Source organism: Dipodomys merriami, unplaced genomic scaffold (genome assembly GCF_024711535.1).
Source record: "Dipodomys merriami isolate MVZ:Mamm:240054 unplaced genomic scaffold, mDipMer1.0.p SCAF_26, whole genome shotgun sequence".
In the NCBI taxonomy this organism is placed as follows: Eukaryota; Metazoa; Chordata; class Mammalia; order Rodentia; family Heteromyidae; genus Dipodomys; species Dipodomys merriami.
In genome coordinates, this window is record NW_027204048.1 from 7031712 (window position 1) to 7162500 (window position 130789).

Consider the following 130789-nt stretch of genomic DNA (forward strand, 5'->3'; position numbering starts at 1 on the left):
ATTTGTTGATTTGATTCTGATTATGAAATAATGCATGCTCTTATAATTTGGGAACTCAGAGAAGTATGATGAACAGAAAGGAAATCTACATTACCAAAGCCTACTTACTACAGATCCACTTGTGTGCATAATTTAGTATGGGGTCTTGCTTTGTACACTTTGGCATTCGTGTATTCTCTCTCTGTTGGTCATGGATGGGGCTTGACCTCTGGGCCTGGGCACTGTCCCTCAGCTCTTCAGCTCAAGGCTAGTGCTCTACCAGTTGAACCACGGCGCCACTTCTGGTTTTCTGAGTGGTTTATTGGTGATGAGTCTCAGGGACTTTACTACCCTGGCTGGATTTGAACTGCAATCCTCGTATCTCAGCCTCCTGAGTAGCCAGTATTACAGGCATGAGCCACCAGAGCCCGGTTTTTTCTTTTTCCTCAAGGCAGCACTCTACCACTTGAGCCATAGTGCCACTTCCAGCTTTTTCTGTTTATGTGGTACTGAGGAATTAAACCCAGGGCTTCATGCATGCTAGGCAAGCACTCTACCACTAAGCCACATTCCCTGCCCTCTTGCATTCTCTTACTTTTATATAGAGAAGAGGAAAATGTGCTTTCTCAGTCCCTCTATCCCTTCCATCCTTGGGAACCTCATGTCCAGTACCCAGTCCATTATCAAAGGGATGCTTTGGTGAACATCAAACCTGCACAAGACAAAACATATGAAACCCTGCCAACGGTTGTGGCAGGCCAGGTTATTCCTACCCTGGGCGTCCTCTTCTCGCTTGGGCGCTGCACCACCTGAGCCATGCCACTCAGACCCTTGCGTTTGGCTTCGCTGTGGAGCCCGGGTCTTGCGCAGAGCGCAGGCTGGCTCTGCATCTCCACCGCTGCCATAGCTTCCCAGAGCAGCCACCACAGGCCGGGAAGCCGCGGTTGGCTTCCCGAGGCATCTTTAGGGAGCATGCAATGCCGAGGGCGTGGAGTGGGGGCTCCGCCCGGCCGGTAGCCCCGGCGGTTCCGGGGTGCAGAGGACCGGGCTTAACTCGGCCCAGCGACCTCCTCCTCAGGACTCAGCGGCCGAGGCGAGGACACGCACTCCCCAACGACCAGGCCTCCGGCCGGGACGGTCCTGCACGGCCCATCCCCGCCCTCAACAAAAATGGCGCGAGCGGACTCCAGGGGGTCAGCAGACACAGGCAGGCCCCGCCCCTCTCCTTGGGTAGCTGAGAGGCCGCAGGTCGGGGGTGGGCTCGAGCGGGAGCAGCGGCCACGGGGTCACGTGACGAGAACAGCTGGCGTGCGCGCGCTCTCTCCCCCCACCGGTGGGCGGAGGCGACGAGGTCACGTGACACAGACAGGCCGCGCCCCTCCCGCGGGCAGCTGAAAGGCGGCGGCGGCCCGGAGCGGCGGGAGCGCGGGAACATGCGGCTGGCGTCTCTCGAGCTCTGGGCCGCGCTGGCGCCGCTGCTGTGTGGCTGCGCGCTGGCGCTGCCCGGGGGCCTGCTGTACCCCCGGGAGAGCCCCTCTCGGGAGCGCAAGGACCTCGGTGGCCTCTGGAGCTTCCGCGCCGACCTCTCCGACGGCCGGCGCCGGGGCTTCGAGGAGCAGTGGTACCGGCGGCCGCTGCGGGAGGTGCGGGGTCCGCGGGGAGGGCGAAGGCCGGCTGTGCGGGGAAGCCACTCGGCCACGGGCCCGGAGCCCGCTGCTCCCCCGGAATGGAGCCGGGGAAGGGCTCCGGAGCCGCGCGCACCCGAGGGGCCCGGGGTCCCCACATGCGGGAGGACGGGGCTGGGCACCCAGGCGCGGACCCATTCCAAGCGTCCCCTCCTGGGAAAGGCTGGCCCTGGGCTGGGACGTGAGCATGGTGGACACGCGAGCCTGCCCACCCCGGGTCCTGGTGCGTGTGGGGAGTTTACTTAACTACCCAGCATTCAGCAGAAGAGGAAGTGAGTGATCCGGTTTCACCAGAGGAACCTGTCCCTTTGGCCTTCCTCGTGGGGGCACTTGGGTCATCTGCCTCTTAGTCAGCGCCTAAGGCCTCTGGCTGCGAGGCCTTCCTGTGTGCATCCCTCTGCATGGAGGTCTTGTCCCCTGCTGGTTTGCTGCCCTCAGCAAGCTCTCCATTCACATGTGCCAAAGCCTCGGCTGGGCACTAGATGTAGCTTGAAGGACAGTGGCCCTGGATTCCTAGGACGTCTGGCTCTGACCTGGCTGTTCCCTCTGCAGTCAGGCCCCACCTTGGACATGCCAGTCCCCTCCAGCTTCAATGATGTGGGCCAGGATGGGCAGCTGCGCCACTTCATCGGCTGGGTATGGTACGAACGGGAGGTGACCCTACCCCAGCGGTGGACCCAAGATCCAAGCACAAGAGTGGTGCTGAGGATTGGCAGCGCTCACTACTATGCCATCGTGGTCAGTATGGGAGCTGCAGCCCGCGGGGTGGGCAAGCTTGGCTGTCCTTCATGCCCAGGCCGGCCTGGCAGTGTGGACCCTCAGGCACTGTCCCGGGCTCCGTGCTCTGTGTGTTGTGAAGTGTTGTCTAGTTTGCTCCATTGGAGGTGCATCTTCCCCTGTGCTAGTGAGGCGGGTGGAAGCCAGAAGGGCCCCCTCTTATTGCCCTGTCCTGTTGCCTTCTCCCCACATCTCCATGTGTCTGCAGTGGGTGAATGGGGTCCACGTGGCAGAGCATGAAGGAGGCCACCTCCCCTTCGAGGCTGACATCAGCAAGCTGGTCCAGAGTGGGCCCCTGGACTCCTGTCGAATTACTATCGCCATCAACAACACACTCACCCCCCACACCCTGCCACCAGGGACCATCCGCTACCAGAACGATGCCTCCAAGTGAGCAGCCAGCCCAGGGACAGTGTGCCTTCTAGGGACATGGTGGCTTTAGTCTAGGCCCTGGACTGGGACTGCTCACCCTTGTCCTCCCCCCCAGGTATCCCAAGGGTTACTTTGTCCAGGACATAAACTTCGATTTCTTCAACTATGCGGGGCTGCACCGGCCAGTGCTCCTTTATACCACGCCCACCGCCTACATCGATGACATCACTGTCAACACTGATGTGGACCGGGATACTGGTGAGGGCTCTTGTTAGGGTCTGCGTTTGGCTGAGCCCCACTGAGTTCCCTGCTTGGAAAGAACCCTCTGGAAGAATGCCCTGCATCTCTCAGCCCACACAGCCCCCTGGAAGCTCAACTCCAGACCATCTGAGCTGGTAGTGGTTTTGGGGATCACTAGTGAAGAAATGAGGCCTAGAGAGTAACAGCCTTCTTCCCTGGTGACACAGCCCAAGGGGAGAGTCCAGTTTTCCCAGTGGCTTCTCCTTCTTTGCTGGGTCTCATGGGGCTCTGGGAGCAGTGACCGCAGCTGGTGGCTATCCACATGACAGTCCACTTCCCTTCCTCAGTGCTGGTCCCCACCTTTCCCATAGGGCTGGTGAGTTACCAGATTTCTGTCCAGGGAAGCGAACACTTTGAGTTGGAAGTACGACTTATGGATGAAGACGGCAAAGTTGTGGTCCAGGGGTCAGGGGCCCAGGGCCTGCTGCTGGTGCCTGCTGCCCACCTCTGGTGGCCATACCTGATGCATGAGCACCCTGCCTACCTCTACTCACTAGAGGTAATGGTGGTTTGGAACTGGAGTTAAGGAGATCTTTGTATGCATGTGTGCCAGTCCTGGGGTTTGAACTCAGAGCCTGGTCACTACCCCTTGATCCACAGCTCCACTTCCAGCATTTTGGTGATTAATTGGACATAAGAATCACACAGTGTTTACTGTCTGGGCTGGCTTTGAACTTGAGTCCTAGATCTCAGCTTCTTGAATAGCTAGGATTGCAGGTGTGAGCTACCAGTGCCTGCCAAGTTGGTATATGTAGGGCATTGGCTTTTGGCAGGAGCTTAGGATGGGGTAGGCATAGTTTTCTGAGCTTTGTGACTTTTTTCCACCCCTGGGAGGTCTAGCTTTGAAGAGCAGGCCCCAGGGGAGGGCTGGGCGTGTTTTTCCTGGTTCAAGGCAGATCTTCTAATTTCTGCACCTCTGTAGGCACACAGTGTACTCTTGTAGATACACATGGCACACTCTGCTTGTAGGCACACAGCATACTCTGCTTTTCATACGGCACACTCTGCTGGGAGGCAAGCAGGTGGGTTGTGTGATACACAACCCTTTCCTAGCTGGGCAGGGGAGACTGGGGTCAGGAACACAAGGCCAGCCAAGCTAGCACATCAAGATCCTGCTTTGGTGGGTTCTGCTGAAGGGTGGCATGGGGGTGGCTCGGCTCAGGTCTGCGGCACTGGCTCTCTGGCCCTGGCAGGTGAGGATGACCACTCAGGCTGCAGGCAGGCCCGTGTCTGACTTCTACGTGCTCCCCGTGGGCATCCGCACCGTCCGAGTCACGCACAACCAGTTCCTTATCAACGAGCAGCCTTTCTACTTCCACGGGGTCAACAAACACGAGGATTCAGATGTGAGTGGTGGTTCCATGCCTATTTGTTGCTGTTTCTGGTCACTGGCCTCTGTCCTTCCTGGTGTCCCGTGGCCCCGAGGGTGGCACATTTAAGCAAGCTGCTCAGCAGTGGTAGGACTGCATTGACGGGACTTGGCAGGGCCCCGGGCTGGAGGCAGCAAGGGGAGCAGGCTTACTCTGCTGCTGTCCGTAGATCCGAGGGAAGGGCTTTGATTGGCCGCTGCTGGTGAAAGACTTCAACCTGCTCCGCTGGCTGGGGGCCAACTCGTTCCGAACCAGCCACTACCCGTATGCAGAGGAGGTGATGCAGCTGTGTGACCGCTACGGGATCGTGGTCATCGATGAGTGCCCTGGCGTGGGCATTGTGCTGTCGTAAGTGCCCACTTCCATGCCTACCTTGCTGCCAGTGTTCCTGCCCGGCTGGCAGGCAGTGACAGCATCTTCCCTCCCGGCTGCAGCCAGAGCTTAGGGAATGAGTCCCTGCAGCACCACCTGGAGGTGATGGAGGAGCTGGTGCGCCGTGACAAGAACCACCCGGCTGTGGTGATGTGGTCTGTGGCCAACGAGCCCGCTTCCAACCTGGAGCCCGCTGGCTACTACTTCAAGTGAGTTCCCTGCCCTACTGGCTCCCCGAATTTCCCCCAAGAGCCAGACTTGCCCTGAACACACAGCCCCAGAAGCAGACAGGCTGGGCACAAGTGCTGTTTCCTCAGCTGCTATCCAGTGTAGTGTGGTCATTGTCCCCAGGACTTGGCATGCCTTCTGGGCTCTTCCTACCACCTGCCATTTTGCTCTCTGCCGCTACTACTCTATGCAGCAGTAACTTAGCTTTGAGCATCCAGCACCCCTACCACATGTTGCTAATTACTCATTAGATTAACATCATCCCACCATGGCCCCAAATACTCCAAGTCCTGTATTCAAGAGCTTTGTCAGAGGTTCAGAACAGGCTCTGGGCAGTGTTTAGCTGAGGACCTCAGCATCTTTCAGCCCCCCAGTGAGGGAGGCCTTGCTCCTGGAGGGGTGGCAGTGGGGGTGCTAGGGAATACAGCTCAGACTGGAAGGACACCTTAGCTTCCTGAGCACACCTGATGGCTTCCTGTGTAATCCCAGCTATTTGAGAGGCAGAGGTCAGAAGGATTGCTATTTGAGAACAGACTGGGCAAAAAAGCGAATTAAACGCATTCAGTCAACAAGCCAGGCATGGTGGCATATGCCTGTCATCCCAGCTACAAAGGACTCAAATAATATTGCAGTCTAGGCTGGCCTGGGAAAAATCTCTAGACTGTATCTCTAACATAACTAAAGTGGAAAAGGGCTGGGAGCATGGTGCAAGTGTTAGAAATGTAAGTACAGGCTCTTGAGTTCAAACTCCAATGTTACCAATAAAACAACAACAAAAAAGCCACTGGGAGGGCAGTGACCTGTTCCTTGTTGAGGGAAAGGAAGACAGATGTCAAGAGCACTTTCCAGACCGACGGCCATGTCTTCTGCCTTCTATGGACAGGACACTGATCACGCACACCAAAGCCTTGGATCCCTCTCGGCCAGTGACCTTCGTGACCAACTCCAACTATGCAACAGATCGTGGGGTGAGTCGGGTCTCCACACCACCTCTCCTCTCCCACGTTGTCCTTCAGTGTTGTCCTGGTACTTGTTGCTTACCTAAATCCAAGGAATCTAGGCAGAGGAAGGAGGCAGAGGGAGGTGTACTTTCTGTGTTGTACATTTCTAGTTTTTATCAATTTGATAAGCTCATAAAATATGAAAGGTTGAAGAGAGCTGGGGTTTCTGACAGTATTACTGAGGATGTGTTTGAAAGCCCAGGTCTCTTGGTTCTGATGTCCTAAGTCTAGGGCTGGAACCTGATGGGACTCTTAGTACCCATTGCCCGTGCATGCAGTCTATGGGGTGGGAGTAAAGGGAGGGCAGCCGCAGCCCACCTTCTTCTGAAGACCATGGACCACCCCTGGCTGGCCCAGAGCCTCCTGGGGACTGCAGTGGGCCTCACTGGCCGGACCTATAAACACAGGAGGAAGAGTACTCTCAGCCCTGGAGAATGAGAAAAGAGAAATCTCAAGCAAACAGTGGAACAGCCATCAGTTAAGGAGCCATAGTTTTAGCATGGGTGGAGAAGTCTGGCCTCTGCTTAGTCTTTTCATGTCTATAGACCACTCCCCCTCCTAAGAAGCACAGGCTGTGCGAGGGCTGGGACCTACTCAGTGTCCAGTGGCAACATGTCTCATTCTGGGCTCCTATGTGGCCTGGGACTCCACTGGGCACCCAGGATGGGTCTCAGCATTGCACAACTAACCTGGTTAGGTTGGCCATCTGCAGTATGTCTGCCTGAGCCTCCTGCCAAAAAGAGGCTGGGATCAGCTGGAGAAGGCCAGTGCTGGGGCAGCTCTGGGACGAGTACTTTTACCAGAATAAGGTGCATCCACAGGATAGGTAGACTAGGTAGTTGGACACAAGTCCTTGCCATCTAGTCCTGACAGCTTTGCTGGGGCTTGAGATGTCTGCCCTGCCTCACCCCTCCTGCTGTCTCCTGGGAGAATCTTCAGCTGGTCTGTGCCCCCAGCACTGCTTCGTGTGCCATGGTCAATCAAGATTCCTCGTGAGTGGTAGAGGTGTGCTTATGGGCTGGGAATGTGGCTTAGTGGTAGAGTGCTTGCCTGGCCTGCATGAAGCTCTGGGTTCGATTCCTCAGTAGACAAACAGAAAAGGCCAGAAGTGGCGCTGTGGCCCAAGTGGTAGAGTGCTAGCCTTGAGCACAGAGAGGTTCAGGGACAGTGTCCAGGCCCTGAGTTCAAGCCCGAGGACTGGCAAAAATAAATAAATATAGGTGTGCTTAAACTTGCAAATCCTAGTTCTACCCCAGTAGAAAGAAGACAGAAAAGGAAGACAGAAAACATTGTGAGGAGAGCTGCAGACATCCTTCTGGTGCCAGGAGACCAGAGACCAGGAGCTCCTGTTAGAGAGGAGCAGGCTGCAGTTGCACTGGGGGCACGAGGTCCCACGTGCCTGCAGCCAGGGCCCTCCTGGCTCTGGGAGCGCCACCCGTTCCCTCTGGGGGACTGATGGTTCTTCCTGAGAGCCTGGGCTGTGTGCCGTCCAGGTTCCGTACGTGGATGTGATCTGTGTGAACAGCTACTTCTCGTGGTATCATGACTTTGGGCACCTGGAGGTCATCCAGCCACAGCTGCAGACCCAGTTTGAGAGCTGGTACAAGACCTACCAGAAGCCGATCATCCAGAGCGAGTATGGAGCGGAAACCATCCCAGGCTTCCACGAGGTACACGCATGGCCTTCACTGTCGGGACAATGAGGGACAGTGACAGTCACCTCTTCAGCCCCTCTGTACTCACTGCCGCCCGGGGTACAGGCCTTCCCCTTGTCTGCTTGGCCCTCTGGGGCCCTGCCTTAAATGCAGTTTTAGAACTAGAAGACAAGACCTGATTGTACAATTCTATCATTGTCATGCACTTCATCTACTGTTTAGACTTCCTCATGGGAGGTGGGGGTCAAAACTGGTAAGTTTTGTTGTCTCCTGATTGAAACACTAAGACCTGAGCTTCCAGAAAGTTCTCAGGTGGAAACTCAGACTGTGTCCCGCGAACACCTTTTCCACCACCAGTCACATAGGTCCCCAGATATGGCCTCTGGCTGTCACCTGTCACTTGGGTGCCTGTGGCCCTGTCCCAGACCCCTGCCGACCCTGGGCTCCTCCTCAAGCTCCTCCCTCATCTCACTTGTAGCTTGTACCGTAGGTGTAAGTCTTTGAGCCAGTGACGCCTTGCTTCCTTGTAACTTCATTGCCAGTGCTGCCACAAGCAGGTATGAGATTAGTTAGTTGGGGAGCAGCTAAGTAGCAGCTCCAGACCCACATTGGCTGCAGGCTACGTAGCTAGATGCACTAGCAGGTGAGTTAAGTCTGAGTCACTCTAGCTCTCAAGTTATGCCCCAGCAGCTGCCTAAAACTTGAAGCCCAGTGTAGTTCAATGTAGAGCCCTGCCTCAAATGCCTGGGGTGCTGGGTTCAATCCTCTCCCCATGAAATAAGAAGGCAAGCTGGCACAGTAGCACATGCTTGTAATTAGGAGGTGGGACCAGGACTGAGCAGTTGAGCTGGGGGAAAAGGTTCATGAGGCCTCTGACAAACAGTGACGGTGGTGCATGGCATACACCTGTTGTTTCGGCCGTGCTGGAGGTGTAAATGCCAGGATTGTGATCCAGCTGGTGTAGGCATAAATGCAAGACATACCTGGAAAGAAACCAGGAAGGGTTAGGGGTTTAGCTCAAGTGCTAGAATGCTTGCCTATCACGTAAAGAAAGGACCAAGTTCAAATCCCAGTACTGCTCCCCAAAGCAAAACCTTAAGGTAAAGCCTGGCATCGTGGCTCATGCTTATAATCCCAGCTAAGACAGGAGTTTGAAATCACTCTGGGGTGATACACAGCTACATTCTCACTGGAAACAACCTGGGTGCTGGTGGCTCCTACCTGTCACAGCTGATCAGGAAGCCAGGATCTGAGGATCACCGTTTGAAGCCAGCTTGGACAAGAAAGTGTGAGACTCAGCCACCAAAAAGCTGGAAATAGAGCTGTGGCTTAAGTGGTAGGGCACTAGCCTTGATTGAAAAAGTTCAGTGACAGTGCCAAGTCCAGAATTCAAGCTCTATTTGTGCTGACAAATAGAAAAAAAAAATCCAAAAACAAAAAAAGTGTAATTTAAGACTAGCTAGGATTAGGAAAGATAAATACCAAGTTATAGTAAAAAATAAAGCAGGGCTGGGAAGGTGGCTCAGTGGCAGAGTACTTGCCTTGCATGCATGAGACCCTGGGTTTGATTCCTCAGTACCACATAAGCAGAAAAAGCCGGAAGTGGTGCTGTGGCTCACGTGGTAGAGTACTAGCCTTGAACTGAAGAGCTGAGGAACAGCACCCAGGCCCAGAGTTGAAGCCCTATGACTAACAACAACAACAAAAAGCAGTTACTGGGTTGGGAAGGTGGCTTAGTGGTAGAGCGCTTGCCTTGCATGCCTGAGGCCCTGGGTTCGATTCCTGAGCACCACATAAGCAAAAAAGAAAAAAGCCGTGGCTCAAGTGGTAGAGCGCTTGCCTTGAGCTGAAGAGCTGAGGGACAGCACCCAGGCCCAGAGTTCAGGCCCCACGACCAGACACCCCCCAAAAAACAAACAAACAATTACTAATTAAGGATTTTTTTACAAATCTCTTTTTTGTGCTTTGGGCTACATGGGATCTGGCCGTGAGTATAACAGCATGAACAAGCCCTGCAGCCCATGGGGAGGATGGATCTTTATTTTTATCTAATGTTTACCATGATCCTCTCTGCCTTGGACCCCAGGACCCCCCTCTGATGTTCAGTGAGGAGTACCAGAAGGGCCTGCTGCAGCAGTATCATTTGGTTCTGGACCAGAAACGCAAAGAGTACGTGGTTGGAGAGCTCATCTGGAATTTCGCTGATTTCATGACTAACCAGTGTAAGTGGCTGTTTGGCTCAGGAATAAACTATTTCTGAGTTTTTTCAGTTCTGGGCACTTGGAGTACTGGAAACAAAAAGAGCACTGGGTTAATCATTGTAGGCTATAGAGTATTTCCTGAGAAAAGTAAATTGTTTTTAGCAACAGGAAAGCCCTTTTGTGCTAGATATTTTTTGGTTAAGAAACAATTGGAGGGCTGGGAATGTGGCTTAGTGGTAGAGTGCTTGCCTAGCATGCATGAAGCCCTGGGTTCAATTCCTCAATACCACATAAGCAGAAAATGTCAGAAGTAGTGCTGCAGCTCAAGTGGTAGAGTCTTAGTCTTGAGCAAAAGGAGCTCAAGAATAGTGCCCAGGCCCTGAGTTCAAGCCCCAGAACTGGCAAAAAAAAAAGAAAAAGAAAAAGAAAAAAGCAATTGGAACTTGGTGCTGGTACCTCATGCCTGTAAACCTAGCTACTCAAGAGGCTGAGATTTTAGGTTTGTGGTTCAAAGCCAGCCAGTGCAGGAAAGTCCATGAGACTTTTGTTGTTGAGTATTGAACTCTGGGCCTGAGTGCTGTCTCTGACCTCTTTAGTTCAAGGTGAACACTCTACCATTTGAGCCACAGTGTCACTTCTGGTTTTCTGGTGGTTAATTGGAGAGAAGAATCTCATAGACTTTCCTGCCCAGGCTGGCTTTGAACTGTGATCCTCAGATCTCAGCCTCCTCAGTAGCTAGGAGTATAGGTGTGAGCCACTGGTACCTGGCTCCATGAGACTCTTATCTCCAATAATTACCTAAAAGTCAGAAGTGGAGCTGTGGTTCAAGTGGTATAGCATTGAGCAAAAAACTCAGGGACTGCACCAAAGCCATCCCAGGCAGAAAATCTTATCTCTGGTTAAACAGCAAAAAGCTGGAAGTAGAGATGTGGCCCAAGTGGTAGAGCACCAGTTTCCAAGGAAAAAGCCAAATGACAGTGTGAGACCCTGAGTTCAAGCCCCAGTACCAGCACAGACAAAAAAAGGCAGTTGGAGCTGGGTATTGTTGGGCATGCCTGTAATCCCAGTTATTCAGGAGGTAGAGGTAGAAGATCACAAATTCAAAATTAACCTAGGCAAAACCAAAACTTGGGATGTATAGTTCAAGAGGTAGAGCACTTGCCCAATAAAGCCCCTATTTAACCAAAGAACCAAACAAATCCAGAAAATCTTTTTGGTCTTTGAGGCAGGGTCTTGGTATGCAGCCTAGGCTAATCTAGAACTCCTCATGTATCTCAGCATGGGATATCCCAGCATGGGATACATGACTCTCAATGCTGCTTCTGCTTTCTGAGCGTCCAGCCTTCCATGCAAGAGAAGCGGTGAGCTGGCTTTGATGTTGCACAACAGCCAGGGAAACCTGGTTTTGTCACACAGCCATTATCTCAGAGAAGGGCCCTGGGCTTGGGAAGAGGGAGGCAATTACTGACTTTTAAGCAGCAGGTAAGTTTTGAAGCCCTCTGGGGGTGAGAGTGTTGAAAAGGCTTCTGAGGACACAGAAGTGGTGAAGCTGGGCCACCTCATCCATGCGCCCATGTGTTTCCCGCTCTTTGCAGCTCTAGACAGCCTGGGGAAAGGACTTGGGAGCGGTGGAGATGGTGCTGCCTTGTTTGGGGACAGACGCTAACTACAGAATAGAAAGGAGGGAGATAAATGAGCAGACAAGGGCTGAGAAGAGCTGGGGAGTGGGCAGGGACACTGTGCTGTTCATGGCGGCTGTGACCTTGGCTTTTCACCTCTCCACTCTAAGGCTTGGCTTTCATTTCTGTTTGGTGAATACCTGGCAGTGTTAGGTATTCACTTGCTGTTTTTATTTGGGAGGGGGGGTGTAGCCCTGTTTTCTTTGTTTTTTTGTCGGTTGTGGGGCCTGAACTCTGGGCTTGGGCGCTGTCCCTCAGCTCTTCAGCCCAAGGCTAGTGCTCTACCATTTGAGCCACAGTGCCCACTTCTGGCTTTTTCTGCTTATGTGGTGCAGAGGAATTGAACCCAGGGCCTCACGCATGCAAGACAAGCGCTCTACCACTGAGCCACCTTCCCAGCCCCAGTCCTGGAGTTTGAACTTTGGGCCAGATGCTGTCACTGAGCTCCTTTTGTTCAAGACTAGTACTCTACCACTTGAGCCACAGTGCCGCTTCCAGTTTTTCCTGAGTAGTGTACTGGAGATAAAAATCTCAGACTGGGGCTGGGAAGGTGGCTCAGTGGTAGAGCGCTTGCCTTGCATGCAAGAGGCCCTGGGTTCAATTCCTCAGCACCACATAAGCAAAAAGAAAAAAGCCAGAAGTGGCGCTGTGGCTCAAGTGGTAGAGCACTAGCCTTGAGCTGAAGAGCTGAGGGACAGCGCCCAGGCCCAGAGTTCAGGCCCCACAACCAGACCCCCAAAAAAAAACAACTCACAGACTTCCCTGCCTGGGATGGCTCTGAACCGTGATCCTCAGATCTCAGCCTCCTGAGTGGCTAGGATTATTAGGTGTGAGCCACCAGTGCCCAGCTTTTTGTTTTTTGAAGTGGGGTCTTGCTATATTGCCAGACCAGCTCAAACTCGGGTTCAAACAATTCTGCCTCTTTCTCCCAAGAAGCTGGGTCTACAGGCATGCACCACCATAGCTGCCCAAATATTGAAGCTTGGTGTCAGTGAATCATACATGTAATCCTAGCTGAACTCAGGAGGTTGAGATTTGATGGTCGCGGTCCAAAGCCAGCTTGGACAAAAAAGTCTGTGAGACTTATCTCCAGTTAACCACCAGGTTAATTGGTGTGGTTCAAAGTGGTAGAGCACCAGCCTTGAGCAGAAAAAGCTCAAGGACAGTGATTAGGCCCTGAGTTCAAGCTCCATGACTGAAAAAATAAAAATAAAAATTATTGTTGAACCTTCTGGTAAGAAAGTCTTCTTGCCCTCTGGGCTGTGGCTTCTCATCAGAGGGCAGAGAGAAATTCTGTCAAGAGTGCAGCTCTGATAGGCTGTTTGCCAGGCCTGCTGGCTTCCCAGCACTGGCTGGGCACACTGGGGAACTGCAGAGGGAGCCAAGTGGGAGGTCAGGTCTGAAGGGCATGAAGTCCTCCAGAGCCCACTCGGACACCTCTGACTGGCCGCATGCATGCGCTCACAGGAGCTCACAGCAGCTCCTGAGCCAATGGGAGATAATGCTGTGTTGTTACAGTATGAATTGTGCTTATTATATTATAAATCTTTAAAGGAAAAAAAAAAAGAAACTATTTTGAATCCTTTTTGCTCCTAGGAGACTAGGAATGAGTACTCTGACTGGGAGGTTTCTCTGTACACACCTTAAATCCTGAAAGAGCCCTAGTAGCTCCATTGTGCTTCCAGGCTTGCCCATATAAGCCATCTAAAATGCTTTTGTCCTGTTTTTCAGCACCCACAAGAGCAATAGGAAACAGAAAGGGGATCTTCACTCGCCAGAGGCAGCCCAAAAGCGCAGCCTTCCTTTTGCGAGACAGATACTGGAAACTCGCCAATGAAACTGGGTCCCACCACTCAGTGCCGGAGTTACAGTCTTTTGGAACCAGACCGTTTACTTTTTAAAGCCAGAACTGCCTCTCTGCTGAGGACACCGCCCCCCCGCCCCCCACCCCTGAAGGGGAGGGGCGGCGTCCACGCCAAACCCAGCACTGCCTCTGAGACTGTTCTGGGATGTAGATCTGGACTTGTGATACTAGAGGGACACAAGGCTTTTCTAGTATGGCAATAAAGAGTTCGTATGCCCTCAGCGGAGTGCCTTGCCCTGCTGAAAAGCTCATGAAATCCTTTTTTGCATGTCAGCTTCTTTTCAGGGCCTTGAGAAGCTGCTGCTCCCCGCCTACCCCCAGCCTAGAGCTGCCCAAGTGTCTTTAAACTGGGCCAGCCCCCACCCAGTGAGAAGACTCATAGCCTCTAAGTGCCATAGAGCCAACGTTCCATATGCACGGAGAACTCTATAGAAACACTACTGCGATGCAAGGGTGGACACTAAAAAAGGTTTAGGCATGGATGAGTGTCTGAACTGGGAGCTCAGGCCTCGGGTTGTCCTGAGGGGTCGTCCTGAGATGGCAGTTGTAAGTAGTCCTAGCAGATGGATGAGGTGAGTGTAAATCTCTTTTGCTGTGTCACAGCTGATGTCACCAGCTGAAATGCACCCCTGTACCAGTGTCTCTGTCCTGTCTTCCACAAGCTTCACTCAGGCAAGCACAGCATCTTTACAATTTGAGTGTTCACCAGGCTGTGTGTAAAGCAACATGCTATGAATAAACATTTTTTTGGTAGCTAACTACATGGAAGACATGGGCCGACTTATGGACACAGAACTTGATTCATTTCTCTTGTCGTTTATTCCTATGTCTCAACACATGTCCCTTTCAGGGCCTTGTACTCTCACTCAGCTTAAAGATCTCACAGCTCTACTACTTGAGCCATGCATGCTGGTGTTTTGCTGAATAGTTGAACATGGGAGTTTTTAGGACTTTTCTCCCTGGGCTGGCTTCAGATTTTTTTTTTTGTCAGTTGTTGGGCTTGAACTCTGGGCTTGGGCACTGTCCCTCAGCTCTTCAGCTCAAGGTGAGCACTCTACCACTTGAGCCACAGTACCACTTCCAGTTTTCTAGTGGTTTATTGGAGATAAGAGTTTCAGGGACCTTCCTGCCTGGGCTGGCTTTGAACCACGATCCTCAGATCTCAGCCTCCTGAGTAGCTAGGATTACAGGATTACAGGTGTGAGCCACCAGCACCCAGCTTTTTTAAAAATAATTTTTAAAATTGAGATTAAGTGATTTTAAGTGATTACATAAATTTCACAGTATTGTGAGATAGTGATACTTAAAGTCACAAACACATTTTAACCATGAGGCAAATTGTCATTATCATAGTCTATAAAGTTTGTGAATTCTATGAGCTTTGACAATTATTTCTTCCACATCGGGTGATATGTACCTTTCTTTCTTTTTGCTTAGTGTAAGCTGTTTTCTCTTTCCCTCTCATTCCCTTAGCTTCAAATCTTGATCTTCTAGATTTCATGCTCCTGAGTAGCTAGAATTACAGACATGAGCTACAGGTACATTATTTCTTCAAACCATTTTTTATTATTTATTGGTTGTGGGGCCTGAACTCTAGGACTGGGCGCTGTCCCTCATCTCTTCAGCTCAAGGCTAGCACTCTAGTGTTCAAGCCCCACAACCAACAACAACAAAAAAAAACAACGTAGTCAGCAAATAGAACTTCCAGTGTTTTTGGGGTTTTTTTGGGTCCAGTCGTGAGGCCTGAACTCTGGGCCTGGGCACTGTCACTCAGCTCTTCAGCTCAAGGCTACTGCTTTACCACTTGCGCCACAGCGCTACTTCAGGCTTTTTATTTTTTGCTTATGTGGTGCTCAGGAATCAAACTCAGGACCTCATGCATGCAAGGCAAGTGCTCTACCACTGAGCCGCCTTACCAGCCGTCTTTTTTTTTTTTTTTTTTTTAAGCAAGCTTTCTGTTTCAGTTTAATGTCAAAAACTGCATAATGCTCTTGAGCAACGAAAACAAAATGAAATGTAGCAGACATTTGTAAGTTGGCTGCATCCTGGAAGTTCTGAAGTTCTTATGGGACACCATTGTTCTGTCCAGCGAGGCATGGCAAAGCTATTTCAAATGGCTTTGTCATCTGTGTTGCTGTTCCCTTTTGGAAGACCCTAGGAATGGAGCATGGCTGTGGAAAAACACCTACTGTTCTTTCTTTTGCCAGTGCTGGGCCTTGAACTCAGGGCCTGGGCACTGTCCCTGAGCTGCTTTTTGCTCAAGGCTAGCGTTTACCCCTTGAGCCTCAGTGCCACTTCTGGCTTTTTGTGTCTGTGATACTGAGCAATTGAACCCAGGGCTTCACGCATGCTAGGCAAGCACTCTACCACTGAGCCACAATCCCAGCCATGTCCTTAATTTTTTTTTTGGTTGGTCATGGGGCTTGAACTTTGGGCTTGAGTGCTGTCCCTGCGCTCTTCAGCTCAAGGTGTCCTTAATTCTTGATACTCTTATCTGCCACAAACCAACAGGGAGTCTAGGAACCAGAACCCTTAAAACAACAACAAAAAAAAACCCTATGCCAGGTGCCAGTAGCTCATGCCTGTAATCCTAGTTACTCAGGAGGATGAGATCTGAGTATGGTGGTTTGAAGCCAGTCAAGCAGGAGAGTGAGACTTCAATCGACTATCAAGTCCAGGGATGGAGCTGTGGCTAAGGTGGCAGAACATTATCAGCCTTGAGAAAAAGAAGCCCCAGGACCAGCATACATACAAACTTCTCTGAAAGGCACATGATTTGTAAGAAAGGACAACTCAGAGAAGAAGTTACAGCATTGACTCCATCTCCTGAAGCTTCCTATGAGAGCTTCTTTCTTAACTTTAACCCTTAGTGTAAGAAGGACAGCAGCAGACTTCCACAGGAAACGTCTACGTTTATTTTATAGCAAAAAAGTTATGTGCAACAAATAAACATTCTTACATATTTACAATGGTTTTTATTTACCAGTTAGCAAAATGGTATTCTAAATCTCTGATAAAGAAACTTTCTATCTCTATTAAAGAGGAAATCTTCCCAGTGAACTGGATTTTAAATGAATGTTTACTCAGGAGCTTAAATGCACTAGTAATAAATACTTTTGATGGAACATACTCTACAGATTGTACACCTAATATTTAGGCCATGCTCAATAGTGTTTTGTGTGTGTGGGTGTTTTGTTTTTTAAAAGAGCATTTCAAGTTTTCTGGGCTAATTTGTTGAAAAAAGTGTAGCCAAGTAGCTTGGACTCCCACCCTGCTGCCCCTTTTGTTTCATCGAAGGGGGGTTCTCACAAGCTAGGGCTCCTCGGTGCGCCTGAAGCGTGGATGTGGAAATGCTTTGTGGATGCTGTGTGCTGGAGGGAAACACAGAGGATGGAGTGGAGGACTCCGTGTGCCCTCACAGGTCACCGAAACGGCGTAGTGGGACTTTGTTGGCATTTGTCTCACCTGATTTTTAAGATGAGATCGCCTGTCAGTATTCACTGGCATCTTAAAGTGGTGCCAATCTAACTTAGAAAGTAATTCCTGGAGATTTCTTTGTACTTTTGTAAAAGATAAGATTTTGAAAAACAAATGAGAAGCAAACAAAAGCCAACAAATAGTTTTTAATTTTATTGTAGTCTTGGTCCTATATCTTATCCAGTAAATCCAAAGATCCTTTGTACCAAATGAAAAATCTTCATCTCTTTGTATGAAAATAGTCAATGCTTTTTAACATTCTTTAAAAATAATGAATTTAGGAGAATCTATATATATATGTATATATATATATATATCAAGTAAAAGTAATTCCTGGCACACAGCTAATTAAACCTGAGTTATTCCAGAAGTTTACTCCCACTGACAGCAACTAGCTGCAAAAGACCTTATGGAACCCTCCAGACCACTGGACCCCCCGGTCACAGCTTCTCCTGTTCTTCCAATATTTATGACTTAAAAAAAAGGAGGCTTTGTTATAGACCACTTGAAAGCCACAAAGCATAGTTACTGTAGAAACCAACCACTTGTTTTCTAATCTGTCCTTGACCATGGGTGGCTAGTAATGCCTCAGTATTTTAAGTATCCAGTTTAAAAGTCCTAACAGCCTTCAGATTTTACACGGGGAGTTCCCTGTCTCCTGGGTGGACAGAAGGTACAGAATGGAGCCTAAATTCTCCCAGGGCAGAAAGTACCAAATAACGTGCAACAGGGTTTTCTGTTGTTCATTGAGAAATGAGCTTTTCAGCAAATCACCTGCTCACCTCTCAGTAAGAAAAGGGATCAAAGGAATGTGGCAAAAACTTTATACACAACCCAAAACGCTGGCTTCTCCAAGGCTAAGGAAAGCAAAGGAAAAACTTGAAGAGACAGTCTGGTGCAACACTTTCACAGTTTCCAAGGGTTGAAGACATTTATGAGAATACAACATCATGACAAGCTTTAACAATCCCCTGCTGATCCATACAAAATGTGGTGGAAAGGGTCTGAATTCGGAACACAGAACCTGATCAGCACAACTGCCATGCATACCACACAAGCCTTTTGCTATAGAGCCATTTCCACATGAGCTTACGAAGAACCAGCCACCAACGTGGTGGACCTGGGCCCACTGCTCAAACCCTCAAACACAGGCACTTGTTCCTCTGTCATCACCAGTCATTCAACCAATGCTTTCTATGGTTCTTTGACTATTTCAGAATACAGGAACCACACATAAAAAAGACAGGACAGGCACTGGAATATTCACATTCATGGGGACAAGCCTTGAAGAAATCTGAATTAAGCTATCCTTTCTTTAAGCAACTGGTTAAAACCCACTAAAAGTTTATTATGATTCAGACTTTATATCTGCCTTCAGCCAGAAGACCTACGTTGCCACTATGACCAGTGTTAACTGCTGAACCATTGTGGACTCCACATTTCAGCTTATGCTGCAAAGCCTGCCTGCCCTTTCCTTCAGAAGAAAGCAATAAAGCTCTTAAAAGTTACCAATCTAATGGACTGTTTTTGTTGTTTTTAACATAATGATCTATCGAATTGAAAGCAAAACCATTGCCACCACTTCTCAGTCTAAGGAATGAACGGCCATACAGAACCTTTCTGCAAAATGCAAAGTTTCTACTTCATGGCAAGAAAGAAAAGACTTCTGCCCAAGTTCAATGCACAAAATATTTGGTTTGAGGTTTAAGACAGAAGGCACTTTTAACATTGAGATGCTAACTGTGGAAGCGTACAGCCACAATTTCATGTTTGTTCAAATCACCTCCAAATGTCTTCTTACTATATTTATGTAGTTATTAGAAACTTATTACTGTATTTCACCTCCAGATACATCTACCTATAGTACCTTCACGGATATGCAAACGGAGTGCTCAAGTCTATAGGTCCAGTATCTGATTGTGAAAGTTACCAGCAATCCTTAAGTGCAAAACGAAATAGGGAAAACACTATAGAAAGAGCAAGTCCACTCGGGTGAGTGGGCCCACCCTTGTCATCTCACAGTCAGAACACTGTTTGGTTGACTGGCACCAATATTAAGGAAAAATATCTGAACTGAAAACTCAGCTATTATAAGAGGCTTTATATAAAAATGTCATATTGGTATTTCCAGTTTTTTGCCAAAGAAAGTCCCATTTTCTCACCACGAGTGTCTGGAAGGCCTTGGACTGACGATCTGATCACATCTTGTGAGGTTATAATCGATCCAGTTCTATGACTACACAAACGTTGTCTGAACCTTCAAATTTAGTTTCTTCCTTTCTGAGCAGGGATATGAGAAAGGGACCAACCACGCTACCATTTCTGCAGTCAGAGCTGCACCCATGCTGTCAGGACTCGTCACAGATGCTTTGCAGGGCCTATAGCTTCCCCTGTGTCGTCCGTCAATGCTGGGCTGCTACACTTTAACTGAACTGTACAGTGAGTTCTGCAGGGATGGATCCAATATTTCTACCTTTATTTACAAATATCACATGAATGGACTCTAGTTCAATCTACATGTTTAAATCCATCGGCTAAAAACATAGTACATATTGTAAACATAGCAATATTTAATACAGTATCTATTCTAAAATATTTTCATGTCATGATCACATTTGTTATACCTGAAATAGAATTTATACACATTAAAGAATTACTAGCAATGGTTGCTCACCTTACAATTGAGGAAAGGGGTATAGGGCTACATTTTATTATCTCAGAAACATCTTCAAAGTAAAGTTAAAGCTTGTCTTTGATTGGCTCGGTGTATCCTTTTTTGTATCCATATTTAAAATGAAGATTGACACAGAAAATAGCTAGGGCCCCTTCTAATTTACAGTATTTTAAAAAATCAGTTTAAGATTCTTAGGGAAAGTGTCTGTTGTGAATAATAATAATTAAAAAAAAAAACGGCTGTAAAATAAACTTAATGGAAAGGGACTTCAGACTGTCAGTCGGTGAGAGTTCTCAGGCCGTCAGTCCTGCTTGGGCTGCAGCTGCCGTTTCCAGGCCTCATTCAAGTAAACTAGTCGTTTGTAGTTGATGATAAGAAGGATGAAGTTCAGCACATATGTGGTGACGCAGATGATGCAAAACTCCTTCAGCACAAAGTACAGAATGTAGGCCAGGTACAAAGAACCCACGACAGACACAATGGAGGATGTCATGAGGATCAGAGCTGCAACGGCGCTGGCTGTCATTCCTGGGGGAAGAGAGACATGGCTTGTCAGGCTCTGCTCCGCAGGAAGCATCGGTTCGAAGGGGCAGTGGAGGAATACTAATCTCACTGCAAACTGACATTTGAGAACAAAACTACCTATTTTGTTATTATTAATCAGGCTCACTTTGTAGACAGAATGCCCATTTCACAGCGGTTTTTGATTTATCAGTATTTCCACAGAAAATATTGATTATTTCAGAAACTTAGCTAAATATATGCACACACAAAGAAACTATGTAATCTCACAGTCATATGAAGCAATGAAGCTGATCTGTAAAGTCAGGATTCATACACTGCTGGTGAGCGAGGTAACATGAGGACTGCACCCTTTCCTTCCAAAGGGTACATACACCCTGGCTTTTCACCAGGGGCTTCCCGGCTGAGGAAGGGACAATTTGGTTTTCATCTTTACATCAAACTGATAAAACAAAAAGCATACTGGGATGTGACTACAACTACACATTGCCAAAAAAAGGAAGGAAAAAAACAAATTTAGAAGCATTTCAAAGTGGTTGACTCGGTGAATATGGGAAACCACACCGGTCCAGTTGTCCACATTTGGGTTAAACTTAATCAAGAAAAAAGGCAATTAGGGTTCTCAAGAGAAAAAACATCCCTGAATTCTTGACTCAGCTTCACAAGTAGTTATTTGTTACTTTCTATAGACAACAATATATAAAGAATATATGCACTAATTGTCAAGGACGGAGAAGGGAGAATGCTCAATGGCTAGTGAAGAACAGTAAGAGGAAAAATAATAGGTGATGGCAGGCTTAAAGGCATCAACTAAGGAGTATCTTGATGCTTCCTGGCAAAAAAAGCACAGAGAAGTACTGGGAAAGAGATGGTGTTTTGGCTTGCCTGAGATTCTAGTCAGCTATGCTCAGCAAGACTGAGGTGTACCAGACAATAGCAAATCTGCTTGTCAGTAAAGTTTTATTGAAACTCAGTCATTCTCACCTACTTACAACTCTGTGGCTATTTTCATACTACAAAAGCAGAGTTGAGCTGGTGTGGTGAGGTCCATAAAGCCGGAACTATTCTATTTTTGTGTGGGTTGTGTACGTTTGTGAGTGTCCACAGGTGCACATGTGTGCATGCCAGTACTAGGGCTTGAACTTAGCTTTTCCATTCAAGACTGGTGCTCTGCTACTTAAGCCACAGCTCTACTGCTGGATTTTTGTTGGCTAATTCGGAGATAAAAATCTCATAGACTTTCCTGCCAGAGCTGGCTTTGAACTGTGATCCTCAGATCTCAGCCTCCTGAGTAGCTAGGATTACAGGCGTGAGCCTCCAGTGCCTAGCACTATTTTCTTGTTGGTCTTTTATTGAAAACACTTTTAGACTTCAGCTATGCTAAATATCTAAAACTTCATAAAATTAATATTGCCATCTTTAGCCAAGACACGGTTGTTTTGGAAGTGGTGGAGATTGAACTCAGGGCCCTACCACCTCAACCAACAGCAATGAGAACTGGTGTGTCCCTGTTATCTGGCTCTGTCAGGAAACATAAAAGAACAGTCCAGGATGGCCTGGGCATTAGGGGGGGCTTTGCGGAGGAAAAAAGGAGACTCTCAAAAATAATCAGAGCAGGCTGGGTGCCGGTGGCTCACGCCTGTAATCCTAGCTACTCAGGAGGCTGAGATCTGAGGATCGCGGTTCAAAGCCAGCCCGGGCAGGAAAGTCCGTGAAACTCTTATCTCCAATAAACCACCAGAAAACCGGAAGTGGCGCTGTAGGTCAAGTGGTAGAGTGCTAGGCTTGAGCTGAAGAGCTGAGGGACAGCGCCCAGGCCCAGAGTTCAAGCCCCACGACTGACAAAAAAAAAAGCAAAAAAAAAAAGCAGAAATGTAGGGACAAAGGGTGAACAAATGCAGCAGTGGTACTCAGTACACATGATGTAGAAAATGTGGGGATGGGAGGGAAAAACTGGGAGAGGGTGAGGGAAGGGGTTTCATTGTCCAAAAAGAAATATACTCCTTAACTAATTAACTGTAACCCCCTCTGTATATTGCCTTTAGAAGAACAATAAATTTAAAAAAATCAATCAGAGCAAAGAAGCTAGAGGCATGGCTCCAGCTGTAGAGTCACTGCCTAGCAAGACAAAGCCCTTGAATCTTGATACCTCCAGAGGGGTTAGGGGGAAGTAATATGCTGATATAAAAAGAAAATCAAGATAGGATAAACAAAAAAAGGGGGAAAAAAACCTGGCAAGCTGTAGAACAGTGTGAACAACACCTGCCTTTCATATTGAGAGGAAGAAATCAAGATAACTTATTGGAATTTCCTTTTATATTCATAAAATGTCCCAGGAAGCATGAAAGGAAGGAATAGTATAACAAGTTAATCTTATTAAGAAAAATCGGACTGTTTCTATCTGCTAAATTAATCATCAGATTTTCCTTAGGCTCTTTCCTATTAAAAGAAAATACTTTTAATGCATTTTTACTTTATGTTCATAATTTTATGTGGTTGTTTAGAATTCCAAGAGAACAAATGTACATAAATGAGAAGTGAATTTCTCCTCCCCACTAACCACCGGCTCCTGCTCTACAGTTACATGCATGCATGCAAGCATACATGTGCCTTATGCCTACTGAACTATCATTTGCTTTTCACTCAGTGCTGTTTCAATCCTCTGTTTTCACTCAATACCTAAGTAGTCCTTTCTAATATGGATGTGCCCCAATTCATTCAGTCATTACCAAATATGGACTACTTCTAATTTTTTGCTATTTTACATGCCACTGCTATGAGTACCCTTACATACACATCTTTATATCTGCGAGCAATAAACATATGCAGAACTGGGCAGACTTGATAGGATTATTCAGAAAAATCTGCACAATTTGCCTCATGACAAACCAACTTCAGACAGAAGAGTTAAATGTATTATTATTATTATTTTATTTTATTTGTCAATTGTAAGTCTTGAACTCTGGGCCTGGGCATGACCCTGAGCTCTTCGGCTCAAGACTAGAGCTCTGCCACTTGAGCCACAGCACCATTTCCAGTTTTCTGGTGGTTAATTGGAGGTAAGAGTCTCAGGGAGGGCTGGGAAGGTGGCTCAGTGGTAGAGCACTTGCCTTGCATGCATGAGGCCCTGGGTTTGATTCCTCAGCACCACATAAGCAAAAAGAAAAAAGCCGGAAGTGGCACTGTGGCTCAAGTGATAGAGCACTAGCCTTGAGCTGAAGAGCTGAGGGATAGCGCCCAGGCCCAGAGTTCAGGCCCCACGACCGGACCCCCCACAAAAAAAAAAAGAGTCTCAGGGACTTTCCTTGCCCGGGCTGGCTCTGAATTGTGATCCTCAGATCTTAGCCTCCTGAATAGCTAGGATTACAGGCATGAGCCACCAGCGCCCGGCGATAAATGTATTATTTTTAATGAATCGAATCACAGAAACACTTGTAAACCATGGGATAAAATATTAACAGGTGCAATGCAAAGGGCAGAAGTGAAGGTTTTTAAATATAAAATACAAAAAATTCACAAAACAAAAGGATAAAGAATGGGTTAAAGTGTTTGTAAAAATATGAAAAATAAACGATCTCAATAATCCGGCAAAAAAGGGAAATTAAAATATGGTAAAGTTAAAAAAAACAGCTACTAATATCTTAGAAATCGGACAGACACTTGTAAAATATGAAGCCTGGACGAAGACAGACAACTGTTAGAATCCACTAAAATTCCTATATGTTCTGATTCATTAATTCTACACCTAGAAATGAGTTTTGTGGGGATAGTTCAGAGGGTTGGGGAAGAGGGAACTTTAAACAAAGTTGATTACTGTAGCATTATTAAGAACAAAGAAAATGTGAAACTTGGAGGTCAACAAAAACAAAACAGAAAATAGGCAGCACTACATTGAAGGTAAGCAATCCCACAAAACCATTTTGAAGGTTTTGAAATGCAGAAGACAGAGCTGAGGATGTAGCTCAGTTGTAGAGTACTTTCCTAGCATATGGGAGGCCTGGGTTTGATCCCTATTACTGCAAAAGAAAAGAAAAACAAAACAAAAAACACCAGCAGGCAGGGAAGCAGTAGGCATTTAAAGTGGTGGATTAAGGAACATCATCTTCAGTGAATGTTTTCTCAGTACATAATACTCTTAAATGGCTACACAGCCTGCAAGACAGTAGAAGCCAAGTGTACAGTGAAGACCGGAGCACAATCTCCACAATAGAACTGCAATGAAATGCTGCTGTTCATGATTTAACACCAACTGATACCAAGTTCAATGTTGACATCATTAAAGCAAACAAACTAAAACACCTTACTTGAACCATGTTTTCATAACACAGAAATAGGCTACAATCTTAGTGCTTCTATCATTGACATATGCTTTTATTTAATATAAAGACACTTCAGAGCAAAGACACAAAACACTAAATGGAATATAACAAATTCATTTTTGTAATGCTGTATAGATACTTACCAAGTAATAACTGCAGTATATAAAATATAAGTCCAAAGACACTGTTTGGCTGGTTTAATACACCATCTTTTCCAAAAATGGAACCCAAAAGACCAAATCCTCGACCCCATCTGTAAAATAAGGAAAACCAGTAACCCTATATTTGACATTCCCTATGTTTAAAATGTAAAATTAGTTGAGAATGCTATCCAGTTCTAAAATAAGCTAAGTTGCCAAACTTCTTAAGTATCTTTTGTTCAGTGTGATTACCCACACAGGGCTGTCAGTCACTGTATTTCTGTATTTCTAATACAACATACCTAAACATGTCAATGTGCCCATCAGAATCTCTAAGCAGCCTGATTCTCTATCTTCTCTTTTCCAAAAAGTAACACTATCGGTGTTGGCTGATGAGCCATTCTGAATTGAAGCCGGGGGTCTCTTAGTAGTGCACACTGGCCTTTTGGACTATATTATTCTTTTGTGGTGGGGTGGCTCTGTATGTTGCCAAGTGTTTAGCACTATCCCTGGCCTCCACCTACTAGGTCCTTGCACTATTTCCCATCTCCAGCTATGACTACCAGAATGTCTTCAGTCTTTGCCAAATATCCCTTGAGGTCAGTTGAAAGCTACATCAGTAGTTGATCCATTCCTTCATTCCAAGTACATAAACTGAAACCTTTCACTAAGCTATGTGTGAGAACACATGTCCTACATATGTCCTGGTAACATAGGTTAAGACTTCCCCAGAACCTATCTCTAAAGAAAAAAATTGACACACTGGGTGCCGGTAGCTCACGCCTATATTCCTAGCTACTCAGGAAGCTTGGACCTGAGGATCATGGTTCAAAGCCAGCCCAGGCAAGGAAGTCCGTGAGACTCTTATCTCCAATAAACTACCAGAAAACTGGAAGTAGCACTGTGGATTAAGCAGTAGAACACTCTCTAAGAGCTGAGGGACTGTGCCCAGGCCGAGTTCAAGCCCCACAACCTACCAAACAACAACAACAACAATAACAACAACCACCACACAACCCCCCCCAAAAAAAATTGACACTTTATATGACCCCAATAGTATTGAAAGTTGGCCTTCTAATTTTGGATTTAATTTAAGGTTTTTAGAATCTTATTTTGTTACTCTTAAGAAGAGATTATCGGGCTGGGAATGTGGCTTAGTGGTAGAATGCTTGCCCAGCATGCATGAAGCCCTGGGTTTGATTCCTTAGCGCCACATAAACACAAAAAGCCAGAAGGGGCATTGAGGCTCAAGTGGTAGAGTGCTAGCCTTGAGCAAAAGAGCTCAGGGACAGCGCCCAGGCCCTGAGATCAAGCCCCAGGACTGGCAAAAAGAAAAAAAAAAAAAAAGAAGATTATTAAATTTGATACAAATATCAAAACAACATTTCCTTTGGATAAAAACTATTAAGAGTTTAACTCTGAATTAGAGTGCTTTTTAAATAACAAAAACCAGAAGAAATGCACTCTAGAAAAATCTAGACTTTGGTTCTGAAGATAAATTGCCTAAATACAAGGAAAATAAATTATTTTTATTAGTTACACTGGTTTAATAATTCTCAGGTTCAGAGCTGGGAATGTGGCTCAGGGGTAGAGTGCTTGCCTTGCATGCATGAGGCCCTGAGTTCGATTCCTCAGCACCATATAAGCAGAAAAGGCAGGAAGTGGCACTGTGTCTCAAGTGGTAGAGTGCTATCCTTGAGCTGAAGAGCTGAGGGACAGCGCCCAGGCCCAGAGTTCAGGCCCCATGACTGACAGGGGAAAAAAAAAAAAGAAAAAGAAAAAGAGAAATAATAATTCTTAAGCTCATGAGAGAATGAAAGACTTTCTTGAGCCAGGTGCTAGTGGCGCCACATACACCTGCAATCCCAGCTACTCAGGAGGCTGAAATCTGAGGATTACAGTTGGAAACTAACCCAGACAGGAAAGAAAGCCAGTGAGACTCTTATCTGCAATTAACCATCAAAAGCCTATGAAGGTGTGGTTCAAGTGGTAGAGCACCAGTCTTGCGTGAAAAAGCTAAGGACAGCACCTAAGCCATGAATTCAAGCCCTAGTACCAGCATACATACAAAAAGAAACCCCCTCATGATGATGATGTTGGAGTAAGAATAGCATGTTACAACTAAGAAGAGGTATGAAGGTTTCCAGCTACATTTCGAAGTATGCAGATACTAAGTAGTGCAGACACCTGAGGTCTGCTATGGAGCAAAACAGAGGAGGCACTCCCTGCCTCGTGGAGCTCATGAGTCTAGTTAGGGAAGCAGGAAGCAGGCAACTTTAGAGATGAAGGAGCCTCATGGATACACAGGAAAAATGGGGTTCTGAAACCTTTAGTCTGCATTCCTCTACCAGCCCTTGCCCACAAAATCCTGGTGACACTAGTACTTGTGGTCTGAAGACCTCACCATGAGGCCTGCTGACCCATGTAGAGCAGAGATGGGCAGAGCTCCTGTAACCAGGTGGCCAGAGAAGGACTTTCTCAGGAATTAAACTATAAAACCAATATTGAATGGTGAAGTGAAGTTGATCTCATGAGAAATGGCAAATACAAAGATCTTCAGTAGGAATGAGGCACAGTGTACATGGGCTGACACACCATGATCAGAATGACGGAAGAGGCACATGTCCAATCATCTAAACCACCTAGGGCCTGCTTGAATTTTAATTGAATAGCAATGAGTGATATTTAGGAGTGAGCTTATTTATGTCACCCTGGGTGCTGGTTTAAAGACAACCTACAGCAGAGCAAAGTGAAGAAGGGAGAGGCTACAGGCAATCAAACTTCCTGACTTACTCAAATTTAGTCACTGCCTTTGCAATGGAAATAATTGGACATATTGCCAAAATTATCCTGGGTAAACAGCCTAGTTCATTCACATGGATATTTTCCTTAAAAACAATGTGATAATTCCCAAAATGAAGAATTATTTTATCAAGTACACATTTGCTTGGGCTGATGGCTCATGCTTGAAATCCTTGCTACATAGGAGACAGAGATTTGAGGATTCAGGTTCAAAGCCAGCCTAGGCAGCAAAGTCCACTCTTCTCTCCAATTAACCATCAAAAAGCCAGAAGTGGAAGTGGAGCTGTGGCTCAAGTGGCAGAGCACTAGCCTTAAGCAAAAGCTCAGTGACAGACCCCGAGTTCAAGCACCACACCAGGTGTGTGTATGGTCACACACAAGTGTGCATGGACACACACACATACCCTCCCCACCCATACTCATTAAGTTTTTAAAATAACACCAAAGTCTTTTGGAGCCAACCAGACTTCCCTATTCAGCCTTCCCTGTGATTGACTCTGACCCCTGGAGACCATCACTTTGCTATTTTCTCACAATGTTTCACTCCATTTACCTCTACGTTCCTAAGTAGTATGTTCCCATTGTCTACTTTTTGGATCAAAATATTATATTCTGAATTTTTAATATGGTAGGCCAGTGCTACTTTAAAAAATTCCAGAAAGCCTCCCATGCCTATGAACAGACCTCTGTAACAAATCTCCTATGCCATGGTCACCCAGTCCAGTAACCATGCTTGTCTGTTTCACTCACCATTACTTGTATGCCACTCAATGGTGACTTTTAGTTCCTTTTTTGCGGGGGAAGAAGATAGAGACAGTGCCATGAAGTACCCCAAGCTGGAACACACAATCTTCCTGCCTTGTCTCACAAGGAAACAACAGATACCTGTTTTTATGTTTGTTTGTTTTTGCGGTATCAGGGTTTATTATTTTTTAGGTTTTAGTTTTTTTCTCAGTCGTGGGGCTTGAACTCTGGGCTTGGGCGCTGTTCCTGAGCTCTTCAGCTCAAGGTGAGTGCTCTACTAGTTGAGCCACAGCGCCACTTCTGGTTTTCTAGTGGTTTATTGGAGATAAGAGTCTCATGGACTACCCTGCCCCAGCTGGCTTTTGAACTGTGATCCTTAGATCTCAGCCTCCTGAGTAGCTAGGATTACAGGCGTGAGCCGCCAGTGCCTGGCAGTATCAGAGTTTAAACTCTTGGTTTTGCACTTACTAGACAAGCTCTCTATTTCAATCTCTCTTTTTGCTGTTGTTGTTGCTTTTAAGTGAAATTTACATACATTCAACACACAAATCTTTTTTTTTGCCAATCCTGGGGCTTGAACTCAAGGCCTAGGCACTGTCCCCGAGCTTCTTTTGCTCAAGGCTAGCACTCTACCACTTGAGCCACAGCATCACTTCTGGCTTTTTTTGTTTATGCGATACTAAGGAATCAAACTCAGGCCTTCATTCATGCTAGGCATGCACTCCACCACTAAGCCACGTATTTTTTTTTTTCAATTTATGTCAATAACTCACAAGCATCACAACAAACAAAAGGAAAGAAGAACTCCTGGATGTGAAAAAAAGGTGCAGTAATCAAATACATTATCGTCTGGGTACTGGTGGCTCACTATAATTCTAATTAGGAGACTGAGATCTTGAGGATCACAGTTCAAAGCCAGCCCAAGCAGAAAAGTCTATGAGGCTCTTATCACCAATAAGCTAAAGGCTGGGAAGGTGGCTCAGTGGTAGAGTCCTTGCCTTCATGTAAGCATGAAGCCCTGGGTTCAATTCCTCAGCACCACATAAACGGTAAAAGCCAGAAGTGGCACTGTGGCTCAAGTGGTAGAGCGCTAGCCTTGATCTAAAGAGGTGAGGGACAGCGCAGCGCCTAGGCCCAGAGTTCAGGCCTGATGACTGACCAAAAAAAAAAAAAAAAAGGGATAGTAATAAGCTAGCAAAAAGCCAGAACCTGAGGTGTGGCTCAAGTGGCAGGATTTCTTGAACCCAAGAGTTTAAGTCCAGCCTGGGCAACACAGTGAGACCTTTTTGCTTTTGTTAGTGTTTTCTTTTAAAAAGGAAGATGGGAAAGGTAAAAACAAAAAGCCCATAATTCAATGATATACATATACCAATCAGAAGACAAAACATGAGCTAGAGGGGAGGCTAGGTAGTGGAACACTAGCAAGTGCAAGACCCTGACTTTCATTCCTAGAACCACCAAGAAAAAGATTACTGTACCGTACACTGTTAGGTATGATAATGGTTCTTTTTTAAAAAATAAGTCCCAGCCAGGCGCCGGTGGCTCACACCTGTAATCCTAGCTACCCAGGAAGCTGAGATCTGAGGATCACAGTTCAAAGCCAGCCCAGGCATGGAAAGTTCCTGAGACTCTTATCTTCAATAAGCCACTCAGAAAACTGGAAATGGCACTGTGGCTCAAGTGGTAGAGCGCTAGCTTTGAGCTGAAGAGCTGAGGGACAGCGCCCAGGCCCAGAGTTCAAGCCCCATGACCGACAAAAAACAAAACAAAACAAAACAAAAAGTTCCTGGTTCATCCTAGCAGGTACTGGTAAACTACTCCCCGTGGTCAAAGTTAACCCACTGCCTCTTTTTTTACGTAAAGTTTCATCAGAACGCAGCCACTCTCATTTATTTACTTAGTGGCTGCTTTTGCACTAACAGAATGACAAGTAGTGGGGACACATATCATATGGTTCACAAAGTCTATCATATTTCCTATCTAGTCCTTTATTAAAAACCTGCCAATGTCTTTTATTTGAGCAGTATGATGCCACTACTGATGCAAAGTTAGTGCCCAAATTAACAGAAAGCAGACGAATTGGCTACCAAGCGCCACTTTGCCACCAGAGGCTTCACAATGGAATTAAACTTGGTGTATTCATCCTGATTATGTTCTGGGTTCTAGTTCTGGGTTCTAAAATCTCAAAACCCAGAAAAACTTTGAGCAATTGCTTATCTAGCCTTGGTGAGGCATGGATTAAGATGTTAGGTCAGACTGAACCCCCCTGGCCAGGCGACCCTGCAGGGCACAAGAACCAAACACTACCCACTCTTGTACCGAAATGGAAGTCCCAGCAATTGGAAGAGAATCTGATTGCCCATCTTTACTACAGATAAAATCAGCACCAACCTGCCATCCATCATCTTGTAACTATCACACTGCCATATAGCACCCCAATCCTTCCCTTCCCAAAACTCTTAGCAATGTCTTCTGAAATTTAGTCACCTCTCAACTTAGAAAAAAGAAAGAAAAAATTTTCTGTCTGCTATAGGTAGACTCCAACAGGAGTCCTATCAGATTATTCTCCCTCCTTTTTATTTTTGCTATAATAACTTTGCTTCTTTTGACGTCTTGTGAATCTCCTGCTTCTTGGAGTTGTGCTTCAGGGTCACGAGGCATGCCCTGGCAGGACTCTCATTATTGCTGCCTTCCAACTTATCATCACCTTTAAGTCCCACCCTCTCATCCAACTTCAGTCTTTCCTCTCCAAGTCCTGTCATCTTTTTGAGACCTTAACATTACAGAGATTAACAGCCACATGAAAAGCCTCACTAATAACAGCCCTCATGAGTAAATGTTCTAGTTGTTCAATTGAATGACGGTTAATATTTTCCAAAATTCAAGACACCAAGTCACTGACTAAGAAGGGTTGAACCCCAAACAGCGCCAGAATAAAGAAAACAGCAAGACAACAAACAGCCAGCCAACAACACTAGCAAGTCTACATGTTATGCCACGTTTTCTTTTCCAGATGAATAAAAGCTGAATAGATCCACTAGCAGAGCCAAGCTAGAAGATGTTCTCCAGGCAAAAGGGAAGACTAGATAGACAACAGAACCACCAAGACAGAGGGAATGAAGAAAGCAGGCAGAGGCATGAAGGCTAGATGAATGTTAACTAGGTTAAGACAGTATCATGTCTTGTGAGATAACAAGTATGTCATTAAAAATCAAAACAGGTGCTGGGAGCTGGTGGCTTATGCCTGTAATCCTATCTACTGGGGAGACAGATCTGAGGACCACAGTTCAAAGCCAAGTGGTAAAGCAGTCCACCATCAACAGAAATGCTTAACAAATGACCCGAACTCAATCCTTTATAGCAGTATACACAGACCCACAAAAAAAAAATCAAAACAGAGTTGTAGGATATAGTTCTGTGGTAGAATGCGTGCTTGGTTCTTGCAAGATACACAGCTACCTATCTCCTAACACTTAAAAGAAAAAAAAAAGTGACAGGGCAGGGAAGGTGGCTCAGTGGTGGATTGCTTACCTTGCATGCATGAGGCCCTGGGTTCAAGTCCTCAGCACCACATAAACTGAAAAAGCCGGAAGTGGAGCTGTGGCTCAAGTGGTAGAGCGCTAGTCTTTAGCTGAAGAACTGAGGGACAGCACCCAGGCCCAGAGTTCAGAGCCCACGACCTCCCCGCCCCCACCCCCAAAAGAAGTGACAATAACAACCTCAAAGGTATGAGAATAATAAGTAACACATAGATATTCCAGGGTCCATGTACTGGTGGAAAAGTAGTATTTATTAATATCAGACTTCAATAAGCCAAGGATGCACAGTTTAAGCTATAAAATGAATAAAAGAAAAGTAAATGTAAGTCTATACTTAAATAAATGGATATAGTAAATAGTGTGAGGAAAATAAGTAAAAGATGTTGAGTAATCCAAGAGAAGGTAAGGAGAGGAAAACAACATAGAGACATGTGGAGGAGTAATGGAAGGGATGTACGAATGAACAAGGGCACAGGAACAAATGCTGCTGGAACACTCTGTGCATGTATGTGACCAAGGAACTGGAAAATGAGCCTTGGGGAGGAAATGGAAGGGATGGAGAAGAATGAGAGAAGGAACGACTCTGATCACATTAATTTGTAACCCCCTGTACAACCTTTTGAAGTTCACAAACTATATACAAGGTATTACATTTGTTTGTTTTGGTTTTGAGACAATGTCTCACTATGTAGCCCAGGCTGGCTTTGAGCCTTCTGCCTCAGCTCCTGAGTGCTGGGATCACATGTGTGTGCCATTGCAGTTGGCTAGATGTTAGGGGTTTTGTTTTATGGTATTGGGGTTTGAACTCAGGGCTTGCTACAGAGGTACTCTACCATTTGAGCTGTGTCCTCAGTCAAGTCCACATATATCAGTCACTAAACTGACCACATATATAAAGGCTACAAAAAATATCTATGCCAACTATGTGACATGGCTAATACTGTAGTTAAGAGATTATATCCAAAGCCTATGCTGGTGGCTCACGCCAGTAATCCTAGCTAATACTATATTTGAGATTATATCCAAAGCTCATGCCAGTAATTCTAGCTACTTAGGAGGCTGAGATCTGAGGATCATGGTTCAAATCCAGACTGGGCAGGAAAGTCTTTAAGACTCTTATCTCCATTAAAGTACCCCAAACAGATGAAAGTGCAGCTGTGGCTCAAGTGGTAGAATGCTAGCCTTGAGCAAAAAAGCTCACAGGTAGCACCCAGGCCCTGAGTTCAAGCACCAGGCCTGGCACATCAAAATAAAGAAAAGACAAGAAAAGAAAGGAAAGGAAAAAACAAAAATAGACTTATATCCATAAATGCATGCACTAGTGATCCAAGTATCAATTTTTTTTTAAGTTAGAGGGAAAGACCCCTGTAAACTAAATCCTCCCAAAGCACAAAAAACTAGTAAGTATAAGAGAAATAGGGATGTGGGAAATATAAGTATGGCTGCATAAATAAAAGTTAGTAATAGTGACCTCGTCTTTTACTGCCCAATGTCTCTCACAGTGTCTAACATGGTAAAGGGACCCAGTCACAAACACTTTCCAAGTACCTACCATTCATGGTCTGGTACTGATACTGTGTTATGTGCTGAGAATGCAATGATAAATAAAATTGTACAGCTTCATGCAGCTTATAGTCTCATGAGAGAAGGTCAAGAAATAAAGTGGGGAAAGGTAAATACAAGGTGAAAGAACTGTACTTTAAGTTTACATTTTGCTGGATGCTGGTGGTTCACACATGCCTGTGATCCTAGCTACTCAGGAGGCTGAGATCTGAGGATAGTGGCTTTCAGAAGCCAAGCTGGGGTAGGAAAGTCCATGAAACTTTTCTTTTTTTGGGGGGGGGGGGGGTCCGGTCGTAGGGCCTGAACTCTGGGCCTGGGCGCTGTCCCTCAGCTCTTCAGCTCAAGGTTAGAGCTCTACCACTTGAGCCACAGCACCACTTCCGGCTTTTTTTCTTTTTGCTTAAGTAGTGCTGGGGAATCGAATCCAGGGCCTCATGCATACAAGGCAAGCACTCTACCACTGAGCTACCTTCCCAGCCCCAAGTCCATGAAACTCTTATCTGCACTTAACCACTTGTGGCTCAAGTAATAGCCTTGAGCCAAAAGTTCAAGGACTGCACCTAGGTCCTGTGTTTAAGCCCCAGGAGGGGCCTGTGCATGTGCACGCGCACGCGCACGCGCGCACACTCTCTCTCTCTCTCTCTCTCTCTCTCTCTCTCTCTCTCTCTCTCTCTCTCTCTCTCTCTCTCTCTCTCATGCACTCACGCATTCACTGAGTAGTCAGGGAAGGTCCCACTGAGGACAGGAAGCAAATAATGCATACGTGAACAACAGCCAGGAAGCCAGTGTGGATATGGCAAAAATCAAAGAGAAAAGTAATAGATTAACTAAACAACACTGGGTGAAGGGTAGTGATGGGTCACTTGGGTCTTTAGGCTATGATCTGACTTTCATTGTCATTCTGAAATGAGACAGCAATGGAAGATTCTGGCACGGTTTTTATATACGTGTGTGTACATAATTATACACACATGGATATATACATACATTTACTTTTTCTTTTTTTTTTTGGGTCCGGTCGTGAGGCCTGAACTCTGGGCTTGGACACTGTCCCTCAGCTCTTCAGCTCAAGACTAGCGCTCTACCTCTTGAGCCACAGCGTCACTTCTGGCTTTTTTCTTTTTGCTTATGTGGTGCTGAGGAATCGAACCCAGGGCCTCATGCATGCAAGGCAAGCGCTCTACCACTGAGCCACCTTCCCAGCCTATACATACATTTGCATACATACATTCATATATACCTTGGGAATGGTGACACAAAAATTTGAAGAGTTATGGGCTTGCTAGTTACTTCCAGCCCTGGCAATTTTATTTATTTATTTATTTTTGTCACTTGTGGGGCTTGGGGCCTAGGCGCTGTCCTTTAGCTCTTCAGCTCAAGGCTAGTGCTCTACCACTTTGACCCACAGCGCCACTTTCAGTTTTCTGGTGGTTAATTGGAGATAAGAGACTCATGGACTTTCCTGCCCAGGCTGGCTCTAAACCAAGTTCCTTAGATCTCAGCCTCCTGAATAGCTAGGATAACAGGCATGAGCCACCAGTACCCAGCTATATTTGGGTTTTTAAAAGCTCATTCTGGCTGCAGTGCTGAAAATACACCAGAAGAGAAAAGGATGGAAACAAGGGGTACTGTAACAATACTATGAAATAATCCTGGCAGAGACTATGGTGACTGGGATGGTGATGGTGAAGTGGTAAATGGTTAGGGCCCAGGATATATGAAGGCAGAGCCAGTCAGTCTTGCTCAGGAATTGAATGTACAGTGTGAGATTAAAAAAAAAAAAAAAGGTAAGTTTCTATTCATTATAAATCATTAATTCTGTCTGGGAATGTGGCTTAGTGGTAGAGTGCTTGCCTAGCGTACATGAAGCCCTCATTTGATTCCTTAGTACCAAATAAACAGAAAAAAAAAAAAAAAAAAGAAGTCAGAACTGGTGCTGTGGCTCAAGTGGTATAGTGTTAGCCTTGAGCAAAAGAAGCTCAGGGACAGTGCCTAGGCCCTAAGGTTCAAGCCCCAGGACTGGCACCAAAAACAACAACAACAAAACATTAATTCTCAAAAATTTTTTAATAAACAAAAGATATTAAGGCAATGTTTAAATTGGAAGTAGAAATAAGTATCAGAGGGGCTGGGAAGGTGAGTCAGTGGTAGAGTGCTTGCCTTGCATGCAAGAGGACCTGGGTTCAATTCCTCAGCACCACATAAACTGAAAAAGCCGGAAGTGGCACTATGGCTCAAGTGGTAGACGCTAGACTTGAGCTGAAGAGCTGAGGGATAGTGCCCAGGCCCAGAGTTCAGGCCCCACAACCGCCAAAAAAAAGAAAAAAGAAAAAGAAAAAGAAATAAGTATCAGAGGGAACTTTCTGTTTTTGTTTTTGTTTTTTTTGGGGGGGAGTCTGGTTGTGGGGCCTGAACTCTGGGCCTGTGCGCTGTCCCTCAGCTCTTCAGCTCAAGGCTAGCGCTCTACCACTTGAGCCACAGCGCCACTTCCAGCTTTTTTCATTTTGCTTATGTGGTGCTGAGGAATCGAACCCAGGGCGTCAGGCATGCAAGGCAAGCGCTCTACCACTGAGCCACCTTCCCAGCCCCTCAGAGGGAACTTTCTGTATGATAGGAACTTTCTGTATGGTAGCAATGGGGAAGAAAGAGAATGGGAGTGGGAACCATCCTTTTGGATTGAGAGTAATCACAAAGCCTGTATTTTAAGAGGTGGGTCTCACTGAAATAAGACTGAAAGGAGAAAGACAGAGAGTGAGACATGCAGGACAGTTCACTTTCATTTATAGTGGACATGGCAGGGTTAGGAGAGAGAGCCGACAGGTACTTCAAAACTGCTTTTGCTAAAATGCACCCAACTTGAGCCTGCAAATTCAAAGCAGGATAAAAGATTGTTTGTCATCCCTACCTCCATTTTGTTCATCTTTGTTATTTATTTGGATCATTCTATTTTCTTTAAAGTCATCTTGCAGCTCCCTTGGAATCTAGAAGGATAGGGCTAACTGCTAACATCTTTATGACAAAGCAACAAGACTATCCCTAAGGAAAGGGTCAGCAGAGCCTTGAAGAGGAGACCAGTCTGGAAACGAGGACCGTTAAGCATAATGTTGAGTCTGTACCCTAGAGTGATAGTAATCACCTCACAGGAACCAGCCCCCTCCCCCCAACCAAGGAAGACCGCATTAACAGTATCTGTTGAACCCCTTGCAAAACCAGACCATAACCATCAGTCAGGCCACACCTTGCCAGTACTGTTAATAATTATGCACATCTCTGACCCCCTCCTACTAAAGTCTATACCCGGAAGATGGGCTGAAGTGCTTTCTTTGCTTCTTTCTGTGGCACATCCGTGATTCTTAACAAATCTCCTTCCTCTGACTTTCACCACCACTCATCTTTCTCTGTGGTGAAGGGCCAGACAAGACATGTGGAACCTCTGGAGTTATAAGCGCAGCAAGGAAGAAGTGTCTGAGGAAGAAACAGAAAAGCACACTCGAAGCTAGGTTTGCTGCTTATAATTTCTCTTCTTAAGAGACGCTACCTATTTATTTATTTATTTTTATTTTTTATTTTTGGTTGGTCGTGGGCTTGAACTCTGGGCTTGGGCACTGTCCCTGTGCTCTTCAGCTCAAGGTGGAGCACTCTACCAATTGTGCCACTTTGTTTTTTTTTTTTCTAGTGGTTTATTGGAGAAAAGTCTCACAGACTTTCCTGCCTGGGCTGGCTTTGAACTGCAATCCTCGGATCTCAGCCTCCTGAGTAGCTAGGATTATAGGCGTGAGCCACCAGCGCCCACCTAGACACTACCTATTTTTAACTTTTCTTTTTTCTTTTTATTGTTAGTCCTGGGGCTTGAACTTAGGGCCTGGGAGTTTTTGTTGTACTCAAGACTAGAACTCTACCTCTTATGCCACAGTTCCACTTCTGGCTGTTTTGGTGCTTAATTGGAAATAAGTCTCAGGACTTTCCTGCCTAGGCTGTCTCTGAACTGTGATGTCAGTGATGTCTCTGAACTTCAGATGTCAGTCTCCTGAGTAGCGAGGATGCTGTACAGGCACAAGCCACCAGTGCCCAGCTATTTTTAATTTTTTTTTTTTTCGGTTGTGGGGCTTGAACTCTGGGCCTGGGTGCTGTCCTTGACCTCTTCAGCTCAAGGCAAGTGCTCTACTACTTAAGCTACAGTGCCACTTCCAGTTTTCTGGTAGTTAAATGGAGATAAGAATCTCCCAGACTTTCCAGGGCGGGCTGGCTTTGAACCATGATCCTCAGACCTCAAGTTGCTAGGATTACAGGTGTAAGCCACCAGTGCCTGGCTTATTTTTTTTAATAGGAAATAGTATATTTTGTAAATTTATTTTATTTATTACTTATTGTAAATTTGATGAACAGAGGGTTTACAGTTACATAAGTAAGGTAATGAATACATTTCTTCAGCTCAAGGCTAAGGCTCCACCACTTGAGCCACAGCGCCACTTCTGGCTTTTTCTGATTATGTGGTGCTGAGGAATCGAACCCAGGGCTTCATGTATGCAAGGCAAGCACTCTACCACTGAGCCACCTTCCCAGCCCTGCCCGGCTTATTTTTAACTTTTTTTTAATGATACCTCTTAACTCAAAATATAAAGGACTAGGACCCAAGATGAATCAGGGACCTTTGAACTGCACTTGTACTCCCTTCAAGCTCTGTGAGGTGGCAGCTGTAGAAACTTCCATACAGCCAGTTAGGGGGAAAGCCTTAAAAGTTTACTTTGGCACAAAAGGCCAAAACAAAAAGTAGGGAAAATTCCCTTAAGATTTCATCCATGTCTCAACTAGATTTTTTTTTTTTTTTTTGTCAGTCGTGGGGCTTAAACTCTAGGCTTGGGCGCTGTCCCTGTGCTCTTCAGCTCAAGGTGAGTGCTCTACTGCTTGAACCACAGCACCACTTCCGGTTTTCTAGTGGTTTATTGGAGATAAGAATCTCACGGACTTTCCTGCCTAGGCTGGCTTTGAACCAAGATCCTCAGATCTCAGCCTTCTGAGTAGCTAGGATTACAGGCCTGAGCCACTGGCTCCCGGCTTCAACTAGATTCTTGGTTTTGTTGTTGTTGTTTTTTCCCCATTAATTGTGTGGTAGCCTTATTTTGTTCTCTGATTATTTCTAGTAAGGTAAGTGCTTTTACTCTGGTATTACCTTATTACAAAATATGTCAATATTGGGGCTGGGAAGGTGGCTCAGTGGTAGAGTGTTTGCCTTGCACGCATAAGGCCCTGGGTTCAATTCCTCAGTACCACAGAAGCAGAAAAAACCGGAAGTGGCGCTGTGGCTCAAGTGGTAGAGCTCTAGCCTTGAGCTGAAGAGCTGAGGGACAGCACCAGGCCCAGAGTTCAGGCCCACGACTGACCAAAAAAAAACAAAAAGCCAATATTATGTAATGTACCTTGTATGATAGAATAGGTATCAATAAAGTCTCCGTGTGTGTGTGTGTGTGTGTGTGTGTGTTTGTGTGCACGCACACGCGCGCAGGTGCTCCTAAGGTGCAAACTCAGGGCCTCGTGATCTTGCTTGGCTTTTTTTGTTTAATGCTGGCACTTGAACCACATGTCCACTTCTTGCATTTTACTGTTTAACTGGAGATAAGAGTCTTTCAGATTTGTGTTTTCCAAGGCTGGCTTTGAACCAGAATCTTCAGATATCAGCCTCCTGAGTAACTAAGATTACAGGGTAAGCCATTAGTTCCCAGCTCAAATAAATCTTTTTTTTTTTTTCTTTTGCCAGTCCTGGGGCTTGAACTCTGGGCCTGGGCATGTCCCTGAGCTTCTTTTGCTCAAGGCTAGCACTCTACCACTTGAGCTACAGTACCACTTCCAGCTTTTTCTGTTTATGTGGTACTGAGGAATTGAACCCAGGTCTTCATGCATACTAGGTAAGCACTCTACCACTGATCCACATTCTCAGCCCCTCAAATAAATTTCAACAGGTTCAGTGAAATGATTTTATATAGTCCTAAAGTATTAATGTATCCAAAGCCCCTAACTTTGCTGAGGATAATAGTTACTCCATTTCCATTCAAACCACAGACTACAAGCCAGTGCTGGTCTATATAGTGTGTGTTATGAGTTCATGGTAAGAACTATCTGGAAAGCACAGGACGCTTTTACTCCAGTTTGACATGTCATGATGTCGAAGGATATGGTCAGTGGATATGTCCTGGGGCAAAAAGTCCTAACTGATTCAAGTCTTGTTAAACTCATGTGCTGAGCTGCATATATCATTACCTGTACTAGTCAGGCACAGGAGAATCAGGCTACTTATGGTATTTTATGTCAACTGTCATGTATGTAAGACCTGAGAAAATGTGTAGGGTATGTGTGTGTGTGTGTGTGTGCGCGCGCGTGTGCGCCAGTACTGGGGCTTGAACTCAGGGCCTGGGCATTGCCCATAAGCCTTTGCTCAAAGTGTTCTATCACTTGAGCCACAGCTCCACTTCTGGCATACTGGAGATTAATTGGAGATAAACTCACAGACTCAGGTTGGCTTTGAATCAGCAACCAGCAGTTTATTCACTACCACTCCCACACCCATCCTGGGGCTTGAACTTAGGGCCTTGGTGCTGTTCCTGAACTTAAGGTTAACATTCTACCACTTGAGCCATAACACCACTTCTGGCTTTTTCTAATAGTTTATTGGAGATAAAAGTCTCACTGACAGGTGGGGGGGGGAGGAAAAGGATTGGGATTGGGGGGGAGGGGGGAGGCTGGGAAAGGATGTGAAGGGTAAACAAAGGAGGAGGCTGCAATGCTTGGTAAGAAATGTACGCATTATCCTGCCCATGTAATTGTAACTCCTCTGTACAGTATGTTCACAAATAAAATAAAATTAAATTAAAAAAAAAAAGTCTCACTGACTTTCCTGCCCGGTTAATTTCTTTTTTTTTTTTGGGTCCGGTCATGGGGCCTGAACTCTGGGCCTGGGCACTGTCCCTCAGCTCTTCAGCTCAAGGCTAGTGCTCTACCACCTGAGCCACAGCGCCACTAACCGGCTTTTTTCTTTTTGCTTATGTGGTACTGAGGAATCGAACCCAGGGCCTTGAGCATGCAAGGCAAGTGCTCTACCACTGAGCCACCTTCCCAGCCCCTGCCCGGTTAATTTTGAACCACCATCCTCAGATTCCAGCCTCCTGAGTAACTAGGATTATAGGCATGAGTCACAGGTGCCCCGAAATTTATTATTTTTTTATAATCATTTTACAAATAAACCTTAATCTGTTTTTTAACTTTATAATTTAATACTAAACTGGAAACATCAAATTCACATATGGACAAACAAGTGTCAGATTTTCAGCATCGTTCTAGTAGAAAGGACAATTTCTTGATGCATAGCTATCAGTAACCATGTGCGGAGGGAAGATGTGACCCTAAGAGATGAAGATTAAAGGAGCAAGAGCCTCCCATAGGGCTTTGTTGAGCATGATAGCCTAGACTAATGATGGAGGAGCAAAATCATGCTGTGTTAACTACGGAGATATAATGGGTAAAAGAGCACAAAAATCATCAAAATCTTAAGAGTATTTGCATTTGCAGACAACGTACAGATACAACCTCAAAAGAGATTTTTTTTTTTTTGGTCGGTTATAGTGCTTGAACTCTGGCACTGTCCCTCAGCTCTTCAGCTCAAGGCTAGCACTCTATCACTTGAGCCACACAGCACCATTTCTGGTTTTCTAGTGTTGTTGTTGTTGTTTTGTTTTTTTCTTGTTTTTTTTTTTTGGGGGGGGGGAGATCCAGTCATGGGGCCTGAACTCTGGGCCTGGGCGCTGTCCCTCAGCTCTTCAGCTCAAGGCTAGTGCTCTACCACTTGAGCCACAGCGCCACTTCCGGCTTTTTTCTTTTTTCTTGTGTGGTGCTGAGGAATTGAACCCAGGGCCTCAGGCATGCAAGGCAAGTGCTCTACCACTGAGCCACCTTCCCAGCCCTGTTGTTGTTTTTTTTTATTGAATAGTCTCACAGACCTTCCTGCCCATGCTGGCTTTGAACCCCGATCCTCATTCAGCCTCCTGAGTAGCTAGGACTGGAGGCGTGAGCCACCAGTGTTCAGTGAGAAAGAATTTTTTTAAATAGCTAAGAAAGGGATCAGGGATATAGCACTTGTCTCACATTTGGGTAACATCTTCAGCACTATTCAAAAACAAAACAAAAGTAGATGATCAATGTTTTGTCCACAAACATTTATTTCACTATACTAGCATTCTGGATTGCTAAGATGAAAATGTTAACTATAGTACCATTTTGGACTACTAAGATAAACTGGAGATGAGTCTTATGTTCTTTCCTGCCCAGGCCGGTTTTGAACTGTGATCCTCAGATCTCAGCTTGAGTAGCTAGGATTACAGGCGTGAGCCACCGATGCCAAGCCATGATTTTTTTTTTAGTATTTTTTTTTATTTTAAAGATACTGTACAGAGGGGTTATAGTTACATGAGTAAGGTAATGAGTACATTTCCGATTGAGCACTGCTACCTCTTTGGCTTCATGATTGTTTTTTTTTTTGGGGGGGGGGGTTCCGGTCGTGGGCCTGAACTCTGGGCCTGAGCACTGTCCCTCGGCTCTTCAGCTCAAGACTAGCGCTCTACCACTTGAGCCACAGTGCCACTTCTGGCTTTTTTTTCTGCTTATGTGGTGCTGAGGAATCAAACCCAGGGCCTTATGCATGCAAGGCAAGCACTCTACCACTGAGCCACCTTCCCAGCCCTTGTTTATTTTTTTTTGTTGGTCATGGGGCCTGAACTCTAGGTCTGGGCGCTGTCCCTCAGCTCTTCAGCTCAAGGCTAGCACTCTACCACTTTGAGCCACAGCACCACTTCTGGCTTTTTCTGTTTATATGGTGCAGGGCCTCATGCATGCAAGGAAAGCACTCTACCACTGAGCCACCTTCCCAGCCCAGTTTCATGATTTTCAATTTTCACAATGACATTAAACACATTTGTTGAGTTCAACTGACTTTTTTTTTTTTCCTGGCCAGTCCTGGGGCTTGAATTTTGGGCTTGGGCACTTACCCTTAGCTTCTTTTACTCAAGGCTTGCATTCTACCTCTTGAGCCACAGGTGCCACTTCCGGCTTTTTTCTGTTTATGTGGTACTGAGGACTAGAACCCAGGGCTTCATGCATGCAAGGCAAATATTCTACCACTAAGCCACATTCCTAGCCTCAACTGACTTTTTTTGTATCAAAATCTTGTCAGTTAAAGAAGTAATGTGTGATTTTCTTTCTGGTACAGATTCCTTAGTGTGGGGAATAATAATAGTATTTTCTCATCATTGCAGCTAAATATCAGAACATTCTTTATTATAAAGCACTAGACTACTTTTGTTGCCAATGTAATTCTTTATAGTTTAGACCCTGTCTAATAAAAACACTAAAGCAGCCGGGAGACGGTAGTTCACACCTGTAATCCTAGCTACTCAAGAGGCTGAGATCAGAGGATTGCGGTTCAAAGCCAGCCCAGGCAGGAAAGTCCGTGAGACTCTTATCTCCAATAAACCACTAGAAAACCGGAAGTGGCGTTGTGGCTCAATCGGTAGAGTGCTGCCTTGAGCTGAAGAGCACATGGACAGCGCCCAAGCCCAGAATTCAAGCCCCACAACCAAAAAAAAAAAAAAACCTAAAGCAAAGAAAGATTTAAAGAATACTGCTGAAAACAATAAGTTTCAATTCACAAGAAACATTATAGAGGGTTCTAGAATGTTGACCTCAAAGCAGCAACAAAAAGTTAGAAGAATGAAAGCTACTTTGGAGACAACTGTGAAGTGGAAGCAATGCCCTTGGCATAGAACCAGATTGTGCATGGAGTAAGGAGGTAGCTACTGAGGACAGGGATAAAGCTGGATAAGCCTAGGGGAAAAACTGCTGGGAAGGGTCAAAAGGCTAGGAACAGAAGCCTGCATATTTTAGCTAGTACCTCTTGACAACAAATGGAGAAACATAGAAAACTAGACTTCTGGGGCTGGGAAGGTGGCTCAGTGGTAGAGTGCTTGCCTTACATGCATGAGGCCCTGGGTTCGATTTCTCAGCATCACATAAGCAAAAAGAAAAAAGCTGTAAGTGGCGCTGTGGCTCAAGTGGTAAAGCGCTAGCCTTGAGCTGAATAGCTGAGGGACAGCGCCCAGGCCCAGAATTCAGGCCCCACGACCGGACCCCCAGAAAAGAACAAAAACAAAAAAAACTAGACTTCCAATGATACCTTGACATAAGTTGTTTTGCCATCTAAACTGCCTTTCAATATTGGTTGAACTAGCTGGTCACCAGTGGCTCACGCCTGTAATCCTAGCGAGTCAGGAGGCTGAGATATGAGGATCTCAGTTCAAAGCCAGCCCAGGCAGGAAAGTCTGTGAGGCTTTTTTTTTTTGGTCAGCTGTGGGGCTTGAACTCTGGTCCTGGGCACTGTCTCTGAGGTCTTCAGCTCAAGGAGAGCACTCTACCATTTGAGCCACAGTGCTACTTCTGGTTTTCTGGTGGTTTATTGGAGATAAGAGTCTCACTGTCTTTCCTGCCCAGACTGGCTTTGAACCTCGATCCTCAGATCTCAGCCTCCTGAGTAGCTAAGATTACAGGCGTGAGCCACCATCGCCTGATTGAAAAATTGGTTGAGCTAAACAATGCACATCAGCTATTGACTTTTTACCATGTAACTGACCACCTCTGAATACTCTAAGGTCTTGTCTTATTTTAATGTTATTTTAAAAGAGGCAATGTAATCAAAGAAATCAAAAGTATGGATAACCCTGAAGACCCTGTATGAAGGAAAATAAACCATTCAGAAAGACAATTACTATGTAATTCTCCCTACGTGAAAGTTGTCAGAGTCACAGGCACAGAAGCAGAATGGAGACTGCTATTCAATGGATACAAACATATGATAAAACCATAATATCACCATTTTAGTTAATATTACTCAACTGCACGCTTATGCAGACAATAGTAAATTTTATACTATATGTACTTTACCAAAACTTAAATTTTTTCACAATTAAATTTTTTTGCAAGTTTCAGTCATAAAATACTATACAGAAGCACAGTGAAGCCAAAGGAAGATACTCTTTTTTTTTTTTTGTCGGTCGTGGGGCTTGAACTCTGGGCTTGGGTGCTGTCCCTCAACTCTTCAGCTCAAGGCGAGCACTCTACCACTTGAGCCACAGCGCCACTTCCGGTTTTCTGGTGGTTTATTGGAGGTAGGAGTCTCACGGTCTCTCCTGCCCGGGCTGGCTTTGAACCGCGATCCTCAGATCTCAGCCTCCTGAGTAGCTAGGATTACAGGCGTGAGCCACCAGCGCCCAGCTAGGAAGATACTCTTAAGGGAAGAACAAAAAGGCATAATGCCCCATGTGCTTACAATCATATAAAATAGTATTTATTGAAATGGACTCCAGAGAATGGCAAAAAAATATTACACAAATTTTCTCCTAATTCTGCCTTTTGTCCACTTATTTCCACTTACAGAGTCAGTGTTAATATATTGTCCTATCCTTTTAGAGATATTATAATTATGTATGCTGTGCATTTATGTCTTTTAAATAAAAAAGTACACAAAGGTAGTAGTTTACTATTTATCCATAGCAGCACACTACTTTCATCTTTTCATTTAATGTACCATAGACTTTTTACATTATTTCATATAAAATTATCTTGCTGATTTTAAAAGCTGCTTATTTATGTATGATTATTTTACTTGTTTTTACTGATGAGTAATTAAGGATTTAGCCAAACCAGTATGATTATTAACTTTTTTTTAGCCTTTTTATTTTTTTGAGATAAGATTGCACTATGTAGCCTGGTTTGGTCACAGACACATGATTTTCCTGCTTTGGCCTCTCAAGTACTGAGATTACAGGCATGTACCATTTAGCATGGCTCATCAAACTTTTTGACTTTGACCACTCTGATATATTGTAATTGCTTTCAGTTGGTTTCAATTTGCTTTCCTCATGACTGAAACTGAAGATCATTTTATGTTTAAGAGCTACATGAGAGGATGGGAAGAGTGCTTGCCTAGCATGCATGAAACCCTAGATTCAACTCCTCAGTAATACATAAACAGAAAAAGCCAGAAGTGGCACGGTCGCTCAAGTGGTAGAGTAATACCTCGAGCAAAAGCAGCTCAGAAAGGGCTGGGAATGTGTAGTGATAGAGTGCTTGCTTAGCATGCATGAAGCCCTGGGTTTGATTCCTCGGCACCACATAAACATAAAAAGCCAGAAGTGGGGCTGTGGCTCAAGTGGTAGAGTGCTAACCTTGAGCAAAAGGAGCTTAGGGACAATGCCTTGGCCCTGAATTCAAGGCCCAGGACTGGCAAAAAAAAAGAAAACCCCTGGTTTAGCCAGGCACTGGTATCCTTATAATCCTAGCTACTCCAGGAGGCTGAGATCTAAGAATCACGGTTCAAAGCCAGCCCAGAAAAGTCCCTGTGAGACTCTTACCTCCAATTAGCCACTCAAAACCCAGAAGTAGAGCTATGGCTCAAAGTGATAGAGTGCGAAGCCTTGAGCAGAAGAGCTCAGGGACAGCGCCCAGGCCTGAATTCAAGCCCCACAGCTGCAAAAAGAAAAAGAAAAGGAAAAGAACCCTTGGTTTATTTTTCTTTTAAGGCTATTACTCATTGAACATGGCATCATGGCAAATATTTTTCCCAGTTTATCATCACAGTTCTGACTTTGTTTATACTAGTTTTTGACATGTAAAGATTGTCTATTTTACGTAAATTAATCAACTCATTTATTTATGGTCTCTGAGATTTTGTGAAAAACTTAAGAGACCAAGGGGACCTCTGCAACTCACACATTGCTGGTAGGAGTGTAAGGTGATACAACTGCACTCAGGAAAAGTGTTTAGCAATAACAAAGTAAGGCTAAACCTGTGTGTAACCCATGATCCAGAAGTTATACTCAATCTCAACAACAACAAAATGATTGTTGCTGGGGACCTGTGGCTCTCACCTATAACCCTAGCTACTGAGGAGGCTGAGAACTGAAGACTGTGGCTGGAATCAGCCCAGGCAGCAGAGTCTCTCAGGCTCTCATCTCCAATAACCACCAAAAAGTCAGATGTGGAGATGTGGCTCAAGTGGTAGAGCATTATCATTGAGCAAAAAAGCTCAGGGATAGTGGCCAAGCCCTGAGTTCAAGCCCCAAAACTGGCACCAAAAAAAAAAAACTGCTGGAAATGTGTATCAGTGGTAGAGTACTTGTCTAGCATGCATGAAGCCCTGGTTTCGATTCCTCAGTACCAGAAAAAGCAGTACAGAAAAAACCAGAAGTAAAGCTGTGGCTCAAGTGGTAGAGCCCTAGCCTTGAGTAAAAGCAGCTCAGGGCCAGTGCCCAGGCCCTGAGTTCCAGCCCCAGGATTGGCAAAAAAAGAAAAAAGAAAAAAAACTGTTTATCTCCCCCAACAATGTACAAGAATGTTCTTAGCAGTTTTAATCATTTTAGCTAAAAATGGAAATAATCCATCAATACAGATAATCACAGCATATTAACAAGATATAAAACTCTAACATCAGGGGCTGGGAAGGTGGCTCAGTAGTAGAGTGCTTGCCTTGCATGCCTGAAGCCCTGTGTTCGATTCCTCAGCACCACATAAGCAGAAAAAGCTGGAAGTGGCGCTGTGGCTCAAGTGGTAGAGTGCTAGCCTTAAGCTGAAGAGCTGAGGGACAGCGCCTAGGCCCAGAGTTCAGTCCCCAAGACCGGACCCAAAAAAAAAAAAAATAACAGAAAAAAAAAAAAACTCTAACATCAAATCATTTCATAGACATAGTGTTAAACATAAGGCATTACACATTAAAAAAAAAAACCTACGATATGATTCAATTTATCTGGAGATCAAAGCAGGCAAAGTAATGGGAGGGTCTAGGAAGGTAGCTCGGTGAGTGCTTGCCTTGCATGCATGAGCCCTGGGTTCAATTCCTCAGCACCACCTAAACAGAAAAAGCTGGAAGTAGCGCTGAGACTCAAGTGATAGAGCGCTAACCCTGAGCTGAAGAGCTGAGGGAAGTGCCCAGGTCCAGAGTGCAGGCCCCAGGACTGCCAAATAAATAAATAAATATAGTAATGGGAAACTAGGACTTCCAGGAGATAAGGCAAAGCATGTGGGACAGTCCCTGCCTTGTACTTGTGGCTACTTTGTATAAAAACATACAGTGTCGCTGGTGGTTCACGCCTGTAATCCTAGCTACTCAGGAGGCTGAGATCTGAGGATCGTGGTGCAAAGCCAGCCCAGGCAGAAAAGTCTGTGAGACCCTTATCTCCAATAAACCACTAGAAAATTGGAAGTGGCACTATGGCTCAAGCGGTAGAGCACTCGCCTTGAGCTGAAGAGTGCAGGGACAGCACCTACGCCCAAAGTTCAAGCCCCACAACCAAAAATAAAAATAAAAATAAAATTACAGTATTGAGCCTTGCAAATGTTTTACATTTTATCTCAATAAAATTCTCTCCTAAAAGAGCAAAACAACTTGTTTGTACTCCCAAATGGTTAAAGCATTCATTTCATCTTTATCACATGAAATAGTTCTGTAAATAAGACTATTTCTCAACTCTGTTCCAGTGATGACCTAACTACTCTCTTACTTTACATTTAACATAAAAGTGAACATCTAGCTGGCAGCAATGGCGTATGCCTATAACCCAAGCTCCCCAAAAAGCCGAAATCTGGAAGTGGTGCTCTGACTCAAGCGGTAGAGCGCTCACCTTGAGCTGAAGAGCACAGGGACAGCGCCCAAGCCCAGAGTTCAAGCTCTACGACCGACAAAAAAAAAAAGCTGAAATCTGAGGATTACAGTTCAAAGCCATCCTAGGCAGGAAAGTCTGTGAGACTCTTATCTCTAGCCACCAAAAAGCTGAAAGCAGAGCTATAGCTCAAGTGGTAGACAACTAGCCTTAAGCAAAACAAAAACAAAAACAAAAAAACAACTAATGAGATAGTACCCAGGCACTGAGCTCATGTCCCAAGATAAGTATGTACATACATATGCATGCACGCACATGCACGTACACACATACATACACACACACATGCACAACGAACATTTGGTAGTAACTGTCTCTTTGTGAACAGTGATTTTTTATAATTTTTATAAAAATTTCACATAAACTTTAGAACATTAAGTTTTTGGTTTTGTTTAGTTTTGCCAGTCCTGGGGCTTGAACTCAGAGCCTGGGCACTGTCTCCGAGCTGCTTTTGCTCAAGGATAGCAGTCTACCACTTGAGCCACAGTGTCACTTTTGGCTTTTTCTGTGGTACTGAGGAATCAAACCCAGGGCTTCATGCGTGCTAGGCAAACACTCTACCAATAAGCCATATTCCCAGTCCAAGAAGTCCATTAAGTTTTAAAAAGCCTATTAAGATATTACTGTGATTGTACAGAAGGATCAATTATACTTCATTAACTTTAAGACACTTTCAAAAATGCACAATTAAGCCAGGTGCCAGTGGCTCATGCCTATACTCCTAGCTACTCAGAAGGCTGAGATCTGAGAATCACAGTTCAAAGCTAGCCCTGGCAAGAAACTCCGTGAGATTTTTATTTCCAATAAACCACTAGAAAACCAGAAGTGATGCTGTGGCTCAAGTGGTAGAGCGCTCACCTTGAGCTGAAGGGCACAGGGACAGTGCCCAAGCCCAGAGTTCAAGCCCTATGACTGACAAAAAAAAAAAAAAAAAAAGACATTGGCTAAGAAGTTCCCAAAATGCCAGGTGCCAGTGGCTCATGCCTGTAACCCTGGCTACTCAAGAGCTGAGATCTGAGGATCGCAGTTCAAAGCAAGCCTGAGCAGGAAAGTCCTTGAGACTCTTATCTCCAATTAACAACCAGAAAAACAGAAGTGGCACTGTGGTTCAAGTGGTAGAGCACTAGCCTTGAGCTGAAGATCTCAGGACAGCACCCAGGCCGAGTTCAAATCCCATGATGGACCAAAAAAAAAAAAAAAAATCTTCCCAAAAATAAGGGCCTACAGCATGGCTTAGCAGTAAAATGTCTGCCTAGCAAATACCTAGATCTGAAATCAAAACCTAGTATTGCCAAAAAGAAAAATCAGGAAGATAGTCTTTTTCTTTTTTTGTCAGTCATGGGGCCTGAACTTTGGGCCTGAGCACTGTCCCTCAGCTCTTCAGCTCAAGGCTAGTGCTTTACCAGTTGAGCCACAGTGTCACTTCCGGCTTTTGCTTCTTAGGTGGTGCTGAGGAATCAAACTCAGGGCCTTATGCATGCAAGACAAGCACTCTACCACTGAGCCACCTTCCCAGCCCCAGGAAGACATTCTTAAAACATGTTCTTTTAGGAATACCTTCCTCAGTACTGCATGGAAAACATCTAAGCACAGTAATAAATCACGTGTAATCACAACATTCAGGAGGCTAAGGCACGAGGACAGCAAAAAGTCAAAAACAGAAAGAAAAGCCAAAAGTGGAGGCACAGCTCAAGTGGAGTGCCAGGCATGATGAAAATGCTGAGCAAGAGGCCCTGAGTTCAAGACTACCTATAAAAAAGAAGATACACAAAAATGTATATAGGAGCAGCATTCATTATTGCTGAATGCTCAGCACAACTTCAATGTCCATCAAAAAGAAAACTGAAAGAAAAAAAGAAAATGAAAACAACAATTATGGTATGTTTATGTAATACTATTCAGCAATGCTAATAATGCACAGCGCAGGGAAGAAAAAGTCCAAGAAATCTTATCTCCAATTAACTAGCAAGAGCTGGATTAGAGGTGTGGCTCAAGTGCTAGAGCACTAGTCATGAGTGTGGGTTGTGTGTGTGTGTGTGTGTGTGTGTGTGTGTGTGTGTGTGTGTGTGTGTGTGTGTGTGTGTGTGTGTGTGTGTGTGTGTGTGTGTGTGTGTGTGTGTGTGTGTGTGTGTGTTGTGTGTGATTACTGGGGCTTGAGTTCAGAACCTCATAGTCTTGCTTTGCTTTTTCATTCAAAGCTGGCACTCAATCACTTAAGCCATACCTCTACTTCTGGCTTCTTGCTGGTTAACTGAAGGTAAAAGTCTCTCCAACTTTTCTGCCCAGGCTAACTTTAAATGGGATCTTCAGATCTCAACCTCCAGAGTAGCTAAGATCACCTGACATGAGTTAGCTTTTTCAGAAGCTCAAGGCCCCAAATCCCTATACCAGTACAAAAACAAACAAATTGGTCTCATAAAATAAAACTGAGTGAAAGCAGCCAAATATTTTTTAAAATAATAAAAACAAAAACCAAAAAAAAACCCTAAACTAAAAAGGTTCCATTAACAAAAAATTCAAATAGACAAAACCAAACTAACAAATTGGATGTATTCCTGGCTAAAAAAGCAAGGAAATGATTACCTAAAAAGAATCTATTGAATCTGGAGACTGGGTTAGGGGATAGTGGAGGGGAGGAAAGAACTTCAGACAAGCCACAGGTTCCTCTGTGTGTGTGTGTGTGTGTGTGTGTGTGTGATGTGTGTGTGTACATGCATGTAAGGCATGCATGCTCCTGTGTATTTATGTGCATGCCAGTGGTAGGTCTTGAATCCAGGGCCTAGGGTGCTGTTTCTTAGCTTTTTTGTTCAAGGTGGGTGCTTTATAACTTAAACCACAGCTCCACTTCGGCTTTCTGCTTGTTAACTGGAGATAGTCCCACAAACTTTGGCCTGAGTCTGACTTCAAACCACAATCATTATAACTCAACCTCTTAACTAACTAGGATTACAGGTGTAAGCCAACAGTGCTTGGCAAAAAAGCCATGTGATTTATTTTATTTATTTTTTTGTCGGTTGTAGGGCTTGAACTTTGGGCTTGGGCTCTGTCCCTGTGCTCCTCAGCTCAAGGCAGTGCTCTACTGCTTGCGCCACAGTGCCACTTCTGATTTTCTAGTGGTTTACTGGAGATAAGAGTCTCATGGCCTTTCTTGCACGGGTTGGCTTTGAATTGTGATCCTCAGATCTCAGCCTCCTGAGTAACTAGGATTACAGGTGTGAGCCACCCGCACCTGGCGATTTTTTTTTTTTTTAATTTAAAGAAATTTTTACCTGGGCACTGGTGGCTCACACCTGTAATCCTAACTACTCAGGAGGCTAAAATCAGAGGACTGTGGTTCAAAGCCAGCACAGGGAAGGAAAGTTCATGAAACTTACCTTCAATTAACTACCCTCAAACCAGAAGTGGAATTGTGACTCAAAGTGGAAGAGCACTAGCCTTGAGCACAAAAGCTCAAGAACAGTACCCAATCTCTGAGTTTAAGCCCTATGAGCAAAAAAATAAACAAACATTTTAACTTGAAGAAATATTTTTTACTACAGTTTGAACTTGGGGCCTCATGTTTTCGAGGCAGGTACTCTACCACTGAGTTGTGTCCCCAGCCAAGCCACAGGTTTGGGTGGTGATGCTTTTCACTGATAGTGAAAACCATTTTCAGAGGAATGATAGGAGCTAAATCCTGGACATGTTAAAGTTGAAATACCGAATTTGAGATAGTAGGCAATCAGATATGCATTTTTTGAGATGAAAGGATTAAAGAATTCTGAGGTTATCCTTAAGTGAAGTCATGGACCTAGCTCTGTTACAGCAGGAGTGACAGGAGAGCCCAGAGCTGATCCATGAACACCAACACTTAATGACCAGGTACACACAAGGAAACTGTAGCAAGGAAAGCAGAGGGACCAAGTGGGAGGGAGAAAACGAAGAGCCTGTCAAGAACCATTAAGCAAGAGAAGAGAATGTCTTATGAGCCACAGGGTGACACACTTAGGAAGGATGTGGAGTATGTGCAATACTGAACAAGCCCGTTTGTACTCTGCCGCTTTCTGGCTGACCCAAGATGAGCAGCAACATGAGAGAAAAGCAATGCTTCTGAGAATGGCTCCTTGTTTTTATGTGTTTTCATATAAAGAAGCAATCAGGCCCCTCTTGTTCTTCCCTCTCTGGGCTCTCAGGAAGGGAGGTTTGAGAGCGCTGGCTGGGGTGTGTGTATCTGGAGAGTCTATGAAAAGGTCAATGCACAGGTGCAGGCCCACTTCTTCTCAGGGCCAAACCTACTCCTTGGGCAGAAAGGGCCTGGGGCAGATGGCCAAGGCCAGATCGGCAGCCAACCAAGGCAGATGGGCTCTCTCTAGTTCCATGCCCCAGGCAACTGACAGAAAGTAATTAGGCTTTGCTCAGATCACAAGAAGATCCGGTCTTGTTTGAAGTGGAGAGGGTCCAACCCTCATGGTAGGGCATGTCAGTTTGCAATCATTTAAACAGAACTATACCCTAAACAACAACAGTAACAACAAAAGAACATGTACCAGCTGGACTAATTCCAATCTTCTGGAGTTTGGTGCTGAAGTCCTAGCTAGGAATAAAACAGGCCTGGTGATATGGCTTAGTGATGAAGTGTTTGCCTAGCATGCACAAGGTGTTCAATCACCAGCACTGATGAAGGAAAAAAGAAAAAATGATAAAACGTCAGTATCATTTTCTATTTGTCAGGAGAAATATTTTATGTAAGGCTCTCCTTTACATACCCTGTGGACTTAAAAATGCCTATAGGTGAAAAAAATTCTGTTAATCTTCGATTTTCTCACCTTCATACCATGATGAAGTTATCCTACTTTCCCAATTTTCTAGCCCCAAATGGATTTCACACCAAAAACAGACACACAGAGTATGCATTTACAGTTTCAGATAAATTCTAACTAGTTTTCCTTAAAGGCTGGTGAGTAATAATGAAATGTTAACTAGAAAACAGGAAATCATTTAAAAACCCATCCTTGGGGCAAGGAATGTGGCTCAGTGGTAGAGTACTTGCCTAGCATGTATGAGGCCCTGAGTTCAAGTCCTTGGTACCACATAAACACAAAAAATAATTAAAAAATTAAAAACCCATCCTTGGGAGTAGTGCTGTGGCAGAATGCCAACCTTGGGCAAAAGAAGCTCAGGGACAGCTCCCAGGCCCAGAGTTCACGCCCCAGGATCACCAAGAAAAAAGTTAGCTGGGCACTAGTGTCTCACATTTGTAATCCTAGCTACTCAGAAGACCCAGATCTAAGAACTGCAGTTCAAAGCCAGCTCAGGAAGGAACATCTGTGAGACTCTTATCTCCAATTAACTACTAAAAAGCCAGAAGTGGAGCTGTGGCTCAAGTGTTACAGCACTAGTCTTGAGCACAAAAGCTCAGGACCCAGACCCTGAGTTCAAGCCCCAAGACCGACACCAAAATAGAAAGAAAAAAAATTTTTGAGTGAGCTGGGAATGTGGCTTAGTGGTTGAGTGTTTGCCTTATAGCATGTATGAAGCCCTGGATGGATTCCTCAGTACCACATAAACAGAAAAAGCCAGAAGTAGCACTGTGGCTCAAGTGGTAGAGGGCTACCCTTGAGCAAACAAAGCTCAGGGACAGTGCCCAGGTCCTGAATTCAAGCCCCAGGACTGGGGGGGGGGGGGGGGGGTTACAGATGACAGTAAGGAGGGACATATGTGATGGCACTTATAGAACAATGCTCTCACATACATACCCCATATTTGATTTCATATAATATGCATTTTTCACATACAGGCTTCCTCCCCCCCACGCTCCAAAAACGTTAACTCCTTCTGGAACATTTTTAAACAACAGTAAAAGCACTATATTTATTTATATTACAAAAATAAAATTGAACCAAGTACAATGGATCACATTTAAAATTCTAGCTACCCAGGAGGCTGAGATTTGAGAATCTTGGTTCAAAGTCAACCAGCCCATGCAGAAAACAATCTATGAGACTCTTAGCTCCAATTAACCACTAAAAAGCTGGAAGTAGAAGCATGGCTCAAGTGGTAGAACATCAGCCATGAGCAAACAAGTTGAGCAAGATTGTGAGGGCCTGAGTTCAAGTTCCAGTACACACACACACACACACACACACACACACACACACACACACACACACACACACACACACACACACACACACACACACACACACACACACACACACACACACACACACAGAGAATGTGAAACTAGGCATAGAAGCTTGCTACAATCCTAGAATTTGGGAGATTGAAGCAGGAGGATCATGAGCTCAAGACTAGCCTGCAATAAAATGAGACCCTGTCTCAAAAATACAAAAAACTGGAAACATCTTAATGTCCAAGAAAAAGATAAGGGTTCAGTTAACTTAATTAAACAGTCCTTACTTATTAATGTCATTAAGAAAAGATCATAGGGGGCTGGGAAAGTGGCTCAGTGGTAGAACGCTTGCCTTGCATGCATGAGGCCCTGGGTTCGATTCCCCAGCACCACATAAGCAAAAAGAAAAAAAGCTGAAAGTGGTGCTGTGGCTCAAGTGGTAGAGCGCTAGCCTTGAGCTGAAGAGCTGATGGACAAAGCCCAGGCCCAGAGTTCAGGCCCCACAACTGGACCCCCCCCCCCAAAAAAAAAAAAAGATCATAGGGAATGTGGCTTAGTGGTAGAGTGCTTGCCTAGCATACATGAAGCCTTGGGTTCGATTCCTGAGTACCATATAAACAAAAAAGCCAGAAATGGTGCTGTGGCTCAAGTGGTACAGCATGAACTTTGAGCGCAAAGAGGCTCATTGGCACAATGCCAATGATATAACTTGAGCCTGAGTATACATATGTCATATGCCAAAGTAAAAGAGCATGCAGAAATGAAAATGAGGATAGCCAACATTGGTGGCTCACATCTGTAATCCTAGCTACTCAAGAGACCAAGATCTGAGGATCGCAATTTGAAGCCAGACTAGGAAGGAAAGCCTGTGAGACTCTTAAATAAGCCACAATAATAATAATAATAATAATAAAATAAAAGCTGGGTGCTGGTGGCTCACACCTGTAATCCTAGCTACTCAGGAGACTGAGATCTAAGGATCACAGTTCAAAGCCAGACTGGGAAAGGAAAGTCTGTGATACTCTTATCTATAATTAACCACCAGAAAAACAGAAGTGACACTGTGGCTCAACTAGTAGAGCACTCACCTTGAGTGGAAGAGCTCAGGAACAGCACCCATGCCCAGAGTTCAAGCCCCACAACTGACAAAAAAAAAAAAGCCTGAAGTAGTGCTATGGCTCAAGTGATAGAGCACTAGCCTTTACTAAAATAAGCTCAGGAGGCTGGGAAGGTGGCTCAGTGGTAGAGCGCTTGCCTTGCATGCCTGAGGCCCTGGGTTCGATTCCTCAGTACCACATAAGCAAAAAGAAAAAAGCCAGAAGTGGCACTGTGGCTCAAGTGGTAGAGCACTAGCCTTGAGCTGAAGAGCTGAGGGACAGCACCCAGGCCCAGAGTTCAGGCCCCACGACCGGAACCAAAAAAAATAAAATAAAATAAGCTCAGGGACAGTGATCTGGCCCTCAACTCAAGCCCCAGGATTGCCACAAAAGAAAAAAAATGAGTATAGATTAGATGAGGTTTTCCAACTGACTTACTCTAAAAATGTACATTAGGACAAAACAAAACCATAATAGAAATCTGCATTAAAGTGATATAAGATAAAACAACTCAAGAACTCAAGAACTATGTTCCTTGATGGGAAGATTTGCTGATAAAAGTTGACTCTGTCCCAAATTCATCTATAAATTTAGCACAAGTCTAATAAAAATCTTGATAGGAAGTTTTTAGAACTCATCTAAAACTTCCCTGAAACAGAAAAATGCATGCAAATAGCTAAGAAAGACTTGGAAACAAGCATATCTGCACTATCAGATCTCAAGCCTACTGCATCAAGCCACAGGAGGAAACTGGTAACGAGTAAATACAGACAGATACATCCCCAGGACCAAAGTGACCTTCCAGAAAGAAGCTTCACGCATACAAGAACACCTGTGGTAGTTCATTGTAGGCAAAAGCCCACCCACATAGAAAAAGTTAAGGCTATAACTCACATTAGACACAGAGATAAATTCCACACTAAGAAATTAAAATGTGAAAAAAAATCAAAATACTAGAATTAAAAAAACAACAACATGTAATGGTAGAGATTTTGCTAAACAATATTAAAGGAAAAAATCCTGAAGCTGCAAACAGTAAAAGATAAAACCACATAAAGTGCTAATGCAACAATGTATTCTAGCCCCATGGCAGTGCTTGTGTCTGCAATCCCAGCTGCTCAGGGGATAGGTCTACCTGTGCCAGTTGAGAACTGCCTGACTTAGGCTTTCCATCCTTGCTAGGAACACAGGCACATAAACCTTGACCAACTTCCTTTGGTGGAGAGAAGAACCTTGAGGACTTCTGCTCATGGTGTCAAGGAACCAAAATGCTGCCAAATTTAACCTCCTACATGATTTGGTATTTTAGGCATACACCATTATAGTCAGCTATAGTTTAAGAAGGGGTCTAGACCAGATAATGGTGGCCCATGCATGTAATCCTAGCTACTCAGGATGCTGAGATCTGAGAATCAAGGTTCAAAGCCAGCCTGGGCAGACTTTTATCTTCAATTAACCACCAAAAAGCCATAAGTGCAGTTGTGGTTCCAGTAACAGAGTGACAGCTCTGAACAAAACAAACAACAACAACAACAACAAAAAAAAAAGGTCAGATGAACTGGGAATATGACTTAGTGGTAGAGTGCTTGCCTAATATGCATGAAGCCCTGGATTCGATTAATCAGTACTACATAAGCAGAAAAAGCTGGAAGTAAGGCTGTGGCTCAAGTGGTAGAGTACTAGCCTTGAGCAAGAGAAGCTCAGGGAAAGTGCCCAGGCCCTGAGTTCAAGCCTCAGAACTGGCAAAAATAAATAAATAAATAAAGGTCAGAGACAGTGCCCAGGTCTTGAGAATTCAAGCCCCAGGATCAGCACAAAACAAAAAGGAGTTCTCAAAATCTTCTGCCTAGGCTGGCCTTAAACCACAATCCTTCCAACTTGAGCCTACAAGTAAGATTACAGGTATGAGACACTAGTGCCCTACTATCTATACCTCTTTTAGTATGCAAATTTCTAGCACTTATAATAATAATAAAGCTCTACTGATGAACACAAACTTTAAGTAATAGATAATTAGTATAGTTTTATATCAAATTTGTTTTGATTGCATAGCATCAAAACAAAACTCTAGGGGCTGGGAAGGTGGCTCAGGGTAGAGTGCTTTCCTTGCAATAATGCATGAGGCTCTCAGTTTGATTCCTCAGCACCACATAAATAGAAAAAGCCAGAAGTGGAGCTGTGGCTTGAGTGAAGAGACCTAGCCTTGAGATGAAGAGATCAGGGACAGTGCTCAGGCCCAGAGTTCAAGCCCCACAACCAAAATAACCCCCCCAAAACAAAAAACTCTAGTTCACAGAGTTCAACAGCTTAGCTACAAATCTAAGTGTACTCTGTACTTTTTTTTTTTTTTTCTTTTGGTCAGTTGTAGGGCTTGAACTCAGGGCATGGGCACTGTCCCTAAGCTTTTGTGCTCAAGGCTAGAGCTTTACCACTTTGAGCCACAGCTCCACATCTGGTTTGGGGTGGTTTATTGATGGTAAGAGTGACATAGACAGCAAGGCTCCAGTGTCTCATGCCTGTAATTCTAGCCACTGAGAAAGCTTCTATCAGAGGATAGTGGTTCGAAGCCAGACCAGACAGGAAAGTCCCCATGAGACTCTTATCTCCAATAAACTGCTCAAGAAATCTGAAGTATTGCCTCCTGAGTAGCTAAAATTACAGATGTGACCCACCAGCACCTGGCTACTTTGTGCTTTTTTTTTTTTTTGGTCCGTTTGTGGGGCCTGAACTCTGGGCCTGGGCGCTGTCCTTAGCTCTTCAGCTCAAAGCTAGCGCTCTACCACTTGAGCCACAGCACCACTTCCGGCTTTTTTCTTTTTGCTTGTGTGGTGCTGAGGAATCAAACCCAGGGCCTCAGACATGCAAGGCAAGCACTCTACCACTGAGCCACCTTCCCAGCCCCTACTTTGTGCTTTTTAAAGACAGTATAATAAGAATATTTAGGGGCTGGGAAGGTGGCTCAGTGGTAGAGCGCTTGCCTTGCATGCCTGAGGCCCTGGGTTTGATTCCTCAGCACCACACAAGCAAAAAGAAAAAAGCCGGAAGTGGTGCTGTGGCTCAAGTGGTAGAGCGCTAGCTTTGAGCTGAAGAGCTAAGGACAGCGCCCAGGCCCAGAGTTCAGGCCCCACAAACGGACCAAAAAAAAAAAAAAAAAGAATATTTATGTTTACACCTGTCTAAAAGACTAAACCCTAGACTGTTTCCAAGTTAAGTCTGTAGCATCAAGAAATGTGAATTCTTTGCAATTACAAATATTTTAGTAAAAATAAAAAACTTTACACAGGCCAGGCACTGGCGGCTCAAGCCTATAATCCTAGCTTCTCAGGAGGCTGAGATCTGAGGAACACGGTTCAAAGCCAGCCCTGGCAGGAAATTCATGAGACTCTTATTTCCAATAAAACACCAGAAAATCGGAAGTGGGGCTGTGGCTCAAGTGGTAGAGAACTTGCCTTGAGCTGAAAAACTGAGGGACAGAGCCCAGGCCCAGAGTTCAAGCCTCACGACTGACAAAAAAAAAAGGTTATTCAATATATGCTAGTCATGGTATCGCTTATCATTGCACAAAATTCAATGAGAGCTCTACAGTACTAAATTTACCTACATAATTTTAACATGAGCTACATAATTTTAGACAGAATCTCATCACTGTAGCCCAGGCTAACCTTGAATTTTATATCTTCCTGCCTCAACTACCCAAATGATGGGATTATAGGCTTATGCCACTATGCTAGTAATACAAAGATTCTCAGAGTTGTTGCTATTATGGATATTTAATTTTTTCTTCCTTTTTTTATTTTTTCCCCAAATAATGTAAGTGCATTGCTTTTTATGTTAAAATTATCATAACAGGCGGGGCGCCGGTGGCTCACGCCTGTAATCCTAGCTACTCAGGAGGCTGAGATCTGAGGATCTAGGTTCAAAGCCAGCCCGGGCAGGAGAGACCGTGAGACTCCTATCTCCAATAAACCACTAGAAAACCAGAAGTGGTGCTGTAGCTCAAGTGGTAGAGCGCTCACCTTGAGCTGAAGAGCTGAGGGACAGCGCCCAGGCCCAGAGTTCAAGCCCCACAACCGCCAAAAAAAAAAAAAAAAAAAATTATCATAACAGGAATTTACCCCCCCCCAAAAAATTATATGACTTTCAAAATCCTAGGAAACTTCCACAAACAGCAAATTTGACTTGGGTTTTATCTTGAAGTATACTTGTATGTCACCAGTTTTATATGCAGTGTGTGTGGCTCCATGCAACATGTCATTTTGGAGGCTTTGTATAGCCACAGTTGAGATGCGCAACTGCTCCATCCAAACAAGACTCCCCTTAGAATCACACCACCTCTCCTTTGCCATTACTAACTTGCAGCATCTAGACTATTATTTCAGTAGTTATATGATCATACAGCATGTACATCTTAAGACTGGTACTTTTTTCACTCAGTATAACCTTATTAAAGTAACCTGGCAGTACAAAAATCAGTGGTCCCTAGTATGTTAAACATTTAGGCCTGGAGGTGGTAGCTCACACTTGTAATCCTAGCTACTGAAGGGTTGAGATCTAAAGATCGTGGTTCAAGGCCAGCCCAGGCAGTAAAGTCCATGGACTCTTCTCCAATAAACTACTCAGAAAAAAACGGGATGTGGCGCTGTGGCTCAAGTGGTAGAGCACTAGCCTTGAGCTGAAGAGCTGAGGGACAGTGCCCAGGCCCAGATTCAATTCCCAGGAACCAGGGCTGGGAAAGTGGCTCAGTGGTAGAGTGCTTGCCTTGCATTCATGAGGCCCTGGGTTCGATTCATAAGCACAAAAAGCCTGAAGTGGCTCTGTGGCTCAAGTGGTAGAGTGCTAGCCTTGAGCTGAAGAGCTGAGGTGAGGGACAGTGCCCAGGTGAGTTCAAGCCCCACTCCGGCAAAAAAAAAAAAAAAAAAAATTGCCAGGACCCATGAAACAACAAAAAACAAAAAGTCAAGGTTCATACTTTATCTGCATTTACAAGAATGTGATATAAAAGAATGCCTAGTTTCTGAGCAAGGTTTTTCTTCAGTAAGTCTATTTTACATACCCATATGACCACAGGCCATTTACTCTTTCCTCATTTTCTACCCTTTCATGCCCTTTCTCCTGCCGTATCCCAGAGCCCTTTCTATTCTCCAGGAGACAATCACTGCTAAAACTTTAGCTCCATCCCACTACCACCCAGGCCTTATTCTCTCGGTGCCTCAGGTCCCTAACATTCAATGCTTCTTTCAGAAAGTTTTACAGTATCCAAGAATACAGTAAGACTTTCTTCCTCCCATTACTGACAGGTGCCCTGCCTGGCTTCACACCATCTTTCTTCCCTAGGTTACTCTACTAAACTCCCATGACACCCACTCTACTGCATAACTATTAACCAGCAGATTTGCCAAAACACAGATCTTACATTCTCAGCTCTGTATTTTTTTTTTAAGATGTAAAGAGAGACCTGGTAACTGGTAGCTCATGCCTAGAATCCTAGCTACTCAGGAGGCTGAGATCTGAGAATCACAGTTCAAAGCCAGCCTGAGGTGGAAAGTCCATAAGATTCTTACTGCCAATAAACTACCGAAGAGCAAAAATGGAGCTGTGGCTCAAGTAGTAAAGTGCTAACCTTAAGCAAAATAAGCTCAGAGAAGCACCCAGGCCCTGAGTTCAAGCCTCAAGACTAGCATACATCCCCAAAAAATAACATATGAAGAGAGATAAGGCACCAGTGGCTCCTCACAGCTATAATCTTACCTAGTTACTTAGGAGGCTGAAATCTAAGAATGGAGGTTCTGAGTCAGCCTCGGCAAACAGAGCCAAAAACTTATCTCCAGGACTGGGAAGGTGGCTCATTGGTAGAGCGCTTGCCTTGCATACTTGAGGCCCTGGGTTCGATTCCTCAGCACCACATAAGCAGAAAAAAAAAGCCGGAAGTGGCTCTATGGCTCAAGTGGTAGAGGGCTAGCCTTGAGCTGAAGAGCTGAGGGACAGCGCCCAGGCCCAGAGTTCAGGCTCCACGACCAGACCCCCCCCCCCAAAAAAAAAAATTTATCTCCAATTAACCAGTAAAAAGCCAGAATTGGAGGCATGGTTCATTTGGCAGAGCACCAGTCATAAGCAGAAAAGGCCAAGCAGAAAAAAGCCAGAACATGATCTACTTCCTGAATAGAAACCCCAATACTTCACAAAGGACAAAAAAAAAAAAAAAAAAGGAAAGGTACAAGTCAAACGTTTTAGTAAAATATGGAAATTTTGAGGACTTCAAGATTTTCAAATACTAGATTTTAAAAACTATTTGTACTATTGTACATAAAACCCCTTATAGATGGGGAGTTTTAATTTATAGGAAATACCTGAAAAAATTATTGAACACATTATTGTTTCTATTATAAAGCTTCTAAAATTTGAATGGATTGTAAGTCTTGACAGTATGCTATGGAGTTAGAAATAAAATATACTAAAACAATTAATGTTTAAATATATGTGACAATCCCAGAAACTTACTCTACATAAAGGCATGTATTACCGCATGCTGTGTCTGCGCAAAGTAATCTCTAGTCAATAACAATGCCGAGTACATTTTATTTCAAGTGAATGTGGATATCTCACCTGGCAAAACAGTAACTACCCTATTTTTGTTTTGTTTTGTTTTTCTGATGGTCGTGGGGCTTGAACTCTGGGCTTGGGCTCTGTCCTTGAACTCTGGGCTTGGGCTCTGTCCTTGCACTCTTTAGCTCAAGGCAAGTGCTCTACCGCTTGAGCCACAGGGCCACTTCTGGTTTTCTGTTGGTTTATTGGAGATAAGAGTCTGACAGACTTTCCTGCCCAGGCTAGCTTTGAAGCAAGATCCTCCGATCTCAGCCTCCTGAGTAGCCAGGATTATAGGCGTGAGCCACTGGGCAGTAACTACCCTATTAAACATAAGAAACTGAGGAGGAACTGTAAAGTTAAGGAACTCCTAAGAAGAGATAGAATGCCACACAGAACCCCAAAGATTTAAACCCAGGGGGCACAAAGTGCCTCTTTAATCCTGGTAGGCTGGTGTAGGTTTCCAGCAGTTTTTATCAATTTATGTAAAATGAAGAAAAATTAGAAATTGAATTTTTCAATGACTTAAATTAAGGATCTTTCATTCTGATTCTGTTCTTTCAAACTGGGTGAAAATATCCTTTTTTTTGGGGGGGGGGGGGGAAGGTCAGTAATGGACCTTGAACTCAGGGCCTGGGCACTGTCCCTGAGCTCTTTTGCTCAAGGTTAGTGCTCTACCACTTTGAGTCACAATTCCTCTTCTGGTTTTTAAGTGCCTAATCAGAGAAAAAAGAGGGTCACGAGGGCTGGGAATGTAGCTTAGTGGTACATTGCTTGCCTCACATACATGAAGCCCTGGGTTCGATTCCTCAGTACTACATACACAGAAGCCAGAATTGGCACTGTGGCTCAAGTGGCAGAGTACTAGCCTTGAGCAAAAGAAGTTCAAGGACAGAGCCCAGGTCCTGAGTTCAAGCCCCAGCACTGGCAAAAAAAAAAAAAAAAAAAAGTCCCACAGGGACTTTTCTGCCAGGGCTGGCTTTGAACCGTGGTCCTCAGATCTCAGCCTCCTGAGAATTACAGGTGTAAGCCACCAGCACCTGGCTAAAATATCCTTTATTTTGTTTTGTTGTGTTTTGCCAGTCCTGGGGCCTAATCTCAAGGCTTGAGCACTGTCCTGAGCTACTTTTGCTCCAGGCAAGCACTCTACCACTTGAGCCACAGCACCACTTCTGGCATTTTCTGTGTACGTGGTACTAAGGAATCGAACCCAGGGCTTCATGCATGCTAGGCAAGCACTCTACCACTAAGCCACATTCCCAGCCCAAAATATCTTTTCATCAAATGAAATAATGCTGCCAATACAGAGGTGTGAGTTTTTGATGCTGTTTTATGGGCTACATTTAACAGAATTTTAAAAATTGACCATTCTATTTGAGGGAAAATATTTATTTCAAAACCCAAAAGTCCAGAATTACTCTTTTATTTATACCTCCCAAACTACTAGAGGTTTGTCTTTTTTTATTTTATTTTATTTATTTATTTTTTTTTTTTTTTTGTCGGTCGTGGGGCTTGAACTCTGGGCCTGGGTGCTGTACCTGTGCTCTTCAGCTCAAGGCGAGCATTCTACAGCTTGAGCCACAGCGCCACTTCCGGTTTTCAAGTGGTTTATTGGAGATAAGAGTCTCATGGACTTTGCTTCCTGGGCTGGCTTCGAACCTGGATCCTCAGATCTCAGCTTCCTGAGTAGCTAGGATTACAGGCATGAGCCACTGGCGCCCAGCTACTATGGGTTTTTATACTCAGACATACGCCATTTCAAAATTATCTCAGAATCTCTACCTTATTCTATTTGAATGAGGAAACGTAAGAATTGAGAAACGAGAATAAAGTGAGTTTAGCAATTCAACATCACAAGTCAACCTTGGATCCTAGATGATTTCTTGGGATCTTTCTCCTCTGTGAACTTTGTTCATTCTTTACATTTATTTCTACTAACTCCTGGGATCAATTTTTTTCCCCTAAAATAGTCACTTAACTTGAATCTATTGCCAATCAATTTGAAACTAACCAGACTTCTCCAATACCTGTTTTCACTTAAGGACTTTTTCATCTCATTGAAAACCTTTCATGGGGGCTGGGAAGGTGTCTCAGTGGTAGAGTGCTTGCCTCAAATGCATGAGGCCCTGGGTTCGATTCCTCAGCACCACATAAGCAGAAAAAGCCAGAAGTGGTGCTGTGGCTCAAATGATAGAGCACTAACCTTGAGCTGAAGAGCTAAGGGACAGTGCCCAGGCCCAGAGTTCAGGCTCCACAACCGACCAAAAAAAAAAAACCCTTTCATGGTGCCAGGAGCTGATGGCACATGTCTGTAATGCCAGCTTCTTAGGAGGCTGGTCACAGTTTGAAACTAGCCTGCCTGGGCAGAAAAAAACTGTGAAACTTTTATTGAGCAAAAAGCTGGGAATGAGTTAAAAAGCTAGGAGAATAGTGCCCGGGCCCTGAGTTCAAGCCCCAATACAGCACAAAAAATAAGTAATAAAAATAAAACCCTAATAGTTATTCTATCTACTTCTCAAAGAAAACCAATTAGGGGCTGGGAAGGTGGCTCAGTGGTAGAGCACTTGCCTTGCATGCCTGAGGTCCTGGGTTCGATTCCTCAGCACCACATAAGCAAAAAGAAAAAAGCCAGAAGTGGCGCTGTGGCTCAAGTGGTAGAGTGCTAGCCTTGAGCTGAAGAGCTGAGGGACAGCGCCCAGACCCAGAGTTCAGGCCCCACAACCGGACCCCCCCCAAAAAAAAAGAAAGAAAGAAAAGAAAAGAAAACCAATTAACAAATCAGACAGGCTGCATTAAGTGCACACGCATGCACACGCTCACACACACACACACAAAACTACAAACAGGCTAACCAACTGGATATATTTCTTGAAAACACTTTTATTATATACATGACAAAAAACCTATACTCACTCCTCTTATTAGAAAGCCTAATTTCTTACCCTTTGGCAAGTATCAAATTTAAAATACTTTAAGTACACTGCTATATAATTAAATAAGATTCTCAGTCACAACGTATAAAATTCACAAACTACAGAAAGTTAATTTTTAGTCTAACAGGTTTGAACTCAGGGCCTCAAAATTGCTGGGCATGCTGGTGCCCTACTACTTGAGTCACACCTATAGCCCTGCTTTTTGCTGGTTATTTTAGAGACAGTTTCTTGAGGACTTTACTTAGTCTACCCTCAAACCCCCATCCTCTGGATCTCTAGCCTCCTGAAATAGTTAGGATTACAGGCTGAGGCCATCAAAGTTTTTACAGATGGAATGTTCCCTCAAAGCCTAAAACTGGAAATAATTCTGCCTAAAATTTATAACCTAACATACTGCTGCATATTCTTTTTATTACATACTTATTCAAGTAAATTTGGGGTATGAGGTTCGTTTCAGTTTAAAAATGTCTTCCAAAGAACAATGAAAGGGTGACATTGATCAAGATATATTTTACTTATAACCTGACTTCTGGAATTGAAACCCCTTTGTATAAACTACTTAATAAATACTATTCCTAATAATAAAAATGCCTTCCAAAAGTGCAAGAAAATACAGTGGCTTTTTTTTTTTTATGTGCCAATTTTGGGGCTTGAACCCTTCAGGACCTGGGCACTGTCTCTGAGCTTCATTTGCTCTACCACTGTGGTACTGAGGAATTGAACCCAGGGCTCCATGCATACTAGGCAAGCACTCTACCACTAAGCCACATTCCCAGCCCAAATACAGTAGTTTGCAAAATACAGTGTAGTTTCAAATACAGAGGGTTTAATAAGCGGTATCTTGGCTAGAAATCACTAAAATGTGAGCTATTTGTCACAGTGACATATTTTGCAGTGTAAACTAATATGTACATTGTAAGTACATTTAAAAAAATCTTTAGCTACTCAGGAGGCTGAGATCACTGTTCAAAGCCAGCCCAGGCAGGAAAGTCCTTGAGACTCTTATCTCCAATAAACCACTAGAAAAACCGATAGTGGCACTGTGGCTCAAGCAGCAGAGCACTCACCTTGAGCTGAAGAGCTGAGGGACAGTGCCCAAGCCCAGAGTTCAAGCCCCACAACCAACCAAAAAAAAAAAAAAATCTCTAATGCAGCCACAATAACTTTTCCTACTAACATGTTGCAAGAATGAGTTTTAATAGTCAGTGAGGCCGGGCCCTGGTGGCTCACACCTATAATCCTAGCTACTCAGGAGGCTGAGATCCGAGGATGGAGATTCAAAGCCAGCCCCAGCAGGAAAGTTCATGAGACTCTTATCTCCAATAAAACACCAGAAAACCAGAAGTGGTGATATGGCTCAAGTGGTAGAGCACTGGCCTTTGAGCTGAAGAGCTGAGGGACGGCACCCAAGCCCAGAGTTCAAGCCCCACAAATGAAGTAGAGTGCCTGAGCTGTGATGAAGGCTAATGTAAAACAACAGCCTAAAGCTTGCAAACATGACAAGCTCATCAATATGTGTAGGTCTGAGCAGCACCTGCCATGGAGGCCACCCGCAGAGACTCTTATCTCCCCCCAAAAAGGGAAAGAAATGGTCAAAATAAAAGAATGAACTGTACATTCCTAGCTAGCTAGCAATTTACCCTGATAACAGGAGGAGAAATTGCTCAAATGTGACTGTTAACAAATACCAAAATATTAGGGATAGTAAGTCTCTATTAGAATTACAAACTATCATTTTCTAAATCATTCCTTTTACTTTTGCTGTTTTCAGGACCCCCCCCCATAAATAAAAACAGTCCCTTGAAAATGTAAATACCTTTTTTCCCCCACACACAAACTTACCTAAAAAATTTGGAGGATTTAAATAAAGTGTGACAGAAAAAAAATCAAGCGATCAGTGGGACAAATCAGTTTATCAGTATGTATCTCTTGTTTAAAACACTCTAATACAGAAACCACCATCACTACACAAGAACATACTCATCTTCTACTCCAATTCAACTCTGGCCACCCCCACGCCTTGAGCACACACTGAAATACTCCAAGGAAAAGCAAGAAACCAGGTCGTGTCCAGGGCCCGGCCCGCTCCTTCAGGGGGTCAGTCCGTGTGTCCCCCCCGCCCGCGTGTGAGTGTGTGTGTGTGTGTGTGTGTGTGTGTCAGTGTCAAGGGGGGAGCAGGGTCAGTCCTTGTGTCCCGGGCCTTCACAAGGGTGGGGGGGAGGATTCTTGTTGCCCAGGTCATTGGGGGCGGGGGGGGGGGGGAGAAGGGACAGTCCGTGTGTGTCCCGGGCGATGGGAGGGCAGAGTCAGTCCGTGTGTCCCAGGCCGGGGGAGGGGGGGAGCCAGGGTCAGTCCGTGAGTCCGGGCCATGGGGGAGGAGGGTGGGCAGATTTAGTCCGAGTGTCCCCGGCCGTGACAAGGGGGGGGGGGGCAGGATCCGTGTGTGCCGGGCCATGGAGGGGGGGTAGGCAGGGTCAGTCCATGTGTCCCGGGCCATGGGGGGGGGGGGTAGGCAGGGTCAGTCCGTGTGTCTCGGGCGGTGTCGGGGAGGGGGGAGTGACAGGGTCAGTCCGTGTGTCCCGGGCCGTGTCCAGCACCGGGCCCCCTCCCGGAGGGGGTCGGCCGGTGTGCCCGCGGACCCATCACCCAAGTCTGCAGGCTCTCTTCGAGTACAAAGGCCAGGCACGGAAACACCTGTCCACGCGCCCGAGGGCGGTGGGAAGGCGCGGGGGCCCCGGTCGTCCTCCGCACGCACCGGGGAGGGGGGACCGGCGCGGCCTCGGGCTCCCCCGGCCAGAACCCCGGGACCTGTCAGGCGGGTTGGGCCCCGCCCTCCGCGAGCCCCGCGCCCGCCGCGGCCGCCCGGGGCTGCGCCCTGCCACCTCAGCCCGCCGCCACCGGGCCCAGGCCCCCGCGGCCCGCTCCGCCGCCGGGCCGCTCCCGCCGCCGCCCGCCGCCCGCCGCCCGCCGTCCGCCTCCCGCCGCCGGGTACCTGGAGGCCAGCGCGGCCGAACACTTCACCCAGGGCCCTAGGTCGCAGAGGGCCCGGTGCTCTGGGTCCCGCTCCTTCTCCCGCTCCACGTGGTAGGCGTAGATGGAGAGCAGGATCCCGGCGGCGCACACTGCAGACCGGGCCACCCGCTCCCACCGCGGTACCGACACCCTCAGCAGGACGGGCGCCGCCATCTTCCCGCCGCCGCCGCCGCCGCCGCCGCCGCCGCCGCCCTCCACCGCCGCCTCAGCCGCCGCCGCCCGTCGGGGCCCGACCCAGCCACCGCCGCCGCCGCCGCCGCCGCCTCCGCCGCCGCCGCCGCCGCCGCCGCGCCCCATTGGCTCGGTCTTCTCCTCCGGGCCCCGCCCCCACAGGCGCGCGGCCCAACCGCCCCGAAAGGAGTGAGCCGGGAAGGGCTTGGGGAGCGGGCGCGCTAGCACGCGCGCGCGTGGAAAAAGGGGGCGGAGCGCGCAACCGCCGGCGAGCCGGGCGGGGCCAGGGGTAGTGGGCGTGATGAGCGGCGGGGGAGACCTCAGAGTGGGCGTGGTTATAGGGGGAGGAGCAGGCACGGCGGAGAGGGAGCCAAGAGTGGGTGGGGCTCTGAGCTGTGAGGGGCGGGGCTGGCTGCGGGGTGGGGCGGGACCGGCGGATGGGCCTTTCGAAGCTGCCACTGTGCGCGGCGGGGCCATCCTCGGCCGCTCGGTGACAGCCCTCGTCATCCTGTTCTCTTTTTTCGTCTTTATCACTTGATATTTTTTACCCAATCCGAAGAAACCCTGGCCAATGCCCAGCGATCCAGAGCCACACTTCCATGACATGATCTTCCTGGCACCTCCTCCAGGCACCTGAATGCAACATGTGAAAAACTTTTTCTTAAATGTACAAGACTATTTTGCAACAGAAAATTATTTTTTAAAGTGTTTAACGGAACACTTACCTGCAAATTAAATTTGATGTAATCTAATTCATATGATTGTATGCAAGAGGCCCTGGGTTCGATGCCTCAGCACCACATAAGCAGAAAAAAACAGAAGTGGCGCTGTGGCTCAAGAGGTAGAGCTCTAGCCTTGAGCTGAAAAGCTGAGGGACAGCGCCCAGACCCAGAGTTCAGGCCCCATGACCGACAACAAAAAGAAAAAAAAGAACACAGGTAAGCAGGCTATATGGGCTTGAACAATTACTAAAAGGAGCTATAACTGGGTTTCTGAGCTTCCTGGTGGACAAAACTAAAGGAATCTACATGTAAGTGAATTTGTGTGTAGAAAGAAACGTGCTGTTTCTGAAGGTTGCAAGCTCTCCTCATTGCAGCCCTGAAGTTTTCAGTCTTGAGTAATAGAGTAACTTTGAGAAACAAGTAATGTCCTCATATTAGTTATCAGTTGCTAGGTAACAAATTACTCCATACTGCACAGTGTAAAACACAATAAGCCCACTGCCATTGGCTCAGGCCTGTAACCCTAACTATGCAGGAGGCTGAGAACTGAGGATTGTAGTTTGAAGCGAGTCCAGGCAGGAAAATCTGTGAGAAATGCCAACAAATTACTAAACAAAAAAACACAACACCGGGCTGGGAAGGTGGCTCAGTGGTAGAGTGCTTTCCTTGCACGCATGAGGCCCTGGGTTCCATTCCTCAGCACCACATAAGAAAAAAGCTGGAAGTGGCCCTGTGGCTCAAGTGGTAGAGTGCTTGCCTTGAGCTGAAGAACTGAGGGATAGCGCCCAGACCCAGAGTTCAAGCCCCACGACCAACAAGAAAAAAAGCCACAACACCTGGAAGTGGAGCTCTGGCTCAAGTGATAGAGTGTTTTTGCCTTAAGCAAAAGCAGCTTGAGGACAGCATCTAGGACCTGAGAGACAGAGAGAGGAGAGAAAGAAAAAGAGAAAAGAAGGAAGGAAGAGGAAAGAAAGAACCAAAGAAAAAAGAAAAGAAAAAAATTACAGTTTCTGTGAGTCAGGAATTTGTTAGCTGGATTTGTTAGCTGGATGCTCTGGCTCAACACCCCCCCCACAACCCCACCCTTGCAATCTAAACTTTGGCTGGGCCTGGAGTTTGCTCAGGCTTGGGAACCCTTCATCTCATTATATAGAAGTTGACAGGCCTCGAACCTGTCTGGTTCTTGGACAGAAACATTTTCCAGCCACTTGTACCTCTCCAGAGCAGAAGCAAGAGCAATGGGTTAAAAAGAAAGAGAGGGAACCAAGTGAGGTAGCTCACACCTGTAATCTTAGCTGTTTGAAAGGCAGAAATTAGAGAGTCATAGAGGCCAGTCCAAGCAATAATAAAAAAAAGTCCTAGAGACTCCATCTTTACCAATGGCTGGACATGGTAGTATGCACCTGTTACCTCAGCTAAGAGGGGGAAATACAAACAGGATTTCAATCCAGGCTAGCCTGGATATAGAATGAGAAACTCAAACTGGAGGAAAAAATAAGCAATATTAAAAGGACTTGTGGAGTGGTTCAAGTGGTAAATAAAGCACCTACCTAGTAAGTGCAAGTCCCTGAGTTCAAATTCCTGTACTGCAATACAATAAAAAGAGAGAGGAGATGTAGTTCAGTGATACCATGCTTGACCAAATTGTGAGGCCCTGAGTTCACTCTAGAGAAAGAAAATAACATCTTAGAAATGACATCTCATCACTTTTACACATTCTAGTACTTAGAAGATAGTTCCTAAATCCAGCCACACTCAAATGGGAGAGTTTTTCACGGACCACAAATACTGGGACAGGCGTCTTCTACTGTCCTCAGTAACAACTCATCTGTCATTCTCCTGGTGGTCTCCATGAACCGTGTGTGTATCCCACACTCTCCCTCACAATCCCTTTGCTGTTAATAGGACAGCTTAATCGTCTGTCCTCTTCCACATATCATATGTCAACGAGGTTTCTTTGTTTCTTTCTTTGTTTCTTTTTTTTTTTTTTTTTTTTGTCGGTCATGGGGCTTGAACTCTGGGCCTGAGTGCTATCCCTGTCAGGTCTTCAGCTCAAGGCTAGTGCTCTACCACTTGAGCCACAGCGCCACTTCCAGTTTTCTGGTGGTTTATTGGAGATAAGAGTTTCCCGGGCTGGCTTTGAACCACGATCCTCAGATCTCAGCCTCCTGAGTAGCTAGGATTACAGGTGTGAGCCACTAGCACCCGGTTCAGTGAGGTTTCTTCATGGAATAATACATAATAAATTGTTATTTTTCATGAGTGTGACATAACGCATTATAGGAACAACCACAATTTTATGTATCCATTGTTATTGTTGGACATCTGGTCCATTTTTAACTCTGATGAGTAAAGCAACCCTGCACATTCTAAAAATGTCTTTTGTTGGACACAAGCACTGATTTCTACTGGGAATACATCAGGATTGGAATTACTGAGTGAGATGGTATTACTGCCTCTCTCAATGCAGATGCTCCAAGAAGCAGATGCCATGGTGGAATTGGAAGTAAAAACTTAGGCAGGAAATGCACCTCCAACATCCAAGGGTGTGTTTTCACCACCTCCCATACCCACACCTGGTCCCAGATTTTTTTTTGTGTGTGTGTGTGTGTGTGTGTGTGTGTGTGTGTGTGTGTGTTCCTCAATCCTACTGTCTTCCCTCAAAGTCAGCTTGAAATGTCTGGTCTGTGGCAAGTATGTATGTGTGAGTGTGTTCATGAGTGTATGTGGTATGTATGCATGAGTGTGCATCTCCCTGTGTGTGTGTGACTGGGAATTCAACTGAAGGCTCCATGCATGTTGGGCAAGCACTCTATCACCTGTCATGGAGCTATATCCATCCTCAGTTCTAGGATTTAGGCAAAGGGGCAGCCACTGCTATGAGAGAGCAGGAAGAGGCAAGGAAAGCTTCCATATTATCAAGCAAGTCTGACCCTGAGCTTCTCAGCCAAGTCTCATAGGAAACTTCAGGGTAGACTGCTTGCAAGGCAAGCCTGAATCTAGCTTTCTTGCTTTGAGCCATTTATTGGCTTAGAGCAGGCTGAGGACATCCTGGCCTCAAACAGACAGTGTGAACCTGTTTGCCAGCACACTCTCCCTTCCCCCACCCCCAAAAATTCCCTTGTCCAGTTGGATAAATCTGAGCCTTTTCAATATACTAATTGACTTCTTAGATATTCTTTCCTGTGAAGTGCTATTCAAGTGTTTTGACCACTTAAAAAAGTTAGTTGGAAGTGGAGGTGTGACTCAAGTGACAGCCAGCCTTGAGTGAAGAAGATAAGAAGAACATGAGGTGCTGAGTTCAAGCCCCAGTAACAGGGCACACACACCAAGAAAAGAAATCGGTTGTCTTTTTTGGGGGGCGGGGGGGAGTCGGTCGTGGGACTTGAACTCTGGGCTTGGGCGCTGTCCCTGCACTCTTTAGCTCAAGGCACCCAGCTTGTCTGTCTTATTAATTGTAAAAATTCTTCTTTAAGGTTTGGTGGCTCACATTTGTAATCTCAGCTTTGTGGGATGTAGGTAAGAAGGATCATGGTTCAAGATGAACTATACAAAAACAGACAGGTAAGCTGTGATCTCAAAGAATAAGCTGACACCCACCTGTAATCCCAGCTGGGGAGACTCAGGTAGCAGTACCACTGTCCAAAACAACTGGGTAAAAGTGTGAGATCCGGCAGGGTGCCGGTGGCTCGCACCTGTAATCCCAGCTACTCAGGAGGATATGAGGATTGTGGTTCAAAGCCATCCTGGGTAGGAAAGTCCTTGAGACTCATTCTCAATTAAGCACCAAAAAAGCCAGAAGTAGAGCTGTGGTTCAAGTAGTAGAGCACTAGTCTTGAGCATAAAAGCTCAGGGACAGCACCCAGGTCCTGATTTCAAGCCCCAGGACTTGCACACACAGAAAGTGTGGGACCCTATCCAAAATTAAAAGCAAAAAAACCCAGGGGCATGTATCAAGAAGGTAGAGTCACAAGGCCCTGAGTTCAAGTCCCAGTACACACACACACACACACACACACATACACACACACACACACAAAACCTTCTCTATGGTGGGGATTGAACTCAGGGCCTCACACGTGCTAGGCAAGTTCTCTACCAAAGCACTATTCCTCCAACCTTTCTTCTAGTTCTTTATATGCTCTAATACAAGCCTTTCATCAGATATGTATTTTGCATCCATCTTCTTGCAGACTGCGGCTTGGCTTTGTCCTTTTAATGCTGTTATTTGCAAATGGCATCAGATGAAGAGGACTTCTCAATAACCAATGGTTATTGAGATACAGATCAAGGCATAGAGAACGATCTTTCAGACAGAAGTCTTAGTTGGGAGTAAAATGGGTGGAAGTAAGGGAACAAGACTCATTGTAGAAGATTCTGACAGATGGCCAAGAGAAAAAAAAGGAACTGGAATTTTCTCAGGTTGTTGAGTGGTCTGAGGTCAGGTCAGTTTTGTTAATCATGGGATGTTATTTTTCCCCCTAAATAGTTGTACAAAGAGGTTTCAATGAAACATATCATCTCGGTTAATGTCCCCTGGCCCGCCATTCCCTATCTCTCCCAACCTCACCCCTCCCATCAGATTACCTGGCTCCACCGAGTACTGTGACTGTATATGCCCACATTCCTCTCTCCGTGCACCTATTCCCCCCACCCCCAAAGCCCTACCTCCCTTAGATGGAGTGTTTCCGTTTTGTGGTTTTCACTGTATTACCTTGTCAGTTGTTCCAAGCTACACCACAGGAATGCCACTTCTGTGTACACCATGCTTCAGTTGGTTTGGTTGCATGAATATGCATATGGCCCCACGTGTGTTTTTGTATATTTATAATTTAGATCTAACTTCTACATATGGGAAAAAACATTCATCCTTTGTCTCTGTTGGCCTGACTTACTTCATGAAATCATTTTTTTTCCAGGTGAGGATGGTATTTTTACGAGATCTCTTCCTTGTGGTTTAAGATTTTTTCCATGTAAGATAATAGAGCCTTGGCCATTTTGCCCTTGGTTCTTTGTTGTGATGCTGCCCTTCACCTGAAGGGGATGAGGGTCAAGTACATTCCATACATTGTTGGCCAAGAGGGAAGAGAGGCTCTTGGTAGATAACAGGTTATGTATTTAAGGGACAATACCCCCCCTTCTCCCACCCCCCCCCCCACATCATGAGAGTCTCCACTTCTATTTCACCAGGCTGGAGAGACTTGACCCCTTACCTTTCTCTCTCTGACCCCAACCCACTTCTAGGGCTGATTTTGTTCTCAAGACCAGCTTTTTGTATACAGATATAAAAGTGTGCATGCATATGCACACACGCATACAAGCACCCACAGACAGACAGAGATCTATTGTTTTCATGTTTCTCCAAAATGACTTGCTTTTTTTTTCTTTTACTTTTGCCAGTCCTGGGGCTTGAACTCAGGGCCTGAGCACTCTCCCTGAGTTGCTTTTGTCCAAGGCTAGCGCTCTACCACTTGAGGCACAGTGCCACTTCCAGCTTTTTCTTTTTATGTGGTGCTGAGGAATTGAACCCAGGGACTCATGCATGCAAGGCAAGTGCTCTACCACTGAGCCACCTTCCCAGCCCCATGACTTCCTCTTACTTGTTAAGTAAAAGTTATGGACATTATTTTGGGCTGAGCTCCTGTACCAGGCCCCAATAGACCAAAGCAAAATGAAGTCTCTCAAGCTGAAGTTTCATGTCATCAAACAGAAACTAAGTTGTTTATCTGAACCTCCAAGAAACCAGGAGAAAGATGAGCATCAAATTCCTAAGCTGGCTGGTCTAATCTGGGTGATAAGAACTCTTGCTGCTTTAACTCGTTGGGGGGAGAGGAGGGGAGAGGGAAGGACTGGAAATAATCTATTTACCAGTTTTTTGTTTTTTCTTTATTCCTGCTCAAACTACTTCAATTAAAAACACACTCTTCTGCCTCACCTAGCAAAGCGCTTCATACAAATCTTTTAGATGATGCCAGATATATCTCAGAGCAGAAGACCACATTACAGGCTTAGACAGATGATAACAAGACATACCTCAAAAACAGAAACCAGAAAACAGCCAGGCATAGTGACTCATTACTGTTCCTAGCTACTCAGAAGGCAAAGATAGGAGGATCATGGTTCTTGGCTAGCCCAGATGATAGCAGGACCCTATCTCAAAAACAAAAACATGCTTGGGGACTCCTTACTGAAACCCAGCTACTCACGAGGCAGACATAGAGGCACACAGTCTGAGGTTGGCCCCAGGCAAAGACATGAGACCTTATCAAACCAAACTAAGACAAGTGTGGTGGCTCACAATTACAATGTTAGTTATTCTAGAGACAGATATTGAGAGGATCGGTTTGAGGTCAGCTAGGGCAAAAGTTAGGGAGACTTCTATCTCAACAAGCTGAGGGGCTGGGAAAGTGGCTTAGTGGTAGAGTGCTGGCTTTGCATGCATGGGGCCCTGGTTCAATTCCTCAACACCACATAAGCAGAAAAATCCAGAAGTACCTGGGCGCCGGTGGCTCACACCTATAATCCTCTGAGATCTGAGGATCATGGTTCAAAGCCAGCCTAGGCAGAAAAGTCCTTGAGACTCTGATCTCCAATAAACCACTAGAAAACCAGAAGTGGCACTGTGGCTCAAGAGGTAGAGCACTCACCTTGAGCTGAAGAGCGCCAGGACAGTGCCCAGGCCGAGTTCAAGCCCCATGACCACCAACAACAACAAAAGCCAGAAGTGTCACTGTGGCTCAAGTGGTAGAGCACCAGCCTTGAGCTGAAGAGCTGAGGGACAGCTCCCAGGCCCAGAGTTCAGGTCCTATGACTGACAAAAACAAACAAACAAGCTGAGCTAGGTGGTATGTACCTGTAATCCTAGTTACATTGGAAGCTTAAGTAGGAAAATCTCAGTCTGAGGGCTAGCCATGAGTAAAATGCAAGATTCTTTATTCAAAACATAACTAAAGCAGAAAAGAGCTAGGGCATGGCTCAAATGGTAGAACCCTCAGATAGCCGATGCAAAGCCCTGAGTTTTATTCTTAGCCCTGGCAAACAACAACAACAAAAACCACCAAACTTTAGATGGGCACTGGATTCATGGAGTTGGAGCCTTGGCCCCTTCCTCTCCCTCTTGCGTTCCCAGTTCCCACTTGCCATGGGGTAAGCAGGTTTGCTCCAACATGAGCTCCTCACATGAGGCAGAGCCTGCCAACCATGGGCTGAAATAACCAGTTCCTCCTTTTTATCATACAGTGGAAAACTAAAGCCAAGCAGGGCGCTGGTGGTTCATGCCTGTAATCCTAGCTACTCAGGAGGCTGAGATCTGAGGATCCCGGTTCAAAGCCAACCCGGACAGGAAAGACCATGAGACTCTTATCTCCAATAAACCACTAGAAAACCGGAAGTAGCGCTGTAGCTCAAGTGGTAGAGCTGAAGAGCTTTGAGGTAAAGAGCCTTGAGCTGAGGAGCTGAGGGACAGCGCCCAGGCCCAGAGTTCAAGCCCCACAACCAACAAAAAAAAAAAGAAAAGAAAACTAAAGCCAATCCAATTTCAAACTAGGTTTGTTGGATTTTTGCCTTGTGATGTCCCATAATGCTAATGTAAAAAGTCCCTGTGAAGAGTTCTGACCCATGAGCCAGCTACGTACTTGTTTCTAGATAGGAAGGGTGCTGGCTGGCAGCTGCCAAAGACACACTGGTTAAGTTCTGTGAAGGACCAGTCCTCCAAAAGACAAGAAAGGGCTGTTCCCAAGAGACATGAAGCAAGAACAAGGGCCAAGAGTATTGCCCAGTGGAGTTCAAGTCCCACGACCAACAACAACAACAAAAACAACCCAAAGAGGTCTGCTCTTCTGAAATGCAAGGCTTCCCCTAAGGCCTCTGTAGCTGGCGGGCTCCAGGCTGAGAGGTTCCTCTGTGTTGACCCAAGAAGGTACAGTAAATGTCAGAATTGGAACGTGGCTTGTCAAGTGTCACAGCCCCTGGGGAAAAATAGTTTGGAAGCTCCACAAAACGTGAGTTACTATATGATCCAGTGATTCTACTCCTAGGTGTACACCCAGGCGAACGGAAAGCAGCTGTGCACACAAACACTGTGCATTCTTTCATGGCAGTATTCTTTTGCATGTGTTTTGAAACAGGATTTCACTCTGCGGCCCAGGCTGGTGTTGCACTTGTGATCCCCCTGGCTCAGTTTGCCCAGGATTGGGATTACAGGCATGAGCCACTATACCCAGAAGCATTACTCTATTTTATTGTTGTTGTTTGGCATTACTAAAGATTGAACTCCGGGCCTGACACTTGAGCCACCCTCCTAGACCTCCATGTTTTAGGTTATTTTCAGATAGGACTTTTACCAGGGCTACCTTGGACTACAATGCCAAATAAAAGTCCCCCTCATAGATTTTTTTTCAACACCTCGGAAAAAAGAAAAAGTCAAAAACTTTTATTTTTATTTTTTTGGGGGAGTCCAGAACTCTGGGCCTGGGTGCATCCCTCAGCTCTTCAGCTCAAGGCTAGATTCTGCCACTTGAGCCACAGGCCACTTCTGGCTTTTTTCTTTTTGCTTATGTGGTGCTGAGGAATCGAACCCAGGGTCTCATGCATGCAAGGCAAGTGCTCTATCACTGAGCCACCTTCCCAACCCCTCAATTACTTTTAAAATGGTGTTATTCCCTTCCTATCTCCACTGTTGCTCGTAAGTCCGCCACTTTCCTGAATATGCCAGTCTGTGTGAACCAATGGGAAAGCCCCCTGCTCACTGTCCCAGGTCTGCCTCAACTCTGATTACCATTGGCTCCCTAATTTGGCCCAAAGGAGATCTGAGTGCATTTCTGAAATCTGAAATCATCTGAAACCTTAAATGTCCAACTCTTTGTACATACAGCCCGCCAACGGCCGACTGTACTTTCCAAGATGGTGACTGTTAGGTTTTTAAAAAGAGGTAGCCGAGTAAGAACAGCACCAGGCATGTGGTATTCAGGTAAGGGGTAGGTTTATTCAGAAGACTTGCTGGGACCAGGCCAGGTTGGCACTCCATGTGGCTGGGAAAGACCTGAGAAAGAGAGAGAGCTGGGAAAGAGAGACAGTCCAGAAAGAGCTGGGAAAGAGCTGGGAAAGAAAGAGCTGGGAAAGAGAGAGAGCTGGAAAAGAGTTTGGAAAGAGCTGGGAAAGAGAGAGCTGGGAAAGAGCAGAGAAAGAACGTCTGGGCCTGGGCTAGGCCTTATCTAGGTAAGGGCGGAGAAAGGTGTGGTCACATCAAATTCAGATGAGACCTCAGCGGATGCAGATGTGACTTCTTCCAGGTGTGCCAGTTGCCTAGGTAATGCAGGTGCTGGGCGGGGTCTGCTCCCCATCCAGGAATGGACCACAGATCTCCCGTGCTACAGGCTGTTTGTTAATGAGATGTTCACTTCTGATCTGTTCTTTTCCTTGGAGTTTAAGATAGCTGGTAGCTGACAGAGAAATGCGCTGCACCTCCAGAAGCCAGATCATGAAAGGCATCACCAATTCTCCATGGCCTTCTTTGGAGGCTTGCTCTGTGGAAACAGCCACAGTGCTACAAGGACCCCACCCACACCATGAAGAGGCCACAATACTGATCAGCAATGATCTTCTAGTCATGAGCCACACCTCAGATCTTAGCTGGTTGCTCACAGCAGCCATCTGACCCAGGATTGTGAAAGACTGTGAGATGGTTCTAGCCCTACAACTACAAGACCCTTTAGTGAAAACCACTAGCTGAACCGCTGGTGTATGGGAAATCAGTACAAGAAACAGAGAAGCGGGGCTGGGAAGGTGGCTCAGTGGTAGAGCGCTTGCCTTGCATGCATAAGGCCCTGAGTTCGATTCCTTAGCACCATATAACCAGAAAAAAAAAAAGAAAAAAAAAGCCAGAAGTGGCAACTATGGCTCAAGTGGTAGAGTACTAGCCTTGAGCTGAAGAGCTGAGGGACAGCGCTCAGGCCCAGAGTTCAGGTCCATGACCGGACCCAAAAAAAAAAAAAAGAAAAAGAAACAGAGAAGCCACATTTGGGAGGTCAAATTGGGAGTCTTTTTTTTTTTTTTTTTTATTGCGAGAATACCGTACAGAGGGGTTACAATTACATGGGCAAGATAACGAGTACATTTCTTATCAAGCATTGTTGCCTCCTCTGTTTCCCCTTCCCATCCCTTCCCATACTCTCCCCTCCCACCACCCGATCCTCCCCTTACCCCCCACCAAAGTTGTAAAGTTCGTTTTTCGACAACGACTTGTACATCTCATTGTTGCAATGGGTCCACCTGTATCCCTAGTTAAACGATTTGTTTTTTCCCTTCCCCTCCACAAAAAACTATGGAATGCTTCACGAATTTGTGTGTCATCCTTGCGCAGGGGCCATGCTAACCTTCTCTGTATCATTCCAATTTTAGTATATGTGTTGCCAAAGCGAACACAAATTGGTCTTTACTGGAAAGCAGGTGGCTGTAGATGTACTCCTGTCTCAAAGATCTGTAGCAGCCTTGAGCATACTTAACACTGTTAGAAAACTGAGCCATGGGGCTGGGAAGGTGGCTCAGTGGTAGAGTGCTTGCCTTGTATGCATGAGGACCTTGGTTCGATTCCTCAGCACCACATAAGCAGAAAAAGCTGGAAGAGGCGCTGTGGCTCAAATGGTAGAGCACTAGCTTTGAGCTGAAGAGCTGAGGAACAGCACCCAGGCCCAGAGTTCAGGCCCCATGACCGGACCACCCTCTCAAAAAAAAGCCAATAAACCAGATAAACTCCAATGGGGAGCTGAAGTGGGACACCATGGTGACCATGAGGCCTGGCATAATGGTACCTAAGCTCATCATGGCCCAAATAGGGTCCTGGTCAGGGGGCAGGATCACAGGACCTTGAGAGTTTGTGACCTAGTACTGGCAGGTCCACTAACCTATTGTTCAAGTCTTCCCCACTCCTCCCTAGGAATTCAGGCATTCCCATCACCTAGGGTGTGAGACTTCACCTTTCTCCACCATGAAGACAAGATGGTGCCAGTTAAACCCAATTCCCTATCATCCATCATGTGGCCAAGATGGCACTGGTTAGACACAGTAGCCTTATTTCACCATGAAAAGAAGGTCACTGTATAAGCCTTTGTTTCATGAGTTAATACCCTATGGGACAAGAGTAGGAGGAATTATACCTCTCTTGGTTCTTTGACTCATCAAACCCTGGAGTTTTGCTCTGGGTTATGCAATGATTTTCCCACAGACTCAGTAGGAAATAGGTTGGAGTATCTCCCTGGTCTTCATGGATATACACAGACCTTTTTTGGGGGGGGGGGGGGAGTCCAGTCGTGGGGCCTGAACTCTGGGCCTGGGCACTGTTCCTCAGCTATTCAGCTCAAGGCTAGCCCTCTACCACTTGAGCCACAGCACCACTTCCAGCTTTTTTCTTTTTGCTTATGTGGTGCTGAGGAATCGAACCCAGGGCCTCAGGCATGCAAGGCAAGCGCTCTACCACTGAGCCACCTTCCCAGCCCACACAGACCATTTTTCATCTCCTTTTGCTAACCTAAAAATCTGCCTTCTTAGTTTTATATTTTTGTGAATTCTCAATGTCCGGTGGCTGTGGCAAGCCCTGACTTAACAGTCCCCTCCCTAAGAGTTCCTGAGATTTCCCAGGGACATGAGTATGCCCAAGGTCCACTCAGGCCGGTAGAAAGGGTTTGTACTAGCCATGCCTGGCTTAGCAGCACACCACTGTTGTACTGGAACTCAATCGGCGAGAAACAGAAAAGCCACATCTTAAGAGGTCAAATTGTGAGTCTTTATTAGAAAGCCTGTGACTGCAGGTGCACTCCTGTCTCAAAGATCTGAAGCCCTGAATGGAGCTTGCACAAAGCTTTTAAAGACAAAAACCACATGTTTGGGGCCAACGAAAGCAAACCAGATAGGGAAATACTCAGGGGTTAGCAAAACCTTCCATGTAGGGGAACAGTCAGAGATAAGCATTCTCTGTAGCAAAGCTTTCCCTGGGGCTAACCAGCATGTTGTCTGCAATTCAAAGAATGGCCTCTCTCACCTGTGGGCTTTTGAGAGCTGGGTGGAAAGCCCCCTCTACTCAACAAGGCACCACGATGTCACTTAGACCCGGGCTCCTTATTTCACCACCATCTTTTTCTTTTTCTTTTTGGTCGTAGTGGGGCTTGAACTCTGGGCTTGGGCACTGTCCCTGCACTCTTCAGCTCAAGGCGAACACTCTACAGCTTGAGCTACAGTGCCACTTCCGGTTTTGTGAGTGGTTTCTTGGAAATAAGAATCTCATAGACTTTCCTGCCTGGGCTGGCTTTGAACCATGATCCTAAGATCTCAGCCTCCTGAGATCCTGGCTAGGATTACAGGCGTGAACCACTAATGCCCGGCTGCCACCTCTTTTTCTTACGTACATTGTCTTCACTAGATGGAACCAGAACATTTTTGAGCTAATCAATGTGAATGCCTTCTGTTTAAAATAAAACATACAATAAAAACTCCTCCTGAAGCCAGGCACTGGTGGCTCATACCTATAAACCTAGCTACTCCGGAGGCTGAGATCTTAGGATCATGGTTCAAAACCAGTCCAGATATGAAAGTCTGTGAGAATCTTATCTCTAATAAACTACTCAGAAAAAACAAAGTGATGCTGTGGCTCAAGTGGTAGAGAACTAGCCTTGAGGACAGAGAGGCTCAGAGATAGTGCTGAGGCCCTGAGTTCCAACCCCAGGATGGGAAAAAAACAAAAACAAAACAACAACAAAAAACACCAAAAAGTGAGTGTGCAGACGCCCTCTCGTGTGTGCACACACACACACACAAAACAACTCCTGTTGAGATGCTGAGGTCTGTTAAAAGTAGTAATTACGGGGCTGGGAAGGTAGTCAGTGGTAGAGTGCTTGTCTTGCATGCATGAGGTCCTGGGTTCGATTCCTCAGTACCACATAAACAAAAAAAAAAGCCAGAAGTGGTGCTATGGCTCAAGTGGTAGAGTGCTAGCCTTGAGCTGAAGAGCTGAGGGACAGCACCCAGGCCCAGAGTTTAGACCCCATGACCAGCAAAAAAAAAAAAAAAGTAGTTATTTGCTAGGCGCCGGTAACTCACACCTGTAATCAAATCTAGATGCTCAGGAGGCTGAGATCTGAAGGTCATAGTTCAAAACCAGCCCAGGCAGGAACGTCCAAGGGACTCTTATCTCCAATAAACCACCAGAAAACTGGAAGTGGCACTGTGGCTCAAGTGGTAGAGCACTAGCCTTGAGCTGAAGAGCTCAGAAACAGCACCCAGGCCCAGAGTTCAAGCCCCTTACCGACAAACTAAAATAAAATAAAAATAAAAATAGTTACTGTCTAATATGACTCACATGAAGGCTTATCTCTTAATTCAAAACTTCCTAGAGACTTCCCAAGATATGTTAAGCAACACCTCAACAAGTCACAGAAAGCCAAAGAATAAATTATTTAAAACTACTAAACAAGGGGCTGGGAAGGTGGCTCAGTGGTAGAGTGCTTGCCTTGCATGCCTGAGGCCCTGGGTTCGATTCCTCAGCACCACATAAGCAAAAAGGAAAAAGCCAGGGAATGGGAAGGTGGCTCAGTGGTAGAGTGCTTGCCTTGCATGCATGAGGCCCTGGGTTCAATTCCTCAGCACCACATAAGCAGAAAAAGCCAGAAGTGGTGCTGTGGCTCAAGTGGTAGAGCGCTAGCCTTGAGCTGAAGAGCTGAGGGACAGCGCCCAGGCCTAGAGTTCAGGCCCCATGACTGGCAAAAAAAGAAAAGAAAAAAAGAAAAAAGCTGGAAGTGGCGCTGTGGCTCAAGTGGTAGAGCGCTAGCCTTGAGCTGAAAAGCTGAAGGACAGCGCCCAGACCCAGAGTTCAGGCCCCACGATGGGACTCCCCCAAAAAACAAAACAAAACAACAACAACAAAAAAAACTACTTAACAAGCCAGACGTGTTGGTTGAGTCCTGTAAACCCCAGCTAAGCAGTTCTCACCCAGCCCTCCTGGGGAGTGGGGGAGAGAACCATATCTCACCTGGTCTTCTGGAGGGAGAATGTCACAGGGCCTAGAGGTATGAACATCCCTCCAGCTCCAATCAGACAGCGACTGGATTCTCACACCAGGGGCAATGTCTGACCCCAGTGATGTCCCTGAGGGAAGACGGGGACCAGTCAGGGAAGTGAGACTTCCTCCATCAGAACAGATCCTGTTCTCTGGGATGGCACTTTCCATAGAGATGGAGCTGACCATCTCTAAATTGTCACCTACTCAATAAACTTTTTTGCACTTTAGTTGACAATTTATTAAATCCCAATAAACTTCTAAAATATTATTTTCCTTTTTTGAGGGGGGGGGGTCCGGTCATGGGGCCTGAACTCTGGGTCTGGGCGCTGTCCCTCAGCTCTTCAGCTCAAGGCTAGCGCTCTACCACTTGAGCCACAGCGCTACTTCTGGCTTTTTTCTTTTTGCTTATGTGGTGCTGAGGAATCGAACCCAGGCAAGCTCTCTACCACTGAGCCACCTTCCCAGCCCCTTTTCTCCTTTTTTGAATCAGCCAGAGTTGCATATCCTGGCTGCCCATAAGGTATTTGTTGGTGGCGGTTTTTGTCTGATTGCTCAGGGCCTATAATTTGCTAAGTAGATATGCTACCATTACCTCTAGTTTGGTTTTCATTTGGAGGAAGAGGGCAGGGTGCTAGCACTAAAACTTAAACTTAGGGCCTGGGTACTGTCCCTGAGCTTTTTTTTTCCAAGGTTAGCACTCTATCACTTGACCCACAATTCTACTTCCAGTTTTTTTTTTTTTTTTTTTTTTTGGTAGTTAATTAGAGATAAGAGTCTCACGGGCTTTCCTGCCCCAGCTGGCTTTGAATCATGATCCTCAGATCTCAGTCTCTTGAGTAGCTAGGATTACTAGTGAGCAACCAGTGCTGGACAGATTTTTTGCTTGCTTTTTTTTTTTTTTTTTTTTGCCAGGCCTGGGGTTTGAACTCAGGGCCTTGGCACTTTCCCTGAGCTTCTTTGGCTCAAGGCTAGCACTCTACCACTTGAGCCATAGTACCACTTCCGGCCTTTTGTGTGTATGTGGTACTGAGGAATCAAGCCCAGGTCTTTATGCATGCTAAGCAAGCACTCTACCATTAAGCCACATTCCCAGTCTGGAAAGATTTATTTATTTATTTATTTATTTTTCTGGTACTGGGGATCGAACCTAGCACGTTGCACTTGCTAGGCAAGCACTTTGCCACTGAGCTACATCCCAGCCCTGGAAAGATTTTTTTAACAGTTTTGTTTTTTTGGGGCGTCCAGTTGTGGGGCCTGAACTCTGGGCCTGGGTGCTGTCCCTCAGTTCTTCAGCTCAAGGCTAGAGCTCTACCACTTGAGCCACAGCGCCACTTCCAGCTTTTTTCATTTTTGCTTATGTGGTGCTGAGGAATGGAACCCAGGGCCTCAGGCATGCAAGGCAAGCGCTCTACCACTGAGCCATCTTCCCAGCCCTTTTTAACGGTTTTTTAGTCTCACACTTTTACCCAGATGGTCTCAGACCATGGTTCTCCTACTGCTACCTCCCTAGTAACAGGAGAATAGATATGTACCACTGGGTCTTTACTAATGCTGACTTTTTTTTTTTTTTTTTTTTTTGCTGGTTGTGGGGCCTGAACTCTGGGCCTGGGCGCTGTCCCTCAGCTCTTCAGCTCAAGGCTAGTGCTCTACCACTTGAGCCACAGCACTATTTCCAGCCTTTACTGCTTATGTGGTACTTAGGAATCAAACTCAGGGCCTCATGCATGCAAGGCAAGCACTCTACTACTGAGCCACCTTCCCAGCCCTAATGCTGACATTATAAATTCTAAAAGCATCAGAGCATAGTGCCCCTAACAAGGATGCAGTGTCTGTGAGGATGTTTTTTTCCTTAGCAGGGGTAAGGCAAAGACCAGCACAGGGAGAAAGAGCATGGTGGATGCCTGAGGCAGCAAACCAGCCAAGACATCAGGTAAGACACCCCTGCAGACTGCCTTCCAAGGTGTTAAGAAGGTCTTACAAGCCGGAAGCTGGTGTCCCAAGCCTGTAATCCTAGCTACTCAGGAAACTGAGATCTCAGGATCATAGTTCAAAGCCATCCTAGGAAAGGAAAGTCTATGAGACTCTTATCTCAATTAACAACCAGAAAACAGCAAGTGGTGCTATGGCTTAAGTGGTAGAACTCCTGCCTTCTTACTAAAGAACTGAGGGACAGTGCCCAGGCCCAGAGTTCAAGCCCTACAAACAACAACAACAAAAAAAAACGGTCTTACAATGTGACCTAAGACTGATACAGTCTAAGGAAACAACCTCTGCTATGCACTGAAGCATCTGTTTTCCAGCTCTTGGTCCATATTAGAACCTCAAAAGAGGAATAATCATGGGCTTGGAATGTGGCTCATCCTAGCATGGATGAAGTTCTAGGTTTGGTTCCTCAGAAAAAGCCAGGACTGGCACTGTGGCTCAAATGGTAAAGTGCTAGTCTTGAGCAAAAAGAATGGCAGAAACAGGTTTGGGAAGATGGTTCAGTGGTAGAGTGCTTGCCTTGCATGCATGAGGCCCTAGGTTTGATTCCTCAGTACTACATAAGCAGAAAAAGCTGGAAGTAGCGCTGTGGCTCAAGTAGTAGAGTGGTAGCCTTGAGCTGAAGAGCTGAGGGACAGCAGCCAGGCCCAGAGTTCAGGCCCTATGACTGACCAAAAAAAAAAAAAAGTATCTCAGGGACAGCGCCCAGCCCCCCTGAGTTCAAGCCCCAGAACTGAAAAAAAAAAAAAAGGAATTATCGAGTTATCAAAGTCTTTTACAATACCTGGGGCTGACAGGCAAAGAATTCTGAAATTTTTCATTCTTTTACCTCCTTAGTTGAGATACATCCATGGTTGAACCTTCACTAACTGAAAGGCTGTCACACAGTGCCTGCATTACACTATAATTCCTGACAAGTGACTTTTCATTCTGCGTTTGTCTGATGTCATTTAGGAAGCCTAGCTGAGACAGAAACAAGGTACCTGCCACATGCATAATGTCTATGCTGGCACATACCACCTGCAGAAATAGCAAAATGGTCACAAGACTCTATTCTCTTAAATTGATGATTAACTACTCTGATGAAAACAAAAAAGTAAATTGCATATTAAAATCTTGACTAATTTAAGGTTACCTAGAATACCAGGAATGTTCCTGCAATTATTGGTTCACACTTTTTTTTTTTTTTTTTTTGGCGGTCATGGTTCCTGAACTCTAGGCCTGGGCACTGTCCCTCAGCTCTTCAGCTCAAGGCTAGCACTCTACCACTTGAGCCACAGAGCCATTTCCGGGTCTTTCTGCTTATGTGGTGCTGAGGAATGGAACCCAGGGCCTCATGCATGCAAGGCAAGCGCTCTACCACTGAGCCACCTTCCCAGTCCTGGCTCATACCTTTTGACACAGAAAACACCAAAGCTCTCTCCAAGGAGCTGAGCAAATCAGTTTGTATTAAAGGAGTGGGAGTGTCTGGGACAAACTAAAGCCAAATACAGGCCGGAGGTCAGACACTCCACACCAAGAAAATTAACAAATCAAAAGAAAGAGAAGGCCTGTAGCTTACTGTAGTCCTATCACTTGAGAGGCTGAAGCAGGAGGATCAGAAGTTTGAGGTCTTCATGAGACCATTGAGCTACATTGAGACCCTGTTTCCCAGCCCTCCTCAAAAAACATTTAAAGGAAAAGTAAAGGAAGGCCCTAGTGTTGTATTCAATACAAGGATAGTTTTCATTTGCTGCTGTGAGATTGGCAAGAAAAATGAACTGTGACCCGATTAGTGGCAGAAGGCATTTCAGACTTCTCATCATGCTCTACGGGGAAGCTCCGACAGAGCCAATGCTGGTGAAATCATCTCTGACCACTCACTTGATTCGCAAGTCCTTGCTCAAAGCTGTGGCTTATAAAAATCAACTTTAGCCTCAAAAAGACAAAATACTGTCCTTGTAAAGATGTTCAAAAGGCTGGGTGCTGGTGGCTCATGCCTGTAATCCTAGATACTCAGAAGGGTAAGATCTGAGGATCCCCATTCAAAACCAGCGTAGGCAGGAAAGGCCATGAGACTCTTATCTCCAATAAACTACTCACAAAACCGGAAGTAGTGCTGTGGCTCAAGTGTTAGAGTGCTAGCCTTGAGCTGAAGAGCTGAGGGACAGTGCCCAGGTACAGAGTTCAAGCCCCACGACTGACAAAAAAAAAAAAAAAACAGAGATGTTCAAAAGGTTATTAAACAGCAATGGCATTTGGGGTCAGTGGCTCATGCCTGTAACCCTAACCACTCAGGAGGTTGAGATCTGAGAACCAGGGTTCAAGGGCAAGAAAGCTCTCGAAACTTTTTTTTTTAACCAGTCCCAGGACTTGAACTCAGGGCCTGGACACTGTCCCTGAGCTTCTTTTGCTCAACACTAGCACTTTACCACTTGAGCCACAGTGCCCCTTTACAGTACAGTACAGTACAGCTTTTCTATGTATGTGGTGCTGAGGAATTGAACCCAGGGCTTCATGCATGCAAGACAGGCATTCTACCACTAAGCCACATTCCCAGCCCCCTCAAGACTCTTATCTCTAATCAACTACCAAAAAGCCAGAAATGGAGCTGTGACTCAAGTGGCAGAAAATTAGCCTTGAGCTGAAGAGCTGAGGGACAGCGCCCAAGCCCAGAGTTCAAGCCCCATGATCGACAAAAAAAAAAAAAAGAGTTCTGGGCCAGCCAGGCTCCAGTGGCTCATGCCTGTAATCAGTCTCAGCAACTCATGAAGCTGAAGTCTAAGGATAACAGTTCAAAGGCAGTCAAGAGACTCTATCTACAATTAACCAGGAAAAAGCAGAAAGTAAAAGTGTGGGCTTAAGTGGTGCTAGCCTTAAGCAAAAAGTGAGTGCAAGGCTGAGTTTAAACCCCATACCAGTACAAAAAAAAAAAAAAATGGCTGGGGCTGGAGGGGGCGGGAGGGGGGCGGGCAGCTGGGCGGGCAGCTGGGAATGTGGCCTAGTTGTAGAGTGCTTGCCTAGCATGCACGAAGCCCAGAAAAAGCCAGAAGTGGTGCTGTGGCTCAGGTGGTAGAACACTAGCGTTGAACACAGAGGGGCTCAGGGACAGTGCCTAGGCCATAAGTTCAAGCCCCAGGACTGGCAAAAAAAAAAGAAAGAAAGAAAGAAAGAAAGAAAGAAAGAAAGAAAGAAAGAAGGAGGAGGAGGAGGAGGAGGAGGAGGAAAGAAAAAGAGGGAGGGGCAGGGTAAATATGATCAAAGTATTCTATATATGCTTGCTTGAAAATATTGAAGCCCATTTAAATAAAAAAGAAGAGCTGAAATGGGGCACCAGTGGCACCCACCTTAAGCTACTCAGGAGGCTGAGATCTGAGGGTCACAGTTTGAAGCCAATCCAGGCAGGAAAGTTCATGGGACTCATCTCCAATTAACCAGCAAAAAGCCAGAAGTGGAGCTGTGGTTCAAATGGCAGAGTGCTAGTCTTGAATGAAAAAGCTAAAGAACAAAACAGAAGCCAGGTGCCAGTGGCTCACACCTGTAATCCTAGCTACTCAGGAGGCTGAGATCTGAGGATCCAAGTTTAAAGCCAGCCAGAGCAGGAAAATCCATGGGATTGTTGTCTGCAATTCAGAAAACTGGAAGTGGCGCTGTGGCTCAAGTAGTAGAGTACTAGCCTTGAGCTGAAGAGCTCAAGGGACAGTGCAGAGTTCAAGCCCCATGACCGAAAAAAAGAAAAAGAACAAAAAAGAAGAGCTGGTATTTTAGACCAAACAACAAGAACAACAAGTAAAGCAATGAAGGAAAATAAGAACAGGGATGGAGGGAGAAAAAACCCCAAATACTTCATGTGTTGCGATTACAAAAACTCTATCTTCAGGACTTCAGTACTTTTCTTGCATGAATACTTGCAGAAAAACACATCTCATCCATGAACTCATATAGTGGCCAAGATGAAGGGATCTTAAATATATGGTTTTGTCCTCTAATTTTATCTTTTGTTTTTATATACTATTTACTTATTTTTGGGGTGTGTGTGTGTGTTTGTTTTTTTGTCGATTGTGGGGCCTGAACTCTGGGCTTGGGCACTGTCCCTCAGCTCTTCAGCTCAGGACTAGCGCTCTACCACTTGAGCCACAGCGCCACTTCCGGCCTTTTCTGCTTATGTGGTGCTGAGGAATCAAACCCAGGGCCTCATGCATGCAAGGCAAGCACTCTACCATTGAGCCACCTTCCCAGCCTTATTTTTGGTGTTTATGAGACACGATTTTGCCCAGAAGCCCTGGTGGCCTCAGATTTGCATCCTTCCTGCCTTGGGCTCTACATGCTGAGATTTAGGCATGGCTCTTCTTCCCTCTTCTCTTCCTTCCTTCCCCATTCTCCTCCTCCTCCTCTTCCTTCTTTTTGCAATGCTGTGAATTGAAACCAGGGCTTTGTGTGCTGGGCAAGCAATTCACCTCCCTAATTCCCAGGGCTCCTGGTCTCAAGTGATCCTCTTATCTCAGCCTCTAAGGAGCTGAGGCTACAGATATGTGTAGCTACACTCTGCTCATCCTCTGATTTTAAGGATGAGAAAACTGGACACCAAAGAAGCTCAGTCACTCACCAAGTAGAGAAGAGTGGCTTAACTTAGGCCAGCAGCTGCCAAGAGGGATCTTTCACAGGAAAACTAGCACCTGCTTCCAAAATTCAACTCAGAACAGCAGAGCATTACAGGCCCACCTCAGGGGAAAAGTTTGTACTTTGTCTTTTCCATCCCTTTCAGCAAGTGGGGTTTCTCAACTTGGTGTTTATGCAGACTGTTGAGCAGCATCAGCTCCTGAACGAAGAGATACTGTACTCTGTTTGGAATTGAGAGCAAAGTCCTACTCCACGCCATTCCCCACAAGTCTGAGATGGCAGAGAAAGCAGTTTCCTTTTCATGCATTTGCAGTGATGCTCATCAAGGGCATGTTACTTTTGAAGTAGAAGAAACTCATTCAAGTCAGGTGCTAGTGGCCCATGCCTGTAATCCTAGCTACTCAGGAGGCTGAAATCTGAGGATCATGGTTCAAAGCCAACCAGCGCAGGAAAGTCCATGAAACTGGTTTTTTTTTTTTTGTCGGTCATGGGGCTTGAACTCTGGGCCTGAGCGCTGTCCCTCAGATCTTCAGCTCAAGGCGAGTGCTCTACCACTTGAGCTACGGCGCCACTTCCAGTTTTCTGGTGATTTATTGGAAATAAGAGTCTCACGGTCTTTCCTGCTGGGGCTGGCTTTGAACCGTGATCCTCAGATCTCAGCCTCCTGAGTAGCTAGGATTACAGGCGTGAGCCACCAGCGCCCGGCTATGAAACTCTTGTTTCCAATTAACTACCAGAAAACTGGGAATAGAGCTGTGGCTCAAGTGGTAGAACACTAGCCTTGAACTAAAAAAAGAGCTCAGGAACAGCAACTAGGCCTTGAGTTCAAGCCCCATGACCTAAAGAAAAAAACTCATTCAACCTAGAGGACAGCACCAATCAATCAATTCCTCTGTAAGACAGAAAAAAAAGGGCAACTGGCAGAAAGTAGATGGGGAAGGAGGAAACCCAAAAAGATTTTGCTAGTGGAGGCTGAAATAATTTACCTTGCTTTTCATACTTTTTCACTCAGCTCAAACTAATGTTCTATTCCAAATGCAAAGTAAACAATAAGAAAGTGCACAACAGCTGGGAAGAGGGGCTGGGAAGGTGGCTCAGTGGTAGAGCGCTTGCCTTGCATGCATGAGGCCCTGGGTTCAATTCCTCAGCACCACATAAGAAAAAAGAAAAAAGTCAAAAGTGGCGCTGTGGCTCAAGTGGTAGAGCGCTAGCCTTGAGCTGAAGAACTGAGGGACAGCACCCAGGCCCAGAGTTCAGGCCCCAGGACCAGTTCCAAAAAAAAAAAAAGAAAGTGCACAACAGAACAACAGAATATTGAAAAGACCCCCCCTCCAAAAAAAAAAAAAAAGCCAGATGAGGGAAACTGGCTCCAGGGGCACTTAAAAAATTCCGGGCTTGGGCTGGGAAGGTGGCTCAGTGATAGAGCACTTGCCTTGCATGCATGAGGCCCTGGGTTCGATTCCTCAGCACCACAACCACATAAGCAAAAAGAAAAAAGCCAGAAGTGGCGCTGTGGCTTAAGTGGTAGAGCGCTAGCCTTGAGCTGAAGAGCTGAGGGACAGCACCCAGGCCCAGAGTTCAGGCCCCATGACTGGACCCCCCCCCAAAAAAAAAAAAATTCCGGGCTAGCTGGGCGCCGGTGGCTCACGCCTATAATCCTAGCTACTCTGTAGGCTGAGATATGATGATCGCACTTCAAAGCCAGCCTAGGCAGGAAAGTCCATGAGACTCTTATCTCCAATTAACCACCAGAAAACTGGAAGTAGCCCTGTGGCTCAAGTGGTAGAGTGCTCGCCTTGAGCTGAAAAGCTCAGGGACAGCACCCAGGCCCAGAGTTCAAGCCCCATGACCGACCCCCCCCCCCCAAAAAAAAATTCAGTGCTGAGAGAAAAGGAAAAGGAGAAAACGGACAGTGGAACAAAAAAAAAAAAAAAAAAAAAGGAAGTCAGCAATTTTTTTAAGAATCAGAAATAGTAATTATTGGACTCCATTGAAAACTTACCCTGAGAAATAGAACTGGTACTTGTTCCCTGTGGTTTCCAGAATATGAAAGTGGGGAGCCATGGGAGGGAAAGGAAACCTGAGGAGAGCTGAGCAGGAATAGGGAACTCCCTATCACAGTTTTGGGGTGGGTTCTTGCTGGTTTTCACTCTCTAACCTTCAGTTCTGCACTTCACACAAGAAAGTGGTCCAGGCCTGTTTGGCTTATCTTTCATGTTCCTGAGCCCAAGACCATTCTTTAAGGTTTTGCTATGGGAGGGAAGCCCTGAGCTAGCACAACCTGCCCCCACCACCTCTGGAATTCCCCCTGTGGAAACTGAACACAATAAAGTCAGAGGATGCAGACATTCCCTGAGGAGTCCCCAGATGCACAGCTCCAGCAGCATGAAGTACTCTGGGAGCAACTTAAGCAAAGTGGAAGCGGAGGTTATTTGCATGTCCAGATGTTGTGAGATACATAAGGGGTTGCTTTGGGTTGGAGAGAATCCAGTGATGGCCACAGTATTTATTACTTTATCATGGCCTAATGGATCACAGCCCAAGTAAGTTAATCATCAATTCAAGTTATGAAAAGATGTCTGGGTATTTAAGTGGCATCCTTTTTATTATGTAGTAATTATACTGCTTAAACTCAGGAATACAGAAAATGCTATGCCACGCCGACTCCAGTGGAGTCTGCTTAGCATGGGAAACCATCTATCAGACCAAGATAGGGGCTTCAGAGACCTATCTCTGAGTTTTAGGACTTCACCGAAGTCTACCTCGGAGAATAGGGCTTCTAAGAGGCCTACTCCTGGAAAAAGGCTGGCAAACCCCTGGGAAAGATGTGTTTCTTTCTTCTCCTCATAAGAGTGCCTATTAATCTTTTACTGTTTCTGCTGTTCATTGTACTTACTTATTGTCAACGTTCCCTTATTCAAAGCTCTTTCTTGAGAGTGTTGACGACTCCAATATCTGATGAGTGTCTTAAAAATATGACTAACTCACCAGAGTTAAGTGCTACCCTGGAAGCCCCTCTTATGGAGGCTAGTAGACAAGCCATAAGTAAATATAAAAGTATTGGGGGTTTCATGAAGTCATTTCAGCAGAAGGAATTGTTTGTAAAAGAGTTGCAAGAAGCTATAGGCGCGGCTAGAACAGAAGGAATGTATGGCAATTGCGGAGATAACTACTTAGGAGAAAGAACTTCCTGGTACTCTCATTTACTAAGAGACTTGCTAGATCTAGGCCTCCGTAACCTTACTATTAAAGAAGGAACAGGAAAGATCTTATGGGATAATTAAGGCCTCTATAGAAATAAGGTAATGGTGAGATGGTGACAAACGTCAAAACCCATATTTCTTAGAGATAAGCCGGAAACAAGTACCTTTCAGGCGACCAGCTGGTGACCACCCAAGAATGAAGCCCTGCAGCAAGATTGTGTAAACCTTTTGCCCTTTCAGGCGACCAGCTGGTGATCATCCAAGAATGAAGCCCTGCAACAAGATTATGTAACCTTTTGCCTTTTCTTATGAAGACTTCTGTTATAAAAGTTTGTTATCCTCTGCATTAAATTGCACTCAGCACTCAGCATCCATTCCTAACGTGTGTGAGTTGTCTGTTTGCCATCTCCCCATCCTATTCCAGGTTCCTCCCTTAGGTATCCTCCGTCTTCCCGACAGAACCCGGTCCGAGGCAATGCTACATGGATTATTTCAAAGGGAGTATGTGGTAACAGTAGAATGTGTCTTAAGATTAGGTTTCAGCTGGGTGCCGGTGGCTACCACCTGTCATCCTAGCTACTCAGGAGGCTGAGATCTGAGGATCGCAGTTCAAAGCCAGCCTGGGCAGAAAAGTCTCTGAGACTCTTATCTCCAATAAACCACCAGAAAAGCTGGAAGTGGCACTATGGCTCAAGTGGAAGAGTGCTCACCTTGAGCTGAGGAGCTGAGGGACAATGCCCAGGCCCAGAGTTCAAGCCCCATGACCACCACCACCAACAACAAAAAGATTAGCTGTGGGGCTGGGAAGGTGGCTCAGTGGTAGAGCGCTTGCCTTGCATGCCTGAGGCCCTGGGTTCGATTCCCCAGCACCCATAAGCAAAAAGAAAAAAAAAGCCGGAGGTGGCGCTGTGGCTCAAGTGGTAGAGCGCTAGCCTTGAGTTGAAGAGCTGAGGGACAGCACCCAGGCCCAGAGTTCAGGCCTCACGACCGGACTCAAAAAAAAAAAAAAAAGATTAGCTGTTTTGTACATAGTGTATAACAAAAGGATTTACTTCTTCTATAATGGCTGTGTTGAGACGGTCTGGGTGGCTATGTGGCCCAAAGCTGAGTGCTAGGATTATATGCATTACTACTACATTAGGAAACAAAGGGAATTTTGAAGACTGTACCTCAGAGCTACTCCAGAAATTATTACAGCTGGGTTCAATAATGACCATAGAGAGAAGAGACAGTGGAGGTTCTACGAAACAGAATCTAGAAGTTGAGCACTGTGGTATACATCTGTAATCTAGGCATTTCCAGATGAATGCTAGGCTTCATCTCGATACCACTGCCACCTTAAAGAGCAGCCACTTGCTGGGTGCAATGGTACATTCCTGCAATCCCAGCACACCTGAGGCTGAGGTAAGTGCTCATCAGTCCCTAAGCTACATATTGGGCTGGGAAGGTGGCTCAGTGGTAGAGTGCTTGCCTTGCATGCCTGAGGCCCTAGGTTCGATTCCTCAGTACCACATAAGAAAAAAGCCAGAAGTGGCGCTGTGGCTCAGCTGAAGAGCTGAGGGACAGCCCCCAAGCCCAGAGTTCAGGCCCCATGACCAGACAAAAAAAAACAAAACACTGAGATATTTGAGCATAGAAACCTTGGAGACCACTCCAAACCAACTTCTGTCACTGTTAGAAGGCTGGCATTCTCCTGAAACTCAGCAGTGGCCTGGCTAGGAGTGAGGAGAAGGAGATCACTCAGGCCTGGCACAGTGGCTCATGCCTGTAATCCTAGTTACTCAGGAAGCTGAGATCTGAGGATCACAATTCAAAGCCAGACCAGGCAGGAAAGTCTGTGAGACTCCCATCTCCATAAACCACCAGAAAACCAGAAGTGGTGCTGTAGCTGAAGTGGCAGAGTGCTAGCCTTGAGCTGAAGAGCTGAGGGGCAGTGCCCAGGCCCAGAGTTCAAGATCTATCACTGACAAAAAAAAAAAAAAAAAGGAGGAGGAGGATATACTCAGAGGATGGAGAAACAAATTATCAGATGACAGAGGATAAAAACCAAGAGCTTCATATAGGACACTTTAACTTCAGATATACCTGTAGAAATGTCAGTGACTCAGTGGTGGTCTAAGGCTACAGGTTTGACAGCTGTTAGCATTTAGACCCATGGAAGAGCTCACCTAGAGAGATGTGGGTGGAGAAGAGCCCTGCCCAGAGTCCCACAGGCTGCTGCTCACTCTAGGGCACATAGAAAGAACCTGTTTGGTCAGTTAGTAGGTTGGTTTTTAAAGGGCTGGAGGCGTGGCTCACATGTGGTAGCGTACCCACCTAGCAGGTGTGGGTGGTCTGGACTCAGTCCTCAGTACTGCAAAAAGGAAAAAAAAAAAGTGGAGAAGAGAACATGCTAACCAAAATAAGGACTACAGAGAAAATATTTGATACAATCAATGGATTCAGAGAAATAAAAAAGATTACATCCACTGAAAAAATTAGTAAATATAGAAATTAGAGATAGGAGTCTAAGTCTGAGTAGCCAACTGGTGACACTGGGGGTGGAGCGTTTAAAGAGCAAGGCAGGAAAGCCCTGCAGAGATGCGGGGAAGCATATACCTGCAAAACCGGATATGGAAAGACTGGCCCACAGCCAATCAAGGCTCCACCATGGAATTTCAAGGGTAAAGAACACACTTCATAGGCCTTCAGGCAGGAAATGTGATCTATGAGTCACGTTTAGCCAGCAGACTCCATAACCACAGTTAAAACCAAAGGCCCTACCGTCAAAGCTCCAAGGAAGGGCTAGAGACCAGGAAGAGGAGTCGAGAACATTCTATCAAGATGTTATCCAGATAGGAGCACAAGCAGAAACTCCAAACAAGTTCCAGTTTAGGAAATCCAGCAGCTATGAGCTAAATGGAAAGTGCTAAATATAGAGAACCATAAAAATTTTAATCTTTCATTTTTTTAACTAAAAAAATTTTAATTATAATTTCTTCAAATCTTTAATGAATCCCAAAGAAATGTAGCACATTTATATAGCACATATATGAAGTTTAGAATTTTTTTCACTTTAATTTCTTTAGTTTCTATATCAGGCAAAATTATTATTTTTTTTTTGGACTTTCCTGCCTGGGCTAGCTTTGAACCCTGATCCTCAGATCTCAGCCTCCTGAGTAGCTAGGATTACAGGCATGAACCACTGGCACCCAGCTTCAGGCAAAATTATTATAATCTGTTTTTTTTTGTTGTTTTGTTTTGTTATGAGGCTTGAACTCTCTGGGTCTGGGCTCTGTCCCTGAGCTCTTCAGCTCAAGGCTAGCACTCTACCACTTGAGCTACTGTGCCACTTCTGGTTATCTGGTGGTTAACTGGAGATAAGAGTCTCAAGGACTTTCCTGCCCGGGCTGGCTTTGAAATGTGATGCTCAGATCTCAGCCCTGAGTAGCTAGGATTATAGGTGTGGGCCACCAGTGCCCAGCTTATTTTTATTTTTGTTGGTCATGAGGCTTGCACTCAGAGCCTGGGCACTGTCCCTGAGCTGTTTTGCTCAAGACTAGCTAACACTCCACCACTTTGAGCGATAGCTCTACTTCCAGTTTTCTGGTGGCTAACTGGAGATAAATCTTACATGGGGCTGGGAACGTGGCTCCGTGGTAGAGTGCTTGCCTTGCATGCATGAGGCCCTGGGTTCAATTCCTCATCACCACATAAATAGAAAAAACCGGAAGTAGAACTGTGGCTCAAGTGGTAGAGCTCTAGCCTTGAGCTGAAGAGCTCAGGGATGGCACACAGACCCAGAGTTCAGGCCCCACAACCAACAACAAAAAAAAAAGGTCTCACAGACTTTCCTGCCTAGGATGGACTTGAGTTGCAATTCTCAGATCTCAGCTTCTTGGGTAGCTAGGATTACAGGTGTGCGACACTGGCACCCAGTGCTATCTGTATTTAAAACTTTGATATACCTACCCAAAGTACATTGTATGTATGTATGGCCATGTCAAAATGTAACCCCCTTGTTTACCTAATTGATGCTAATAAAAAAATGTTAAAAGCCAGGCGCCAGTGACTCATGCCTGTAATCCTAGCTACTCAGGAGGCTGAGATCTGAGGCTCACAGTTCAAAGCCAGCCCAAGCAGGAAACTCCATGAGACTTTTATCTCCAATAAACCACTGGAAAACCAGAAGTGGTGCTGTGGCTCAAGGGGTAGAGCGCTTGCCTTGAGCTGAAGAGCACAGGGAACAGCACCCAAGCCCAGAGTTAAAGCCCTACAACTGCCAAAAAAAAAAAAAAAAAAAAACCCCACAGTATGTGAAGTTATTTTAAATTCATCTATTTATCTGCCTATCAATCTATCTATTTGCATAAAAAGGTATGAAATTACCCCTCCTAATATTAAGAAGTTATCCTTGGATAGGAGGTAGCTGTGGTATAGTTATTAATTCTAGGGTCCCACAGCCAGAAAGGGCCAAACCGAATGCCCATCACACCTGCCTGCTTTCCACTGGACCACCAAGTCCAAGCTTCCACCACCACCCCTTTGTGTGTGCTTGAGTGCTTGCACACACATTCACGCAACATTCCACCTGCCTGGGCAGGAACTCATTGTGACAAACCAAATGCAATACCTGCCCACTTCCTGACCACAACTATTACTCAGTCTTTGCACAGCTTGGGTAATAGCTGCCGATCTCACCCACTGAAACCAGGCCATACTTGAGTCTCCGTGGAACAGCAGTGGACTATCCTAGTCCACGTGGAGGGCATGATATCTGCGTTTGTCCAGCCTTTAAGACACTGTGTTGGAAGGTGGTTACAGAGCAAAGTCCTGCTGACTCATGGTATCTCCCTTCATTAATCTGTACTTCTTTAATGCTTCCTTCTATATGATATATAGAGATATAGACATCTTCATTCATACTAGTATTCATGGGGGCTTGGTTCCAAGACCAAAATCGGCAGACACTCATGTCCCTTATGGAAATAAGTATAGCATCTGCATATATTCACATACTCCTATGTGCTTGGTGGGTTGTTTATTTTGGTAGGTCATGGGGCTTGAACACAGGGCCTGGGTGCTGTTCCTAAGTTTTATTGCTCAAAGCTAGCACTCTATACTTTCAGCCACAGTGTTACTTCTCATTTTCTGGTGATTAATTGGAAATAACAGTCTCACGTAGTTTCCTGCCCAGGCTGCCTTTGATTTCAGCCTCCTGAGTAGCTAGGATTACAGGTATGAGTTGCTGGCACATAGCTTATACTTGGTTTTACTTGTGGTACTGGGATTGAACCCAAGGCCTCACACCTGATAGACAAGTGTCTCTCACTGAGCTATGCCCCAAGCCTGTCTTAAATTTTTTCTTTTTGCACTTGTGGGGTTTGAACTCAGGGCCTGGGTCTGTCCCTGAGCTCTTCTGTTCAAGGCTTACTCTCTACCACTTTGAGCCCTAGCTCCCTTTGTGGTTTTTTGTTGTTGTTGTTTTGTTGGTTGTGGGGGCTGAACTCTGGGCCTGGGTGCTGTCCCTCAGCTCTTCAACTCTAGGCTAGGGCCCTACCACTTGAGCCACAGCACCACTTCCGGCTATTTTCTGTTTATATGGTGCTGAGGAATCGAACCCAGGGCCTCATGCATGCAAGGCAAGCACTCTACCACTGAGCCAACTTCCCAGCCTCCCCTTCTTGTTTTTGAGTGGTTAATTGGAGATAAGAGTCTGATGGGGACTTTTCTGCCCAGGCTGGCTTTGAACCACAATCCTTAGATTTCAGCCTCCTAAGTAGCTAGGATTAGAGGTATGAGCCACCAGCAGTGCCCAGCCAAAATTTTTCGTGAAGAGTCTTACGAGAGTGTTCAGGCTGCCCTCAAACTTTCAATCCTGGTTCAGCCTCCTGAATAGTTGAGACTACAGGCATATGCTACCACTATGTCCAATATCTTCTATATACTTTAAATGGGTTCTAACTCGCTTATAGTACTTAATACAATGTAAATATATTGTATACTGTATTGTTTAGGGAATCATGAAAATACCATGTCTATGTTCAGTACACACATTCTCCAGGTACACACTAAAGGTGTAACTGAGGTCAGTGTGAGGAGGACTCTGACTGGAGGACGGGTAGCATCCCCAGGCCGGCCTCCTCTGGGTTACTCTATGTATGCCCAGCAGCTTTAAAGCTGAACTTAACATTGACTTTCTCCATTTAATGAAGTTTTGACCCAAACAGAATGACTCTGCATCTTGTTTGTACACATAAACCTGTTAGCATATCACGAGACATGAACTGGTCGTCTGTGCCAATGAACAATGACGTCTGCAAACAGATCACATGATATCTGAAGCCTCAGACACAGGAGCTGACCAATCACACCAGGTGTAACCCTCACCTGGACAGTGAAAGCAGCAGCACTCTGAGCCCCAGACGTGGCAGGCACTGTCACCAGGTCACCATTAGGATCATCCAGGAAAAGTGCCAAGGTCCATTCTGACTCCAGCTCCAGCTCAGCATCTCCTTTCTGTGGCACACTGTCCACTTCAGATTGACCCTGGGAAAGGCCCAATACCCAGTCCTGCATTTTGTGTACTTGACAACTGTGTGACCCTGTACCTTGCTCATGAACTTATCTGCCCTCCCCCCTCCCCTGATGCCAACACACAGATTTTCTAGGATCTCTACCAGCTCTCTGCTACTGCCTCCAGTCCAGCTCTCAAAACTCCATAGCATGGGCTGGGAAGGTGGCTCAGTGGTAGAGTGCTTGCCTCGCATACATGAGGCCCTGGGTTCAATTCCTCAAGCACCACATAAGCAGAAAAGGGTGGGAAGTGGCACTGTGGCTCAAGTGGTAGGGCGCTAGCCTTGAGCTGAAGAGCTGAAGGATAGTGCCCAGACCCAGAGTTCAGCCCCCACGACTGACAAAAAAACAAAATAAAACAAATCAAATCAAAAACTCTGTAGCATAACCCTTTCTAAGCAACACACACACACACACACACACACACACACACACACACACACAGAGGTCAGGTTTAATGCCCTCTCTGAGAGTTGATATTAAAAACTAAGATTGAAATAAAATAACCTGTGACTAGTGATATCAGTAGTACTTGGTAAATAACCATCAAAGCCAGGCTCCAGTGGCTCACACCTGTAATCCTAGCTACTCAGGAGGCTGAGATCTGAGGATCACAGTTCAAAGCCAGCCTAGGCAGGAAAGACGTGAGATTAGAAAACCGGAAGTGGCGCTGTAACTCAAGCGATAGAGCACTCACCTTGAGCTGAAGAGCTGAGGGATAGCACCCAAGCCCAGTGTTCAAGCCCCACAACTGACTCCCCCCCCCAAAAAAAAACCATCAACAAAATGATGGAGCTTATGAATTTATTGCTAGTCAATAAATTCTGAACTCCAAGATATGGAAACAAAAGATCTCTTTTTAAATTTTTCTGTTTTTGATGATTCTTCTTTCTTCATGGTGTATACATGAAGGTAGGGAGAGGGCACAGAACTTAAGGGAAAAAGGGTGGAAAAGTGCAGCAGCGAGAGGCTGGGAAGGTGGCTCAGTGGTAGAGTGCTTGCCTTGCATGCCTGAGGCCCTGGGTTCGATTCCTCAGCACCACATAAGCAAAAGGAAAAAAGCTGGAAGTGGTGCTGTGGCTCAAGTGGTAGAGCACTAGCCTTGAGCTGAAGAGCTGAGGGACAGCGTCCAGGCCCAGAGTTCAGGCCCCACGACCGAACCCCCCCCAAAAAAAAAGAAAAAGAAAAAAGCCTGAAGTGGCACTGTGGCTCAAGTGGTAGAGCACTAGCCTTGAGCTGAAGAGCTGAGGGATAGTGCCCAGGCCCAGAGTTCAGGCCCCACGACCGGACCAAAAAAAAAAAAAAAAGTACAGCAGCGAGGCTGGGAATGTGGCTTAGTGGTAGAGTGCTTGCCTAGCATACATGAAGCCCTGGGTTCTATTCCTCTGTACCACATAAACAGAAAAAGCCAGAAGTGGTCCTATGGCTCAAGTGATAAGAGTGCTAGCCTTGAGCAAATGAAGTTCAGGGACAGTGTCCAGGCCCTGAGTTCAAGCCCCAGGATTGGCTTACTTTCTTTTTTTTTTGGGTCCAGTCGTGGGGCCTGAACTCTGGGCCTGGGCGCTGTCCCTCAGCTCTTCAGCTCAGGGCTAGCGCTCTACCACTTGAGCCACAGCGCCACTTCCGGCTTTTTGCTTTTTGCTTATGTGGTGCTGAGGAATCAAACCCAGGGCCTCAGGCATGCAAGGCAAGCGCTCTACCACTGAGCCACCTTCCCAGCCCCTCAAGCCCCAGGATTGGAAAAAAAAAAAAAAAGCAAAGTGCAGTAGTGGAGCTCACTGGACATTGATGAAAGTGAATAAACAGCTCGCGGGTGGAGATGGGAGGGAGGAACTGGGAGTGAGGGAACTGAAAACATTGTATGAAAGCAAATGTACTCATTACCTGACTCATATAGCTGTACAATAATAAATTTTAAAATAAAATAGAACAGCCTGACTTTGTGGGATGCTGTCTCTGATTGTGTGGCTGTTCTGATGTAGCTGCTTCATGATAGTGACTCTTGCCTCCAGATCATGCCAGTGCCAGCCCAGAGATGAAAATGAGGCCATGATTATAGTCATCAAGGAGTGCCCCATCTCACCTCTTCTCTGAAAACTCCATTTCCTATTACTCATGGACTTCCTGCCTGAGCTAGCTTCAAACTGTGATCCTCAGCTCTCAGCCTCCTGAGTAGCTAACAGGCCTGAGCCACTGGTGCTGGTGAGTCACCTCTTCTTGGCTACCTCATTGGATCTTCTTTTGATGTAGAATACTGTTACTTATGGTCCCTGGCATTGTTGGTGCTCAGGATATCAACCAGAGCCAGTAGCAGTACCCAACATGAATATGTCTCCCTAGTCTAGTCCCCAAGGTAGCCACATGATCTCTTGGCTGCAATGTCCACCTTATTCAGGAGTTTATTACAAATGGTTTTGATGAGGGGGATTTTAAAAAGTCTAGTATACGTTACCTAGCTCAGTTGATGTAGGGGTCTTTGTCTCCTATTACTGTTAGCTGTGTGTAAATATTGCATGCTGAGTGTTCATGGATGGCCCTCAATGGTGAATTCCCTGGAACCACATACACATGGATCAGGATGAATCTACTGCACCACCACTAATGGTTCACTGAGAACTAACACCATTTATGACATCATCTTGGGCTAGAGTCTGATAAGAGGAACAGACTAGACAAGCTACTGTATACTAATTTTCCTTTGGCCCTGACCTATTACTCTCTGGTTTTTGTGTTCTACTTTTTGAGCACAGACTCGTTCTGCATCCTAGGCTGGCCTCAAATTCGAAATCCTCCAGGCTCAGCCCCATGAGTGCTGGGATTATAGGCATGACCCACAGCTCAGCCGCACGAGTGCAGCTGATCCATCACTCTTTAGTGAAACCTTCATCTCGTGCTGCTCTTCCTTCTTGATGAGTTCACTGCAGATACACCCGAACACCAAGCCCTAGTATCTATCCAGGCTGTTCCTGCAGTCATTATACCCAAAATGGGCCACATACGGGCATTTCTACCTTCCCTTAGTAAAGTGATCCCCAAGTAAAGCCCCATATCTAAGTAAGGGCGTGTTTACAGTTGGGAGTAACGAGATCAGAGTTTATTTTGGCAAATCACTCTGTGTGAGGAATGGAGAAGGCATCAGGTGAGAATACAGGCAGAGTGTGGACTTCGGAGTGGGGATGGTGTGAGGAACAGGGGGAGAGAGGGAAAGAAATACTCAGAAAACAGTGGAGGAAGAGGAGGCAAGGCTCCAAGTGGCAGAATACCAGCCATGAATATAAAAGCCACATGATCCAGAACCAGTAGCTCATAACTGTAATGCTAACTACTCAAGAGGCTAAGGCCTAAGGATTGTGGTTAGAAGCTAGCCTGGGCAGGAAAGTCCACAAGACTCTTTTCTCTAATAAAATAAAAAAACAAAAACAAAAAACAAAAAAACAGAACTAGAGCTGTGGCTCAAATGATAGAGTACTAACCTTGAGCAAAAGAAGCTTAGGGACAGTGCCCAGGCTCTGAGTTCAAGATCCAGAACCAATAAAAAGGAAAAAAAATAGGAAAAAAAAAACTTCTATATGAGACAGCACTCTCATTTCTAGCCTATGTGACCAAGTAGAACCATTATTTAGGATAAGGAACAAGGAGAAAATTCTCGGATAAACTGAGTAAAAACTGGTAAGAATTTCCAAATCTCATCCTCTTTACAGAATCCTGATCTGCATTGGTCAGGGTTCATTCAGGAAATAGAAACCAAAGAGCAACCTGAACTTGAAAATTTTTATATTAAATATTATTTCCTGTAATAGGAAATTGGAGTAACAAGAGATGAGCAAGTGAGTAGTGTAAATAATGTAAAGAATGTGGGTGTGTAATCCTAGCTACTCAGGAGGCTGAGATTTGAGGAGGTATAACCAATCCTATTCCTAGATCCCTTTCTATGGGTCCATCTTCTGCCTCCTATTGCCTCTGCTGGTAGCAACTCTGCACCTTACAGAATCCAATCATGAGAGATCAAATGCATAAAAGTTTAAATCGGTAACGTTTAATACAAAAATTATTATTAACATAATGGCACACACTTGTAATCCCAGCACCTGGGAGGCTGAACAGGAAGAATATGAATTCAAGACTGCCTGGGTTATCTAGAGATGCCCTTCTGAAAGGGAAGGGGGGAAAAAGAGGAAAGGAAAGGGAGGAATAAGAAGGGAAGGGAAAGAGGGAGGGAAGATGAGAGAGAAGGAAAGAAGAAGGAATGGAAGGGAGGAACAATAGAAGTAAAAGGAAGGGAGACAAAAGAATACAAGGAAAAAGGGAGGAAAGGAAAGGGAAGGGAAGTGTGTGTGGGGGTGTTACAGTGGCTCATGCCTGTAATCCTAGCTACTCAGGAGGCTGAGATCTGAGGATCAAGGTTCAAAGCCAGACTGGACAGGAAATTTTGTGAGGCTCCTATCTCTAATAAACCACCAGAAAACTAGAAGTAGCACTGTGGCTCAAGTGGTAGAGCATTCACCTTGAGCTGAAGAATGCAGGGACAGCTCCCAAGCCCAGAGTCCAAGCCCCATGACCCACAAAAAAAAAAAAAAAAAAAAAAGGGAGGAGGAGGAGAAAGAAGGAAGGAAGGGATGGAGGGAGGAAATGAAGGAAAGGCTATTAATGATAACAGGGGATCAGGGACTGGCTAGTAAAAATGAAGAGAACTTTAAAGAATATAGAATTAATAACATACCAGGATGTAGCTACTATTCCCAGGCTGAGATAGAATGCCCAGGGAAGCTGGGTGCTATTGGCTCACACCCATTATCCTAGCTACTCAGGAGATTAAGAGCTAAGGTTTGAGATTCAAAGCCAACCCGGGCAGGAATGTTCATGAGACTCACCTCCAATTAACCACCAAAAAAGCTAAAAGTGGAAATGTGGCTCAAGTTGGTAGAGCAGCCAGCCTTGAGCAAAGAAAGTTGGGGACAGTGCCCAGGCCCTAAGTTCAAGCCCCAGGACAAGCACAAAAGGAGGAGGAGGAGAAGAAAGAGGAGGAACAGGAAGAGGAAGAAGAGGAAGAAGAGGAGGAAGAAGAGGAGAAGGAGGAGAAGGAGGAAGAGGAAGAGGAAGAGGAAAGGGGAAGCCGATGAGGATGACCTCGACCACTGCCACCACGAGAAGTGATCCCTCTCTCCCTGGGGACCCCCCAGTCACAAGTCATGTGAGTCCTTGCAGAGAATAGTTATGGCAGAGAAGTTGTGTTACTGCACTGCAAACATGTTAGAAATCCACCCTCTGGAATTTGCTGGAAATCTGCCCTGTGTGATGCTGGATTAAGTCATTAGTGAGGTGCTATCTCACTGGACATGCTTCATCACAAAAGGGCACCAGTGGGTGCTTAGGAAAGCTGACCACAATTCTGGCAGGAGCCTGAGACAAGAGAGCCTACTGCCATAGGCACAGAACTGTCTTTCCAGCGCCCTCTACTGACAATGTTTTACAATGTGTCAGCTGACAGAACAACCAGTTAAAGGACTCAGCCTTGTGTCCACTTAGAGATGATGAAGGGTGGGTTTAAGGCTAGAAGAAATCAGTTCATGGCTGGTAGCAGATGCTTTAATTCTGCCATCATTCCTCACAGGCTGGCCCCTGCCAGGTGCCTTCTTACCTGCTGCCCAGCTCCTCGTACTCTGTGTTCTACTGGCATACCAGACTAGTGTGTGATCCTGTGTTCGTGGGCCACTTCTTGCTGTGACAACCCTGAGAAACGTAACTGAAAGGAAGGTTGTGGTTTCAGAGGTTCCAGATCACATTCAGTGGACTGCACTGAGGTGGTCTCAGGCTAACAAGGTCTTATAATGGAGCCTGCAGTGGAGCAAAACAGCTTTCCTCATGGCAGACAGGACACAGAGCAATAGTAGAGAGGCTCCCCAGAACACATGGGCAAGGACAAACTTCCTCCACTTCTGCCTTGCCAACAGCTCCTGGCAATGTTTTCCTATCGTGAATCCATCAAGAAATTAACCCCTGGATGAAGGAAGAACCCTCACTGCCTAGTTACCACTTTTTGCTTTTTTTTTTTTTTGTAGTGGACCTGGGGCCTGAACTCTTGGGCTGGGCTCTCTCCCTGAGCCTTTCTGCTTAAGGCTGGAGCTCTACCACTGCCACACCTAGCATGCAGGGTGAACAGCTACCTAGAAGGGAGATAGCACAGTATTCAAGAGGAAGGAAGGAAGGAAGGAAGGAAGGAAGGAAGGAAGGAAGGAAGGAAGGAAGGAAGGAAGGAAGGAAGGAAGGAAGGAGAGAGAGAGAGAGAGAGAGAGAGAACACAAAAGCAATCGCAGGAATTAAAGCGGGGGAGCCGGGGCGGGGGGACTCATCTTGGAGAATAAAAATCCTTAGGTTCATCTCCCAGGCAGTTTTGATTATGCAGCATGACTAGTAGGAAAGGCAGTACACTTTATAATTAGTGAATGAGTTAAGTACGTTTCTTCTCTAGCACAAAGCAGATATCATTTTAGTAGAAAAGTTAACCCCCAGCTGAACAAGCTCTTAAGCTAACATCCTTGAGTAAGCTAGTTATCTTTTTATCTTGGTTTGGGAGAAGGGTTAGGGAGCCAAGCAGAGCATAAAGCCTTAAGCTAACATTCTGGAGTCAACTAGCTATCTTCTGATCTTGGTTTGGCAGATGGGTCAGAGATGTGGGCCAGGCCAGTGTTCTCCTGTGCACACCTCTGCACTCTGCCTGAGTGACCCTTGCCACAGTGCTGGGGATTGAACCCAGAGCCGTGTGTATGCACTGAGCTACATCTCCAGCCCCAACATCTGGCACCCAGCCAACAACTAATTTTTAATATATATAATTCTTAATTGTAATAGAAGATTGAAAAAAAATGAATAAAAATGGAAATGACTCCCTAACTGTGTATGGTGGTATATGCTTATAATCCCAGTACTCAAGAGGCTGAAGTAGGAGGATTTTGAGGTCAAGATCATAAGGCCAGCAAATGCAATACAATGAAGGCATAGTCACGCCCTGTGGCTGAGCTGACACACAGGGCTAAGACCCAAAGCTTGTTGGAGGAAGCATGACAACTGGTAGAGAAGTGCTATGCTGTCAGGCTAGTGATGCTTCCCAGAAATCTGCCTTCCAAATTTTGCCAGAACCTACCTCCCAAAGTGCCAGGGAAAGTCATGCTGGAGAGGAGTCTCACCCAAGGCACTGCTGTGAAGTAAACCAAAAGCAAAGCAACTGGCAGCTGGGTACTGTCAGCTGCTGCCACTGTAGGATGATAGAGACAGACAGTTAAACCCAGCATCACTGAAATGGAACAAGGAGGCATTGTGTGATGCTAACACATCATTTCCTAGGAGGTTTACTTGACCCCCTACAAATGAAACCAGAGCAAACCTGTCCATCCAACCTCAATTCACAAGAAATATAGATGAGAACAGCACTTTAAATGTCACCAGAAGGAAGCAGTTACATTCTATTGGATAAATGACCCAGATCCTACAAGTCAATGTCAGGAGAAAGTTAAGGATTGGGGTAGGAACTGTTCTAGAATATGTGACTTAACAGTTTTATCAACAAATTTCATGTGAAGAAAAAACCTCCAGTCATCAAGTCATCAAGCTAGTCGCAGATCAAAATCGTAGCAAGATCCTCAGATATTTGAGAAGATTTTTTTTCTTTTTTTATAAACAGTCATGGGTCTTAAACTCTGGGCCTAGGTGCTGTCCCTCAGCTCTTCAGTTCAAGGTGAGCGCTCTACCACTTGAGCCACAGCACCATTTCCGGCTTTTTTCTTTTTTGCTTATGTGGTGCTGAGGAATCGAACCCAGGGCCTCATGCATGCAAGGCAAGCACTCTGCCACTGAGCCACCTTCCCAGCCCCGCGACCGCTTTTTTTAAGGAATTAATTCTTATGTATTGAAAGGAAAATCCCTGGGGGTTGGGAGGTAACTCCAGTTTTTTGCTGGATGGAAATGATCTGCTAGTCAAGCCGAACCCTGGCGAGGACTTCCCTATTCCCAGGCCACCACAGCGAGGCACTAATTAGGTAATTAGAGCTGGAAATGGAGGCGTAGGAACGAGCTCAGCAGCCAGGAGGTAGAGAAGAAGGTTCAGGGCCTGATGCCTCTTCCTGCCCCACTGAGCCCTGAGCACAAGGGGCTCTGGGACCAAATGTAAAACCAGGGGTCAGTGGGCCAGGCTGAGGCGCTTTTATCCCTGGGCAGATTTCCTGGGGAAGCCATGTCTCCCGTCCTCATGAAGTCCTTCCTCTGCCCCTGCACACAGCCCAGCCACCCTCGCTGTTGGGCACCTGGGAAGTGGCCGAGAGACCAGGGAGAGCGAGCCAGCAGAGGTGACTTCCACGTCCAGTCCTGTGGTGGTGCTGGGGAGTTGAGCCGGGACCACGGCTCTGCTAGGCATTCGCTCCACCACTCCAATCACGCCCCAGTCCGCCTTGGGGCCAGAGGTTCCCCTTACCTCGGCGGGATCTCGGCACATCACAGATGCATATGGCAGCGTTGCAGTGTCTCATACATATGTGGAATTGCTAGGCAATTACAAATACACATTAGACTTTCTTTTTGGCCAGTCCTGGGGCTTGAACTGAGGGCCTGGGAGCTGTCCCTGAGCTGCTTTTGCTCAAGGCTAGCATTCTATCATTTGAGCCACAGAGCCACTTCCAGCTTTTTCTGCTTATTGGTACTGAGGAATCGAACCCAAGGCCTCATGCATGCGAGCTATCTTCCCAGCCCACATCCAACCTTTTTTACCCATCCTCTGCTCCTTTGCATTTTAACTTCTTCCGGACAAGTTCAGGCTACGTGGCCTAGACTGGCCCCGCATCTGCATCCTTCCGCATCAAACCGGCACCACAGCCGGCGGGTTCTCGATTTGGGACCTGCAGGGACGTAACGCCGGTCCCCGGGTCCTCCGCAAACGTCACAATTCCGCGGCCGTGTGGGATCTGTGACGTCATGCAACACTCCCCTGGGGGGAGCCAATGGAGGCGCGGCGCGGCGCGGCGCGGGACGGGGCCCGGCCCTGCCTGCGAGCGCGCGGGCGCCCGGGCGGCGGGAGCGGCGGCGCGATGGACCGGGGCGCCCGCGCGGCGGCTCCGCGTGCCCAGGACCGGGCCCCGCCGCCGCCGCCGCCGCCGCCGCCCGCGGGGACGTCACCGCCGGTGGGCTTGGAGGAAGAGGCCGTCTACGAGTGCCTGGACTACGTCTACCTACGCGACTACCCGGCCTGCGGGGCCGGGCGCAGCAAGGGCCGGACGCGGCGCGAGCAGCAGCTGCGCACCAACCGGACGGTGCCGGGCGGCCACGAGCGCAAGATTGCGCAGAAGCTGCTGGACGGGCAGCGCCGGCGGCGCCAGCGCCAGCTGCAGCCCCGGCCGCGCTCCCGCCTCTCCTGAGCTGGGTACGTCAGCCGCGCCCGGCCGCGCGCCGAACCCGCCCACAGAGCCCTGGGGCTGGGTGACAGGGCCTGGGAGGCGGGCGGGGACGCGGGCGGGCGCGCGCGCTGGCGCAATCCCTACACCGAGAAGCCTGAGGCCGGAGGAGCCGAAGTTCCAGGCCAGCCCGAGCTGCATAGTGAAACCCCGTCTCAAAACAGAAGTGCAGCTACCGAAAGAAAAAAAAATGCAGCTGTTTTGTTGACATCTTGAATTTCAGAACCTCTGAGTAAATACAAATTTTACTCAAGTAGGTTTTTTGTTTTTTGGGGGGTCCTGGGCGCTGTCTCTGGGCCTCTTTGTGTTCAAGGTTTAGCTCTCTACCACTGAGCCCCAACGCCACTTCAAAAAGTAGGGTTGTTTTGTTTGTTTTGTTTTTCTTTTCTGGTCCTGGGACTTGAATTCAGGGTCTGGGCACTATCCTTGAGCTTCTTTTGCTCAAGGGTAGCACTCTACCACTTGAGCCACAACACCACTTCTGGCTTTTTCTGTTGATGTGGTACTGAGGAATTGAACCCAGGTCTTCATGCATGCTAGGCAAGCACTCTATCACTAAGCCACATTCCCAGCCCTTCAAATAGTTTTTAAAAGGGTCAATAATCTGGCACCCGTAGCTAGATACCTGTAATCTTAGCTACCCTGGAGGCTAAGATCTGAGAATCAGGTTCGAAGCTAGCCCAAACAGGAAAGACTATGAGACACCTATCTCCAATTATCCACCAAACAACAACAAAAGCCAAAAGCAGAGCTGCGGCTCAAGTGGTAGAACACTAGTTTTGAGCCTAAAAGTTAAGGACAGTGCCAGGGCCCTGAGTTCAAACCCCAGGACCAGCACTAAGGAAGGGTGGAGAATAAGGAAAAGTATTGAGCATCAAAAATCATCAGGGAGCCGGGCGCTGGTGGCTCACGCCTGTAATCCTAGCTACTCAGGAGGCTGAGATCTGAGGATCGCGGTTCAAAGCCAGCCCGGGCAGGAGAGACCGTGAGACTCCTATCTCCAATAAACCACTAGGAAACCGGAAGTGGCGCTGTAGCTCAAGTGGTAGAGCGCTCGCCTTGAGCTGAAGAGCTGAGGGACAGCGCCCAGGCCCCACGACCGACAAAAAAAAAAAAAAAAAAAAATCATCAGGGAAATGCATATTAAAATCACAGTGATACCAAACAACAAAGCCCAGAGAGCTTTATTCCCAGTGCTCAAGATAGAACTAAAGACATAAACTGATTTCGTTTTTGTCTGATTTTCTGCAGGATACATGAAGTATTTTCACTGACTCCAACTGTAACTGTGCCACCATGTTGCTCAACTGAACTGTTCCACGTTGCTTAAGTTTACTGCTTCAGTCTTTTCCTTACTAATTGTTAAATAAGACGTTACATCCAAATGCGTTTGCTTGTTTAGAGGTTTTAATTAAAAGAGAACAGCAAGAATGACATTTTAACTCTTCTGAGGTTTTTTTTTTAAGTTGCTATGATAATTCATTTCCAGTCCACAAATAACTGGGCTATCAAATACCTGGGCTATCAAAGAAACTATCACAGCCAGGCTTAGTGGTACAGTCTATAATCCCAGGCCTTAGCCTGGCCTACATAGCATGTTCCAGGTCAGCCTGAGCTATGTACTGAGACCTTGCTTCAGAAAAAAACAAAACAAAAAACAACCAAGCTGGGTAACAGTGGCTCACACCTGTAATGGGCTCACCTTGAACTGAAATGCTCAGGGACAGTGCCCAGGCCCAGAGTTCAAGTCCCATGACCAACAAAAAATAAATAGAGCCAGGCGTTGGTGGCTCATGCCTGTAATCCTAGCTACTCAGGAGGTTGAGATCTGAGGATCGCAGTTCAAAGCCAGCCCCGGCAGCATACTCCATGAGACACTTATCTCTAATAAACCACTCAGAAAACTGGAAGTGGCCCTCTGGCTCAAGTGGTACAGCTCTTGCGTTGACCTGAGGAGTTGAGGGATAGATCCCAGGCCCAGAGTTCAAGCCCCATGACTGACATTAAAAAAGAACAAGGGGTGCGGAGCCACAAAATTGTTGGCTCATGCCTGTAATCCTAGCTACTCAGTTCTCAAAATGAGAATCATGTTTTGAAGCCTGGGCAGGGCATGAAAGTTATGAGACTCCAGTTAATCTCCAATGAAGTACCCAAAAAAGCTGGAAGTAGAGCTGTGGCTCAGGTGGTAGAGCACTGGCCCTGGGGACAATGCCCTAAATTCAAGCCCCAGGACCAGCACACACATACACACACGCACACACCCACATGGGCACGTGCATGCACCAAGAAGATGAATGAGGGAGAACAAAGATAGGAATTTGTACAAGATTTCTCACCCCAGTGTCAGAGTACACTAAAGGTTTTATTTCCATGATTGAACAACACTAGAATATCTGTGCTAACTGATTTCAACGATCCTTATAGATGCTGCTGCCCCCATTTGAGACAAGAGATGCTAAGGCAAGAGAGAGCTCAGAAAATTTTCAGGCCTCAGCTACTTTAGGCAGGAGACATGGTGGTCCTGACCTTAGTGCTTTCCAGGCCTCAGCCAGTTTAGGCTGGAGACATGGTGGTCCTAAACCTTAGTGCACAGTAGTATTTCATGCTAAATTTTACCCAAAATGTTCTGTGAGGTAGGTAAACATTTACATGTAAGCCACAGTATACAGCTCCTTTTTGAACATGGATAATTTTACAAGTCTTACTTGTAAAATATGTGATTCTTTTCAAAGATTTCAAATCTTTCCAAGGTTCCCCCTCAGACACCCCCCCACAACTCTGGGCCTGGGTGCTGTCCCTCAGCTCTTCAGCTCAAAGCTAGCACCCTACCACTTGAGCCACAGTGCCACTTGCGGCTTTTTGATTATGTGGTGCTACAAATTGAACCCAGGGCCTCATGTGTGTAAGGCAAGCACTCTACCACCGAGCCACCTTCCTAGCCCCAAATCTTTCCAAGGTTTAAGGAGTGTTCAAGACAGCAGATGCTCCTAGGCATGTACTTTTCCTCATGTTAGAACCACTCATTAACTTGACATTTAAGGGCAAGTTGAATTACAGTTATAAAACTGTGCAGAAGGTGGCGTGCTAGTCTTCCTCTTCATCTGTACTCAGGTCTCTACACCTCGCATTGGGCCCTTCACCTGCAAATAGAGCAACCACCTGAATTTGATTTCTGGCTTTAATATTTCCTCACTCTGGCATCCAGTAAACTTCTGAGTGGTAACCACCTGAGTTTGAGTTCTGGATTTGGTATTTCCCCACTCTGGCATCCAGTAAACATCTGAGTGGTAACTAGCTTCAAATTTTACCATGCTTGTTTTCTTGCTTGTCAAGTGGGAATAATATTGGACTACTTTGTAAATTGTAAGGATCAGTAACAAAAAATAGTAGGCATCTAACAGAGAAGAGCCTGCCATGTAAGAAGCATTCAATCAACAGTAGCTCACTAAAATTTTACCATCCTACTTTCTCAGTGGTCATGAAGTCTTAATTCCTTCTTGTAAAAGGTCTCCAACACCCAGGTACTATGGCACGGTAATAGGCCTTACTTTGACATATGTACACTTAACACATTCTGTAACCTCTCTAAGTTTTGTCTTTTCCTCACCTATGAAGTAGTGGTGAGGGGCTGGGAAGGAGGTGGCTCAGTGGTAGAGCACTTGCCTTGCATGCTCGAGGCCCTGGGTTCGATTCCTCAGCACCACATAAGAAAAAAAGCCGGTAAGTGGCACTGTGGCTCAAGTGGTAGAGTGCTAGCCTTGAGCTGAAGAGCTGAAGGACAGCGCCCAGGCTCAGAGTTCAGGCCCCACGACTGGACCCCCCCAAAAAATAAATAAATAAATAAATAAAGTAGTGGTGATTATAGTGCCACTTCCCGGAGGGTTTTTTTTTTTTGAGATTAGGTAATTACATAAATTTCATATATTTCATAGTACTATGGAGTAGGGATGCTTAAAAAGTCACAAACACATTTTAACCTTCACAAGGCAAATTGTCAGTATCATGGTCTATCAAGTTTGTGGATTCTATGAGGTTTGACAATACAACTATTTCTTTGACATCATGTGATATTTACATTTCTTTCCTTTTGCTTAGTGTGAGCTGTTCCTGGAGTTCTTAAGGTGTAAATGAAACGAGGCATGCAAAGCTTGGTGCCTGATACATAGTAGGTACTAAAATAATGTAACTCAGGCTGGCCTCAAACTTATGATTCTCCTGCCTCCACCTCCTGAATGCTGGGCCAATGCCCTTCACCATCACCACTGATCTCTGATCTCCTTTCTGTCTTAATACTGTTTAACGTTCTCACTCTGAAGCTCTTTTTTCTTGGTTGTGAGGCTTGAACTCTGGGCCTGGGCACCGTCCCTCAGCTCTTTAGCTCAAGGCTAGTGCTCTAGCATTTGAGCCACAGAGCCATTTCTAGCTTTTTCTACTTATGTGGGGCTGAGGAATCGAACCCAAGGCCTTGTGCATGCAAGGCGAACACTCCACCACTGAGCCATCTTTCCAGCCCATCTGAAGCTCTTCTGGTACTAGGGTACACCTTTTAAAACCTTCCTTTTCCGCCAGGCTTTGGTGGCTCATGCTTGTAATCCTAGCTACTCAGGAGGCTGAGATCTGAGGATCACGGTTCAAAGCTAGCCCGGGCAGGAAAGTCCAAGAGACTCTTATCTCCAATAAACCACTCACAAAAACAGAAGTAGCACTGTGGCTCAAGTGGTAGAGTGCTGGCCTTGAGCTGAAGAGCTGAGGGAATAGTGCCCAAGCCCACAGTGCAAGCCCCACAACCAACCAAAAAACAAAACAAAACTTTTTTTTTCCAACTCTTGTTTGTAAATTATCCAAAACCAAGTACCAGTCAGGGTTCATTCATGTAAAATATGCCAGTTCCTGAAATGACAACTTGTAAAAAATTTATTCATGAGGTCCATCTCCCTGAAAAGGAAGGTGTAAGGTCTGAATAGGGACACCTCCCTCCCTTTTGGCTAAGTTTCCTCCCAGTATCTGTTACCTAGGTAACTGGCAGACCTGGAAGCAGTTACCTTCCCCTCCTGCTAGGTCACAACCTGGGCCACCTCTGGTCACAAGCCTCCCATCTGACCTTAGGAGGGTCCCATCCCAGACCCTGAGGTCACATCCAGATCCAGTGTGGCCACATCTTTCCTCCACCTGGCCACACCTCTTCCTGTCCTACATAAGTCCTGGCCCAGAGGTGGGTCTCCCCTCTCCACTCCCCCCCCCCCCACTTTCCTTTTCAGCCATGCCTCTCCACCATGCATGGCAGGGGCAGCAGTTCAGTAAATAAACTTCTCCTTCCTGAATAGCCCGTGGTGTTCTCTTCATTGGCTACCTAATGAAACCTACTATTTAATATACCTTACAGAAGGGCTATTTGTGGGATAAACAAGCAGAGTGGAGGCTGGGAAGGTGGCTCAGTGGTAAAGTGCTTGCCTTGCATGCATGAGGCCCTGGGTTCCATTCCTTAGCTCCACATAAGCAGAAAAAGCTGGAAATGGAGGGCTGGGAAGGTGGCTCAGTGGTAGAGCGCTTGCCTTGCATGCATGAGGCCCTGGGTTCGATTCCTCAGCACCACAGAAGCAAAAAGAAAAAGCCGGAAGTGGCACTGTGGCTCAAGTGGTAGAGCGCTAGCCTTGAGCTGAAGAGCTGAGGGGCAGCGCCCAGGCCCAGAGTTCAGGCCCCACGACTGGACCCCCCCCCCAAAAAAAAAAAAAAAGCTGGAAATGGCTTTGTGGCTCAAGTGGTAGAGTGCTAGCCTCAAACTGAAGAGCTGAGGGGCAGGGCCCAGGCCAAGTTCAAGCCCCACAACTGACAAAAAAAAAAAAAAAAAAAAATCAGAGTGGAAGGTTGCTGGAAGGAAAAGATACCAGAAGTCTAACATCCAAAATCAAACTTCAGGGACACAAGAAATTTTTAGGAATGTGGTATTTGTTTTGAGATTGGAATTTTGACCCTCTGATTTGCAAGGTCATGCCTATCAGTAGTACAAGTACAAGTAGTACTGGCCTGGCATGCATGTGTCCCTGTACCTGATGCCTAGCACTGAAAGAAACAAAGAGTTCTGGGAAAACAGCTGTTTCATGTGGAAGCTTTTGCATTATCTACCCTTGGGTCCCACTTACATTCTGTTGTTGCAGGGACCTGAGAAGACTCCTGGCAGAAGAAATTCATGATTGACATACAAGCAGAAACAGGTTTTATTGCTTTTCATAAACTCTCCCCTCAAGTCTCTCCTATGACCCCCTCATGAAATGCCACTAGCTAGCTAGCTTTTCTGACAAACAGCCTTCCAAGCCATGCCTCACTGAAGCCCAGACAATGGCTGCTGCTCTTGAGGGGCCTACCTTTCATAAACACGTGGGCTGACCCACTTCTTCCCGGTCATGCCGCACCTGCTGGTGATTTAGGTGATCAAACTCTAAAAGTAGACCCCTAATTGCTGTGTCTTCAGAACATGGAAATCATTTAATAAGCTTTTGTTGAATTACCACTTCATGGCTATTACCTCAACACTGGCATGAATTCTGTAACAGACGGGAAAGGGGGTATAATGACCTGTATCATGATATTTTGTGATACCAAAATGGAAGCCACTCTTGTTTGAACTTGTTTTTTTGGTACTGGATCTAGGCAAGAAATAAAAATAGAACTCAAATTTAGCCCTAAGACGTGAATTTTGTTTTACACAATTACTGTCTCAAATTTTAATATTATAGTAATTTAACGTTAGGAAAGTCGCCCAGGGCTCTCTGGCAATTAGGCCAGATAAATGATCCAACCGTCCCAGTTGCCTTTCACTTCCACACCAAACCAAAGGTTCAGGGAAGCCGCGGCGGGGCCGTCACCTCCTGAAGCAAGCCACTAACACTGCACTCCAGACAGGACTGGGGACTGTTTGTGAGGATACCGCGGGCACTTCCGGCGTCCTACGGCGCCTCGGCTCGGGGCTCATGACGCCATCGCGCACGGCGAGTCGTCGCGGTGACGTCCTGCTCTTCCTATGACCTTCAGGGCCCGACAAACGGAGACCTTTGCTGTGCGCGGATTGGTCAGGTGGTAGGGCCAGCCCCGCCTTCCGTCTCCCTCTCTCTGCGCAGTAGCTCCTGAGCGCTTCGTAGGTTTCGTTGTTTCTGGACGTGGTTCCTCGTCGGGGTCCAAGATGCCTCGTGGAAGCCGGAGCCGCACCTCCCGCGTGGCCCCACCGGCCAGGTGAGACCCTCCCGGGGTTTGGAGCCGGGGCCCGGGTTCTCGAGGTCTGTCGACCTCGTGACGCAGAGGTAGGCCGCGGGTGGTGGCGTAGAGGCCGCGGGTCTCCAGACGGGCGGCGGGGCCCGGAGGAGGTGGCGGGCCGGACGCGGGACTGAGAGGGCGGCGCGCAGGAAGCGACGGGACACGAGGGGCGGCGGGGCCGGGCGCGGGCCCGGGGAAAGCCGGCACGGAGGGGGCGGCGGGACTCGAGGGACGAGAGGGCCGGGGGCAGGCCTGAGGGAGGCCGGCACGGAGGGTGGCGAGGCCGGGCGCCAGGCCGGGGAGGCCGGCACGGAGTGGGCGGCGGGGCCGAGCGCGGGCCTGAGGGCGAGGGGAGCCGGGAGCAGGCCCGAGGGAGGTCGGCACGGAGGGCGGCGGGCCTGGGGGAGGCTGGCATGGAAGGGGCGGCGTGGCTGGGCGCGGGCCCGGGGGAGGCCGGCATGGAAGGGGTGGCAGGGCCCGGGTGCGGGCCCGGGGGAGGCGAGGGCGGTGGGGCTCGGTAGGTTCAAGGGCGGCGGGCCCCGGGGAGGCGGGACTCCGTGGGTTCAGGGGCCGGGCGGGGCGGAATGAAACGAAAGGAAATGGAACGGCACTCGGTTCTGGAAAGTCCTGGATCCAGTGCGGGAGGCGCTTTTGACCTAGACATTCTCAAAGGACATCCCGAGCTACCTGGAAGCGGGCCGAGGCAGAATGTACGGAGCCGGGAGGTTGTTGAAACATCTGGATGTTTTTTTTTTCCCCTTCTCTTTTTCTGTGTGCTGGGAATGCAACCCAGGGACTTACTGCTCTATTGACTTTCGACCCCAAGCGATGGCTGTAGCTTGAATTTAGGGCCTCTTGCGCTCCCTTTTCTCTGGCACTCCCACTACTTGAGTGGATAGTTCCATCTCCAGCCTTGTGGGTTTTTTTTTTTTTTTTTTTTTGTCGGTTGTGATGCCTGAACTCTGGGCCTGGGCACTGTCCCTCAGCTCTTCACCTCAAAGCTAGCGCTCTACCACTTGAGGCACAGCGCCACTTCCGGGTTTTTCTGCTTATATGGTGCTGAGGAATCGAACCCAAGGCCTCATGCATGCAAGGCAGGCACTCTACCACTGAGCCACCTTCCCAGCTTCTCCAGCCTGTGTTTTTAAGAAAAAGTCCCATGGGGGGGAGGGGGGAGGCTGGGAAGGGAGGTGAAGGGTAAACAAAGGAGGAGGCTGCAATGCTTGGTAAGAAATGTATGCATTATCCTGCCAATGTAATTGTAACCTCTCTGTACAGTATGTTCTCAAATAAAATAAAATAAAATTAAAAAAAAAAAAAGAAAACCCAGTATGTAACCCAACCTGACCTAGAACTTGATATTTTCCTGCGTCATCCTAGTGTTGAGATTTCAGGCAAGCTCCCATTACTTCAAGCCAGTCGCTTTCACTAAATTAGGTTTTCAAATCTATTGAATGAAATAATCAGACTAGATTTTTTTTTCCCCCTAGATGACTGGTTTTTTTTGTTTGTTTGTTTGTCTTGGTTTGTTTTGGTTAGTCCTGAGCTCAGGGCCTGGGCACTGTCCTTGAGCTTCTTTTGTTCAAGGCTAGCACTCTACCATTTGAGCCACAGCACCACTGTGACTTTTTTTTTCTGGCCATGTGGCTTGAACTCTGGGTCTGGGCACTGCCCCTCAGCTCTTCAGCTCAAGGCTAGTGCTCTACCTCATTAGCTACAGCACCACTGCGGGTTTTCTGGTGGTTTGTTGGAGATCATCTCACAGAATTTCCGGCTTGGGCTGGCTTTCAACTGCCATCATCAGATCTCAGCCTCCTGAGTAGCTAGGGTTACAGGTATGAGCTACCAGCACCTGGTAAGGCAGAGATTTTTTGTTTTGTTTTGTTTTTTGGGTCCGGTTGTGGGGCCTGAACTCTGGGCCTGGGCACTGTCCCTCAGCTCTTCAGCTCAAGGCTAGCACTCTACCACTTGAGCCACAGTGCCACTTCCGGCTTTTTTCTTTTTTCTTATGTGGTGCTGAGGAATTGAACTCAGGGCCGCATGCATACAAGGCAAGCGCTCTATCACTGAGCCAAGGCAGAGATTTTTTTAAGTATATTTTTTATGCTTTTTTTTTAATTATGAAAATACTGTACAGAGGGGTTACAATTACATGGGCAAGATAATGAGTACATTTCTTATCAAGCATTGTAGCCTCCTCCTTTGTTTCCCCTTCCCATCCCTTCGCATCCTCCCCCTGACCCCCCACCTAATCCTCCTCGCTCCCCCCCCCCCCCCACACACACACCCTAAAGTTGTAAAGTAAGGCCGAGATTTTTGTTGGGTTGAATTATAGTTCCAGCCTACAATAATTTTTTCTTTTTTCTTTTTTTGCCAGTCCTGGCGCTTAAACTCAGCCTGAGCATGTCTCTGAGCTTTTTAGTCAAGGCTAGTCATCTACCACTTGAGCCACAGCTCTACCCCTGGTATGGGTTTTTTGTTTTTTTGGGGGGTGTTTTGTTTGTTTTTTGCTTGAGATGTGACTCACAGACTCCTACTGGTCTTGCTTTGGCCCATGATCATCACTATCTTAGTTTCCTTTAACAGCTTGTGTATCTTTGTCTTTTGCTGTTTCTGGGGCTTGCCAGTGCCTGGCTGCTGTCCCTGAGCCTCTTTGTGCTCAAGGCTAGCGCTCTATCACTTGAGCCACAGCACCACTTCCACTTGTTCTGAGTAGTTTATTGGAGATAAGAGTCTCAGACTTTCTTACCCTTGCTAGCTTCAAACTGCAATCCTGGCTTTGAACTGCAGTTCTCAGATTTAAGCCTCCTGAATAGACTAGGTTATGTGGAAATGATTGAAAAAGTAGGGAAAAGTGATTGTTGCTTGACTATTACAATCTTTATTTATTGGTCAGTCATGGGGCTTGACCTCTGGGCCTTGGGGCTGTCCCTCAGCTCAAGGCTAGTGCCCTACCACTTGTGCTACAGAGCCACTTCCAGCTTTTTCTGTGTATGTGGTACTGAGAAGTCAAACCCAGGGTTTCATGCATGCTAGGCAATACTGCCTCTGCAATTTTATTCTTTATGTCCAAGTTATTTGTTGGTCGTGGGGCTTGAACTCAGGGCCTGGATGCTGACCCTGTATTTTGTTTTTTTGGTGACCTTTCCTGCGTGGGCTGGCTTTGAATCACAGTCCTCAGATCTCAGCTTTCCAGACTCCTGAGTAGCTAGGATTATAGGAGGGAACCCCCAGTGCCTGGGGTTGTTTTCTCATTACTAAAACCTGTTGAAAGCTGGGCATCAAGTGGCTCACACTTACAATCTTAGCTGTTCAGGAGGCTGAGATCTGAGGATCTCAGTTCAAAGCCAGCCCACGCAGGAAAGTCCATGAAACTCTTATCTCCAATAAACTACCAGAAAACCAAAGTGATGCTGTGGCTCAAGTGGTAGAATGCTTGCCTTGAGCTGAAGAGCTGAGGGATAGCACCCAAGCCCAGAGTTCAAGCCCCACAACCGACCAAAAAAAAAAACTGTTGGAAAAAACTTGATGTTTTTGTTTTTTTCTTTCACAGCCGTGCCCCTCAGATGAGAGCTGCACCCAGGCCAGCTCCTGCAGCCCAGCCTCCAATGGCAGCCCCAGCATCTGCTGTGGGCTCTCCTGCAGCTACTCCCCGGCAGCCTGGGCTGATGGCCCAGATGGCGTCCACAGCCGCTGGTGTAGCTGTGGGCTCTGCCGTTGGGCACACACTGGGCCATGCCATCACTGGCGGCTTCAGTGGAGCTGGTAATGCTGAGCCTGCCAGGCCGGACATCACTTACCAGGTAGGGTTAGAGTCAGCCATTCCCTTTTGATGTGGGTGTAAGGATTTCCTTTCTTGATAGACCTGACTGATTTGCCTTTGCAGGAGCCCCAGGGAACTCAGCTGGCGCAGCAGCAGCAGCAGCTTAGTGGCCCATGCTCCTATGAAATAAAGCAGTTTTTGGAGTGTGCCCAGAACCAGGGTGATTTTAAGCTCTGTGAGGGCTTCAATGAGGTGCTGAAGCAGTGCAGAATTGCAAATGGTAAGTGATGTGTACATTCCTTCTGTTCAAAGTGTTATTTCTAAACCTTGTGTGACCTAAATCTATATCTTTCTTAAACTTAAGTGTAAATTGTGTGCCAGATCTTACTCAGCTGGTTTAAGTCACTTTATAGAACTCCGGAAATTGCCTGGCACTGGCAGCCTACACTTGTAATTCTAGCTACCCAGGAGGCTGAGTGATCTGAGATACACAGTTGTCTTTATCTCCGCTAACCTACAAACAGTTGGAAGTAGAACTGTAAAGTGGTAGAGTGCCTACCCTTGAGCCAAAAAGCTCAGGACCAGCAGGACACTTGTGGCTCATACCTGTCATCCTAGCTACTCAGGATGCTGAGATCTAAAGAATGCGGTTTGAAGCCTGCCCTGGCAGAAAAGTCCTTATGAGACTTTAACTTCCAATTAACCACTCAAAAACCAGAAGTAGCGCTGTGGCTTAAGTGGTAGAGCTCTAGCTTTGAGCATAGAAGAGGCTCAAGGACAAGCACCTGGGCCCTGAGTTCAAGCCCCATAACTGATAAAAAAAAAAAATTAAAAAAAAAATTGAAAACCTCAGGGCCAATGCCCAATCAAGCCCCTGTGTGTGCATGTGCGCGCGCACAAATGCTCTACCACTTGAGCCACTTAAGGTTTTCTGGTGGTTTATTGGAGATAAGAGACAGACTTTCTTGCCCAGGCTGGCTTTGAACTATGATCCTCAGATCTCAGCTTCCCGAGTAGCTGTGATTACAGGAATGAACCCCTGGCATTACAGGCAGGAGCCCCTGGTGCCATGGGTTCTTTAGATTTCAGCCTCCAGAGTAGATAAGATTATGGGCTACCAGCTCACAGCAACAGTGCTTATTTTTTATTTTTGCACCTTCAGTAAAGGTAGGAAATAGGAGGGGAGTTAATCTTTTTAGGTAATAGAACTAGGGATTGTGAGCTGGGGCTGGGTCCTGGTGGCTCACTCTTGTAATACTAGCTACTCAGGAGGCTAAGATCTGAAAAGTTCAAATCCAGCCTGGGCAGGAAAAAGAAAAAAAAGGGAAATTCCTTTTTTTTTTTTGGTCAGTCATGGGGCTTGAACTCTGGGTCTGGGCACTGTCCTTCAGGTCTTCAGCTCAAGGCTAGTGCTCTACCACTTGAGCCACAGTGTCACTTCCAGTTTTCTGAGTGGTTTATTGGAGATGAGAGTCTCATGGATTTTCCTGCCTGGGCTGGCTTTGAACCATGATCCTCAGATCTCAGCCTCCTGAGTAGCTAGGATTATAGGTGTGAGCCACTGGCACCCAGCTATGTGTTTCTTGTTTTTGCTGACATTTCTTTTAATCTCAAAGTGACTAGATTTCTGCTTCTGTTCCTCAACTGTGGCAAGTGTAGAATTTGAAGTTTCAATGGTTGAAGTAAGCTTTCAGTAGTTTACAAAGGAAAATTATAGTCATGGATGTCTCTCATTTTCTGCAACTAATATGCTAACTTACTTTTCTGTTTGCAGGACTAGTTTAACCGTGAAGTTCAAGTTGAAGAAATGGAAAATCATCTCTGATGACCAAGTTAATGTAACATGGAAATGTAATTGGTAGTGACACTATAGAGTGTAAAACTATTACTTCTTGTTGTTAATTGCATAGTTGCCGCAAGAGTGGCCATGGAGGAGGGTATTGTAACTCTTAATACAGGTTCACTGAGATGGTATAGAGTTGGGGCTGACAGGTGTTTGTGTGGCCTTCATTGTTCTGATGTTATTTTGAGTTAATTATAATAAACTGATTTCTTCCAAGGTGTGGGATGTGGTGTGGTGGTATATTTAATGAAAAGACAAAAATTAGGTATGCATGCTGACTATAATGTAATTCCCAAAAGAACACAGTTGTCTTGGTGTGTCTTTCAGTTCTTTTGGTCTGTAACCTCTGGACATTAAATTAGCATCTACCAAGCCATCTCCAGCTCCGTGGGGTGTTACTTTTAAAATTTTGGCTGTTACAAGCCTGGAGTTCATAGCATGAGCAAAGTTGCTAATGATGATTTAGGGAAGGGGGCATGGATAACTGGAGAAGCACTTGACTAGCATTTTTCAGGCCCTGGGTTTAATTACCAGTACTGAAAAGATTTAATTGAGTGAATAAACAAGGCCTGAGAATAGATCTATGACTGGTGTATGACCTATGGCCAGGTTAGCAGGACATGTCAGTTGTGTGTACAATGGCTAAATAAACTCTTGGGTTTGTGTGTCAGGATCAAGGCTTGAACTCAGGCCTTACTTATAGCTGAGCTACCGCTTGAGCCAGGCTTCCATCCAGTTAATTTGAGATGGAATCTCAAATTTTCTGTCAAGAATGGCTTCAGGGGGCTGGGAAGGTGGCTCAGTGGTAGAGCACCTGCCTTGCATGCCTGAGGCCCTGGGTTCGACTCCTCAGCACCACATAAGCAAAAAGAAAAAAAGCCAGAAGTGGCACTGTGGCTCAAGTGGTAGAGCGCTAGCCTTGAGCTGAAGAGCTGAAGGACAGTGCCCAGGCCCAGAGTTCAGGCCCCACGACCAGAACTCCCCCCCCCAAAAAAAAAATCTTGCCAGATAAAGTATTTAGGGCCTTTTCCTAATTAACATCCTTTATAAAAATGTTTTTATATGTTATCATTTTAATTTTGAAATAGTCTCAAAGGTTAATACATCTTCAATTTGAAAGAGAGTTTAGGCAAGGTGCTTAAGGCTCATGCCTATAAGCCTGATTACTCAGGAAGAAGAGATCTAAGATCATGGATAAAAGCCAGTCCTGACAGAAAATTCTTCAAGACTCTTTTTCTTTTCTTTTTTTTTTTGGTTGGTCATGGGTCCTTAACTCTGGGCCTGAGAGCTGTTCCTCAGCTCTTCAGCTCCAGGCTAGCACTCTACCACTTGAGCCATAGCGCTACTTCTGGCTTTTTCTGCTTATGTGGTGCTGAGGAATCGAGCCCAGGTCCTCATGCATGCAAGCAAGCACTCTACCACTAAGCCATATATAACCTCTTTTAAGTTCAGCTCCGTTGCTCAAAGACTACTCAGACATTGAAAGTATAAAACAAACCTTGGGGAGATTGAGGTGGGATGATTTTAAGTTCAGCCTGGGCTCCATTGTAAGATCCTATTTCAAAAAAACCCTTGGGGTGCTGTGGCTCAAGTGGTAGAGCACTGGCTTTGAGCACAGAAGCTCAGAGACAACACATAGGCCCTGAGACCAAGCCCCACAGCTGCCAAAAAAACTCCAAAACTGGTTGGATATATGGCACAGGTGGCTCATCTGTAATCCTAGTTGCTCAGAAGTCTAAAGCTTAAGGTTTACAGTTCAAAGCCAGCCTGGACAGCAAAGGCTGTAGGAGGCTCATCTCCAATTAACCATCAAAATTTGGAATGTGGGGGGCTGGGAAGGTGGCTCAGTGGTAGAACACTTGCCTTGCATGCATGAGGCCCTGGGTTCGATTCCTCAGCACCACATAAGCAGAAAAAAAAAGCCGCAAGTGGTAGAGTGCTAGCTCAAGTGGTAGAGTGCTAGCCTTGAGCTGGAGCTGAGGGACAGCACCCAGGCCGAGTTCAAGCCCCACGACCGGACCCAAAAAAGAAAAACAAATTTGGAATGTGGCTTAGTGGTAAAGTGCCTAGCATGCATGAAGCCCTGGGTGTGATTCCTCAGTATCACAGAAAGCTGGAAGTGGTGCTGTGGCTCAGGTGGTATCTAGAATGTTAGCCTTGAGCAAAAGAAGCTCAGAGACAGTACCCAGGCCTTGAGTTCAAGCCCCAGGACTGGCAAAACAACTGGCAAGTAGAGCTGTGGCTGTAGTGGTAGAGCACTAACCTTGAGCTAAAGAGCTGAGGGACAGCGTCCAGGCAGTGTTCAAAAGCCCCGCAACCAACAACAACAAAAGTCTGGGACAGTGCCCTGGCACACACAAAGACAAGAAGTTTCCATCCATAAATGACCTTTGTGTTTGGAATTACTCTGAAGGCATTTTCAGCTCCTGTACAGCAGCAATTCAGAAAGTCTCCACGAAGTGCAAGTGGTTGACATGATGTAACAAAGTGTTCTGGTGATGTTGGCAAGTCACATTTTCTTTTTTATTTTTGGTCGGTTGTGGGGTCTGAACTCTGGGCCTGGGCGCTGCCCCTCAGCTCTTCAGCTCAAGGCTGGTGCTCTACCACTTGAGCCACAGCACCACTTCCGGCTTTTTCTGCTTATGTGGTGCTGAGGAATCGAACCCAGGGCCTCATGTATGCAAGGCAAGTGCTCTACCACTGAGGCACCTTCCCAGCCCCACAAGTCCTATTTTCTCAGAACCAGGGTTTGAGATCCAAGAAAAGTACGTGAAGCACTTGCAATGCAAAATGCTAAGTGGGTATATGGGGACTCCTGTAAGGAGCTCTGTATTATCCCTCTGGGAATGTTAGGTTGAGAACTGGAGGTGTGGCTCAAGTGGAAGCCCTGAATTCAAATCCGAGACCTTAAGATAATTAGGGGATTGAGAAAATTATCAGTAGATTTGGAGTAATGAAGTCCACTGACCCTCCCATAGTCAGACTGATGAGGACTACGTCTATACTTCCACCCAGTTAAGTGCCCAGTTGTATTCTGACTTACTGGACAGCCTGGGATGCAGCACTCTTTCACAGAAGGATTCTAAAACTGCTATCAGCACTAAACTAGCAAATGACTCCTCTAGGCTTAGAGGGCAAGTGAGGTCTAGAAGGGAGACCCGTCATCTCATGCTGTCCACCTGGTCCCAGGCCACCTGGGTTCCCTCATTCTCCACCAGAGGGCACCCTTTGTGTGACTTGGCCACCTGCTCTCTGCTGAGCCTTGGACTGTATCCCAGGTTTGCAGTTGTGGTTTATTTTTGGCACATCAGTCTTCCGTCATGAAGCAGCAAACCCCAAAAGAGCAGCAGGACATCTTACTCTGGTCACAGGACGGCTTCAGCCCTTTGCTATTCCCTCTGCCCCGGGGCTCTGAGACCTTTGGGATTCTTGTTGCAGCCATTCAAGGCCCTTTGAGGATTCTCAACAGTGAGTAACTGGGAGATGGAGAGAGAGAGAGAGTGGGAGCCATGGGTAGAGAAGACAGACAAATCTATTAGACATGTTTCTCTTCCCTCTGAAGGTTGGGAAGTCTGCAGAAAGGCAATTCCTGTACGTTTTCCCACCTGGGTTTGGGGTGGGGGGATATCACACAAAAAGAATAGGCTGCCTCCTATTGGAGACCCTCCCCATAGGGAGAGAGGTGGAGGTGATGCACAGAGGCACAAAGTTGGCCCCTGTCAGGCTCTAGAGTGAGGGATGCATATGCACACAGGAAAAGTGAGTCCAGCCAGAATTCTGTTTGTCTTTGTGCCAGTTAATAGTGCTCCCAGCCCTGATGGCATCCCAGGGTGAGTCCAGACATCCTCCATCCGTGGAAGGTGTAGGAAGGGAGGCTCAGAGAGGAGAGCAGCAGAGATAACCCATCCTGGGACTGAGAAGGGCCTCCCAGAAAGTGGAGAGGTTTTTTGGGAACAGATACTCTGAATTGCTGACAGGGCGGAGGAGGGCCTGTGTGAGTCCTGATGCCAGCTGCTGGCAAGGGAGATGCTTGTTATTCTAAACCTGCCTCTGGTAACCAGGCACCCAGGAGCAGGCACACCAGCCCTCTTGGAATGGCAAGCTGGAGTCTCAGCGTCAGTGCTGCCCTTAGAGAGGCCTGCCCCTCACAGGCCCTGGAGGCTGTGGACGTGGGGTGCAGGGCTTCCTATGCCTGTCTTCTGCAATCATGAAATCCTGCATCTGTGGGAGTTCAGTTCCCTCATAGCAGCCTCTGTTAGCCAGCTCAGCTCCTCTCCCTCCAGGTTTGCCTATACCAGTTCCGTCCTGCTCACCACACTCAACAGAACCAGGCAGGGCTTGTTAGGTAAGACCTGAAACATTCTGCCCACCAAAGCCAAGCCCAAAAGCTTACCTTCCCAACCATTGACTCACACCTAGGAGGCAGCATTTGCTGCATGCCTGCCCTGGGCACAGAGAGCAGAAGAAGCTAGGACATAGGTTCAAGAGAAAATGACACTGTAATGGACAGATGACAGCACACTGGCAAGTGGTGCCAGATGCTGGTACCAAAATTCAGACTCACCCAGCCCAGTTCTCTATCCCACAGAACAGCTACCACAGTGATCAGCAAAGGAGGGAGGGAGGGAGAAAGGAGAAGGAGGGAGGGAGAGGTTCAGGGGGAGAAGGAGGGGAGGACAGAGGAAGAGAGTCCTGCATATGGGCAGAAAGAGAAAACACAGAGCAAGATAAGCAGGAAGCATGTCCTGGAAGGGAGGCTGTTTTGGTTGAAACAAAGAGGCTTGGGGGCTGGGAATGTGGCTTAGTGATAGAGTGCTTAGCATTCATGAATCCCTAGGTTCGATTCCTCAGTGTACCATATACATAGAAAAAGCCAGAAGTGGTGCTGTGGCTCAAGTGATAGATAGAGCGCTAGCCTTGAGCATAGAGAGGCTCAGGGACAGAGCCCAGGCCCTGAATTCAAGCCCAGGACTAGCAAAAAGGAAAAAAAAAGTCTTGGGACTGGGATATTAGGATCATAAAATCACAAAATTTCTCATCTTTCCTACAGATGTAGAAAGCAGGGCCATCCTAGTCTCAGAGTGGAATAGAAAGCTCACTTTAACTTAAGCCTCTACAGTTTCTGATGTATTCTAGGAGCAAGACTGTTGGCCTACTTACAATGATCCTTGGGGCCCCATCTCCTGGCCCAGCCCTGGGCCTGAGCTGGACCTGGCTCACCATCTGCTGGTCCCATTGGGGACAGTAAGGACTAAAAGATGTCTTGGGGGTCTTAAGACTATCCAATCTGGAAGATGCAAGCCGGGCTGGGTGCAAAGCTCCAGGCAGCCAGGGGAGGAGAGCCATCGGAGGGACGTGGCCATCACTGGAGGCCAGAAAGGGCTAGGAAGCCAAAATTGGCTGAATTTTTGTTGTTGTTATTGGTCATGGGGCCTAAACTCGGCCTGGGTGCTGTCCCTGAGCTCTTCAGCTCAAGGCTGGTGCTCTACCAATTGATTGGCTGAATTTTTTTAGTTCCCTAACATTTATTTCAAACATTCACTATGGACCAGCCCATGCTAGAAACTGTGAAGATGAGCAAGAAACAGTTTGAGCCCTTTAGGAGCATGCCCTATCTCCCGGGTCAGGGACTGATAACGTCTTTCTCTCCCTTCCCAGAGTCCTTCAGTCACACCAGTTTTGCCGAGCATGACCCGGGACGAGGCGCTGCCTGACTCTCATTCTACTCAGGGCTTCTATGAGAACTATGAGCCCAAGGAGATCCTGGGCAGGTAACACCTGGGCTTCTCCACTGATGTCTGCAGGCCAGAGCCAGCCCCACACTGGTCCCATTTCCCCTCACCCTGCCCCATTTAGAGTGGTGCTAAGACAAGGAGAGAAATTAAGAGATCCAGCTAGAGCCCCCAGGCTTGTTCAGGTTTGGGTTGAGGTGTGGGGGGCGAGCGGGGGGGGGGGGGGGGCAGAGGTAGGAGGGAAGGTGTGCTGGGAGTTTACAGTTTCCTTCCTGTACTGAGAGCACAGAATACCAGACTTGTCACTCCTGAGCTTGGGGCAAGCCGCCTGGAACTCTGTGCCTTCATTACCCACCCCATGGTCCCCAGAAGGACAGAACACCTCTGCCGGGGCCATGCTCTGGGACCCCCTTTGGGGTGGGGTTCCCAATGGCTATGTGTACTCTGTATCCCCAGAGGAGTTAGCAGTGTGGTCCGGCGCTGCATCCACAAGCCCACCTGCCAGGAGTATGCGGTGAAGATCATTGATGTCACGGGTGGCGGCAGCTTCAGCTCAGAGGAGGTGGAGGAGCTGCGGGAAGCCACCCTGAAGGAGGTGGACATCCTGAGAAAAGTCTCTGGACACCCCAACATCAGTGAGTGATGGCTACCGACCACAAGAGGGTCTTGATTCTGCTCCAATAACCCACTGGGGGTGCAAATGCCCAGCATCCCTGGAAAGTCAACTAGAATCACCCCAAGTGTCCTGCACTCTGTGATCTGCTGGCCCGTCCTGGAGGCTGGAAGTTACCACTCCATCTCCCTGCTCAGAGGGAAGGGACCACAGAAGGACTGGGAGGGGGGTTAGAGGGGGGGGAGTGGGAAGTCCTCAGGCCCACCCACACTCCTGGTTGGTTTTCTTTGAGCACCTTCTGTTCCCAACCCCCAGCTTTAGAAATTAGCTCGCTTGTCCCTGTGCCCTAGCTGCCTCTACCCAGCACTCTCTGCTCCTTGAGACAAGCCAGCCATTTCCATTTCAGTACAGCTGAAGGACACTTATGAGACCAACAGTTTCTTCTTCTTGGTGTTTGACCTGTAAGTACCCAGCCCGCAGCCAGCATGGCCTGGGCCTTCCTTCTCTGAACCACTACTCTGGCCTCCACTGAGGATAAAGAGGGTCACAAATGCTTTAGGTGGACAGGTCCATCAGGCTGCCAAGTTTTGAAACCTACACTCACACTTTTGAGTTGGATTATTTGTATTCTCTTTTTTTGTTCTTTGCTTTCTTCTTCTAGAGACAAGAGTCTTGCTATGTAGCCCAGGCTGGCCAGGAACTTGCATTCCCCCTAACTTAAGTATTGTTTTTCTCATCAGTATTATGGATAAAATAATGGCACAGTAGCTAGCACAAGATTCATGCTAGTAATTAGTCGTTGTTGACTGCAGTGGTGGGTGATGGTGGTGAGGTCCTCAATATTCATTCTAAGCACTGAGGACACAGCAATGAAAAGAATAAAGTCCTAGACATATACCCAAGCATATTTGTAAAGTGGAATGAGGGACTCTCAAGAGCAAGGACATTTTATCTCATTCATTTGCTTTTGCAGTCCAGTGTCTTGTTCCCACAAATGCTTTACCATTTGGGCCATGCCCCTAGCCCTTTTGTTAGTGTTTTGTGTTTTGAGATAGGGGCTGCTAACTTTGCTTGTCTGGCCTCAGCCTCCCAAATAGCTGAAATTACAGACTTTTTTTTTTTTTTGTCGGTTGTGGGGCTTGAGCTCTGGGCTTGGGCGCTGTCACTCAGCTCTTCAGCTCAAGGCAAATGCTCTACCACTTGAGCCACAGCATCACTTCCGGTTTTCAAGTGGTTTATTGGTGATAAGAGTCTCATGGACTTTCCTGCCCGGGCTGGCTTTGAACTGCGATCCTCAGATCTCAGCCTCCTGAGTAGCTAGGATTATAAGCAGGAGCCACCAGTGCCCGGCCTACAGGCTTTTTTAAAAGACAGAGTGCTCAAGGAAGGCTTTCTAGGCAGTGCAGAAGCAGAGGCTTGACTAAAGTGAGGAAGGAACCAAAGCAAAGGCCTGGATCTGGAAGTTTGGAGCAAAAGAGCCCTATGGCCAATAGCTTGCTATGATCATGGATCTGCAAGGATTCAGGGAGAGAAGTGAGTTTGAGGATGGAAGCCAGTATCTGTGAGCAGGACGGCTGGAATTTCTTGGCATGGAAAGGCATTTGGAGGGCTGGACATGGAGGGCAATGGGGATCTACCATTGAGCTATTTACTTACAAAGATCCTGTTGGCTGTCTGGGGACTATTGTAAGGGGGAAACATGGACGAAAAGAGGCCAACAGTGTCTAGGAGAAAGGTAGGTGGTAGAAGTTGCGTGTAGGGTTGAGTGTGTTGGCCCACACCGGCAGGGGTAAAGGGATCATGGTGTAAGACCTCATGTGAAACACAAACTAAAAAGAAAAGGATTAGTGATGTGGTTCAAGAAGTAGAGTACCTGCCTAGCAAGTGTAGGGCCCTAAGTTCAATCTACAGTACAGATGAAAGAAACAAAAAGGGCTTGGAATGTGGCTCAGTGGTAGAGTGCTTGCCTAGCATGCAAGAAGCCCTAGGTTTGATTCCTCAGTACCACATAAACAGAAAAAGCTGGAAGTGGTGTTGTGGCTCAAGTAGTAGAGTGGTAGCCTTGAGCAAAAGAAGCTCAGGAACAGCTGGGAAGGTGGCTCAGTGGTAGAGCGCTTGCCTTGCATGCATGAGACCCTGGGTTCAATTCCTCAGCACCATATACACAGAAAAAGCCAGAAGTAGCACTGTGGCTCAATTGGTAGAGCACGAGCCTTGAGCTGAAGAGCTGAGGGACAGCGCCCAGGCCCAGAGTTCAGACCCATAGCTGCCAAAAAAAAAAAAAAAAAAAAAAAAAGAAGCTCAGGGACAGTGCCCAGGCCTGATCCTGACTTCATAAACCTTAGGACTGGCAAAAAGGAAGGAAGGAAGGAAGGAAGGAAAGGAAAGGAGAGGACAGGACAGGACAGGACAGGACAGGAGGGGAGGGGAGGAGAAAAAGAGTTGCATCTATGATGTGGTTCAAAGACTAATATTGTCACCCTGCTTTTGCACTGACAGGATAAGTGAGGGTGACAATCTCTTGACACAAAGTGTCAAGTGTGAGCTAGACAAGGCGCTGTGGAAACTGTATGCTCCACACCTAACCATCTGGTAGAAAAGGTTCCCAGGAAAGGAGATTCCTTAGCTCCTCGTTCCTGTACTCCACTGAGCTCTTATCACAGAACAGAACACAAATGTTTATGGTGACATAACCATTGCCTATGGTTTGATTTAGTTTTTTTTTTTTGCCAGTCTTGGGGCTTGAATGCAGGGCCTGGGCTCTGTCCCTGAGCCATTCTGTGCCACAGCTCTACCTCTAGCTTTTTCTGTTTATTTGGTACTGAGGAATCAAACCCAGGGCATTATGCATGCTTAGCAAGCACTCTACCACTAAGCCACATTCCCAGCCTTGTCTTGGTTCTTCCTCACATCCTGGCTTGTTTAAGAACTGGATTATTCAAGTAGATTTTTTTTTGCCAGTCCTAGGGCTTGAACTCAGGGCCTGGGCACTGTCCCTGAGATTCTTTTGCTCAAGGCTAGCATTCTACCACTGAGTCACAACACCACTTCCAGCTTTTTCTGTTTATGTGGTACTGAGGAATTGAACCCATGCTAGGCA

The 130789-nt window shown here is 46.3% G+C and overlaps 5 protein-coding genes, 1 long non-coding RNA gene and 1 other non-coding gene across 8 annotated transcripts in view; 5 read left to right on the forward strand and 2 right to left on the reverse strand.

Annotated features, from left to right (window-relative positions):
- Positions 1-1375: 1375 nt before the first annotated feature.
- On the forward strand, positions 1376-13704 carry Gusb (glucuronidase beta). Its single transcript, XM_070035622.1, has 12 exons — positions 1376-1622; positions 2217-2402; positions 2650-2831; positions 2929-3071; positions 3425-3612; positions 4307-4459; positions 4653-4831; positions 4918-5064; positions 5967-6051; positions 7578-7754; positions 9826-9961; positions 13351-13704. Exons 1-12 carry the CDS (start codon positions 1413-1415, stop codon positions 13518-13520), a joined length of 1956 nt encoding a protein of 651 aa, XP_069891723.1. The 5' UTR covers positions 1376-1412; the 3' UTR covers positions 13521-13704.
- Positions 13705-19419: 5715 nt separating this feature from the next.
- On the reverse strand, positions 19420-67976 carry Vkorc1l1 (vitamin K epoxide reductase complex subunit 1 like 1). 2 transcript variants are annotated; one of them, XM_070035623.1, is made up of 3 exons: positions 67733-67976; positions 24619-24728; positions 19420-20162 (listed from the first exon to the last, which is right to left on the reverse strand). In XM_070035623.1, exons 1-3 carry the CDS (start codon positions 67924-67926, stop codon positions 19936-19938), a joined length of 531 nt encoding a protein of 176 aa, XP_069891724.1. In that variant the 5' UTR covers positions 67927-67976; the 3' UTR covers positions 19420-19935. The 2 variants fall into 2 exon arrangements, with proteins under 2 accessions (XP_069891724.1, XP_069891725.1); XM_070035624.1 differs by lacking the exon at positions 24619-24728 and having other exon boundaries at positions 67733-67935.
- Positions 67977-68719: 743 nt separating this feature from the next.
- On the forward strand, positions 68720-92763 carry LOC138836823 (uncharacterized). Its single transcript, XR_011375076.1, has 3 exons — positions 68720-68882; positions 84567-84643; positions 92642-92763. It is a non-coding gene; the product is annotated as an uncharacterized lncRNA (long non-coding RNA).
- Positions 78982-79088, reverse strand: LOC138837054 (U6 spliceosomal RNA). The gene has a single exon (XR_011375152.1). It is a non-coding gene; the product is annotated as a U6 spliceosomal RNA (small nuclear RNA).
- A 15157-nt stretch (positions 92764-107920) lies between the features above and the next one.
- Nupr2 (nuclear protein 2, transcriptional regulator) lies at positions 107921-109932 on the forward strand. Its single transcript, XM_070035444.1, has 2 exons — positions 107921-108459; positions 109742-109932. The coding sequence occupies exon 1, from the start codon at positions 108041-108043 to the stop codon at positions 108452-108454; it is 414 nt and encodes a 137-aa protein (XP_069891545.1). The 5' UTR covers positions 107921-108040; the 3' UTR covers positions 108455-108459; positions 109742-109932.
- Positions 109933-115562: 5630 nt separating this feature from the next.
- Positions 115563-121564, forward strand: Chchd2 (coiled-coil-helix-coiled-coil-helix domain containing 2). Its single transcript, XM_070035625.1, has 4 exons — positions 115563-115717; positions 119292-119541; positions 119625-119781; positions 121276-121564. Exons 1-4 carry the CDS (start codon positions 115668-115670, stop codon positions 121284-121286), a joined length of 468 nt encoding a protein of 155 aa, XP_069891726.1. The 5' UTR covers positions 115563-115667; the 3' UTR covers positions 121287-121564.
- A 3121-nt stretch (positions 121565-124685) lies between these two features.
- The window catches only part of Phkg1 (phosphorylase kinase catalytic subunit gamma 1), an 11889-nt gene continuing 5785 nt past the window's right edge, over positions 124686-130789 (forward strand). Inside the window, exons 1-4 of the mRNA XM_070035626.1 lie at positions 124686-124812; positions 127003-127115; positions 127533-127711; positions 128096-128150. Of these exons, the coding sequence (XP_069891727.1) occupies positions 127033-127115; positions 127533-127711; positions 128096-128150 (317 nt within the window). The 5' untranslated portion in view covers positions 124686-124812; positions 127003-127032. The remainder of the gene's footprint in view (positions 124813-127002; positions 127116-127532; positions 127712-128095; positions 128151-130789) is intronic.

Bases quoted from the DNA above. Each gene is read 5' to 3' on its own strand.
- Gusb (XM_070035622.1), top strand. From the start codon at position 1,413: ATGCGGCTGGCGTCTCTCGAGCTCTGGGCCGCGCTGGCGCCGCTGCTG. The intron at 2,832-2,928 runs GTGAGCAGCCAG...CCTCCCCCCCAG, and splicing joins TACCAGAACGATGCCTCCAA to GTATCCCAAGGGTTACTTTG. The intron at 3,613-4,306 runs GTAATGGTGGTT...TGGCCCTGGCAG, and splicing joins CCTACCTCTACTCACTAGAG to GTGAGGATGACCACTCAGGC.
- Vkorc1l1 (XM_070035623.1), bottom strand. From the start codon at position 67,926: ATGGCGGCGCCCGTCCTGCTGAGGGTGTCGGTACCGCGGTGGGAGCGG. The intron at 24,729-67,732 runs GTACCCGGCGGC...CTTATTTTACAG, and splicing joins TCGGCCGCGCTGGCCTCCAG to ATGGGGTCGAGGATTTGGTC. The intron at 20,163-24,618 runs GTAAGTATCTAT...CTCTTCCCCCAG, and splicing joins TATACTGCAGTTATTACTTG to GAATGACAGCCAGCGCCGTT.
- Nupr2 (XM_070035444.1), top strand. From the start codon at position 108,041: ATGGAGGCGCGGCGCGGCGCGGCGCGGGACGGGGCCCGGCCCTGCCTG.
- Chchd2 (XM_070035625.1), top strand. From the start codon at position 115,668: ATGCCTCGTGGAAGCCGGAGCCGCACCTCCCGCGTGGCCCCACCGGCC. The intron at 115,718-119,291 runs GTGAGACCCTCC...TTTCTTTCACAG, and splicing joins CGCGTGGCCCCACCGGCCAG to CCGTGCCCCTCAGATGAGAG. The intron at 119,542-119,624 runs GTAGGGTTAGAG...TTGCCTTTGCAG, and splicing joins GGCCGGACATCACTTACCAG to GAGCCCCAGGGAACTCAGCT.